Here is a 144,179-nt window from a genome sequence, read left to right as displayed (position 1 = left end):
CTCACATGCACGCACACACATGCACACACACACACACACACATGCACTCACACATACACAATACACACATGCACGTGTGCACACACGCACACGCACACACACACACCATAAAAGTCCCATGGACTCTAAATACCTTAAATACTTCAAAATGATTCTATGATTGATATTTCAGGTCAGTTCAATTGTGAATTATTTCCTTCACACCCACGAAAATCATCACATCAATAGCTAGCAACTGGAGATTAATTAATCACATGGTGCCATGAGCAATGTAACAGCTCAAGTCAGCACCTTCATTTATAATCTACTAAGAAGAAAAGATTTAAACACGAAAAATACTAAACGATGAGGTCCAGAGGTCCAGATATGGATTAAGAAAAACCAGAATCCCTTATAACGTAGCACATAGTTAATCAATACACGATTGTAAAGGTGAGTGGTTATCGGCCGGGGCTAAGGCTGGAAGGGGACTGGAAAACTTGGCTGTGTTTTGGACAAGGTGTCTGAAGTGTGGCAACAAATGTGATGGATGGGGGAGAGGGGTGTCAAATCCCAGCTCCAAACCTGCCTGGTGTCTTGCCTCACACCAATCTTCATTTGCCCCGTATATCCCAATCTCAGAGAGAGTGATGTTCAATAAATATTAATACGGCTCCCTCAACTGCCAGTTTCTATTTAGAGGAGCCGAGTCTTGTGACCAGCTGTCCCCTTACAGTTTATCCTTGGCTCAGGGGGACTGTCCCTTACCCAGGAGATCTCACCAGCTCCCTTCAGGGAATTCCTTTCCAGAACTCTTCCTCCACATCCAATTTTCAGTCTACTCCAATCATCAAAGCAATATCTCTTCACTGTGGGAAAGCCTAGAAAGCACAGGAAATTAATAGCATTGTTCAAGGTACAGTGTATGTGTGTGTGTGTGTGTGTGTGTGTGTGAGTGGTGTGTTCTAAGCATGTGCACATGCACGGAGACCAGGGGGAATGCTGGGTACTCTCTGTCTCTCTCCATCTTATTCCCTTGAGGCAGGGTCTCTCACTAAACCCAGAACTCCCTGCATTCTCACTCTGGTGGCTGATGCCCTCCCAGGGCTGGAGTGACAGATGCATTCAGCCATGCTTGGCTTTAAATAGGAACGGAGACCACCTCAGCTCCTCACGCTTGCCCTGGGAAGATGTCCTTGCCCGTGAGCCATGTCCTCAGTCTCCTCAAAGTACACTTTTTAAAAAACCCTTCTCTGCTGATTTCAGTTTCTATCATTCATTCACTTATTCACATCATTAATTCAACAAATATTTGGGTTAACAGCCTTCTCTGAAATGAACATTACAGAGGGAGAAAAGGGAAGGTTGTAGGACAGTTCTCATCCTGCATGGAATTGCTACATCATTTCTGGTTTGAGATATGTAGTTCATTTCAATTAAATATATATTATATTGAAATGCTCCTTGTACTCAAATTTCATCTTAGATTGAAATCTCCATTAACATCCAGTGTGTATTTCCTTTGTCCATTTAGACGCAGCTGCATTCCGATTCCCAGCTCTCCTGGGCATGCCTTAGCTCTTAGGACACACCCTTGCTTGCTCACTTCAGCCTGCTCTGAGTTTTCCTCCTGCCCTGAACTGAGAGGGTAGATATCCCAAATGGCTTCTTTCATGCAAACTGCTTCCTCGAGCGTGCACAGCATCCACACCGGGGAGAGGCAGCTTCCTTTGAGCCGAACTCTATACAAAAAGTGCCATTGTTTGGAAGGCAGCAGCTTCAGATTTTCAAGGCGTCTCTGGCTTAGGTGCTGTTCTTTTACCTATTTTTCTCTCTCATACTTTTAAACGATGAAAACAGGGATCGATTATGACTCTGAAACAATTGTCATTTAAACGAATATGACTATTTTAAACGATCATAATGCCTGTAGCTTTCCTCCCAACACCGCCCCCATCTCAGGCTATTGTGTGGAGGAGCTTGGGCAACACAACACATCTCTTTTAGTATTCAAATGAGCATGACACCGGGTTCCCAGCTGTTCCCTGAGGAGGGGCTTTCTTCCGTGTTCTGCCTGTTCATACCTCTGTGAACTTACTCCTTCTCTGCCCTGGTAACCCTGAACTCCAGCAGGACAAGTTGATGCATGCTGTCCCAATGGCCTTTGCAGTCTGCTCCTCTTGTGTCCCATCAGCCTTCTTTTCCCAGGAGCTTGGGTCAGGGGCTAGGTCAATGAATCTGCTACCTTTGGAGCCCCAGGCCTCCCAAACATCCCCTGTACTTCCCGACAGAACGGTGACCATTCAAGGTCCTGGAGGGTCTCACACCAGTCTTTCTGTGCTGCTGTGCCTGACTCTATGGTCCCAGGTAACTCCAGGGTTTGACACTGACTCTAGCATTTGTGAGTTTTATAGACTCCTGGACTAAAAGCTCTGGGTTTGTATCCATACACTCAGAACAAAAACAAATCAGCAACAAAAAAAAAAAAAAAAAAAAAAAAAAAAAAAAAAAAAAACATGTACCCAGGGCTGGGGAGAGCTTCTGCTTGCCCTGTAAGCATAGACCTCGACCCTGGGTGTTAGAAAAAGCTGGGTCTGGTTGTGAGTGTGTTTGTCTGTAATCCCAGGGCTGAGAAGGTGAGATGGGTGGGTCCCTAGGGTCTGCTGACCAGTCAGCCTGGCTTAATCCGGCCAGTGAAGGACCCTAGCTTTAAAACATGACATTAGACAGTGTCCTTTGCCTTACAGAAGCTTCTCAGTTTCAGGAGGTCCCATCTATTAATTGTCTATCTCAGTGTCTGAGCTGCTTGTGTTTCATGTACCAATTTGTTCAAGTGCACCGACCCCAGTCTGACAGCTGGGGAGCCAGCATAAGCCTGAACCAGGCCCCCTGAACGTGGGTGTCATTTGGGAGCCCACGGGGCCTCTGGCAGTGGAACCAGTCTTTATCCCTAGCATGGACTTTGGAAGCCCAATCTGTACAGAGGGATACAAGGGGGATACAAGGGCAGGCCTAGGCCCTGCCCTAAATGATGTGACAGACTTTGACGACCCCCCATGGGAGGCCTCACCCTCCCTCAGGAGTGGATGGGGATTGGTAGGGGTCATAGGAGGGCGGGAGGGAGAGGGAACTGGGATTGGTATGTAAAATAAGATTGTTTTTAATTGAAATTTTAAAAATGAGGCATACAATGCCTGAGGTATAGACTCTAATGGTGGCCTCTGACCTGCACTCACATCTTAGCACCCTGGGGGTGGAGACAGGAGGGCAGATGCTATCATTCTTGACTACAGAGAGTTTAAAGGCAGCCTGGGCGACATACATGTCTTTGATAAATGCATCTATGTGTGTTTGAAGCAGAATCCACTCAGTGGGTGTGGGATGGGTTGGAGAACCGAGCTCTGGGAGTTTGGGATCATCTCCCTCTGAGGTCTAGGTCTCCTTCTCTTGTAAACACCACCGTGTTACTTCTCAGGGCTGCCAGGCATCGAGGACCTCTTCCTGCTTCACAAAGAAAGCACCACTATCCTGGTTCTGCAGAAGAGGAAGTTGTGCCGATCACACAGCTGTCGGGAAGCAGATCTGTGTGCAAAGCTGTCCATCCACAGAGGACACAGACTTGCATGCTCAGAACTAGAGGATTGCTGGTGCTGGCTGGGGGAAGCTGAGGCAAGCAAGGGCTTTTCCAGAGCCAGACTCCCCAGGTGGCACCTGAAGTCAGGAGAAAGGACACTGGAGGTGGCTGGCTTGTGTGGATGTCGTGGGGAGTCTTGGAAAGCATTTAAAGTCTGAATGACAATGAACTCCGGAGTCCTGCCCTCTCTATCTGGGTCTCGGGTTCTTTAATGTGGACAGCAGGGTGTCCTCTAAACACCGCATGGAGCCTGGAGTTGAAACAGCAGAGGTCATTAGAACAACCCAGGGCTTGATAAAGTGAATTAACCCTGGGCCCCACTCCAAGAATCTGACTGAGGAGGTCAGATTTGGGGGGAGTTCCCTTTTCCTTAGAAGCCTGTGGTGTACTGGCCACCCCCTGCCCTGTCACCCAGCTCCCTTAGCCTCTGAGATCAGTTTTCCAAGCTGGATGTCTCTCTAAGACTCCCTGCTCCTTCAGGAAGGCCAAGGTGGCCTTTTTGTTCTGGGACCCATTATAGAGAGTGGCCACCAGTGAGGTGTGTGTGTGTGTGTGTGTGTGTGTGTGTGTGTGTGTGTGTGTGTAAACCAGCGATTAATTTAGGGTGTCAGTCCTCAATTGCTGTCTATCTTGTTTCTTGAGACAGGGTCTCTCATTGGCCTGGGGGACCTGGGAGAGATCAGATCACTGATTGGGCTAAACTGGCTAGCCAGCAAGCCCCAGGGACCTGCCTATCAGTGCTGGGCTTATAAACGTGTGCCACCATGTGTTGCTTTTTCAATAGGTTCTAGGGGATTGAACTTGGGTACCCATGCTCGCATGGCAGGCAGTTTAATCACTGGGCCACGACCTTAGCTCCCTTCATCCTCCATGTCTTCCTACAAGTCTGGGGCCAGGTCAGAAGCCAATCGCTACCACGGCTGAGGATGCTCAGTGAAGGTACCCACAGGGGCCAGACATGGATGGCAGATCTCACTTCTGTCACCATGCAGTACGGACTCAAGCAGAGCACACCGCATCTCTGACTGGGTTTCTCTCTGGCAGGAGTACCAGTCTCATGAGATGCTGCAGAGGGCTGGAACCTATGCCCAGCATCTTAGATTTTATTTATTTATTTATTTTCTGTTATTACAGCCTCTTGACCTTAGAGGCTGCACTATAAGCTTAGACTCAAGCCTGAGAGAACTTTCTAGACTAGAGCTTCCCAAACTTTTTCCATTGACAATCTCTTTCCTCCCAATAAGTTCTGATGCTGTCCTTGGTAATCAGGTGTATAAAATAGGTTTGCAAATCAAACATTTGCTGATAACAAACCAAACATTAATTGTAAACAATTCTTTGGTATAGATGTAAGTTTACCATTTGTTACAAACAAAAGAAAATGTACATACTCATGAGCTGTTGGTGCTTGTTTATTTTACATGAGAATTAAATCTTGGCTGAATGTTTGCTACTGAGGACATGGGGCCTCTTCAATGCTTTTCAGAATTCACTGGTATTTCCTTTTGATAATCATCGATTCTGAGAATACTTTTTCCCCCCATAAACCCACAGCATAAATGGTAGGCATAAGTTTAGGGCCAGCCCAAGTTCACTGAGCAATTTTTTAAAAAGTGAAACTCAAGTCAGCAACTGAAATACTAGTTTTTAAAGTCAAGCATTCTAGAACAATACAATGTAAAGTTGTACTGATCTGATACTTACACATCGAGGAACAATGGTAGGAAAATATGAAAAGTTTCCGTTTTCTGTAATTAAACTATGTTTCTGTAAGAACAGAATATTTCATATTTGCAATAGAAAAGAAAAAATAATTGCAATCCGTTACAGGGAATGGTTTTGAATCTGAGCTGAGGTGTTTTGGAGCAACACCTCGTGATATGTGGTGTGAGTGTGTGTGTATAGCACAAAGTGCACATGTATGTGTTCAGAAGCAAGGCTGCCATGAAGTTACATGGCACAGCATGGCTCAATGTGCCAGGAAAACCTCGCGCTCATGGCCTTGTATGTTTAACTCATTTTAGGTGGCCAAGCACCCATAAATCTTTTACTGTTGCCAACCTTTTTGGGAACCCCACCCCCCACCGCCCACATTCAGTTATGTGACCCCTTAAGAGGTCACAGCCCATGATTTAGGAGATGGGGTCTAGACCGCTTCATCCAAAGCCGCTCATTTCCATTCATGAGAGCTGCTGAGAGCAAGCAGGACAATCCCACAGGGAGCTGCAGAGCTCATGGTCTGAACCACGAGTGGATATCCAGGGAGGACTCACAGAGCAGCTCTGGGACTCCTGAAGGCACCCTGGAGCGGCCAGCCTTCCAGGGGCCGTCTGAGCTGCTAGACCTAGGTAGTGCCTGTCCAGGGTTGCTCTGTACCTGGTGACCCATCCTGGGCATTTCGCCAACACAGGTCTACCTTTTGCTCTAGAGCTGCCTGTGGCTTTAGCTGGCCCTCATGAGGCCTCTCCTTCAGTCCTGACTCCAGGCCTCCCTTCCATAGGAGCAGAACCAAGGGCACCCTCTATTTCACTCCCCCCAGCCTCCCACCCCTGAGCATTTCTCCAAGACCAACCTCCTGGAGCAGGGGAGCGAGCATGTGTCAGCCTGTGTCCTGCCGGCGCATCCACGTCCACTCCTGTCAGTCCCTATAAGGACAGGGTCAGTGCCTTGGCCACACCTTACAGGGGCAGAGATGTCTGACTTAGTCGTTGGTCCTTCACCTCTGCATCCTTGTCTGGATGCCTGTAGGTCTTAGCCCTTGCTTAAATGTACTGTCTCAAGGACACTTCCTTCCGTACGGAGTGCCCTGCCCATTGCTGTCTGCTGTGCTGTTGTTTTGAGACTGAGGCTCACACCCACAATCCTCCTGCTTCAGCCTCCTGAGTGCTGAGATTCCGTGTGTGTGTGTGTGTGTGTGTGTGTGCCACCACACTCCAGCGACCTCTCTTGTCTTGTGGCAGCCCCACCTCTCCAGGGTCCTCAATTCAGGTGGCTCAGTTCAGAAGGTCCAGCCCACCCCCGGGGAAGCCTCCCTTCATCCCTGCTCTGCAACTCCATGTGTATAGCATGCTCTCCCATTTTGCATTTCTGCAGGCCCTCCCTCTCCCTCATCTGGAATATCCCCTGCATCTCTGAAATTATTCCAGAGTGAGGGAACCCTCACATCTCCATCTCTGGGCTGCTCTGTCTCCAGTCCACACTGCATTGTAATTATCAACGGCACAGGCTTCTCCCTCACCGGTTCTTAAGGGAGGTGCGGCAGCTAATACTATCAACTTGATAGGAACTAAACTTATCCAGGAGAAAACCCTCTGGGCATGCGTGTGAAGGGGTTTCTAGGTTGAGGTGGGAAAACCCACCCTAAGTGTGGGTCGCACCATCCCCTAGGCTGGGATCCTGGGAAGGATAAAAATGAGCAAGTGAACCGAATACAAGCTTCTCTCTCTGCTGCCCAGCTGGACACACACGGGACCAGCTGCCTCGCACTCCTTCGGCCGTGACATCCCTGCCACCACGGACCGTATCCTCAAACTTAAAACGAGCCTTTCCTTCCTTGTACCAGCAGCAAGAAAAGGCTCGCTGGAGGGAGACTGTGCCTCGGTCGCCTTAATGTCACAAGGAACGTGCTCTGACCAGAAAGCCGTACAGCTCCAAGTGCCAGAACCCATCTTTGATTGGGGTGTGTGATAGGAAGGCTGAAGCACCCCAAACTCGGCTTCCTTCTCTGAGGCTCCAAGACTGAGATGAGATGGCGGAACTGCAGGGAAGGTTGAATTTGGGCATCTGATCGCAGGTAGCTTGTGCCCACAGCTGTCCCCATGGGAACGGTATCCAGCAAATCTCCAACTCTGAGCCAGTAGCATGTCCTGGGTCTAAACTCCCTCCCTCCTGTCATGGCCCTAGAACCCAGCGGGGGCAGATGTGGGCACAAGGCCAGCTCAGGGCACCCACAGCCCCCACCACAGGGCCTGTAAGGGGGGGCAGCTGCAGCTGCAGGGACAGGGTGGGCAGGTTGTCATGGAAACCAAACTGCTGGCCTTTCTCTGGTGTTTAGAGTTCTGACAGAGGCCAGGCTTTGCTAGCACAGACTCCCCACTCCCCCACCCCCGGCTCCTCCCTGCCTCGAGTCTCTTTTCTGACCCTGACCCCTGCATAGTTTCTCAGACCAGGTACTGCCTGGAAGGAGGCAAGCATCACAGCTAGGAGATGCTTGGTGCCTGGAGCTTTGGGACAAGAGGTTTTGAGTTCTTGTCCCAGCTGGTTCACATTGGATATCACTGGTGAAGCTCCTCGGGCTCCCTGGGTTCTCATCCCCCACATGTAAGATGAAGACTTTTTAACCCACCAGCTCCTCGCACACCCTTCTCATGGGCAAGCTATCAAGCCCTCAGAGATGGTTACTACAGCAGTGCAGGGTTATAATCTGAACCCAGGGTAGTTAGGTAAGCTGAGCTGGGGCGACAGCTCAGTTGCAAAAGTGCTTGCCTTTGTAAGTAAGGGGACTTGAGCTGCATCCCTAACCCCCCTAGAAGCCAAGGCCTGATGGCGCACACTGTAACCCCAGTGCTGGGCCACTGGAGACAAGCTGTCCCTCGGGCTTATCTATTTGCTGGGTCCCAGCACACTGCAAGACCCTCAGAAAGAAAGTGGGCTGGCTGTGGTGAGACATTCATTTCACCCGGAGATGGATGCGGAGGCAGGCAGATCTCTGTGGGTTTGAGGCCAGCCTGGTCTACGTAGAGAGTTCCAGAACAGCCAGGACTGTATGGAGACACTCTGTCTCAACAACAACAAAAACAAAATGTGGTCGGGGAGAAGAAAAAGAAGAATATGACTCCTGAGGAATGGCAGCTGAGATTACCCTTGGCCTCCATGCATGAACATACATGTGCCTGCATACTCATATACATGCACACAGAAATGAATAAACACACACACACACACACACACACACACACACACACACACACATTAGATAATCTGTACATAGTAGCTCATGCCTGTAACCCAAGCACCGGAGAGGTGGAGACAAGACAACAGTGAGTTCAAGGCCAGACGTCTCCTTTTATATTCAATCCAGGCCCTTCCCAAGGAGGCTGCTGCCTGTATTCAGGGTGTGTCTTCCCATCACAGTTCAGTCTGGAAACTCCCACACATGCTCCCAGGCTTTTCTTTTCCCTGACTCCAGAGCCTCTCAAGTTAACAATATTAAGCAAGACAGAAACAGCAACTTTGTATCAAGTGACAGCTAAAACAGTGGCAGGAAACTAGTCAGGAGCAAGTAGCCGGAGGAGGTACTTTACATCGGGAGGAGGTATTTTACATCCGGCCCCAGTTAAACACTTGTTTTCTAAGTCTGCGGGAAGTTCCCACTTCCTTTGCTAGAACAGTAAAATCCTGCCAGGAAGCCTGAGCAGAGCCACACAAGCTCAGTCATAGAGAAAGTGCTGGGAGGCCATGGGATGCCAAGCAGCCAATCCGAGGAGCTGATCGCCACTTGCAGTAACTTGCTGTGTTAAAGGAGATGCTGGTACCATTGCTACACCTAGTGCTTGTACTGTTGACATGGGTGACAATCAACAAATATATCCTGAACAAGTGAATAAACAATAAATGGAATTGTGCAAGGATATGACAACTGTCCTGGTTAGTTTGTTTGTTTGTTTTGTTGTTGTTGTTTGTCAACTTGACACAAGCTAGAGACACCTGGGAAGAAGAACCATAATTGTGAAAATGCCTCCATTAGACCCGTGGTCAAGCCTATGGGCGTTTGCTTGATTAATAACTGATGTAGGAGGGCTCCGCCCACTTAGGGTGGTACCCCCCCCCCCCCCCCCGGCAGTCGTCCTAAGTTGTGTAAGAAAGCAGGCTGAGCAAGCCGGTGGGGAGCAAGCCAGTCAGCAGTGACCTTTCATGGCGTCTGCTTTAGCTCCTGCCTCTGGGTTACTGCCTCGAGTGCCCTCCCTGACTTTCTTAATGATGGAGTGTAAGCCCTAAGGAAAACAAGCCCTTTCCTCCCCAAACTGCTTCTGGTCACACAATGTCTGAGAAGGATCCCAGCTGAAGTGTGGGGTGTCCGAGTACCCGGATGCCTGCAGCCTGCGGCGGTGAGAGTAACATACAAGAGTCATGGGACAGTGCTGTCACCTCTGGGATCTGCAACTCCACCGTAGCCGCAATGGGCCTTCAGGGGTCTTGGACAGGCACTTTCTGATCAGTCAGCTGTGCTCACAGAGAATATTCCGGTTGCTGAGTGCAGAAAGCACTGTGGAGTCATGGAGTGGCAGGTCCCTAAGGTCATCCAGTGACTTCATCATGATGTCAGCCTCAGAGATGGAGAGAAACTCATGCTGGACAGGCTCCCCTGGGTGAGGGTCACCCTGGGTGGGTACAGGGACAGAAATGATTACTTCATCTGTAAGCACGCCTGGATGCCGGTGGGGTACCCATGAATGGAGATTCGGGTGACTCAAGGCTGCAACACGTTAGTGTATGCTTAAGTCTGGGATTCAGGATTTATGATGGAGATGTCAGACCTGGCTGCCATGACAAGGGGGAGGGGACTGAGGGCCTGGGGAAAAGGCTTCGTACAGAATCTTAAAATGATTCCATAGCTGCCAGCCAGGTGGAAGATGAGGAGGCTCCCGTGGCCAGAGAAGCTCTCCTGGGAGCAGGAGCCAAGAGGACACCATGTGTCTGCAAGGACCGTGTGGCCAATCATGCTAATCACATGACCACAGGAGAAACCTCTTAAGATGTTGGGTGTCCCAGACCTGCCTCTGAATCTAAGCTTCTTCCTTACTTGGGGTGTTAATTACTTTTCTGTTGCTTGGATAAAACATCTTGACCAAGGCAACTCGTAGAAGAAAGGGTTTATTTGGGCTCAGGGTTCAGAGGGATAGGAGTACCAGCCACGGCATGGGCTGGAGCCGGAAGCTAAGAGCTTACATCTTTATCTGTAGGCAAAAACCAGAGAGAGCAAACTGGGACTGGTGTGTGTGTGTGTCCTTTGAAACCTGAAACCCTGCCTTCAGTGACACACTGCCTCCAGGACCTCCTAAACCTACCCAGATACTCAGATGCTGGGAGCTACAGGGACATCTCATTTAAATCAACACACTCGGTACATCTCATTTAAATCAACACACTCGGTATGCCCATCCCCCCATCTCACATCTCATCCAGTTTGTTCTTTTTTTTAAATTAGTATTTATTTATTTTAATATGTATGCAGTGTTCTGCCTGCACTTATGACTGTATTCCAGAAGAGGGCACCAGATCTCATTACAGATGGTAGTGAGCCACCATGTGGTCTCTGGGAATTGAACTCAGGACCTGTGGAAGAGCAGCCAGCGCTCTTAACCTCTGAGCCATCTCTCCAGCCCCCCCGTTTGTTCTTTTGGAAAGATGGTGAGAGGAATGGCAGCCTTTAGGGTAACCATCACCATCACACACTCACTCAGCATCATTCCTTGGTGGCTGCTGTGCCGTCTCAACAGCAGGAGTCTGAAACTCCCCAGGAAAGGTCTCCTTCTTACCTCTAACAGGATCACCCGCACCCATGAGTGTCCCCAAGCCCAGGCACCGTCAGAACACCGAACGGCTGCCTCCTTTGCTCCTTAGTCCCTACAGGGCATGTGGCCATGGTGTGCTGCTCAAGATTTGATCACAGTCGGCAGGCTTCCCTGGGGAAGAAGATCTATTAGTGTGACCACAGCATTTTCCAGACAACAGAACCCTGGAACCTAGGACAGAACTCCAACTATCGCCATCGAACACACATGCACGTGACCCTTTACACACATGACCATGATTGTATTGTGTATACACACATGTATATATATACACACACTAAAAATAACTACTGTGCCAAGAGTGATTAGGGTACTATGACAGGGATTCATGAACCTCCCTGCCCTCAACTTTATTAGTATTCGGGCATCCATCTGGTCTGTCCTTGGGGTCCTGACAGGACACGCCCTCAGCTGCAGCCACTAAGAGCACCACTATTGCGGTAAATAAGGATCAGGATAAACAAATAAGCCGAATAGATGTTTATTCAGGGAGAAATAACTTACAACCTAGACAGATGAACACCAGGAAATTCAACCCGATCCTCTCCTGTCCGAGTCACGCCAGAAAGAGAGCGCCTTCCTGGCCCCCTCTGACCTCCTTCCTCAGGTCACCTCCGCCCATCGCTCCACCCCCCAATGGGCGTGGTCAGTGCTACAGGACTATCTCACTACACACCACCTGTGCACATTCACTGTGTTCCCCTTTAAAAGGGCTCTGCCCACCTCCCAACCTTTTTCTTTCTTTCTTTCTCTCCCTCTCTGTCTATTCTCCTCTCTCCTGCTGCTCCTGTCTCTGAAGGCCTGTCTCCCCCCCCCCCTTTTCCCTTTTATGAACCCTTTTTGTAAAAAAAAAAAAAAAAAATACTCTGCTTGAACCCTGTTGTAAGGACTCAGGCATTACACTGGCCTTTCTCTGTCACTTGGCAGAATGCACTCAGGCAGTAACCTGGTCAGCCCAGGTACGATGGACCCCTTAATACCTCTCTGCCCATTTACACTCTTTCGGGCTCCCCCCAGTTTTCCCTTGGGGCGGACAGGACTTTAACCGTCTCCCTCTTCTCTCCTGTCCTCTCTCTGTCTCTTTACCTCTTTTTCTCTCTCCTTCCCCCTCCCCCCCCCCTTTCTAATAAAACTTCTCATTTAAGCTCTGAATGTCTGCCTGGCGTGTTTGTGCCCCGCCTCGGTCACCCTCTATGGAGTGGGAAATAAGATTCACTGGGACACAGTTGGTCGAATGACATTTGTTCGGTGGGAAATCTCTTACCACTGAAACAGATGACCGCCCTGGGTTCCTCCACCCAGATGCTCTCTGCAACCGCAACCGACCAGGAAGCAATGGCGGGGGCGGGGGCTGGGGGGGGAGGGAGGGAGTCCTGGACCCTGGGACCCCAGATCTAGCCTCCCACAGGTCACGTCCACACCTGCGCCCATGCCCCAATGGGCGTGGTCAGTGCATCATTCCTAATACCTGTCCCATGGTGTCTTCTTCCTCTGGGCTTTTCTTAAATTACAACACACATGACAGCCCTGGAACCTTCCATCTGCTTTCACTTTGCCCTGACATTTAAAAAATTTGGTGTTTTTGGTAAATTCTTTGTATGTTTTTGTTTTTTAAGACAGGGTTTTCTACTATAGCCCAAGCTGAATTTGCAATAATCCTCCTGCCTCAGTCTCCTAAGTACTAGGATTACGGTCATGAGCCACCATTTTTCCAGATGTTTTTTTTTTCTTTCTGTTTTATACAAACCAGTGTTTTTTTTACCTGTATGTCTGTGTGTGCCACATGTGTGTATCTGGTGTCCATGGAGGCCCAAAGAGTCTGTTGGATGCCCTGGAGCTGGAGTTACAGGCAGTTGAGAGCTATCATGTGGGTGCTGGGAACTGAACTCAGGTCCTCTGAAAAGCAGCCAGTGCTCTCCGCCACAGAGCCATCTCCCCAGCCCTGACATTTAAAAACGAATTCCGGACTCTTTACTCTGACATAATTTAAAATTCATAAAAGGCCACAAAAACGTAGCAGCTTCCAGATACTTCCAACCTGTTTTCCCCAGTTACAACATCTTCCTTCACCTCAGTCAAGCGAGGAAACTGTTCACGCAGCGCCTTTAGATCTGGTGGAAACCCTGTTTGCAGCGCACTAATTTCTGCATGGTGATTTCTTTTTCCTGTCATTTTCACACTGTCACCCAGGCTAGCCTAGGCCTAATTATTATCTGTCCCAGGCTGACCTTTGAATTTGGGGCAAGTCTCCTGCCTCAGTTCCCCCCCCCCCCACCCCCAGTACTAGGATTACAGGAGCAAGCTCCCACAGCCATCAAATTCTATAACGTTTGAACACACAGGGACCCTGGTCAAATTCAGAGGAGCATAAAGCAAACAAGAGACTCTAGGGAAGAGATTAGCAGGGAGGGCAGGCAGGGATGGGAGGGAGGGAGCTGGGAGAAGGCAGAAATGGGGGCCACAGAAGGAATGTACGAAACTGTCAGAGAAATTTAATAAGATCGTTAGGATTGTCCACAATTCTACGCATAATGCAAACACAACGTTTCTTTGGAGCAAGAGCGTTAGCTGTCCTTTCCCATCCCTTTACAATTCAGCCTCCTTGAGTGTGGTGGTCCACGCCTTTAATTCCAGCACTTGGGAGGCAGAGGCAGGTGGATTTCTGTGAGTTCCAGGCCAGCCAGATCTCCATAATGAGACCCCGCCTTGAAAATCAAACGAATCAAAACCAAACCCAGGCACCTCCTCCCCAAACAGAGCGGAATATTGACCCAAAGAAGCTGCTTTTGAGTTGATTTGGGGGGAGTTGAAACGAACCTGGCACCTAGCCAGTTTCCTGCAGGACAGAGTGGTTTCCCACTGCTGCAGAGTGGCTTGAGCCCAGCCTGAGCAAAGGAAGCAACTTGCAAGCTGTGCCATGCGCCTCCCCTGTTTTGGTCCCACAGCCCAGAGACAGGGGGCTTTCTCCACACCGTTTTCTTTTCAAATGTCAGCTGGGGCCTGAGAATATTTTCGCTTTAGCATTTCATATGAAGTCACCGTTTCACAAGCCTTACTGAGTCTGCAAAAAGAGTATGCAAACAGCACCAAAACTTTTTCGTGAAGTATTTCTAAGGCAAAAAAAAAAAAAAAAAAAAAAAAAACAAACAAACAAAAAAAAAAAAACTATTTTAAAAATTTGTTTCTTTTCGGCAGAGTGAGGTGAGTGTTTATTCTGGAACACAACCCCTTTGATGGGAGCCGGTCTGCCATGCCTGGGCAGGATTGGGGCTCAGCCCATCCCGAGGATGCAGCCTGGCCCAGGCTTGGGAGTCTGTCATGGCTGCCAGAGGCATCATTATCTAATTGCAGCCTTTTCTCTTCCTTAGGTTTCAGCATGTCTCAGGAGAGCATTTAAAATCACATTTACTACTTTACCATCTAATCACACATAAGCCTCTCCCCCATCCCCTCCACCCCGCTTCCATTCAGAATGTGTTTTCTGGAGCGCCATCCAGCTAGCAGGGTGGAACTCGTGACAGGAAATGGGAACGGCACCCACGAACGCATGATTCCTAGGAGCTCCCTGAGTGATGCCTGAGGTTCCCATCAGACACTTTCACAGAGGAGCCCGGACAAGTGTAAGTTTTGCAGAGCTGGGGTCCCTAACTTGCTTCCGCTAATGCTGCCACTGCTACACCAGGCCTTTGGCCTGGGGAACAGTCATCAGGTGGAGTTTCTTCTTGCCATGAACAAACGCTAAACTGGCCTCCTCCAGGAGCCTGTGGTTTTCAGTAGAGGCAACCTGGGATGCGAAGAGGTCTTGGACTCACAGAGCAACAAAGGTTTGGCTGAGGGGCTCAGGGTCTAGTCTACGGCTGGATTTAGGGACACGTGCTTAGGGTTGTTAGGAGAAGGTTCGTATTTCACCTGGAACAAAGTGAGTCTTGTAGGCTTCGCAAAACACTCGCTTATGGGTGTAGAGGTCTCGTGCTCCCTTTCTCTGAACTGTAAGGGAAGGCGGTGGCCAATTCAAGCACTGGTCTTTCCTGCATGCTCTCTATCAAGTCTATGCTTTCCAAAGAGTTGCACTGATATAAAAATGCTCTTAGATGGTGTTATTGCATAAAGTTTTACCAAAACTGTGGTAACAGCAGACTCCAATCCTGGAGGCATTGGTGAGGTGTTTAAATCTAAAAAGAGGCACACACCAGAGCCTCTCCCAGCTTTGGGAGGTTTAAGTTTCACCTCAGTTTCAAGGCAGCAAACAGTCTTGATGGAGAGATCCAGGTAAGGGGAAACCAGTGGCTTCCATTCTTGGTCACACTCCAGAATCAATAGATGTTTCAGGACCAGCCATGCTGGTCCCACTAGCTCTGACATCTCAGGGGTAACAGATGACAATCTGCAGTTTTTGAAGCTCTGAAAGACAGCAGTAGAGTCTTGTGACCGGGTGAGGAGAAGAGACAAATCTAGGTGCCACGAGATTTTTCTGACTTGCTATGCAGCGTTTATGAGTGTTCAGGGAAGTCATCAGTGATGGGTGCCCATACGCCACTCTGAAACCAGGAAAAATGGTCTCTCTGGCGTTGGAGCTCTGTTCCGGCAGCAGCAGCAGCAGCTAACAACTAACTGCTGCTACTCCTTCCTCCTCCCCTGCCCCCCCCTCGCCTCTTCCTGTCTCTTTCCTCTTCTTCCCCCTCCTCTTCTCTTCCTCTCTTTCTCCTCCTCCTCCTCATTTCCTCCTCTTCCTCTTCCTTCTCTTCCTCTCCTCTTCATTCTTCATCTTGCCCTAGTATACTTAGTGTAAAATTTCTCTCTTAATCATGATTTTGTTCTCTGAGATGACCCGATTGGATTGGTGCCACAAAAAAAAAAAAAAAAAAAAAAAAAAAAGAGGAATACCAGCTGCTTGTGGTTTTAAAACACAGTTTGAAACAGTTTTACTGCAAAAGGGAGCGGGCACAAGGAATCACAGGTGCATATTTTCAGTAACAGAAGCCAAAGGTTGGGCTTTCTAACCACACAGTGTGGGAGGAAGGTTGGAGCGACACAGAAATGAATTGCTTTTAGACTGATGGGCAGATTTGTTTAGAAATGGCATAAAGTTGGTTTGAAATGTTAGGAGGTTTTAGAGTAATCTTAGAATGTGATTCCTAGCTCCCTGTCCAGCAAGCCGATGGTGATGATGATGATGGTGATGGTGATGATGGTGGTGATGGTGATGATGGTGGTGATGGTGATGATGGTGGTGATGGTGACGATGATGGTGGTGGTGACGATGATGGTGGTGGTGATGATACACAGTCACAGAGATGGAAAACTAGCACATTTCCCCTGGCATGCATATATCTACAAGGCTGGTCCTAATAACCACAGGAGGAAATGAAAGGGAAATCTGAGAATGGTCTGTAACGGTAAAATGTGGCAAAGAGGTTTTTATGGCCCTACAAGTAAGAATCGCCAAGTAAATGCTGTTCCAAGAGGAGGAAGCCAGGCTTTAGTCTGCACTTGTGGAGTCACATGTCCCTGCGTGTCTGAGCCTAATCAAGTCAGGCAGTCCCTGAGAACTTTAGTTTCAGCCCTAAGTCTCTCCAAAGTCCCCTGCTCTCAGAGCAGAGACATGAAGTGCCGTCTGGCGTCACTAACCCTGCTGTGCCTCCCACATCCCCCATTGCGGTCCCTCTTACCTCTCCTTAGTGCTCACTCATTTTCCACATCTCCTGTTGAAATGCCGCTTTTGTTCAGCCGTCTCCTGCCAAACTATGGGTTTAGGTAGGGCAGGGTCTCAGCTCCCTCCATTTTTATGGCTCCATCAAGGCATTGTACATGTTAACAGCTCCGTGAGTACTGAGTGAATACAAATCGTGGCTGGGCGTCCTGATGTATACGAGAACAAGGTTTGGATGTACGAGCACACTCTCGCCATCCCTGACCAAGTGAACACATCTTCCCCTCGATGTCAGCGTCCTGAGAGGCTTTGGACGGTTCCTCAGGTGACCAACTGCTCCCTTCTGCTCCTTAGATCTCACACTTGTTCATCTCGCCTTGCTTCATGAAAACCATGTTCTATGAGCTGGCTGAGGAGCCCATGGCCCAGCACAGGGTACAGCGACTAAGAACGCAGGCCAGACCATAGGATTCAGCCTGTGCTGTTATCAGCACCATGGGCTACGTTCCCTCTGCCTTTTGTCTCTACAGTCTCAGTCTACAGTCTCACAGGTGACCCAAAGGCTTAGGCAGTCTGATGCACAGAGAGCGTTGCCTTTCCCACCAGCTCCAGTGCCCAGGGTTGTTTAGTTTAAACCGAGGCCTGAACTTTCTGCTCTGGTGACTATTCAAGGCCACCTAACAGATTTCTGGCACACAGAGAACAGGAACCCCTGTTCACTGTCCACAGCCTGAGACATTCCCTCCATGTTTTGGCACTGCCTAGCTCCAAGGCTTTGTTCACACTCTGTAGGGAAAAGCCAAGGCATTCAAAAACCACAGAAATGTGTCACAGGGGCTGAAGCTTGACCTTGTCTTAGACCTGGTCCAGGGAAAGGGAGAGTGAGGTGTGTGTTCTTTATACTGTTTGTTGTTATTGTTATTGTGTGATTCACAGGGCTGATTATCAGCATAAATCAGAGGGAGGGGGCTAGGGGAGGGACTGGGGGAGGAGATTGGGAGGGGGACGAGGGAGGGGCATGAGGGAGGAGACTGGGGAGGGGCTGGCGGAGGGGGTTGGGGGAGGGGGTTAAGGGAGGGGGTTGGGGGAGGGGCTTGAGTGGTGGGTGGGCCTTAGGTGGAAAGCAAAGGGGAGGTCACTGTGCTCAGGGTGCCACAGCAGGCAGAGCATCAGAAGCACCTGGAAGGGGCTGTTTTGATGACAAAGATCAGAACTGCAGTCACCTCTAGGTGGGAGAGATGTGCCTCTGGGATGGGCTCAGAGGCTTCTGTGGGGAGATTTCTGTCAGTCATGGCGGTGATCACAGGGTGCCTGCTCTGTTAGGAAGAAAAAACATCCAACTATCAGCTTAAGATAAGCAAACTTTGTGTGTGTTTAATACCACGCCCTGAGAGCCATCAGTGATGGTGTGTTTTCCTCATTACTGGGCAGGACAGATAAGAATCAAGACCCAGGTCTTTCTCCAGGGGCTTTGGCCGGGGCTACCACAGCCTCCATGCTGACTGCGCCTTATCTTCAGAAAAGGGTTAAAAGGGTCAGTCTCACAGGCTGGTTGGAGGATTAAAACACTCCCTGTGTGCAGTGCTTAACTCTGCTCAGCACACAGAGCAGCAGTGCGGTCAGGAAAGCCATCTTATTTGTGTTGTCTTTTCAAGCAAATGAAGCCACGATTGTGCTTTCTTGCAGTGTTAGCTGGAGCCTTGCACGTTGGCTAAGCATGGACCAGCAGCACTCTGTAGTGGCTGCTTCTTGGCTCACCGTCCCACTGGAAGCAGAGGAAGAGGACGGAGGGCTCAGGGCATCCTATTTGGGCCACTGGCTCAGAGGCTGATGGGGCGGGGTGTCTATCCTGACACTGTAGAACCAGTCTGTTCCAGCCAAGCTTCTGAGGGATTCCAGCATATGAGCAAGGGAAAGGGACCTCAAGACTGTGTAACTAGAGCTGGAAACCATGGCTTGCTGTGCTAATACTGCTTGCTTCTGGCTGGATGGGTCCATGACTCACCGACTGGACTCTTGGGGTTCTCTGCCTGGCCGGGGGAGGGCCATGCTGGCTATTGTTAAGTCAACTGTCTAATAACTACAGCATTGATAATAGAATTAACACAGTGCTTCTAAGCAATACATTAATATTCACTCATTTAATTCACCTGCCTGTCCCATGGTAACTGTTATCATGACTGCTTTCAGGAAACAGAGGCACAGGCCAGTGGTGGGACCTCCCCGATCCACAGCTGGTGATTTGCAAATTGGGGGTTTGTTGTTTTCATTTAACTAATATTTTACTTGTTTTCTGAAGATTTTATACGACCATACAATGACTTTTGATGACTTTTTCCCCCCAACCTCTCTCCAGCTCCAGCCAGGCCCTCATCCCCACACATCTCCCTTCCAACTCCGCTTTCTTAGTTTTGGTGCTGCCTCACTCATGCCCTGGGGCATGGGCAACCCCCTCCGCCCCACAGCTGAGTCCCAGCTCCTGAGCTAGGGTGGGGCTGTGCAAGCTCCTCCCCCATCCTTGCTGGATGTTGATTGGCAGGTCCTTATGCTGGTCCTGTACAGGGAGCCAGAGCTGCTGTGGGTTCCTCTGGGCATGCCCAGGCTGTATCTAGAAGACGGTATTTCAGTATTTCGTGACTCTCCTCCCCATCCTCCATCTCTTAATGCTCTCCTCTCCTTCTTCTCTCCCTCCTCTTTATTCCTTAAAGGGGGGGGGGACTTAAAGTCAGAGATCCCACCTTCCAAATCTAACAACTCCGCCACGACACTTACTGCCTCTCTATGACACATACATGTTTTGCCATGCTGGGGAGGAGATTATGTATAAAAACGTGTAGAGAATATTCCTCAGGAAATGCAAAGGTTGGATGCAGTCTGTTGCATGTTGGGTAGTCTAAAGCTAAACTTGTGTTACAAAGTTTTAGAAGGTGGCTCTCTTCTTGGATCATGGTTTTAATCCAGTGACAATATTTGGTGCAAACAGTCGGCAAACCCCCTTGTACCATGCTGTTCACCGTGCTGGGCATTGAGGACATGGAGATAATAGTGTCTCTTCTGTCTGCTTAGAGCTCACAGACAGTGGCGCAGACAGTCACTAAGCAAGCTCACAAGTAAGCACGACTGTCAAGTGTGATAGGGAAAACAGGACAGCCTTCTTCAGGCGGCAGCCTGGGCACACCTAATTCAGGCAGGCAAGACCCAGAAAGGCCCACTGAGGAAGGGACAGCGGACACACGGTTCAGTCAGAGCTCCTCATTTGGACGTGAAATTCAAAGACCAAATCAAAATGTGAGTTGTGAACAAAGGGCGAATCCCTTCAATGCCAGGAGCTCCAAGGCAGCTCGGGATTTTCCCAGTGCCCTTTACCTCCCCAGAATAAACCAAAGGGCTGCATTGTATTGCGTGGCATTTACATAACGTTCACAGTGCCCTTGCCGTTCACGCGGTGTCCAAAGACCATTTCTACCTGTCAATTTTTATTAGACTTTGCATATTTTTTCTTTAGAAATTTAGCAAAGGAAAGGGGAATTACTCTTCTCAAGGGATGTATTTGGCTCTAAAATAATTGATGCTTAAGAAGATTAACAACCGCAGAAATTGCTTCATGGACAGGGTTCCCACACAGGTGCCCCTGCTTTCAGGGTGGAAGCAACAGAAACCAGATTCAGAGGGAAAAGGTCCCAGTGGGGTCCCAGAGCTCAGGGTCACCATGTCCCCTCCCACAGGGTCCCAGAGCTCAGGGTGACCGTGTCCCTCCCGCAGGGGCTCAGAGCTCAGGGGAGGGGCTGGCTGGAGCAGGGGAGGGGAGAGTGAGCATCTCTAGGTTTATAATAAAGCCTCTGGGATCTTGATGGCAATGGCTTAAATGCAGCAGACAACACAGAAGAAGAAGCCAATTCAGGAGCAAATAGGGTATATTCCAAAGGAGCAAGTAGGTGAAATATCAGGCTTGGCATTGGGGACAGGTGTGGGTGCTTGTTGAAGCCAAAGGAGAAAGGATTTTGAGAAAGGACATATTTAAGAGCGTGAGACAGAGTTCCAAGAAGCTCCAATATTCAATGGCTTGGTTAAAAGAGAGAGAGAGAGAGAGAGAGAGAGAGAGAGAGAGAGAGAGAGAGAGAGAGACCTTTAATGAAGTTCCATACAGAACACACAGAGCAGATTTTAAGGAAAACAGAGTGTTCCATTATGTCACATCCAGCCAAGACAGGCAAAAATAGAGGCCGGAGAGAGAGTTTGCCTGGGGTCGGCACCCTGGTGCTTGTTGCAGCTCAGTAGCTCAGTAAGAGCTGTGTTGAAAGGGGCCGTGGAGACAGAGTGGACCGAGAGGCACAGCGTGTATGAGTGGACGTGTTTCACACGTGTCCTCTGCTAAAACTCATCCCCTAATCGAACCAGTGACGCCACCTCCCTAGAAAAGTTTAATCAAGGCTGGGGACATGGCTCTCTGTGCCAGCAATGAGGGCCTGTGTGTGTGTGTGAGACTCAGAGCTTGTATAAAAATGCCAGGCATGGTGGTAAACACTTGTAATCCCAGAACTAGGAAGGCAGACAGGTAGATCCCTGGGCTTGGACTCAAAAACAAGGTGAGCTGGGGGTGGGGGCACACACCTTTAATTCTAGCCCTCGGGAGGCAGGCAGGTCTCTGTAAGTCCAAGGCCAGCTTAGTCTACAGAGTGAGTTCTAGGCCATCCAGGACTACATAGTGAGGCCCTGACTCAATACAAAACAAAACAACAAATACTGTGAATGGATAACATCCAAGCAACACACCCGGGGTCACTCTCTGGCTTCTGTATGTTTATGCACACATATGCACACTCATTATTTACACACACACACACAAACACACACACACACACACATCTACCTCAGCCAATTATTAACCCAGATCTTTACCAAGAAGTTCACTGACCACCAGAATTGTATGAATAGCAAGGAACTGTTTACCTTGGCCATTTCAGTACTCTATTGAGTCAAACCTAGCTTCATCCTTACAACATCTTTGGGTTATTTGGATTTACCTGACATGGGAAGCTGTGATCTTAAAAACGATAAGAATTCAGTTCTTGCTAGCTACTCTCCTCCCAGAACTCTGTAAGTGATGTGCTCAGACTGGTCCTGTGGAATTGTATAGGAATTGGGTGGAGAAGATTGGGGACAGAAGAAGAAGAAAGTAGATTCTGTATGTTTTAAACAAACAAACTCACCCACAGCACAGACCTCCTGCAGTTTCTTTGGGGTTATTGTCATTTAAATTATGTCACGGAATGAGTGCTTTTATTTTGGGGCAGCCGAATCCTATTCTAAGGTTTTCACACACCGAAGATGGTGTATAGAGAGATACAGTGAGACACTGTCGTTCTTCATGCCGAATTTAATTGCAAACCAGCCCACGTGTTTATTTAATTTATGTGCCTGAGAGCCAGCAGTGTGGTATGGAAACAGGCTAAGTGGCTATTGGCTATTAAATCACACATGTAATGGGAATGTTAACATTGGCGTTCTGCATTTGCACCGCACTTAGCTTACAAATGCTTGTACATACATAACCCGTTCCTCCCAACAACGGTGTCAGATGAGCAGGGCAAAGGTAATCAACTCCAGTTTGGAAACATGGAAGTGAGGGTCATGGGATTTCAAAAGACTTAGACAGTGCCCAGGTTCATACTTTATATCTCCAAGCCTAGGGCTATTTCAGCCTCTCAGTGTTTCCTGTGTCTGCATGTGTGTTTGGATGTGCACGTGTGTGTGTATGTGTGTGTGTGTGTGTGTGTGTGAGAGAGAGAGAGAGAGAGAGAGAGAGAGAGAGAGAGAGAGAGAGAGAGAGAGAGAGAGAGACCGGAGGACCCCTCAGGTACCAACCACTTTGTTGTTTTTGAGAGAGGGTCTCTCCCGGTCTGTAACTCGCCAGGCAGGCTAGGCTGGCTAACCAGTGAGCTCCAGGGACCAGTGTGTCTTTACCTCCTCAGTGCAAGTACACTCCAGCATACCCAGTTTTGTTTGTTTTAAACACGGGCTCTGGGGGTTGCACTGGGTCTTTCTGCATTCAAGGTGAGCACTTTGCCAACAGAGCCGTCCCTCAGCTTTCTGTGTAGTTAAATTCTGAGTATGTGCATCTGACTTGACTCATTATTCTGGGTATCTAGGGCCATAACATCCCCCAGATCCTATGATAGGGAATGTCTTTCTTATTCTTGGCAAACAAACTTTTTCATTTTCAATAATTTAGGAAAACAAAGAATCTTGAGAATCAATATTCCTTTTCTTCAACTTCATTTGGGTTTCCATTCTGGGGAGTGAAGTTATTTTGCTTTCCCTGCACCAAACACTCAGATTTGTTCAGTTAACTTCCGCTTATCTTTTCGCTCACACAGAGATGTAGCTGACCTCATCCCTCCAGCCAGACATGCTCCCAAGGCTCACACTTCAGCACCACGGACAGGGCCCCGCGGCTTGCTAGATTACCTGGCTCTCTGCTGACCTATGAGTTTTTTTCTGGTGTCATGGATAGCCTAGGCTCACCTGTGATGACTGAGCAGGGTCACGGCTAGTGTGTTGATTGCTGCGATCATACTTAGCCTGTCTTCCTCATGCTGCTACCGGTGTGTCTCTTACCTGGATCACTCATGTTGCCAGAAACACTGTTATTCCAATGACACGTTAAAGATTTTCATGACAAAACATCATATATATATATATGATGTCTATGCATATGTGCATACATGAACACATACGTATATATGAATCTCAGAAACGATCTCTAAGTCTTGATCAGACTGTCCACACTGTGCACCTGTCCCAAACCTGGGACATTTAATCCCACGTTCATGTTGCAGTGGAAAGTCCAGTGTGATCAGGTGATCAGGCTAGTTTGGTTATTCGTTCTATGAGCCCGAGAACACAACACACACTCAGCACCAGGCAAATTACTCTCGCTCAGCTGCATCCCTCTGACTCAGGCATAGCTACTATTTCCTGGCACCAGCTCAGTCACACTCTCACAGTAACACGAAAGGTCCAAGCAGCCTCAGTCCCCCTTCATGGCTTACCTTCCTCACTGCCGGCCAGCAGGACTTGCAACTACATATGGCTTCACTTTTGGGAGCCTCTTTTTTTGAGGGGGGGGGTGTCGAGACAGGGTTTCTCTGTGCAGCTTTGGAGTCTGTTATGGAACTTGTTCTGTAGACCAGGCTGACCTTGAACTCACAGAGATCTGCCTGCCTCTGCCTCTTAAGTGCTGGGATTAAAGGCTTGGGGTGCTTTTTATACTCAGTTTGGTCATATTTACGCTTGTATGATGTACTGATCCTATTCTCCATGCAACTCAGCAATCCAGCTGTGTCCTCTTCATTTCTTGATGCTAATTTGGATCTCCATTCTGGGAAGCCTATTCACTCATAACTAAAATCACTGCCTCACCAAAACAAGTCTGACCATTCTTAAAACTCATCTGCCAGTTGTTTCCATACACCTGGCATCTTGCTGCCAGTATCTCTCTGTTTCCAGCTCCCACTCATCCGTCCTTCTGTTCAGAGGGTAATATTTACACACAGTAGAGTAGATTTTAGTATAGTTTTATTTTTATTTTTACTGGATATTTTGAATATATTTTATATTATATTATAACATATATTTTTGTAAATTTTTATTGAATATAAGACACTTTTTTTTAACAGCAAGCACATGAGGCAGTCCGTAACCACCCTAGATTGACATTTCAAAACCATCTGATTTTTTTCCCTGACTTCTCAAATTTTAATCCTGAGCCTATACATATTTTATTCATGTCCCTTAACTATTCATCCATTTTATTCAACAAATATTTGTTGATCTCCTCCAATGCACCCGGTATTCTTTTCAATGTTAGGGGTTCCACAGCTAACCAAACAGACAAAATCTACACTCTGGAGAAAACACTCCTGTTGAAGGAGATAAACGATGAGCAAGGAGAAGCTTAACATTAGGTGGTAAGATTGCTCTAAGAGTCGGTGAAGGTAAAGACAGAGAGCAGACAAGGACTGTGGTTCAGTAAGGAGCACTAAGGGGAACTTGTCTAGCAAGGCCATAGTGTGGTTAGAAATGGGACTGGAATATCGGGCAGAGGGAATAGAAGGCTGGGGAATGCTGAGGCAAAATGTCCTTTATAAGCCAGGTGTGGTGGCTAAACAACTCTAATCCCAGCACTTAGGAGGACGAGGCAAGAGGATCACAGATTCAAGGCCAGCCTGGGCATCTTGGTGAGTTCCAGACGAGGGTGCATAGTGAGATCCCGACTCAAAAAGTTAAGCTCTGTGTGTTTAAGAACATGCACACACACACAATCTTGTGTGAACACACACAAATGGAAGCAGAAGACAGAGAGAGAGAGAGAGAGAGAGAGAGAGAGAGAGAGAGAGGGAAAGGGAAGGAGGGAGGGAGGGATGGGGGAAGGGAGGGAGGGATGGAGAACCAGCAAGGCAGGGCGGGAGGCAGGAGAGGACATGCCAGCTCATAACACTCAGAGTGTTGGTGGGAGCACTCAGGGTGTGTGCTTGAAGGGTCACTCCGGTTGCTGCGACAAGTATAGGCTTCAGAGGGGCCAGAGTGTGGGACAGTGGACAAGCTCAGATACAGCATTCACAGTCCAGGTGAAGGTTTTGGGCCCCTGGGCTGTGGCCCAGTGGTGGAGGTGGTGGAGACGGGTGACTGTGGAATGGAATGGCATTGGCCATGGCTGTGAGGAGAAATATACAGCCACACTTTAGGGACCAGGGATGTCTGAGGGACCACATGTGGGATTGAGAGAGTTTCCAATCAGTACCAAGCTTCTTCTTCCCCTCCCTGCACCCTCCCGGGTCTCCCCTGACCTACTCCCCTCCTCCCTCCCCCAGAAATGAGCAGGTCTCCCGGGGTCCCTCCCTCCCTCCAGCAAAGCTACAACAAGACCACACAAACCCTCACATCATTTCATGAGGCAATCCAGTAGGAGGAAAAGTGTCCCAAGAGCAGGCAAAAGAGTCAGAGACCCCTCAACCCCCACTGCCAGGAGCCCCCCAGACACCCCTCCAGCACTATGCACAGTGCTTTAGCCTCTGCGAGCCCTCATGAGCCCTGCTTACTTGATCCCCAGGGCCACGGTCCTCCCAGAGCTCTGCAGTGGTTCCTCTCCTCCTCCCCCTCTCATGCAGGGTTTCCTGGGGGTCCTGGGGGGGGAGGGATCTAATGGAAGCCTCCAACTTGGGCTCTCTCTCTCTGCCTAGAGTTTGACTGTGGGTCTCTATCTGCTACCATCAGCTGCCGGAGGAATGGAGGCAGCCTCTCTGTCAATGACTCAATTAGGTATCAATTTATAAGTACATCAGAGCATCATTAGGAGCCTTTTCTCTTTCTTTACTTTTTCTGTTTCTGTCCTAGGTCTCTGGGCTATCCAACCTCTGGTTCCTGGTCATCCAGGCAGTGCAGTGCCAGGCATGGATCTCTCTCTCTCTCTCTCTCTCTCTCTCTCTCTCTCTCTCTGTCATGGTGTGGGCCTCAGACTGGATCAGTCTTTGGTTGTCCACTCCAAGTTCTGGCTGTCATTACCCCAGTATATCTTTCAGGCAAGACAGATTGTAGGTGGGTTGGTGTTTGCACCTTTGGAAGCCTTGCCTGGGTACAGAAGATGGGCAGTTCAGGCTTCACGTCCTCTATCACTATGAGTTCTCACTAGAGTCACCCTTGTAGATTTCAGGCAGTTTCCACCGCACCAGGGTTTCCCATTGCGCCCTCCCTCTGCCAAATGCTCCCCAATTTCAGTTGTCTCTTCCTGTACTCTTTCCTTCATGCCTTTCATCCCCCCCCCCCCGCCCCCACACGATGCCTCCTGTTCCCATCCCCACCTCCCTCCAGTCCACCTGCAAAACCTATTCTACTTCCCCTTCCCAGGGAGATCTTAGCATCCTCCCTGGAGTCCTCCTTGTTACTCAGCCTCTCTGGGTCTGTAGATTGTATTATGATTATCAATTACTCAACAGCTATTATCCACTTACAAGTGAGTAACACCAGGTTTGTCTTTCTGGGTCTGAGTTCCCTCACTCAGGATGAGTTGTTTTTCTAGTTCCATCCGTTTGCCGGCAAATTTCGTGGTGTCATTTTTTTTAACTGCTGAGTAGTTACACAACTCCATTGTGTAAGAACATCTCCTTTATCTGTTCTTCAGTTGAGGAACATCTAGGTTGTTTCCAAGTTTTAGCTATTATGAACAGAGCCACTATGAACATAGTTGTGCAAGAGTCCTTGTGGTAGAATGGAGAATCTTTTGGGTATATGCCCAAGAGTGGTACATCTGGGTTTTAAGGCAATTCAATGTCCAATGTTCTGAGGAACCGTCATATTAATTTCCAAAGTGGTTGCACAAGTTTGCACTCCCACCACCAATGGAACAAGTATTCCTCTTCCTCTATCTCCTCTCCAATATGAGCTGTCATTTGTGTTTTTGATCTTAGCCATCCTGACAGATGCAAAATGAAATCTCAAAGTAGTTTTGATTTGCATTTTCCTGATGACTGAGGATGTTGAACATTTCTTTAAGTGCATCTCAGCCATTTGAGATTCTTCTGTTGAGAATTCTCAGTCTAGAGCTGTACCCCATTTTTTAACTGGATAATTTGGTTTGTTGATGTCTAGTTTCTTGAGTTCTTTATATATTTTGAATGTTAGCTTTCTACCGAATGTAGAGTTGGTAAAAAAAAAAAATCAGTATGCTGCTGATTTGTCCTATTGACAGTGTGTTTTGCCTTTCAGAAGCTTTTTAGTATCATTGATTCCTATTTATTAATTGCTGATCTTAGTGCCTGTGCTATTGGTGTTCTGCTCAGGAAGTTGTCTTCTGTGCCATGTGTTCAAGAGTATCTCCCACTTTCTCTTCTATCAGGTTAAAACCCACACTCCACAAAATCTGAAAATCTAAAAGAAATGGCTAATTTTCTCAATAGATACCACTTACCAAAGCTAACTCAAGATCAGATAAACAATTTAAATATACCCAAACCTCTAATGAAATAGAAGCAGTCATTAATAGTCTACACACACACACACACACACACACACACACAACAAACAAACAAACAAACAAACAAAAACCCCAGGGATAGAAGGTTTTAGTACAGGTTTTCTACCAGACTTCAAAGACCAATACTCCTCAAATTATTCCACAAAATAGTAACAGAAAGAACATCAACAAATGCATTTCATTCGGGCCACAGTCACCCTGATGAACAAACCACAATTCAACAAAGAAAGAATTACAGACAATTTTCCCTTATGAACAAAGATGCAAAAATACTCAATAAAATACTCACAAACTGAATTCAAGAACACATCAAAAATATCACCCAAGATGACCAATTGGGCTTCACCCCAGAGATGCAGAGATAGTTCAACATATGAAAACCAGTTAATTTAATCCAACTGGAAACAAACTGGAAAACAAGAACTAAAATACATGATCATCCATCAGATCAAAAAAAAAAAAAAAAAAAAAAAAACTTTTGACAAAATCCAACAGCCCTTCATGATAAAAGTCTTGGAGTGATTAGGATACAAGGAACATACCTAAACATAATAAAGGCAAGCCTATAGCCACCATCAAATTAAATAGAGAGGAACTCAAAGCAATTCCACTAAAATCAGGGACAAGACAAGGCTGCCCACTCTCTCCATATCTATTCATTATTGTACTCGAAGTTCTGTCTAGAGCAATGAAACAACTGAAGGAGATCAAGGGGATATAAATTGAAAAGGGAGAAGTCAAAGTCAAAGTATCGTTAATTGCAGATAATATGATAGTTTACATAATCAATCTCCAAAATTCTACCACGGAACTCCTACAGCTGATAAATTTCTTCAGCAAAATGGTTAGATAAAGAAAAAAAATCAATATCCCTCCTACATACAAATGACAAATGGATTGGGAAAGAAAACAGGGAGACTCATTATCCACAAATATAAAATATCTTGGGATCACTCTAACCAAGTAATTGAAAGACCTTATATAGCAAAAACTTCAAGGGTTTGAAGAAACAAATTGAAGAAGATAACAGAAAATGGAACTATTCACCACATTCATGGATTGGTAAGATCAACATAGTAAAATTGCCCATCCTATCAAAAGTAAACTACAGATTCAGTGCAATCCCTATCAAAATTCCAACGCATTTCTTTACAGACCTCTATACACTCAATTTCATATGGAAAAAGAAAAATCTCAGGAGAGTGAAAACAATCATGAACAACAACAAAGAACTTCCAGTGGTATGAGTACTTTTCCCGCCAGCCTAATCCCACAGCCATATCAGCCCCAAATAACACATAACACACAGAGACGCTGTGTTAGATATAAAGCTGTTGGCCTATTACCAGCATTACTTACTGGCTAGCTCTGTCTTAAATATTAACCCATTTCTATTAATCTGAGTATTTCCACATGGTCTTATCTTACCAGAGAGAGGGCCCGGATCTTTGCTCTCTTGGTCTTACATGTTGACTCTCTTCCTACTTCTTCCCGAAACCACCTTGTCTCCTAGTCCCGCCTATTTTGCTTTCCTATTGGCCAACAGTGCTTTATTCATTAACCAATAAGAGAAACATATTTACAGAATGACATCTCCCATCATTCCAGGGGTATCAATGCCCCTAATTTCAAGCTGTACTACAGAGCTATAGTAATAAAAACTGCCTGGTATTGGCGTAAAAACAGACAGGTGGATCAATGGAATCAAATTAAAGACCCAGACATAAATCCATACACCTATGGACACCAGAAATACATAGAGTTGGACTTTCCTTTGTTCTGCCAGCTCACAAATTATGATGGAGACTTATTAACTATGAAAGCTCAGCCTTTGCTTAGTTTTGTTCCCGACTAGCTCTGTTTCTATTAATCTATGTCCTTCCATGTGGCTTACTTACCTCTCCTTTGTACCATATGTCCAACTCCTTCAGTGTCTCACTGGCGTCTCTCACTCACTGGTTAGATTCATCCCAAGTTCCTCTCTCTGACTGGAAGTCCTACCTATTCTCTCCTGCAAAGCTATTGGACATTCAGCTCTTTATTAAACCAAGTACAATGGCACATCTTCACACAGCATAAATATTCTGCAACACACACACACACACACACACACACACACACACACACACACACACTGGTGCTAGTCTTACTGGATATCTGTATGCAGAAGAACACAAATAGATACAAATTTATCACCCTGCACAAAACTCAAGTCCAAGTAGACCAAAGACCTCAACATGAAACCAGATACACTGAACCAGATAGAACAATAAAACATTTTAAAGCTTGAGGCCCAGGCTTTCGGAAAACATGACGTTCTCATGTGTTGATATGGTGAAAGACTAAGGGAAGAGCATATGTGGCACTGGAATTACACATCCACCAGACATCTAGAGAATAGAGAAGGAGTGGCAAATAGAGGGCTGGTTACACCAAGTTTGGAATGCCAGGAAAAGCCTATGACGTTAGATTGTGCTTCACATATGTTCTAGTGACAGTGTCCTTTTCTCCTCTCGAGAGTGACATTGGCCAGATAAAGTCTCCAAGGTTATGGACCCACAGCTCGATAATTACTGCACCCCAGGGTCCAAACTAGTGCCTGGTGTAAAGAAGGAAGCCTCGAGGCAGAAAGCGGCAGAAAGCAGCATCTGGGTTCTCATCTTAGAAAACTACTGGGTTTGTGTGGAGGGGAGATGGTAATATTAGGATTCCAAAGATTCCAGGTGCCTACTGAGCATGCGAGCTAGTAAATCCAAAGACATTTGAACAGCAGGTCCAGTGACCAGAAGAAAGGTCTTGGTGTGGGAATGGTGCGTCAAAACGGCCTTTATGGTTTCATACAAATAGATGGAAGCAACATAAGAAGCACAAAAATGTCTTATTCTCCATGGAGTGGAAGCAAACACATTTACCTATCAATCAAGAGAAGCCAAGTACAAGGGGCAAAAAGAGGGAGGATGGAGAAAATCACAGGCACATGATAGACGGCACTAAGAAAGGCAGGTGGCTACTGTTATAAAATACTTTGGGGATAGTAAAGGGTTTACTGTCCATCATCAAGGGGCATCAAGGAAGGAACTCAAAGGCAGACCTGCTTGCTCTCCCATGCACTATTACCTCTGACAAAGAACTCACTTTACAGCCTAAGAAGCCTAAAGAACCTCAGAGGATGCTGCTCAGGCTGGCTCCCAGGCTGGCTTGTTCTCAACTAGCTTACAGAAATCCAAGCGTGGAGGAAGCAAACCAGCTCACACACATCTTCTTCTCATGTCTCTTTATTCTCCCCATCTCTTTATCCCCCAAGATTTCCAGTTTATATACCCACACGGACACAATTAGTCATTCCCCGGGAATATCAAGGTTACAGGAAAGCATTTCCCAGGGTCATAAAAGCAGATACAAGCTCACACAGAGTAGTGGCTTGTCTGGTTTTATGGCTCAGAGGGAGTATGACTTGTGAGAAGTCAGGACATTTCTTAAGAGGTGAAAAGGGTCAAAAGGGGAAAGGAGCTATGATTTCTAAGAGGGGAGAAGGAGAGTTCATGTGTTAAAATGATATTTAAAAAGAGGGGAGAGACAGGCAGCTCTGTGCTGAGCACTTTCTTTTGCTTTTGTGGTGGCCAGGAACACAGCGTTTGTGGTAGCCATGGCAACAGGCATAAGCTTCAGATTTGCTCCAAATTAGCATTTTTTCTAAATGTTAGCTGATTAAAGGGGACCTTTCAGCTCTAGAGATTACAGCTAAAGTGGTTAGATCAAAGGGAGAGCTATAGTTCTGAAGCATAGAATCCAGACCCTGACACTTCCAACCTCCAGGCCAAGCGGTGGGGTGCTTGTTCCCGCTTGTTCCTGCTGATGCCCCAGAGGGAAGGATTTCCTCCCTTGCAGTGGATTTAAGTGATCAATAGCCCTTTCCTGTATCTCTCAGTTAAGACTCAAGCAGTTAATTTCGTAGGCTAAGATCTTGTGTCAATAAAACTGATGTAAATATAAGTACAGAATATTAATTGTTTGTTAGAGGAGAGCAGGGGTTGCACTCTCCCAAGTGGACTGTGGGAGAATTCAAGGCACCCAGTATGTATTCTATATATCAAAATTATACAGCCAAATAAAAAGTCATCTTCCTGACTATCCACAGATATATGTGCCTAGTAGATGGAATATTTTCACGAGATAAACACTCAAGCAGTGGGAAACACCCAAAGCTATTCTTAGGGAAGAGATGAAGTGACTGAGGAGAGAAATTATGGACAGGAACAACTGGTTTCCACAGCTAGTAACTTCACAGCCTTGTCAGATGGGTCTCCATACCAAAGAATCACTTGTCTGATAGGTGGGCCAGTTGAACACTAATTATCCTGCTGTATCTCTCAAGGCCCTTGACAGTACACAGTGGCCTGGGCCCTCCTACATCAATTAACGATCAAAACAGTTACCAAGAGACATATCTGCAGATCAATCTAATCTGGGAAATTCTTCAATGGGGATTTTGCTCTCAGATGACCCTAAGATTGTGTCAAGCGTAGAGTTAAAGTTAACCAAGATGTCTAGCATAGGGAAGTCTCCCCCAGAACTGCAGTACATTGAAGGACTAATAGCAAGAGGTGGGCTCTCTTTCATGTGAGTACTGTGTGCGGGATCTGGCTCCACACAAGCTCAGCAAGCAGGATCTCCATCACGGGGACGCTCCCTTCTGGTGTGGTGGAAGCAAGCAGACCTTATCAGAGGGAATACATGCTTTCTTTGCCAACATCTGCTTGACTTTGGGGTATACCAACTACACTTTTTTAAAGCCACTAAATCCAGGCTACTGAACTTTCAAGAAGAGCTAATACCAACACTCTTCAAATTATTTCACAAAATAGAAACAGAAGGAACATTGACAGATACATTTCATGAGGTCACAGTTTCTGTAATATCCAAACCACACAAAGACTCAACAAAGAAAGAGAAACACAGACCAATCTTCCTCATGACCATTGATACAAAAATACTCAATAAAATACTCATACACTGAATTCAAGAACACATCAAAAAGATCATCCACTATGATCAGTGGGCTTCATGCCAGAGATGCAGGAATGGTTCAACATAGAAAACAAAACAAAACAAACAAACAAACAAAAACCAACCAGCCAAACAAACAAACAAACAAAAAAGTCCATGGAATCCACCATATAAACAAACTGAAAGGAAAAAAAATATGGTAGTCTCATAAGATGCTTAAAAAGTCTTTGAAAAATCCAGGGTGCCTTTATGATAAAGGTCTTGGAGAGATAAAGGATACAAGGAACTTACCTAAACATAATAGAGATATACAACAAGCCAAATGTCAGCATAGAGAGGAACTCAAATTGATTTCACTAAAACCAAAGCAAAACAGGGCTGCCCTCTCTCTCCATATCTATTCAGTATAGTCTTGAAGTTCTAGCTAGAGCAATAAGACAACAAAAGGAGAACAAGGGGATACAAATTGGGAAGGAAGAAGTTAGAGTATTGAAGATGATATGATGATATACACCACAGACCCCCAAATTCTACCAGGGAACCCTTACAACTGATAAATACCTCCAATGAAGTGGCTAGACACAAGAAAAAGAAAACGAATCAGTAGCCCTCCTATACACAAATAATAAATGGGCTGAAAAAGAGATTAGGGAAACAATACCCTTCACAGTAGCCACAAATAATATATAATATCCTGAGATAACTCTAACCAAGAAAGTGAGAGACCTGTATAATAAGAACTCCAAGTATTTGAAGAAAGAAATTAAAAGTTGTCAGAAGATGGAAAGATCTCCCATGTTCATGGTCGCTCAGCTTAATATCTTAAAAATGGCCATCTTACCAAAAGCAACCCACAGACTCAGTACAATACCCATCAAAATTCCAGCACAATTCTTTACACAACTTGAAAGAACTATACTTAACTTCATATGGAAAAAACAAAAACACCCAAGACAGCTAAAACAATCCTGTACAATAAAAGAACTTCTGGAGGTATCACCATCCCTGATTTCCTGATTTTAAGCTGTACTACAGAGCTGTGGTTAAAAAAAAAAAAAAAAAAAAAACCTGCATGACTTCATGCTATTGGCATAAAAACAGACAGGTGGATCTGAATTGAATTGAATCAAAGACCCAGACATAAATCCACATGCCTATGGACACCTGATTTTTGATGAAGAAGCCAGAAGTATACAATGCAAAAAAGAAAGCATCTTCAACAAATGGTGCTAATCAGCATGTAGAAGAATGCAAATAGATCTGTATCTATCACTCTACATAAAACTCAAGTCCAAGTGGATCAAAGACCTTGACATAAAACCAGGTACACTGAACCTCTTAAAGGAGAAAGTGGGAAACTGCTTTGAATGCATTGGCACAGGAGACAGCTTCCTGGACAGTACCAATAGCACAGGCACTAATATAAACAATTAAATAGGGATTCATGAAATGGGAAAGCTTCAGTAAGGCAAAAAGGACACAAAAGGACAAAACAGCAGCTACAAAACAGGAAAAGATCTTCCCCAACCCCACATCTGACACAAGGCTGATCTCCGAAACATAAAGAACTCAAGAAACTAGACATCAACAAACCAAATAATCCAATTTAAAATTGGGGTACAGATCTAAACAGGGAATTCTCAACAGAGGAACCACAAATGGCCAAGAAACGCCTACAGAAATGTTCAACATCCCCAGTCACCAGGGAAACGCAACTCAAAACAACGCTGAGATTCCGTCTAAACACCTGTCAGAATGGATAAGATCAGAAACACAAGAGAGAGCGCATGCTGGAGAGGGTGTGGAGCAAGGGGAACACTCCTCCATTGCCGGTGGGAGTGCAAACTCGGACAGCCACTGTGGAAGTCAGTATGGCGGTTCCTCAGAACAGTGAGGGAATCAATCTAATTTAAGATACAGCTATAACATTCCTGGGCATATAACCAAAGGATGTTCCACCGTTCCACAAGGACACTTGTTCAACTATGTTCATAATGGCTTTATTTATAATAGCCAGAAACTGGAAACAACCTAGATACCCTTCAACTGAAGAATGAATAAAAATAAAAGTGGTACATTTACACAATGGAGTATTATTACCCATTTCCAATGACATCATGAAATTTTCAGGCAAACAGATGGAACTAGAAAAGACCATTCTGAGTGAGGTAACCCAGACCCAGAAAGACAAACATGGTATGTACTCACTTGTAGGTGGATATTAACTGTAAAATAAAGGATAACCAGGCTACAATTCACAGGCCCAGAGAGGCTAGGTAACAAGGATGGCTCAAGGGGGAACACGTGAATCTCATTGCAAAGGAGAAGTAGAATAGACATTACAGGTCAAAGTGTGTAGAGGTCTAGATGGGGTGGGTGGGGATGGGAACATGAGAGTTTAGATGCTGGGAGGGTGGAGGGAGAGAGTACTGGGAGAGACAACTGGAATCTGGGGTCATCTCCAGGATGAGCTAGAAACCTAGAGCAATGGAAACTTCCAGGAATCTATGAGGGTAATCCTAGTTAAGACTCCTAACAATGGGGGGCATGAAGCCTGAACTGGCCATCTCCTGTAACCAGGCAAGACTTCCAGTGGAGGATGTGGGAACAAACCTTTTGACCTACAAGTTGTCCTGCCTACAAGATACATTGGGATAAAAAGGTGGTGCAGAAAAATGGGAGTGGCCAGTCAATGACTGGTCTAGCTTGAGACCCATACTATGAGGGAGAGCCCCCACCCTTGACAATGCCTGAAGGCTGGGACTCAGAGGCTGGGCATCCCAGAGACATAGGATAGAATGAGACATGACTAACAAAAGAAAAGAAAAAGTCAAAGACACGATTCCCAACAGATGCAGAGACCCACAGCCAAGCATTAGGCAGAACTAGGGAATCCTGTGGAAGAGGGGGAGGGGGGGAGGGATGACTAAGGGAGCCAGAGGGGCCAAGGACACCGTGGGAAAACACACAGAGTCTAATGACGTGGCTTCATCGGAGCTCCTGGAGACTGAACTTCCAACCAGAGAGCTTACGCGTGACTGACCTGGGCCTTCTGCACGTCTGTTACAGCTATGTAGCTTGGTCTTCTTGTGAGACTGCTAACAGCAGGAGCAGGGGTGTCTCTGACTCTGACTCTGTTACCTGCTTTTGGACTGTTTCCTCCCACTGGGTTGCCTCGTCCAGCCTCAGTAGGAGAGGAGGTGCCTAGTCTTGCTGAAGTTGTATACGCCATGGCTGGCTGATAGACCTTTCCTGAAGGGAAGGCAGAGGGAGCAGAGGAGGGGGTTTGGGGGAAAGGGGCTGGGAGGGGAGAGGGAAACTGCAATGGGGCTGGAGGAAATTAATTTAATTGGCGAATGAACAAAAACAGTCACTAAGTTTGGCCGTTTCTTAGGTCCTGTGGACTCTGATGGTCACAGCTCCACTTTTCTGAGCAAAACAAATCATTTCTGTCATCCCTGCCATCCGTATCTATCGGTGACAGAGCCTAAAGGTCTGGCCTTCGAGGGGATCAACTGCCGAGCAGAGCAGTTGCATTTCCAGGCCTCTCTGTACTTACACTTTAGTAGGGGAAGTAGATCTAGCCTATAAGTTTATGGAGAAACAGAGAAGGCTCATAGAGGCACGAACTGAGAATCTGAGCGCAGACTTCATGTAAGGAGAGGAAGGGTGTTTCGCAGTGAAGAGTTCAAGGCTGGGAGGCTCATCCAGGAAAAGGAAAGGGACAGACAGCTGCAGGACACAGAACACCATAGACTTGGGGAGAGAAAGGGTGAACTTCAAGGCGAAGCTACTGCAGGATGTGTCCAGGGGTTATGGTGTCGGCCAGAAGACGCTGGGGAGAAGAAGAAGGAGCACACAGCTGTAGGTGGGAACGCGACAGAAGGGACCCGCGTTGTGGACAGGCACAGGACTAGGCCATTTGGGGACATTAGTGGAGCCAGAGATCATAGAAGACAGAGATGGATTAGAAAGGGCGGCGCGATAATAACGGGCTCAGTTTGAGGCAGGCTAAGTTTAAGGCGCTCATGAGCCCGTCAAGAGGAGATGCCAAATGAGGTCCTGGGCTGGAGACTAAGACTCGGGATCAGTTGGACAGAAGTGAACTGACCTGGAGGAAGGGATGAGCTGGTCTTCCACTAGCAGAATCAAGTTCTGACACTTATTAGCAATGTCATCTTAGAAAGCCTTGATGTCACCTCCCTATTGTTACATTGATACATGGACGCTAATACCTCAGAGAGTCCCAGGATAGTTGTGTGGTAATGTTTGCAAATTGCTTAACCCACTCTCTGAAACATAATGGGATCTCTGTAAATGATGGCCATTACCAGCGATTCAGGGGCAGCTACTCTCTAAAACATCACAGCACAACAGAGAACCCAAGGATTCACAGCAATGTGCAGGAAGAGCTGGGGGAGAAGGGATTAAGAAGGAGCGGGACATCAAGGGAGAGAAGCCAGGGGCATCACAGCGACCAGGGCAAGAGAACATTTCAAGTGCCAGGTAGTTAGGACAGCCTACAAGACCACCAAGAGGGGAGGGAGAGCAGGTCCCCGAGTTAGCCACCAGATGGTCTCTGGTGTCCTTGGCATCATGCATTTCAGGGAAGTGAGGGCCAAAGCCAAGCTGCAGGGGTGTCGGAGTGATTGGAGACTCAGTGAAACTCAGCAGAGAATAAGACAGGAGAGGAGGCCAGAGCAACACAGGCTGTGCCTTAAGCACAGGTTTACATTTTTACTTCGTGTGTGTGTGTGTGTGTGTGTGTGTGTGTGTGTGTCTGTCTGTCTGTCTGTCTGTCTGTCTGTCTGTGCCTGTGCATGCATGTGTGTAGAGGTCAGAGGACAAGTGTGGAACCCATCCTCTCCTTCCTCCTACATGTGGACTTCAGGAAGGGAACTCAGGTCTCCAGACTCGCACAGCAAGTGCTTCACCCATTGAGCTATCTCACCAGTACCAAGCGAACATTTTAAAATTTGTAACTTAATTTTTGTGTGTATGCTCGTGTATGTGCAGTGTATGTGTGCGGGCATCCATGCCATGGTGTGTGTCTGGAGGTCAGAAGATGTTCCTGGGGCTACTTCTCCTTACATGGGTTTCAGGAACGGAATTCAGGTTGCCAGGCCAGTGCAGCAAACACCTTTATCTATTGAACTGGCTCGCCAGCCCCAAACAAATACTGCTAAAATAAAGAAAGAGTGTAGCATCTCTAACTGCTGATAGGAAGGGGGTGGGGGAGGAGGGGTCAGGGAAAGGAAGGGATGGGGAGGGGGCAAGGACTGAAGGGGAATGGCCCTGGCTGGGATGAGGGCAACAATCTCATAAGACAGGGAAAGGAGGTTGAAGACACAGGTGGGACAGAAATTTGGTGATCTGTTTTTCTCCATCAACTAGAAAATATGGCCGTTGGTTTTTTTCCGCCAAAGGACAGGAGTAGTCAGCAGAGAGTTAGCAGAAGCTGCTGACCAGGGAACCCAGCTGATCCCCAGACGGCTAATCATCTTCCTTGTCAGCTTCAACCTAACACAGCCTAATTCCAAAGACTGACCTTATGTGGGGAAGGCTAATGTGGTTATGGAGAAGTTCCAAGAAAGGGGGAGACAGGAAAAAAATATATATATATCAGCAGCCAGGAAGTAGGTGATGGGCAATGTCCTTCTGCATGCTGCCAATATACGCTAGTCTTGTTGGTTGATGAAGAAATGCTGACTGGCAGGAAGTTATAGGTGGGAGCTACCAGAGTAGGAGGACTCTGGGGAAGAGGACCGCAAGGAGGACTCTGGGGAAGAGGACCGCAAGGAGGAGATACTATGTAGCCACCAAAGGAGTAACACACTGTAGCATTGCGGGCAAGCCACAGCCTTGTGACAATACATAGCTTAACATAAATGGGTTAAATATAAAGTGAGGGCTAGCCAATAAGAAGCCTGAGCCATTGGCCAAACAGTTTGCAATTACTACAAGCCTCGATGTGTTTATTTGGGAGTAAACGGGCTACAGGACCAGGAGGACAGAAAGTCTGTCTTCAAATAGCAGACAACGTGGGGCAACTAAATCCACATAAATCCTGAGAGAGCTTTGGGAAGGGATTCTAACAGAAAAGTACAGAGGCAAGCACGCCTTCTTGGTAGCAGCATTTTCTCCAACAGGCTGTTTGCTAGAAGAAAGCAGAGGCTTGTGGCTTCCTGACTTATGGTGGGGATCAGAAGCTGAAGTCTTTGGTGAGGCCAGGGCAGGCTGTAGCTGGCGACCCTGGAGATGAGGGAAGACGGAACAATGTATGAAGCTGGTTTGAGGGGAGCAGGATGGGGCTGGCACAAGTGATGAGGGGGACAACGGCTTTGAGCATGCGGAGTAGACACGCCCCTCGGGCTCCTGGATTCTGTAGAGCTCCTGCAGAGGGTGGGATTCTGTTGGGTGGAGGGGGGCGGGGTGGTCACGTCAGGAGCTGGGGACAAGGATGGGGGCTGTTCTAACAATGAAGGAGGGCGATGGAAGGCAGAGTTCCACTGGGCAAGTTGTCACCTCTCTGTGTTGTTTTCCTCCCGTAAGAGTGTGAATTCTTCCCCAAGAAGAATGAAAAGATGGAGTTCCCCTTTGGGTCCGTGGGAACTACGAACTTCCGACGGTTCACTCCGGAGTCGCTGGCAGAGATCGAGAAGCAAATTGCTGCCCATCGTGCAGCCAAGAAGGCCAAGGCTAAGCACGGAGAGCAGAAGAACCAGGATGAGAAGCCCAGGCCGCAGCTAGACTTGAAAGCCTGCAACCAGCTTCCCAGGTTCTATGGTGAGCTCCCTGCAGAACTTGTCGGGGAGCCCCTGGAGGATCTAGACCCATTCTACAGCACACACCGGGTAAGAGCTGCCACTGGGAACAAACATGCTGTGTTCAACTCTTGGCCAGCAAGCCTCAGTCCCACCCAGCCCAGGAAGTCCTCAGCCCCAGGGGAAAGTAGCTGTTTACTAAAGAATAAGCTGACAAAAGCAAGTCAAACACTCCTCTCTCTGAATCTTTAAGAACTCTGTGATGGGGACAAAGGAAACCCAAACCCCCAAATCAGACAGCTGCTGCAGAACTTGCATGGAAAGTTGCTTGTTCCCATGGGTGAGATCTGGCCCAGGGCCTCCAGAGGTATTAGCTCTCTTTGCAGATCCAGTGGAGCTTTTGAAGTTGAGAGCCTTCTCTTACCTTAAGCCGGGGGTTCTCTAAAGTACTGTCTTAGAGCCCCTGGTGTCTTCCAGGCTCTCTCATGGATCACTGAAGCTAAACCTGTCTTTAATAATCGTTTGCTATCACTTGTCTTTCTTACAAAGTCTTGTGAGCAATATCAGCAACAGCCACTGAAGGGCGTGTCTGTGTGTTCCTGAGTTTAAGGTTTCTTCAGAACACAGTGCGTGAGCCCGGTGGTGTCAGCACACACCTTTAATCCCAGCACTTGGGAGGCAGAGGTAGGAGGATCTCTGTGAGTTGAGGCCAGCCTGGTCTGCAGAGCTACTCCCAGGACAGCCAAGACTGAAGTTGAGCTACACAGAGAAAGCCTGTTTCGAGGGGGGAAAAATACGGCATATGTCCTACTTTCCTTCCCTGTTGCTGTAATAAAATATGGTGACGTGAGCAGCTTAAGGGAGAAAAGATTTTACTAGCTCATCATTCCAGGCTACTCTCCATCATGGTAGTAAAGTCATGGCAGTGGGAGCTTGAGGGACTAGTTACATCATGTCTGTAGCATGAAGACAAGAGCAATGCATACGTGTTAGTGCTGTTTGCTTTCTCTGCTCTCACACAGTCCAGGATTCTGCCTGGGGATGGTACCACTCACACTGATGGGGTCTTCATGCTTTGATTAGCATGATAATCCCACCACAAGCAAACAGGTGAGCCTCATCTAGACCATCACTCATTGAGACCCTTCCTAAGGAATTCTAGGTTGTCAAGGTGACAACATTGACCATCACAGGATGTATACACACACATGCTCAGTATACATGTACATGTGAGTGTGTGTGTCAGTGTTCCTTTGCTGTAATAACTTATCATGAAAAATAACCTCAAAGGGAGACACACACAGACACATACACACAGACATTCATATACAGATACACTCACAGACACACACACACACACACACACACAGACATACACACACGATGAATTAAATACAACTGAGGTCAACCAGCTGCAGTCAGAATTCTCTCTCTCCTGGGCGTGCTGCGCACATCCTGCCCTTGAGTCAGCAGCCTGTCCATGAAGCACTCTGGGTGGGCCCTCCTTGGTACACGGTCAGCCACGGGGGCCAGATTCTCACAGAGTGAGGGTGTGGCCTCTGCTCCCTTGCCTTCTCTAACTCTCCGCACCTCTATACTAGAGGGTCCATGAGCCCTGCTTCTTCACACAGGTCTTGCTTAGGAGCCTACGAGGAAGCCACCCAGGGTCTTGCTACTCACCGCTGTCTACTTCTGCTTTTGTTGCAGACGTTCATGGTATTGAATAAGGGCAGGACCATTTCCAGATTCAGTGCTACTTGGGCCCTGTGGCTCTTCAGCCCCTTCAACCTGGTCAGAAGAACAGCCATCAAAGTGTCTGTCCACTCGTATCCTTTGCACAGTTGCATCCCTGTGTTTAGACTCAGGCTCTGCCCAAGCTGCCTTTCTTAGAGGTTAGCAGGAGAGCCTTCCTCCAATCAAATCCTGAGACAGTGACGTCATCACACTGAAAACATTGTGTGTGTGTGAGTGTGTGTTTTAAATTTATCTCATCTGTGTTGTGCGTCTGTGCATACCTGTGTGTGCACAGGGTGCCTGTAGAAGCCAGGAAAGAGCATCCGATCCCTCAAAGCTGAGGTTACAGATGTTTGCGAGCCACCTGATATGGGCCTTGAACTCCAGACTCCAGCCCTCTGATAGAGCAGTAAGTCAACCTCCGTTTATGATTTTGGTGTTCCCAAGAACCCCCTAAATAGTCTCAAGACAGAAGAAATGTTCACACAGGCCAGTGTGGCTCAGGGTCACTGTCAACTCACCTGGACACAGCTGTGGAAAAACAACATGAAAATTTCTTTCTTGCTAAGCTCAGCTGACACAGTGCCCTCCTAACACACTTGAAGTCCTAAGTTCAGTCCCCAGGACTCTATAAACCATGTATGACGGTGCATGGCTCTAAGCCCAGTGATCAGTATCAAACTGTTTTGCCTGCACGTATGTGTGAGGATGCCAGATTCCCTGGAACTCCTTAGACAGTTGTGAGCTGCTATGTTGGTGCTGGGTATTGAACCCAGGTCCTCTGAGAGGCTTAACCACTGAACAATATCTCCAGCCCCTACCCAATGTCCTCTTTATGGGGCACAGACTTACCATCAAACATGGGTTTCCCCAGGATGTAAGGTGAGAAGACATCGGGCTCTTTTGGGCCAGATGCACAGGCATGAGTTTTTACACCGTCCTTGGCCATGCTGGGGGTGATTGCTCATTACACAATAGAGAAATGCACAAACTGTCCTCCGAGGACCCCAGTTGAATTACTGGGGTTAGTAACAGCTAATTAGAAATGAAGTTTCTGTCAATAGCCATGTGACCATTGAGCAGTCTCTCTGCCTTGAAATTGGATGAATCACCAGTTCCTGGCAGAGCCACAGCTGCACAGAAAGTCTGTCGAGGGGCCGCCTCCTCACAAAGCGTCACAGATATACTTAATTTCAATCAGTTTGGTTACTGTAGCCCCAAGCAGGATTCAATCAAGATTATAATTCCAATCACACTTTTGTGAATGCCTTCATAGACATGTGATATCACACAACTTATAAAGGTTTTACAGAACAGAAGGTATAATTCAAACTTCCATCCTTGTGTTAAGTTTCCCCCACATTTCTTAATTGTAAATCAGCAGGAATGTGTGGTTTCGCTAGTAGAATTTCCCTATTCAGATAGATGCTTTCTCAAGTAAATGTAAAACAAAAACATGAAAGGTATTACAGAAAAGAACCATCCTCACCTCATAGGCAAAGCTCCTCTCTGAGACAGATGTCTTTCTTGTGGAAGGGCCTGTCAGAGCTCATCCAGTACTGAGGAGAAGTCCACTGAGGAGAGGTCTGCTTTGGGATGCTCTCTACCTCTGTTTGCTTATTCCCATGTGCTCATCTTCCTTTCAAAGCCACCCTCCCCTTCTGAGTATCCCTTAGCCAAATCTCTGCTCCTCAGAGTCTCTCTCTGCATAGTAACATCTCATTCCCCTTGGAATATCTTCCCAGAGCTGGTATTTTCCTTCCTATGCCTGCCTTGGCCATCCCTACCCAGAATCCATTGCTTCAACGTGGTTGAGCCCAGCTTAGGAAAACAATCTAACTAAACCATTTTCATAAAAAGTAATAACCTCCACCTGGTAACTATGGTTACCAGGCTTCATGAGGTGGCGTGATTCAGAAAGGCTATTTAAGACTTGTCATGCTGTTTGCTCAGATCCTAGATGTAAAGGATAAAAGCTACCCATAGGTTAGTATTTAGCACTGTGAGCAGGATTTGGAAATTTGGCTCTGTGGTGAAGTCTAGTACAAGGCCCTGGGTTCGATATCTAATGCCCTCATTATTGCCATTACAACTGCCTCTACGAATTATGATAAAGATAGAGTTCTCAGATGGGCCAGGCTCTCAGATGTGAGCAGCAACTGGATGACAAGATCCTTAAGCTGATATTAGCTGAGTCATGAACTTCTCATTCGGTAGCAAGGTAATCCGACATGGGGGTTGGGTCGGATGGAGACTATCACTTGTCCTTAACATGCTCTCAAAGCTGGTTCTCCATATTTATTACCGTCACTATTCTGTTCAACTGTGTGTGCATGACCCAAAGCGATCTTCCGGAGAAAATCGAGTGAGTAAAATTGCCAGCATTCTTGTGCCTTTTATCTCGTCTTCTCTTTCTTAGCAGCCTTGTTTATGTGTTTGTCAAGCCAGTTTATATTGGGATAAGTCTGAATTCTGGTCCCTGTTTGACTTTGCCATGGTCAGTTTTGAACTTCAAGACTGTGTAGACTGGTGGTTCTCAACCTTGACTAGACCCACAGTAGAACTTTATGGAAACTCTAATGCCTGGAAGGGCGGATGTCTTTAGACTTCAGTACTCTGGGCAGGGGAGTCCTCCTGGACACACACACACACACACACACACACACACACACACACACACACGCACGCACGCTTGCATGCAAGCTCCTGCTAAGTGTGTGAGAATGAAGTTCTGAGAAGGCCTACCCCTGGAGAGTTGGGGGCAAATAAGAAAGAACTATAAACAGTGGCTCTGGGACATGGTCGCAGAACAGTCATGGCTGCAGATGTGTAAGTAGTCCCAGCTCAGACGGCAGCGTTTCTAGGGTGCCTGTGTCTCCGGTTGGCACATGAAATCTAATGTTTGAGAACAGAGGAATTTTCTGAAAACAGATGTGGCATCCACTGGGGTAGGTGTCCCTGCCCTTGCTTGAGGCTTCAGATGCAACAGCAGGGTCTCCGGAAAGCTTTCTTCCTTCCCAACATTCATTCTTGCTGACTTTAATAGTGACACATGTCACAGAATGATTCCCCATCTCTGTTAGGGAGGGTACATTTTAACCGACGCGGGAAACTCCATCTGATAAAGTTAAATTTCTGTATATGATTTCAAAACTCTTAGAAAAGTGGAACAGAAAGGAATTGTTATCCTCTGATTTAAAAAAGTATTAATTCTTTAAAAAGCAGTATCCTCCAAAAGGGGTGTTCGTTTATCAAATGTATCGTGAGCATGGGAATCTCTCTCTCACTTTGAGATCAGAGAGGGAAAATAAATATCAGAGATGCCCAGTCTCATCCATTCAGCTTCTCAGAGGAGGTTCTGAGTAGGAAGGCAATGCAGTAAGGTAAGAATTTAAAAAAAGAAAAAGTTCATGGAAATAACTAACATGTTGCATCTTTCAGAAAATGGTGTGTAGTGCATAAAATAAACAACATAACCTAGAGAGACTGTTAGAGTTAAAGGCTGGCCCAGCCGCTGAGAACACTTGCTATGCTTACGGAGGACTGGGGTTGAATTCCCAGCACTCACACTGGGCAGCTCACAACTGCCTACTGTTTGTGCTGATAGAGGGCTGCTCTATGGGATCCAAAACCCTCTTCTGGCCTCCATGAAAACCCGCCCTCCTGTGCATTTGAACACACATGCATACACATGAATATTTACTAAAATAGGTCTTTAAAAATCTTCTAGGATTAACAAGACTGTACATCAAGATAGTTGTATAAATTAATATACATTAATCAGTTATTATGTACACAGCAGCACACTGAAAGCTGAAAATAAACTAATTTTTGAAGTATCGTTTACACTGGCATTTCAAAATATCAAGCTTCTAGAAATAAAAATATCAAAGCAGTGAGTAAATTACAGAAACAGCCCCAATAAATGGGGAGATAATGCTATGTTGCTAGACTCTATGTCTCAATATTGCAGAAATGTACAGATGAATAATCAAGTTAGTGTTATTCCCAATCAGTCTCAACAAGCATTTAGACTCTGAAATGTATGTGGAAACAGAAAGAGTAAATTATAGCCAAGGCATTATTGAGAGAGGAAAACAAAGGAGGAGAAATTGCCCCATTGGGGTCAAATTGCTGACAAAGCCATTGCTGTGAGGCTAGCCACGCTCTAAGCGGACAGACCAGTGTGTGTGTGTGTGTGTGTGTGTGTGTGTGTGTGTGTGTGGTGTGCGATGTGGTATGTGTGTGTGCATGCACACACACACATGCACTCGCACGTGTAATCATTTAATTTGTGATGAAGGTGGCTCCACAGAAAAGCAGGGAAGATCAGACTGTGGGAAGGGTGTGGAGAGTCAGCCCGTCTAACTTAACAAACGACAGAGCTAACTGCATATCACACAACAGAGTTAGTTCTGTGTGTATTAGCCCCTAACTACAAAGGGGTAAAGCTTTCAGAAGGGAAAGAAACACCAGAGGAAAGCCCGTATGACCTCAGGAGAGGGGACGCTTCATTACAGATGACTCAAGGGACACCATGCAGAGGGGAGAGCGGACACACTGGTAAACCAAGAACTTTCGCTCACCCCATGACTATTTGAGATCTATTGAAGATGTGTGCATGGTATGCTGGTACCATGCCCACGGAGGCCGGAAGAGGGGATAGGGTCCCCTGGAGGGGACATTTCAGATGGCTCTGAGCTGCCTGCTGAGGGTGCTGAGGATCAAGTCCAGGGATACTGTAAGAGGAGCAGCACATGCTTGTGACCGCTGAGCCATCTCTCCAGCCCCTGGAAGATAACTCTCGGGAGAATAAAGACACCTGTGCTAAGAAGAGCTCACACCAGAGCCATGAACCCCTCTCCAAAAAAAAAATCAAATTATAAAACACGACAGCCTGCTGGGTGGCTGGTGGTGGCACACACCTTTAATCCCAGTACTTGGATAGCAGGTGGATCTTTGTGAGTTCAAGGCTAGCCTGGTCTACAGAGCAAGTGCCAGGACAGCCAGGGCCACACAGAGAAACTGTCTCAAAAAACAAAAACAAAACAAAAAACCTAAAATAAATAAATACATAAATACATAAATAAATGGCAGCCCAATCCATTTTAGAGTCAGATAAAAATTTGAATAGGCAGAATCCCCAGTGGTCTATTAACTCATGAAAGTTCCTAATTTTTTTTCCCAAGGAGGGCAAACTTAAAATCACCGTGGGAGATGACTAGGCACTCAGCATATAAGGAAAAGGCTTGAATGGCAACCATCCAAGTGTCTGGAAAGATATGAAGTACTGAAATGCTGGTGGTGGGCAGTGTGTGGACTTGGAAAACTTTTGATGGCACTGGGTATGAATAAAGAGAAAGATGCATGTACACCGTGCTCTTCTGTTATGCTCGGATGCCCACACACAGCTCGATCACTACCAAAACCCAGCTTTGGAAGCCTGTGGGCACTACCTACAGCGATGTAGAAATAACTCAAACGTCCCCAGCTGTTCAGTGAGTTGTTTGTCATATTCTTAACTGGATAATTTATAACAATGACTGTAGATAAGTCATGGGTCCATATGAGAACAGGAGTGTTGACCGAAATGAAAGGATTCCATAACTATGGCTGGTTCCATTTACACAAACTTTGAAGGCAATTTCACTTAGGACCTGATGTAGTTCATTTCCTCTTGCTATAACAAAATGCTTGAGGGTCAGCAATTTGCAAGTCATATCTATTGACGCGTACTTTTGGGGAATGGGGAATCCAAGAGCATGTTGCCAGTACCTGAATGGCCTCTGGTAAGGGCCACCCAGCAGTGTTACAGCAAAACAGTAACCATGGTAGCCCAGTTCTGTCTCCTTGAAAAGCCACAACAAAGGCCTCCTCCCAAGACCTCATCCAATCCTAATTACCTCTCAGAGACCCACCTCGAAAATAGATGAACAAGGAGGTTTGTTAGTGTTAAAAGACACTTGCTGCCCAGCCTGATCAGAGTCAGTCCCTGGGACAAGCATGGTAGAAAGCGAGACCTGACCTGTCTTTAGCATCCACTCAGTTAGGACATTCATGCATGTGTGTGTACACACACAAAAGCTAGCAAATAAATATGTAAGAAAGGCTTTAAACTCTATGAGCTGGGAAATTAAGTCTGCAAAGTATGTTTTGCTTTGTTTTGAGACAGGGTCTCATGAAGCTCAGGCAGGCTGGCTTTGAATTTGCAATGTACCTCAAGTTAGCCTTGAACTCCTCATCCTCCTGGCCCCACCCCTCAAACTCTTGGGTCTGTGCTGGACTCGCAGACATCTGGCACCCCTACCTGGTCTAAACGTGCATTTTGAGGAGGCACATTCAAACTGCAGCATAATAGGAGTTAAAAATAGAAGTGAAATAAACCGTGAAAACGCAAAAATGTGGAGAGGAGCCCTGAGACGGGAGGATGTAATCAGGGCAGGGACTGCAAAGAGTCAAGGCATTCCATTTGGGGACATGGTCAGCTGTCACACAGAACTGTGCCCTTTCCCCAAATGCATAGGTTGGAGCCCTGACCTTTTGTGCTGGGTTGTTGGAAATGGGAGCCTTCAAGGTGATGGGTAAATGAAGTCACCAGGGTTAGTGTTAGTGTAGCAAATAGGACTTGTTTGCTCTACAAGGAAGAAAAGCCCAATTTCTCTCCAGTCCCTGTGAGGACGCAGAAGAAGACAGCTACTTACAGTGCAAGAAGGGGACCTTTTCCAGCCCCTCACCCCGCCACGACCTTCCTTGTTCAGCCTCCCAAATCATGAGGGAATTAATTTCTGTTGTTCAAGCCACCCAGCTGATGGCATTGACTTACTGTTAGACCGACAACCAGCGAAGCCTTCACTTGACAGCGATTACGTTACTGTCCATGAACTGCATGTTCCTGGTGAGATGCTTTAAAGACAACAATTTGCAATCCTGAAGACTGATCATAAGCCTGTAATCTCAGCACTTGGGAGGCTGAGGCAGGAGGATAATGACAAGTCCAAGGCAAGTTTGGTCTGTGTAGGGAGTTCCAAGCCAGCTTGGGCTAGAGTGGGATTCCATCTCAAGACAAAAATAAAATAACAGCAATAACAATAACAATTAAAAACGAGTGAGGACTGCATAAAATGGCAAATGCGAAAAAATACAAACCGGAATATAATGCCTAGGTGAACTATTAAACCCATATTATTTTATACGCTGAGATGATATTGCATATAGACTTGTCTGTCGTTCAAGGACTTCTAAGCATTTGTCTGCTCAGTGTGAGTCATTCGGGAGTCACCTGGGGACTGTGGTTAAACACGGAAGTCAGGATGCGTAAGTTTTACCCTTTCTCTCAAAATGCGGGTACAATGACATAGGAACAGCATAAACACAAGACAAAAGGGAGCAGGGGAGGACACACAGAGATGGAGATGTCAAAACAAGCTTGGGAGACCAAAAGTGGGCGGAGGAATGGCACGCCGCTCAACAGACCGTACACACGTGCAGTCGGAAGTGACCAGATCTGGGCAGTTTACCCCTCCCCCCACCCCCCCCACCCCCCGCAAGTTCTCGCATTGACAAGATACCAGCAGCAAAACATGGGAGCAGCAAGAAGTCAAAATATGGGGGAGAGTTCATGCAACACTGCCCCCCTAAAGGGGGAAATTCAGGGGTCCTTAGCAAGATGGCCCAGTGGGGAGGAAGCATGCTTGATTCCAAGCCCCATGACCTGAGTTTCATCCCAGAGCCCACTTGTTAGAAAGAGAAAGTAGGTATGAGTAGAATAAATGTTTGCTTTGTTTTTTGAGATAGAGTTTCTCCGTGTAATAGCGCTGGCTGTCCTGGAACTCACTTTGTAGGCCAGGCTGGCCTCGAACTCACAGAGATCCACCTGCCTCTGCCTCCTGAGTGCTGGGATTAAAGGCGTGAGCCTCCACCACACAGCTGTTTGTTTGTTTGCTTTGTTTAGAATAAATGTAAAAATTGCTGTTTTAATAATACTCCTGACTTGATAAATGGCCATTTTCCTCTTTGACTGTCAACTCAGTACCACATAGAGTCTGTTGTGGCAGCACACGCCTGTAATCCCAGGGCTGAGGAGGCAGAGACAAGAAGCTCCTCTGAGCTCATTGGCCAGCTAGCCTAGCCGGTTCCAGGCCAGTGAAAAACCCTGCCTAAAAACCAAATTGGATAGTACCCAAAGATTGACAGGTGACGTGGACCTCTGGCCTCCATGTACGTGTGCACGTGTTGCAAGTGCACACATGATACAGGAAAGGTTTAAATTAAAGAATTGGGAAGTCCAGGCATGGTAACACATTCCTGAAATCCCAGCACCGAGGAAGCAGAGTCCGGGAGGGCAGGAGTCCAAGGCCAGCCTGAAAGACACAGCAAGTTCTAGACCAGCCTGGTTACACAACAGCCTGTCTCAAATAGTACAAAAGAATGGGCAAAAATGTAAGTAAGGACACACAGGAAGCTGGCAGGAGCCATGATGCTCGATAGCCTCAGAGAAAGTAGAACTAAGACCTAAGAGCAGGGGGCCAAACAGGACACTCTGAATGCCAAGCTCAAGGACAAGTTAAATCTCTGCAATGAGTAATGCTAGGACAGAATTTACAAACTGAAGAACTTGAGAGTGAATATGCAAAACCGTTGGGGCCTGGGGTCACATTTCCCCTCTGCCTGTCACAGATAAAGTGTAAAGCATCTGTAAAGATGGAGAGGGGATAGGAACAGGAAAGTGCATTGCACACCGAATCACTTGGAATTTAAGCCACAAGAGCACACTGGCTAATCTTCCCATTAGCCCCACCCCAAAACAAAACAACAACCACAAAAACCAACCCCGTCAGTCCCACAGACAACAATAGGAAACATAAACTCTCTGTCACTCTGCAATAAGATGGGAAAATGTTAGGGAAGTGGAGGGAAAGAGGGTGCCTTTTTACCGGGCTGTGTTAAAGCTGTGCTTAAAGAACTAGTGTGTGAATGACAGTTACAAACTAACGTTGCAGAATCTGTAGAGAAACAAACATTAAAAACAAAGTTAATCGGAGGCTATAGAGAGGGGGAAAAAGCCAGTTCTCAGGAGGCGATTTACAGTTCAGATGTGTAGGAGCTTAATATCAGCAAAGGCTGAAGAGTCCGGCCCAGAACTAGAGAAATAATACAATAAACAAAAGGCAATAGAAAGAAAACATTAATAACCGAAGAGATGGATTGCAAATGGGGCTAATAGATTCAAATGGTGCTACAAAACATATGCCCAAGACCTTTGTACTAAAAAAATTTAAAAAAATTATTGAGAAATTTTAAAGTACTTAGCTAAATTTAAATATATCTCATGATAATGGATGAGAAGATTACTATTATTAAATTTTTAGTGCTGCCCAAATTTATCTATAGATTCAGTGAAATCTCACTAGAAAAATCAGCAGCAATTGGTTTGTAGAAATTGGATGGATAAATTTCAGCATCGTGGAAGAGGTGGAGTTGGACTATTCTCTATGATAAGCCCTAATCATAATAAGAATCCTTAAATTGCTATGCCATGATTAATTCTTTGATGAATAGCCTTGTGCTCATATCTTTGTACAGTTAATGCAACAAAACTGGAGAGATGAGCCTTTAGAATATAATTTATTTAATTTGCTTTGGGAGACTGAATCTCATGTGTTGCATGGATGGCCTTGAACCCTCTGTGTAGCCAAGGATGGCCCAGAACTTCTGATTGGCCCCTGAGTGCTGGAGGTCACACGCGTGTTCCACCCCACTCCATGTACTCAGTGCTGGGCATTGACCTCTGGCTGTGCATGCCAGGCAAGCACGCTACTAACTGAGCTACTCAGCCACTAAATTATAATTTTTGCAATATTGCTAAATTGCATTCCAAAGATGTGTCAGTTTCCATTCCCAGTGATTATTGAGAACGTTCTTTGTTAGACTCCATATAAACTGAATTGCGGACACAGCTTCTTTTATAAACACACTTTGAAAAGATACAAAACTGTCTGTTTCTAGGCCAGGACAGCTGAGTACCCTCAGCCTTGTGGAAACAGCAGAGTAGCTCTGATGTCCAGGTGTGAGATGGAAACCATTAGCTGTGTGCTGCTAGGACACAAGGCAGAGAATGCATGTCCTTGGGACAGATCCACTCCCCACAGAGCACACTGTGTGTTTGCTTAAGAAAAAAAAAATTGTAGCCAGTCAAGACTCAGAAGCCAAGGGAGTAGCCTTGTCCTTGATACGATCTATCTGATAGACACAAGCCTTTCTCTTTTTAAAGCTTCCTGTTGTGCCTCTTTGAAACATTATCTGCTGGCTAATGGGAGCTCCTTCTCTACCTGCTTGTTTGCCTGTCTGCTCGGTGCAAGACAGACATACAGCGCCCGTTTTTAATCTCTTCTTATGTTTATAAGAAACTAAAGAGGAAGAATGCACTAGAAAAGGAATCAGGAAGATGAAAATTACACCAAGGAAAAAGTATTAGTGGCCGGTTCTCACCTTCCTCGTGCCCCAAGCTCACACAGATTCACTGGAGGAATCCTTTGATACCCTGGGCCATCACTTGATAAACCCATGTTCTGAAAAACAGTTGGTTATAGATGTAGGGAAAACTCACCTTAGAAGAAACAGTTTCTCATCTGCAAGAAAGTGTGTGAATTGCCAGGCACATGTGAGGTTCTTGGTGCCATCTCAGTCAGATTTGCAAGATTTTCATTATAAATTGATATTTTTTATCAGTATTTTTCTATTTATCAAGACTGTCATGTAGTTTATCAATAGAATAGATTGCATGAATAGATTTGATCATGTTTTTAATGGTTCCAGCTGATCCTGGTCTGGATTTAATTTTCTAGTAATTTGTTTTTTATTTTATTTGTAAAAACATTGATTTATGTACATGGCTCCTCCCGTGTGTGTATGGGGTGTGTGTGTGTGAATGAGAGAGAGAGAGAGAGAGAGAGAGAGAGGTCAATTTTCAGGAGTTGACTCTCACCTTCCACTATGAAGATTGCAAGGATATAGTTTGGCCTTGATGATGAGTGCCGTTCCCCTGCTGATCCATCTCACTGGCCCGTATGATATGATCTGTTCTCTAATTGAGGCTGTCTGGTAATTGTCCCTTTGGGTCACTCCAACACTCTGCCTCACTGTCACCTGGGAACTCCAAATTCTCACTCAGTTTTGCAGACTCGTTCCATCCTCTGGAATGTTTCTCTTTGGTCACTGGAGTGGGTTTCTCTCACTCCATCATCAGACCCAAAGGAAAGCAGTGCAACTGAGTTATATATACATGCGCTGGTTTCCAGAGTAAAGTATCAGGTAAATTCTAATATCACACACCATTTGTGTCCTTAAAAACCACGTATGCGCTCCAAGGACTGGTTCAGCTCCTACTTGACCAGCGGGGGGTTGATGGTGGATTATCTTACACAATGGGTTTCTCCTCCGCTGACAGCAGTCCACATTTGTCCAGCTTTCACCTGTCATTGTCACTACTTCCACTCGTAATAGCCCAGTTTACAAAAATGAATCATCATTTCAAAGATGGCTTGGCGGAAGTGTAATAATGACAGAAATAGACACCTAAATCCTGCCACCAGAACATCGGGTCTCAAACAAAAGTGATGACTAGATCCCACCGTGAAGGCGCAGCACGGGTCTTTCCGTCTTGAGGCAGGTGGGGGATAATCCCACAGAAGCAGATAAACACTTAAGGAAAAAACAAAACCTGACAGAGCCCAGGCTCACCGAATTCCATCAGCCTGATGACCATCTCATCCTGGCGCCTGGTTCTAAGAGCTTAGTTACTTTTGTCAAATAATTGTATGGAACAACGAAAATCATGGGGGGGGTTTGTGGTAAATGAGTGGAGTGCTTGCCATGTAAACCTGAAGACCTGAATTTGGATCCCCAGAACTTGACGTCAAAGCTGGGCCCCATAGCGTACCCATCTATATTTTCAGAGTTCCTACCGGAAGAAGGGGGATGGAGATAGGAGGGTCTGCTTGCTCACAGCCTGGTGAACACAGAGCAAGCGTTGTCAAAGCAAGCAAGGTGGAAGGTGAGGACCGCACACGAGGTTGTCCTCTGACCTCCACGTGCATGCCTTCATGGCACACTTGCACGCACACACACACACACACACTTTCCTGTTATCTGTTGATGAAGACCTAGGCTGATTCGATGGCGTTGCTTATTGATGCTTCAGTAAGCATGAATGTGTGGGTACCGCTCTGATTTTAACTGTTTGGGACACATGCCCAGATGTGGTAGACTAGTTATATGGTGATTGTACTTCTGGTTCTTGGAGGGCCCACCACACTGATTCCCAAAGCGTCCTCACTAATTTACACCACCCACAACCGTGTGTAGAGAGCCTGTTTCCCAAATCCTTGCCACTGCTTCTGTTCTGTGTCCTGGCTTGGATGAGATGGGATCTCAGTGTAGTCTTGACTTGTGTTAAGGAGAATGGACATTTCCTCTTTCGAGAACTGTCTGTCTAATTGATTTGCCTATTTATTGGTTGAATGACTTGGTTTTGTGACGTTTAGGTTTTTGGGTTCTTTATAGGTTCTAGAAATGAATGTGCTCTCAGATTTATGGTTGACAAAGATTCACCCCATCCTTCAGGCCGCCTTGCCATCTGCATCCGGAGGTCTTTTGATTTAATTTGACTCCGTTTGTTACTACTTGTCATCATTTTCTGGGCCAGTAGAGCTCTCTTCACACTGTCCTTGCCTACGTCTATACCTTGAAGCATTCTACCCTGCTTTCCTGTAGCCATTTCAAATGTTCTAGCCGTACCTTGTGTCCCTTTGATACATATTGAGTTGATCTGTGCACAGGATGAGATGTAGAAAGCTAGTTTACATCTTGTACGTGTGTGTATGCAATTTTCAAGCACTGCTTGTTAAAGATACCCTCTTTCTCCAGTGTGCAACCCTGGCATCTTTGTCAGAGGGTGGGTTTGTTCCTGGATCTTCCAATCGAGTTCATTGGTCTGTTTGTTTTTCTGCCGGTGCTGTGTTGTATTTTTTGTTACCACAGCTCCATAATTTGAAGTCAGTCATCAAAATACCTCCCCGGTTGCTTTTGTCTTTGTTGGCAGAGCCCCCTTCCCTCGGCCTAACCTTCCAGATTGTTTTACTTATGTGGGACCTTTTTTGGCTCCCATAACAAATTTCAAGAGTTGCTTTTTCCAGCTCCGAAGGAACATCGGGGGAATTTTGATGAGAAATATTGAATGTGTGGGTACCTTCCAATAATATGGCCATTTTCACAGTATACATTGTTTGTTTTTTTTTTTTTTTTTTTTTTTGAGACAGGGTTCCTCTGTATTGCTTTGGAACCAGTCCTGGAACTAGCTGAACTCGCTCTGTAGACCAGGCTGGTCTCGAACTCACAGAGACCTGCCTGCCTCGGCCTCCCGAGTGTTGGTTTATTACTATGTATATTAGTGAGGAGGATATTGTAAATGGATTTGCACTCCAGTTTCTTGCTCAGTGAATTTGACAGTTCTGTGTTGAAAGGCTAGTGATGTCTGTATGTTGGCTTTCAGCTACATTTCTGGAAGTGTTCATCAGAGCTGAGAGCCTTCTAATGGAGTCTTGTGGACTTTTAAATATAGGACCATATCATCTGCAAATAACATGACTTTTTAATTCCCAATTTGTAGTTCTATTTTTTTCTTGCCATATTACTCTGACAAAGCTTTCAAGAAGTGTGTGTGTGTGTGTATGTGTATATATATATATATATATATATATATATGTTGCTGAGCAAGATGGTTCAGCAGGTAAAAGTACTTGCCATGCAAGACTGACAGTCGGAGTTCAATCCCCAGGACCCTTAAAAATTCTCAAAAGTTGTCCTTTGGCCTCCATGCACATTTACTGTGATACACACGTATCACACACACACGCACACACACACACACACACACACCATTTAAATACAAACTGCATTCACTAGGAGTGGGAATAGTGGCTGCTTTGTCTCTCTCCTGACTTTAGAACACTGTCGGTCTCTCTCTCTCTACTCCCCTTCTCTGGCAGCCGTTCCTGGGTTCTTCGCGGAGATTTGTCATGGAGTGATGTTTAATTTCGTCCAAGTTTTTTTTTTTTTTTCCTTTCTGTATCCATGAGGTGGTTATGTTACATTTACTGGTTTTCAGGTGTAGAACCATCCTTACACACCAGATCGATGGCGGTGCGTGGTCTTGTTAATGCGTTGTTGAATTCTGCAAGTTCTTCGTTGAGGATTTCTGGTCTGTTGGTGAAGGATACCAGTCTATAGCTTTCTCTTTTTTTGTTGTGTCTAGTCTTAGTGCCAGGGCAACACAGACTCCGTGGAATGAGCTTGGAAGCGTTCCTTCTCTTTTTTTAGACACCTGGAAAATTCAGCTAAACATGTGGTGAGTCCACCCGGCCCTCCCTGCGTTGCTGGGAAAACACTTCCTCAATTTCATTGCTTGTTATTGATCTGTTTAGGTTTTAGATTGTGTGTTTCTAGAAACGTCTCAATTTCTTCAAGAGTTTTCAATTTATTAAAATATAAACGTTCAAAATATTCCCCAGTGGGGCTGAGATGATGTAAAAGGTAAGGATGTCTGTCACAGAGTCTGCCGAGGCTCACATGGCACAGGGAGACACACACACACACACACACACACACACACACACACAATTTGTAAGGTCCTAGTGATCTCCTGGGTCTCAGTGGTTCATGCTGTAATTCTTTAGTCTCTAATTTTATTAGCTTATGTCCTTTCTTTTGATTACTTTGGTAAGCATTTGCTAATCTTATTACTTCAAATAACAAAATATGTTTCATTGTTAAGCTCTAAGTCCGGATCCTCAAATTACAACCACAAGACTGAATCTGATACAAAAGCAAAGAGTCTGTATTAGGAGTTAACCTGGGTCCCTCTGCAGTGGGAGAAGCAGGAACAGGACAGGAGAGACCCCAGACTGGCATGGGAGGGGGTTCTTACAAACGAGAAGGCTTGGCTGCCCACCCCCCTCCATGGGGTGACTTGGGATTGGCTGTCCTCTCTAGCCCAGGGGTTACTACTTCCCTAGGTTTAAGGTCTACGGAGAGTTGTGCCTCTAGACTAGAGGTTATTACTTCCTTATTCAGGGATGGTCAGTTTTTCCTGCTCAGGAATTGGTTAGTTTCGTGTGTATGTGTGGGGGGAGGGGGCAGAGGGAGGGAGCAGAGATGACTCTGATTTCAGAGCTAAATCGTGTTTCTTTCTCTGTCCCTTTTAGCTTTTAGGCTCCAATTTTAGGGCCAGGGTGAATTTCTTTAACTGGCCCTGTTTGTAGGGGCAAAGTGTATTCTTTTGGCTCTGGTTTCAGAGTCAGGCTGTTTTTCTCTGGCTCTGGGTTCAGGGATAAAGTGTTTCTTTCACTGACCCTGGGCTCAGGTTGGGGTGCTCAGGGATTGTGCTAGGGCTACCTACAGTCACCGGTCTGCTGGGGCCTGTGTCTCTTGTCAATCGTTTGTTTGGTTTTTTCCTTGTTTTCGATTTCTGTTTTTAGTTTGCATTTAATTAATTTCAGCTCTGATCTTTATTTTTATCCTACTACTCTTGAGATTGGCTTGTTCCTTTTTTCTAAGACTTTGAGATGTGCTATTAAGTTATTTGATATCTCTCATTTTAACATGGGCTGTTACAGCGGTAAACTCGTTATATTTTAATTTTAACTTGGTTCTAGGAATTTTACTACCCCCTTCCCTGGGTTTCTTCGGTTACCCACTAATTGTTCCGTAGCTTTCATATATGTATGTGTTGTCTGTAGTTTCTCTTGCTGTTGATTTTCACTTTCACTTTGTGATGATTTGATAACATACAAGGAATCATTCATGTTTTTTTATTTGTTAAAACTTGCATCAGTGTTCAGGCCATGTATGTTTGTAACTGTTGTATCCTTTAGATTGATTGTTCTGTATCAACATGAAATGGCTCTCTTGGTGTCCTCCAATTTGGGCTTGAAGTCTGTTTTCTGGGATATGAGTCCAGCTACTTCTCTTAGTTTTAGATTCCATTTATTTATGGCATCTTTTCAATACTCCCATGCCCTGTGCTTTTCTTTGCTGGTTATATGAGTTTCTGGTAGCCAGCAAATAGTTGAGTCTTTTCTTCTTCTTCTTCTTCTTCTTCTTCTTCTTCTTCCTCCTCCTCCTCCTCCTCCTCCTCCTCCTCCTCCTCCTTCTTCTTCTTCCTCCCCTCCTCCTCCTCCTTCTTCTTCTTAAATCCAGGCCACTACTATGTGTGGTTTTAAAATAAGATTTATTTTATTTTTATTTTATATGTATGTGTGTTTTGCCTGCATGTATGTCTGGGCACCACATGTGTGCCTGGTACCCATGGAGGCCAGAAGAGAGCGTCCAGCCCCCTAGGACTGGGATTACAGATGGTTGTCAACTTCCGTACTGGTGCTGGGAACTGAACTCTGGTCCTTTGGAAGAGCAAACAATTCTCTTAACCACTGTGTCATCTTCTAATTGGAGAACATTAACTTTCAGGGTAACTATGGAAAGGAATGTGTAATTGTTATCTCCTTGTGGCTGTTGACTCCTCCCTAATCCACATCTACTGTTCTACTAGGATTTCCTCTTTCCTGTAGCAATGCGCTTGGGAAGTAGAGGCAGGTGGATCCCTGTAAATTTTCAGCCAGCCTAGTCTATATAGTGAGTCCCAGGACAGCCAGAGCTACATAGAGAGACCCTGTCTCCTAAAGGAAGAGGAGCGGGAGGCGTGGGGCAGAGGGAGGAGGAGGAAGAAGGCGAGGAGGAGGAAGGGGAGGAGGGATCAACCAATCCACCAGCAAAGAGGATGAAAATTGGGGGGGGGGGAACCTAAGAGGGCAAGGTAAGAGCAAAGAGAGAGAAATTAAATCCAACTGAGGGCACAGGGGAAAGAGAGGAGGATGTGGTGGGCGCACAGCTTTAATCCCAGCTTTAATCAGGAGGGAGAGGCAGATGGATCTCTGTGAGTTTGAGCACAGCCTGGCTTAAATAGTGAGTTCTAGGATAGCTGAGCTATGTGGATAGACTCAGTCTCAAAAAATAAAACAAAGCAAACAAACAAAAATATTAGAAAGAAATACAAGAGAGAGGGAGGAGATATAAAGAAGTGGAAATCGAATATTAAAAGCTGGGTGTGAGAGTTTACAATCCCAGAGCCCTGGCCCTGTGGTGAACTCCTGTCTCAAAAGAGAATGGGACTGACAAGAAAAGAAATTAGAAGGGAAGAGAAATAGAAGGAATATATAAAAGAAAAAACACATTAAAAACTTAAAAATGAACACGTAAATATTTAAATCAGTCAGACTGATGTTTTAAAAGTATTGTAGGAAAGGTAGCACACACACACAAATGAGGAAGGATAAAGTAAAAATGAAAACAGACACAAACACTTGAGACACCCGGTTCCCAGGTCTGGAGAGCCGGCTGTGTGGGCAGTGCCCACATTGCCTGCTCGCCCGTGAGGACAAGTCTGCGCGCTTTGCTTTCCACCCCCTTCCGAGCTGTTCACGCTGCAGCAGAGCCCTGGTCGGTGGAGAGAGCCACGCACAGTTATTTTTTAGTTGCTCTGCGGGTCAGGGCCTCGTGGAGCCCGTGGTAAACTCTCCTTCAGTGGCTTCGGGGCAGCCATTCCGTCATGCAGGGAATACAGGGTAGCAACGCCACGCTCCACCCACATTTTCCGTCACTTGCAACTATTTATCCCTCTATTGGTGTTTCTAGCGTCTCCATCCAACCCCTCCACAAACAGGAAGCGATCTCTGCTTCTTCCTGTGACGTCAGCCAGTTTCCCTCATGGAGCTATCCACACTGCCTTCCCTCTGGGGTTACACCTACCCTCTAGGGCAGCAGTGGGTGGATGCACACTTCACTCTTGGTATCCCAGAACCAGGGAAATGCAAAGGGACTTTGACTCCTAAATGTACGTGCTTCCCACTGCGTCACTGGAGCAGAATGCTGGAGGAGATGGAGGGGAGAACTTGCCCTCGGCCAGGATGCTATGGGCAACACAGAACTCTATCTGATTAGAGTACAGGTCTGTCTGGACCCAAGAGCAGTGCGGACTATGTCTTCTTTCTTTTCTCAGCCCTCACCCGCTACCACTCAGCACTCTGCATGGTACCGTGACCTTTCTCTCTCTCTGTTCTGATTTGTGTGTGTGTGTGTGTGTGTGTGTGTAATTTTACTATTAATTTACTTGTGTGGGGGCAGTGCATCTGTGAGTGCAGGAACCCATGGAGACCATGAGAGCCTCTGAAGCTGGAGTTACAATTGGTGGTGAGCTACTTGACACAGGTGCTGGGAACCGAACTCAGGCAGTCTGCTAAGAGCAGAGCATGAACTTAACCACTGAGCTGAACTCAGGCAGTCTGCTAAGAGCAGCATGAACTTAACCACTGAGCTGAACTCAGGCAGTCTGCTAAGAGCAGAGCATGAACTTAACCACTGAGCTGAACTCAGGCAGTCTGCTAAGAGCAGAGCATGAACTTAACCACTGAGCTGTCTCTCCAGCCCTACCGATTCCAGCTCGAACACCGTTTCTACTTTCCCTGGAGTTTATGAGGGTTCCATTTCTTCATTTGCTCAGTGTTCTGTGCTTTTACCTCTCGTTTGCCCCAAACCCTTCTCCATAGACTTGATTCACAGTTCTGCACATTTGAACACACCAGCTTGCCCACAGGTTTCTATTTCCCTCAGATAAATCACTTCCAAGGCCCCTTCATTTCTCACCTCAGCTGGACCCACAGTTCCTCAGCAAAGATCTTTCCTGGAGGGTTTTTCTTCTCTGCTCCTGGGAACCCCCCCCCCCATCTAGCGTTTGTTGGTGGCTTTTTCGTTGTGCTGGGATGGTTAGTCTAGATTCCCATGGGCAGAGGCCAGGAAGTGAGTGCATATTCCCTGGTGTTGGTTTAACTTCATCTCTGACAGTTTGGCTGACAAGCAAATTCTGTATGGGAAAGTTTTTGACCTTCCTTTTAAGCCAAGGTGTTCCTATTCTCAGTGTGGTGGTTTGGATGAGAACTCCTCCCCCCCCCCCCAAGTAGGCTCACATATTTTACTGTTTGCTTCCTGGTTGGTGGTGTGTTTAGGAAGAATTAGGAAGTATGGCTTCCATGGAGGAGGTGTGTCACTGAGCATGGGCTTTTAGGTTTCAAAATTCCAGTCTCTCTGTGTTTGCTGCCCGTGGATCAGGATGTAAGCTCTGGGCTACTGCTCCAGTCTCATGCCTCCCTGCTCCCTGCTCCGTGCTCCCTGCCATGATGATCATGGACTCACCTCTGAAACTGTAAGCAAGCCCCCAGATAAATGCATCACCTTATCTGTGGCCTTGGTCATGGAGTCTCTTTGAAGCAATAGAACAGTCACTGAGACATCAATCCTGCTTGTTTTGTTTTTCTGTTTCTCAGACAGAGTGCTGAGCTTTTCTTTGTGCAGAAAGAGCTGAAACTTTGTGGAGTTCTGCTATGAAGAGGGCTTTTTAGCTGTTTTCATCCAATTTCTTGAACACTTGCTCATGTTTTAGAAATTTAGATATTTAGCGATTTCAATTTGGGGATTTTTTTTTTCTTGAACAATTCTTTCTAGATCTCTTTTTAGTCTGGGAGCAAACAAATCCCCTGATTTTCCATCTTCTTTTTACTCCATCCTGCTTTGGGTTTTATTTTCTGAGATTTCTAAAACTTTATTTGCAATCTTGTCAGAAGTTCTGTTTTGTTTTTTAACACTTCTTTTTATAGATCCCTGTTCTTGCATTAAGAAATGTTTATCTTACCTTTTAACTCTCTAAAAATATCAACAGCAGAGGTTTTTCTTTCTTTCTCTAGATTTCTCCAGTCTGCTCTTCATTGTTCCTTTTCTTTTTACGCCCTTTTTGGTTGCCTTGGGCTTTGTAATATTTTGGTGATGGTGATGTTGGAGACAGGAATTGCTATACAGCACATGTTGGCCTGATGCTCGTGTATGTAGTCCAGTCTGGCCTGTAGATCATCACAACCCTTACCCTCTCAGTGCTGGGATACAGCAATGGGTTACCACGACTGGCTCATGTTTTGGTTTTGATTCCAGGCATCCCTCAAGTTCACAATGCTCCTTGGGCAGCTTTCTTACTGGAGGTGCTGCATCTGCTGTGGCTGTGGTGTTGGAGTCCTGTGATCCCAGCACTCAGAAAGCTAGGTAGAAGGATCACAAGTTTGAAACCACCCTGGGCTACATAACTAGATCCTGATAGACAGAGAACGGGGGTAGATCTTCATGAGTTGTGATTCTGACCAATGTCTAGGAACCCGGCAAAGGCAGAAGTGACAGGTGCCTGACTGCCTGCCTTCCGGGAAAACTGCTTTCCAGCCTCAGACTGCATCATTCCCTGTTGTGCTCACCTCCTGGGAATAAACATCTGGTCTACCTCCTCACAGGCAATTCCTCACTGAGTGGGAAGCTGCTTCCTGGGGAGCAGGCCTTGAGCCCTGTCCGTTCATTCTCCCGTGGCCCACCCTATGGAGTCCTGAGCATCCCTAAGTCCAAACTGTTCAATGTTCTACAGAGTCCCTTGTACTTACCTTGCGGGGTATATGCCTTTGAAAAATCCTCTGTCACCCTGAAAGAACTTTCAGGAAGGATGGGTAAATGAATGTTTAGTCAAGACTCTTCCTAATTTTATCACAAAAGCACATGTTTATAATTTAAAATGGTGTGTGTGTGTGTGTGTGTGTGTGTGTTAGTGCATGCGCAAATGGAGATAGAGGCTGGTATAGATATGGTTTCTTCTTGGTTGCTTTCCACCTTAGTTTTGAGACAGGGTCTCTAACTGAGCCCAGAGCTCATGGATTCAGCTAGGCCGACTGGCCATGGAACCCAGGGAGCTCCTGCCTCCACTCCTAGTGCTGGGACTAGAAGCACAGTCACTCCTGGCTTTTTACATGTATGCCCAAGGATTTGGAGTCAGATCCTCATGCTTGCACAGCAAACTCTTGCAAACCATTCATCTTCCCAGCACAAACCATGTGTAATTCATGTGCTCATCTGAATCCCTGGCCAGCATAGGAGCATCAGCTGGGAACACATTAGAAACTCCAGTCCTTGAGTCCCACCTCAGACCTACTGAACCAGACACTGTGACACAGCCCAGGGACCTCTTTGAGCATGGCCTTCAGGTAGATCTGATGGTAGCCAGCCATCAGCACTGGCAATCAAAGGATTCTGAACATTCCAGAAATATCACCTCACTTCCAACCTCAGCTCTTCACACCTAAACCCAACAAGAGGCACAGCAGAACCAGGGGGTTGTTTTGAGGCAGCCGATTCCCTTACGCTCCATCCTGCTGTGAAAACACCTGTGGATCAGATGTCTTTTCCTCTTCCATGGTAAGGAGGCCTGGAACACTGCCACACCGAGTGTGGTGAGAAAAGAGAAGAGGGTTGGAAGTAGGGAGGTGCAGGAAGAGGACAATAACAGAGACCTATGCCCCTTCTGCTTCTTTTAAAACCACAGGTTGGGAAAGGAGCCTCCAGCATCCATAGGGTGGGGCTTGGTATAGAACAGAGTCTCATTCTTCACCTGACATTGTCCTCTGCCCACTCACAAGCTGCTACTGTCACACGCCTCTCTCTCTCTCTCTCTCTCTCTCTCTCTCTCTCTCTCTCTCTCTCTCTCTCTCTCTCTCTCTCTCTCTCCATCCTACCCAGTCCACCTGTATCAAACTTCAGTGTGTGTGTCCTAGCTTCTTACCCTCCTCTTCTCCTTCACTTAGCTGTGGTCTTTGTATGTGTCCCTTGGAACAACCACAGCAATTGAGTTCCTGGCAGAGGAAGTATGGAGGCGGCCTCTGTGGCACGGTTAATGTCCCTCTCCCCCTCCCCCCCTCCCCAGGTATGCCTTCACCGTCATCTACACCTTCGAAGCCCTGATAAAGATACTGGCTAGAGGGTTTTGTCTAAATGAGTTCACTTATCTGCGAGACCCCTGGAACTGGCTAGACTTCAGCGTCATCACTCTGGCGTGAGTGTCCCCTCTCTGGCCTGTGTGCCCCCCGTAGGCTTTGGGTTGTAGGACTTTTGGGGGTGTCCATGCAAATAATTGGGTTATATCCTCATCTCCATCCAGTTTCCTCTGGTGGCTTGGGTATTGGAGTACATAATGGCTTGTCCCATGCCCATGGGGACAAGCCAAAGTTCTGTGCTAGTAACTGGCCAATGCGGGTCAGGTGAGGCTCAGTGTTATTCTTACCCAGCATGGAACTGTAGTTGAGGGGCAGGTGATCAAGCCCGTGTGTTTGAAATCCAACCGTGCACCTCTTGAAATGGTACTTTCTGAAAAAGAGTGTGATGCTTTAGTGGACCCAAGCCGACCCATAGACGGTAAATGCCACTGGGTGTACCTGTCTGTCCCTGATCTCCCGAGGCTTCCCATTGTGTGTGCGCTAGGCACCCTGGGACCCATCCCTGAGGAAATGCTGAGTGCCTTTTGGTTCTACAGGTATGTTGGTGCAGCGATAGACCTCCGAGGAATCTCAGGCCTGCGGACATTCCGAGTTCTCAGAGCCCTGAAAACGGTTTCTGTGATCCCGGGTGAGTGGCTTTAAGCAGCATGTTTGTTCAACAGAACATTCATTTCTATTAGTCACACACACACACACACACACACACACAGAGACAACACATATACACACACGTACATACACACACATGTGCACACACATATACATATATACAAACATACACACATACATATGCACACACACGTACACACACACTCTTATACAGACACATACACATGTATACACACACATACATACATACACACATGTACATACACACACATACGCGCACACACAGATACACATACACACACGTACATGCACACACACACAGCACAGGATAAGATTATTGTTATTGACCTAGCTAATGAAGAAACTAAGGTTCTTTAAGCATAGGAGAAACATAAGGGTTGATCAGTGGTAAGAGGCAGAGGAAGGATACTTCCTTCAATGCCGTGGCATTTAGCTTCAATTGTCAAACAACCTGCCATACATGACATCACATCTATCACTCCGCTCCCAGTATAGGGTCTCATGTGTGAGGTGTCAAGAAAATTAGGTTTCCACCAAAATGACACAGATGGGTCCTGGACTGTGCGCCAGGATTTTTTCTGTTGTCTGTGACCCTGTTCCCACAAAGAAGGCAATTTCCACTAACAAACCGCCCCCTCAAGGGAGCGGGGCCCCCTCTTTGCAGCCAGCCTGACTCTGATCTATTCCTCCTCAGAATTTTCCAGTTCCTGCTTCGTTAGTTTTTGTCTTTCACAGCCTCATCGCTAAGCTCATCTCTGTGTGTCTCTGTGGTTCTGTCTCTCACTTTGTCTCACTCTCCATCTCCGTGAGTTCTCTCTCTGTCCCTCCCCCTCCCCCCTCCCCTCCCCCTCCCCCTTTCTCTCTGAGTGAAATTCATTTATCTCGAGCCTGGAACTACTTCCCAGGACTGAGATGAATGTAGAAAGACAAACACCAAATAATTAGAGTGGAAAGTGTTACCTCACGCCTACAGGGCAGGGAATACAGCGAGGACTCATCTTGAACTTCCCAATGCTGCGGATAGAACTCGGGCCTTGTGCCTGCTAGGCAAATGCTCTACCGTTGAGCTGCATACATCCCCAGGCAGCCCAAAGGGGTTTCAGTTAAACCACTGGTGTCAGTCATTTATTAGCCTTAAGTTCATAAGAGCTGCACTGACCAGGCCTCAGCTGCTTGCTTTTATGATGAGGGTGACAGCCCCACCTACTCGCCTCTCTGGGCAATCACAAACGTCACCCTGGAAGCTGGGCTTAGGGCTGCCTGGAGTATGTGTGCCACACCTGTGAGGACAGCCAAGGTGAACACCTGCGCTCTGTGTGGCACTTTGCCCATGTGTGCGCATCTCTGTCACCTTCCCCCACAGGACTGAAGGTCATCGTCGGAGCCCTGATCCACTCGGTGAGAAAGCTGGCTGACGTGACCATCCTCACTGTCTTCTGCCTGAGTGTCTTTGCCTTGGTGGGCCTGCAACTCTTCAAGGGGAACCTTAAGAACAAATGCATCAGGAATGGCACGGATCCCCACAAGGCTCATAATTTCTCCTCTGAAATGACAGGTGAGCGGGCACTCTGCTGTAGTGACTAGCACGGGCCCCCGGCACTGTGTGGTGGAAAGCCCTGCACACTTCGTTTCCAATGAGCCGCTCCTGAGTGGGGTGGAGCCCCCTCCCCTACTTTCCCGATGACCGGCTTCCCTTTTGGCAAGGAAAACATTTGACAAGTTCTCAATCCAAAAGCAAGATTTTCTGGCTCTGAACAGCCAAGTGGCGTGGAAGGGTGTGTGGCTCCCTGAGTGTCCCTTGAAGGCGAAGGGACTGGCCTCACTTAGACAAAGACAGGAGCAAGAGTTTTCTTTGACCCCGGAGGCCTGGGTTGGCGACTTCAGAACACACCATGAGGCTTCATTTCTTCCTTCCTTTAGAAAATTACTACATCAAGGACGGCACTACTGACCCCTTACTGTGCGGTAATGGATCTGATGCTGGGTGAGTATCCATCCCTGACTGCACGGACGTCCAACATCCTTTCTCCATTGTGTCCGGATCATTCTCTGTGCAGAGTAGAATCCCAGTGAAGTTGTATTAACGAATACCATAGACACTTCCATCATACAACTCACAGGCAGGGGAGCTGCAGCTGTGGTCCAGCTGCTAAAATGCTTGCTGTGCAAGGATGAGGACCCGTGTGTAAGTCCCCGGCAGCCACATAAAAAGTTGGGCACACCAGTGCAGACCTGTAGTCAAAGCACCAAGGGCTCTGGGGCAGAGAGCTGGAGACAGGCAGACCCCTGACCTCGCTAGGCAACCATTTTCACTCAAGTTCAGAGAGAGACATTGTCTCAAAAACTAAAGTGAAGAACAACAGAGAAAGACACCTGATGTTGAATGCTGTCCTCCACATACATGTACCCACACCACATACGAGCATCACACACACACACACACACACACACACACACGCACACACACACACACACACAACCTCACAGAGAGTAAGTGTACCAGTCATAACGAATGACTCCAGGATTTTATGACTTAACACAACCATCATTGAACTTGTGTCTCAATGCTCAAGAGTGTGGACCAGCTGGTACGTGGCTTCTCCGTGCATCTGCAAGCAGCAGATGGATTTGCTGCAAGGTGTCTGTGTGTTCCGCTGATCTTTTATCTCCAGCAGTCTGGCTTGAGCTGCCCTCGTGCAGATAGCAGATTCCCAGGGAAACAGTGGAGTGTGGAAGTCTTGCTCTCTCACACAGTGATGTCCTTCCTGGGTCCCCTTCACCACAGCAAGTCACGAGTCAGCACAGATTCCCAAGGCTGAAAAAGACTTCACCTGTCAATGAAAAGTGGTCATATCCCGAAGGGCTGCAGGCACCCAAAGGGGAGGAGCAAGTGACCAACTCCCAGGAGAAGCAAGTGTTTGAGTGAAGCTCCACATTCTACCCTTGGGTTTTCATTATGTATATTTTTATAACAGCGGAAGAAATATGTGCATAACATTTCTGCAATTTCTAATTCTCACTGAGGTCAGACACAGAACAAACGAATGGTAAGGGCCAGGAGGGAACCATAGCAACTGAGAGCTCATGCCCCATGGAAAGGGGCAGATATTGCTCCGCCCAGCTTTTGGTTGCCATGAGGAAATGTGTGTTCGCTGCTTCTAGCTCTGCTAACTCAACAGAAGGAGACCTGCAGTTTTAATTTCTATGTGCTAACACCTAGTTAGAAATTTGGTTGCAAGCTCCCCAAAATATCTACCTATCACATTGGCCAGACAAAATATTTCTGAAGGCTGAATTCAGGATGTAAGCCAACTGTGTTTTGGTCTCTTTTGTATGTGCATAAAGATGTTATGCCATAGAAAACATATGCTGTGTTAGGAGTTCCGTGGGCTGGGGAAACACAATGGACAATGTTGTAGGACCAGACAGAAAGTCAGGAGGGCTTCCTGGAGGCAGCGGTTGAAGCTGATGGGGAAAAATGGGCATAATACTTTGGGGTTGGACGAGCAGGTGATGCTTGAATGGAGATGACTCCATGAGGAGAGCAGAAAGTAAGAAACTGAGCTAAGGGACACAGAGCCTCACGTCTGCCTCCTGCTTTGGCTGCTGGAGCGAAGAAAGAGCAGGAGAGGTCTGGGTGAGGAAGACCCACCCTTCCCACATCCGTCACTGATCAGGTGAAGGTCACTTCACAGGCACTTGTTCCCGAGTGGCCAATTGTCTTTGTTGCCCATGCAGAGACAAACAAGACCCAGTACAGTAGCAGCTTTCCCATCGCTGTGGCCTGAGAAGAAACACACACAGGCAGGGAGGAGGGCTTCCCCCCCCACACCCAGGCAGGGAGGAGGGCTTCCTCCCCCACACACACAGACAGGGAGGAGGGCTTCCCCCCCACACCCAGGCAGGGAGGAGGGCTTCCCCCCACCCAGGCAGGGAGGAGGGCTTCCCCCCCACACCCAGGCAGGGAGGAGGGCTTCCCCCACACACACAGACAGACAGGGAGGAGGGCTTCCCCCCACACACAGACAGGGAGGAGGGCTTCCCCCCCCCCACACACACACAGACAGGGAGGAAGGCTTCCCCCCCACACACAGACAGGGAGGAGGGCTTCCTCCCCCACACACAGACAGATAGGGAGGAGGGCTTCCCCCCACACACAGACAGGGAGGAGGGCTTCCCCCCCACACACACAGACAGGGAGGAGGGCTTCCCCCCCCACACCCAGGCAGGGAGGAGGGCTTCCCCCCACACACACACAGACAGGGAGGAGGGCTTCCCCCCCACACAGACAGACAGGGAGGAGGGCTTCCCCCCACCCAGGCAGGGAGGAGGGCTTCCCCCCCACACCCAGGCAGGGAGGAGGGCTTCCCCCCACACCCAGGCAGGGAGGAGGGCTTCCCCCACACACACAGCAGACAGGGAGGAGGGCTTCCCCCCACACACAGACAGGAAGGAGGGCTTCCCCCCACACACACACACACAGACAGGGAGGAAGGCTTCCCCCCCACACACAGACAGGGAGGAGGGCTTCCTCCCCCACACACACAGACAGGGAGGAAGGCTTCCCCCCCCACACACAGACAGGGAGGAGGGCTTCCCCCCCACACCCAGGCAGGGAGGAGGGCTTCCCCCCCCACACACACAGACAGGGAGGAGGGCTTCCCCCCCCACAAGCAGGGAGGAGGGCTTCCCCCCACACACAGACAGGCAGGGAGGAGGGCTTCCCCCCCCACAGACAGGGAGGAGGGCTTCCCCCACACACAGACAGGCAGGGAGGAGGGCTTCCCCCCACACACAGACAGGGAGGAGGGCTTCCCCCCACACACAGACAGGCAGGGAGGAGGGCTTCCCCCCCCACACAGACAGGGAGGAGGGCTTCCCCCCACACACAGACAGGCAGGGAGGAGGGCTTCCCCCCCCCACAGGCAGGGAGAAGGGCTTCCCCCCCACACAGGCAGGGAGGAGAGCTTCCCCCCACAGGCAGGGAGGAGGGCTTCCCCCACACACAGACAGGCAGGGAGGGAGGGCTTCCCCCCCCCCACAAGCAGGGAGGAGGGCTTCCCCCCACACAGGCAGGGAGGAGGGCTTCCACCCCACAGGCAGGGAGGAGGGCTTCTCCCCCCACACAGACAGGGAGGAGGGCTTCCCCCCCCCACAAGCAGGGAGGAGGGCTTCCCCCCCCACACACAGGCAGGGAGGAGGGCTTCCCCCCCACACCCAGGCAGGGAGGAGGGCTTCCCCCCCCCACACAGACAGGGAGGAGGGCTTCCCCCCCCCACACACAGGCAGGGAGGAGGGCTTCCCCCCCACACACAGACAGGGAGGAGGGCTTCCCCCACACACACAGGCAGGGAGGAGGGCTTCCCCCCCACACACACACAGGCAGGGAGGAGGGCTTCCCCCCACACACACACACACAGACAGGGAGGAAGGCTTCCCCCCACACACAGACAGGGAGGAGGGCTTCCCCCCCCCACAAGCAGGGAGGAGGGCTTCCCCCCCACAAGCAGGGAGGAGGGCTTCCCCCCACACACAGACAGGCAGGGAGGAGGGCTTCCCCCCCACACACAGACAGGGAGGAGGGCTTCCCCCCACACAGGCAGGGAGGAGGGCTTCCCCCCCCACAAGCAGGGAAGAGGGCTTATTTGGCCTCACAGTTGCAGGGTACAGTTCATTGTGAGGAAGGCAGGAGCGTGAGGCGGCTGGTCACATGGCTCTCACAGTCAGGAAGCAGATGGACGCTCAGCTCGGTTTCACCTTTTGACCCAGCCTGGGACCCCAGCCCATGGGGTGGTACTACCCACACTCAGGATGTGTCTTCCTGCCTCCACTAAGCAAATCTGGAAACTCCTTCAGGCAAGCTCAGGGGTCTGTCTCCATAGTGATTCTCCATCGCGACATGGTGCTACCTTCGCCTTCTCACTGGAAGAGTGATCTCGGGACGGTTGAGATGCAGAGACAAGCAGAATGGTCAGCATCTTTGGCTCCAGAAAAGTGTTGTTCAAACTTTGGTTTTCACTGTCCTTCTAGTTAAGTTGAAACCCCGTCTTCTCCCCAGCTAGATGATGGTATTTCTGAGACTGGTGGTTCCAGAGTGACCCCTGGCCCTCCATGACAAAGTTCTGGGGTTCATCTGTGCCCCCATCTCAAGTGTTAGAGAGGCAGGCCTCCCATCAGGCAGATGTAGCCAGGTTGCTTGGGTAGAAGGAAGGGGCCAGCAATAACGGAGCGAGGTCTGAGGGCGTCTCCTGGGATCACAAAAGCTGGGTCAGTGAGGATTTGGCAAGTGACAGACAGACACAACACACAGAGATGTGGCTTGAATCTGCTGCAAGTTTACTTCAGTGAGAGCATCAGATATATACACATGATTTAGGAACTAAGACTTGACCCCATGCCAGGTCATACATAGTCACATCTGAGGAGAGGTCACATGTTGACAACTTATCTTGAAACTGAAAGAACAGAGTAGGAAGTATGCTCTGAGAAACATCTGGACAGTAGTTTTAACTTTTAGATTTGAGGTTAGTTTATTTTTAGAATTTTGTTGACTTTAGTGTAAATTTGTAATGTTTTGTAGAACTTAATGTTTTTTATTATAAATTATAGTAGTAGGAATTTTTACTTTTTTTAGTTTTTGGTGAAATTTTTTATTAGTTTTTGAATTTTTATTTTTTATTATTTAGTATGTTTGGATTTTTAATAAATAATTTTTATTGTAATTGATTTATAATATTTTTTAAAGTTTTGTTTTCCTTCCATTTAACTTTTAACAAAGCCTAAAAAAAATAGGACATCCTGATCAGAATAGTTTGTGAACCTTTGTTGACTCAGGTCCGGCGTTCCCGGTTGAAGGTCATCAGGTTCATTGGTGTCATTTCTTGTTGGCCTTGAAGTGGTCATGCCATCAGGAACACTTCCTGGAACATCCAATGGGCCACAATCCACCAAGACTTGGCCAGGACCTGTTGTACTAACTATAGCCACAAAAATCAAGAAAGATAAGGTACAGAACCCAAATCCACAAAATTTAATCAATACATTAAAACAAAACATAAAGACAAAATGCCAAAAACCTCCAAAAAACTACGTTCCACAAAACACATACCTCTAGTCCAAAAACATGATTTTTGCCATGTCACACAGACTCCACCAGAGTTGGTGTGACAGTGATAGAACTCACAGGAAAGAAGACCAAAGGGCTTCCTGCAAACGTGGGAGTCGGGAGGTGTGCAAACCCCCAGTCATGTGAAGTGTAGTGCGTATGCTACAGTCTGTTTCACTAGTCTGGCTAACGCCTAGAGATCTACATAAGAGACAAGACAGCGGGTCATTTGTGCAACAGGAATGCCGTTTATTGAGTGGGCTTATATACTGACTCACAGCACAGTGGAAAACAATTAAGGGTCAAGAGTTCCTCCCCAGCAGATGTGTGTTAGCAAATCAGGAAGAGCACCAATAACAACTCTGGGGCAAGATGTTCCACCTAAGACTGCAGAATGTTCCAGCCAATAGCTCAGGCTTGCTCAGGGTGCCTCGGGGGGGTAGGGGGTCCATGCAGGGCCGTACAGGTCCCCCTTTCTTTTAATATAAACTAACACCTGTCTTAGGCAGCAGAGGACGTCAGCATAATTCTTTACCCATCATTGGAGAGGTCATCCATGCCTGTAACCCTCCTGTCTTAGGTTGGCTATTTGCCCTCTTCTGCCTTACCCATCTCTGGTGGTTAGTTCGTCTGTAGTTCAGCCATACTTGGGCAGAGGCATTCTCTTGAGCTAAAGATAGTGGAATCTGTCTTGTTTGAAAGTTGCCCTGGGCCTGTCTAATGCTGTGGCGGTGTAGGCAGATCAGGCAGATAGCACCAAGGGTAAGGGCTATGAGCCCCAGTGAGAGAGAGCTTGCCCATTCTCTAATCTGCTGGCAAGTTGAAGTCCTTGTGAAAGGTCTTCTGCACTGGCAGGTGGTACTCAGGTTTCATTGATGTTAATGATCAATTGATGTTAATGGCTAAACATGTGTATAATTTAAAAACTGATCACTCCAGGACCCCTGGAGAAACCTAACTACAACTGATGCATACTTAGCTTTAGTGGGTGTAACACAGATATGAGTGAAAGAGAGAGAACAAGAAGCCACATGGGCCTACCTCAATAAATCCAATTGTCACTATAGAAGGCAAGGCTAGTTTGTAGATTTAGTTTTAAAATGCCAATTTGTATTAGATTATCGAGTGTGTTTTGGGAGGCTAAGCCTTCAGCCAAATCGCCTGATAGTTGATCCACTGTGCTTGCACTATTTACAGATTGGGAGAGGGCTATCGTAGAAACTGTTGCGGAGGCAGCAATGGTAATAACAATAGCAGCCGCGATCCCGAAATGCCTTTTTATTCTACACTCCACAAGTTGGTCATCTGTAAAGGAGGTCTCTGGCACAAGAAAGGGGTTGTGCCCTGGCAGGCGGCATTTGCGCTCATCAGCTTCAGCAATTCTTTGTTTTAATTGTTCAATTTCTGCTTCCAAAGTATCTTCTTCATCAGTTACCGTAGGACTATCATCTCCTAGTTGGGAATCCCTCTTGTTCCCTAATAGATTTCAGATTCTAAATCTTGTACCTCCTCAGAAGTCCTGTTCTTTTACATTGACATTGTTGCTCAGGAGCGCATCTTTAACTAGACGCCAAAGGGAAAAGTGGCGATAGGGAAATTATCAGGCCCCTCTTCTTTATAAGCCTTTTGGAGATGTCTTTTTACCTGTTCCCAATCATGGATGTTTAAGCCTCCAGTGTACATAAACCAGGAACTGTGCTTCTCTAATATGGCAATGAATTCTTTAGCTGTCTTAGTTTTAATCCTGGTGCCCTGTCTTTTCAACAGGGCCACTAATTGCCCACTGAGAATTTCCTTAGAGTTACTGGCACCCATCCTTCAATACACCCTCATTCACTTACTTTGCCGGCTGGCCTCCGAGGGCGATCTCTTAGGTGATCCTTTCTTCCCGATCTCGGTGGGACCTCCACGTGTAGCGCCTGCACTATGATCTGTTCCACAAATCGGGCGAAGGCCTAGAGATTTAAATAAGAGACAAGACAGTGGCGGGTCATTTGTGCAACAGAAATGCCGTTTATTGAGGGGATGGAGTGGGCCTACATACTGACTCACAGCACAGTGGGAAACAATCCCCGGCAGATGTGCATTAGCAAGGCAGGAAAAGTACCAATAATAACTCCAGGGCAAGATGTTCCAGCTGTTTACATGGAAGTCTGGAATAAGGAAAGCTCCAGAGGTTGTCACTGGGGGGTGGTGCCAGGACTCCTGGTTCCTTAACCAGGTTATCCCCACTCAGGAGGGGAAGCATTTCACGTGTTCTGAGCCAAATATCTTGCTCAAGACCACACTGACCCCTTGACATGAGGGAGGAGATCTTAGTGCCCCCCCACACTCATAGATCTGGCCACCCTGTCTTCCTTCCCACACCAGGAGGGGAAGCAGGCTCAGTGCTGGGTTCCTCGCTGGCTATACAGCTGCACTTCAACATTCTTATTTTTTAAAAAATAACTTTCTCATAGACTATATTTTAATCATATTCCTCACAACTCTGCACAAAATATATGTTGTATATTTGCATATATATATACACACACACATATATATACATATATGTACACACATACATTCTCTCAAAACAAAAAAACAAAACACAAACAATCAAAAAGAAACACAATAAGACAAAAATAACAGAACAGACAAAAAGCTAACAAAAATTAGAGTTCCTTTGGCCAACCGCTCCTGGGCATGGTGCCCCGGCATGTGGTTGCTATGCCGGGGCATGCCTCCATCTTTAATGAACACACCCACACTCTCTCTGTGAGCCTGACTCCCTCACTTTAGGTGAGAACTGTTGAGATGATTGCATTATATTGTCCACGCAGCACTCAGGGAGGAGAGAGGTGTACAGCGAGCTCTTAGCAAGTGGCAGGTGATATTTTCATTGTTATATGCAATCTGTCGCTGAACTTGGCTAATGCAAGTCCTCCCTAATGGTTAACTCTGGAAGTGGTGCCAGCAGGCTTGTGGCTCTGTCTGCGTTGTGGCTACTGCCTTCCCTTTCCTGGTGTAAGCCGACAGAAAAGCTTGACACCGTATAGAATCAGGTCAGAGCTATCTTCACGCCCCCTCTGGGCTACTCCCCTACACGGGCAAATTGAGCAAAAGCATTGGCATCCCTTTGTTATAGATGAGGGGAACGCACCACACTAAACGTTCAGCTAATAGGAGGAGGGCTGAGCCCCGAGCTCAGGCCCGACCTCAAGCCTGTCGGTTTGCTACTGCCCCAAACTCCCTTGCATGCAATCAGCAAGGCCGCACTGTGACACGTCTGCCCTGTTTCCACAGCCACTGCCCCAGTGGCTACGTCTGCCTGAAAACTTCTGGAAACCCTGATTTTGACTACACCAGCTTCGACTCCTTTGCGTGGGCGTTCCTCTCACTGTTCCGTCTCATGACGCAGGACTCCTGGGAGCGCCTGTACCAGCAGGTACCTTTGCTTTGTTCACTTGAGACAGGGTTTCACTCCGTAGCCTTCGCTCACGTGGAAATCGTGGTGATGCCCCTGCCTCTGCATGCCACCTGATGGGATTACAGGTGTGCATCACCACACCTGGCTGTACCAGCTGACACCAGTCTGCACAACCTTGTACAGTCTTGGCTGGAGACGGATGGGCCAGCTGCATGGCTTCTCTCATTCTGGACGTCTGACTGACCTCCGAGAGCCCGCGTGTTCCATGCACAGCCCTCCTTTCTTTTCCTTGAATCTCCAGACACTCCGGGCCTCTGGGAAAATGTACATGGTCTTTTTTGTGCTTGTCATCTTCCTCGGATCGTTCTACCTGGTCAACCTGATCTTGGCTGTGGTCACCATGGCCTATGAGGAGCAGAACCAAGCAACAATTGCAGAAATCGAAGCCAAGGAAAAGAAGTTCCAAGAAGCCCTTGAAATGCTGCAGAAGGAGCAGGAGGTGGGTGGAGGCGTCCCCATGCAGCCAGCCTCCAATGGGGGCATCCCCATGCAGCTGGCCTCCAATGGGGGCATCCCCATGCAGCCGGCCTCCAATGGGGGCATCCCCATGCAGCCAGCCTCCAATGGGGGCATCCCCATGCAGCTGGCCTCCAATGGGGGCATCCCCATGCAGCCGGCCTCCAATGGGGGCATCCCCATGCAGCCGGCCTCCAATGGGGGCATCCCCATGCAACCGGCCTCCAATGGGGGCGCCCCCATGCAGCCGGCCTCCAATGGAGGCATCCCCATGCAACTGGCCTCCAATGGGGGCATCCCCATGCAACCGGCCTCCAATGGGGGCATCCCCATGCAACCGGCCTCCAATGGGGGCATCCCCATGCAGCCGGCCTCCAAGGACCTCTGGGACAGTGGGACACATGCCCTTTAGAGGCTGCTATGATCATGAGTCTTACCTCAGGGGCTGTCTTGGGTCACCTTTAAAAAGAGTACCTGTGAATGGAGGATGGCTGTCAGGAAAGTGCTTGCTGGGCAAGGTCAATTCCCAGAACCCACATTAAAAGAGTAGTCAGATGCGCGCCTGCGTCCCCAGGGCTGGGGGCAGTTAGATGCATGCCTGTGTTCCCAGGGCTGGGGGCAGTTAGATGCATGCCTGTGTTCCCAGGGCTGGGGCCACTCAGATGCACACCTGCGACCCCAGCATGTGATGTGCAGAGGCAGAATGCAGAATGCCATTCTCAGTCAGAATCTATGGGCTTCAAAGACTGCTCTCTCCTCAGGTGCTGGCCGCTCTGGGGATTGACACGGCCTCACTCCACTCCCACAATGGATCTCCTTTAGCCCCCAAAAACACGAATGAAAGAAAGCACAGAATGAAATCAAGGGTGTCAGAGGGCTCTACAGATGATAACAGGTCACCCCAATCTGAGCCTTACAACCAACGCAGGATGGTAAGACACGGGCTGGCTCTAAGGTTTGCTCAGCTTTGTGACTGTTTTGGCCATGGGTGAACTGGAAAGAGGTTGGGGGCAGGGAGGGAGGAGGGTTTTAGTAACTCAGACACACACCCCTCCTCATTGGTGGCCTGTGCTAGGACATGGCATTATTAGTTCGGATAGGAGGGCCTTCTAGGTGAGAGGATCAAGATTAAGATTGTGCAATAAGGAAGAGGAAAGGCAAGGCAGGGTGATTCTGGGCTTCAGCCACGACACTTAGATGAGCTACGATTTTTAAGACAGGACAATGGAGGAAGAGCCTGGGTCTGTAGGCACGTGGGGAGCAGGCTTTATGGGGCATGCTGTCCTTAAGGTATCTGTGGCTAAGGGTCGGCTTCCCTTCCTTCCCATATCTGCAGCGCTGTCCCTGGTGCTGAAACTCCCACTCACCTCTTTCTGACCTTTAGCCTCTGTCCCCAGGGCTCAGGCTGTTGACACAGAAGAGCCCAGCGCCTATCTCTGGGACACAGCCTAGTCTAGGAATGACTTGTGTAGTTTATATAACACCCTGTGGCACCACCACGATTCACATTTTACCTCCCACTCCAATGTCCATCACACAAGCTTCTTCTACCTTCTCCACCACCTGGGAAATCCTTTCTAGCTCTGCAGCACCAACAATAAATGGCCCAGAGACAGAGATTGGTGTTCAGACTTCAAGCTGAAGGTCAGAGAAGCAAAGCAGCCAAGCCACTAGCTCTTACTACTACCTCAGGCTGAAAGGGCTGCCTGTCTCCACTAATCCTCGGAGACAATGCCATCTCCTCGAATGCTCAGAGGCAAAAACCTCTGAATTCCATCTCCTCTTTCTATTCCTTTCTCTACCCAGCCATATCCTTCTGTCTCCACCTCCTGAGCACCGAGATTAGAGGTGTGTGATCCCAAGTGCTGGGATCAAAGGCGTAAGCTCTATTACTCTTCACTTTTGTGTAGGCCAGGGTGGCCTTGAACTCAGAGAGATTCATCTGCCTGTCTCCTGAGTCCTGGGATTCAAGGTGTGTGCCACCCTTTCCTAGCCTCTACGGCTAACTAGTGTGGCTGGCTTTGCTTTCTGATACTTCATGGCAATCTGTATTAAATCATAAATAATATATCAGCACGTAGCTCCTTCCTGTAGGCCTGTGCTTTCTTCTCTGTTGCTGTAGTAAACACCTTAACCACAAGCAAGATTGGAGGGGAGGGTTCATTTCATCTTACAGCTTCCAGGTCACAGTCCTTATTGAGGGAAGTTTGGGCAGAAACTCAGCGCAGGAAGCCTGCCGCGGGGGCGGAAGCTGAAACCGTAAAAGGAACAGTTGGTTTGCTCTACGGCTCATGTTCAGCCCCACCGTGGGCTTGAGCATCCTACATCAATTAGCAGTGGGGAATAGACCGCATAGACACGCCTCCCGGCCAGTCTGATGCAGGTAGTTCTTTGCCTGAGGGTCCCTCTTCCCAGGTGGGTCAAGTTGACAATCTGGATTAGCTTCAGGTGAAAGAGAAGTTATCACGCCAATCATGCAGATCGGGGTAAAGCAGGTTTGTGGGGGTCACTCCCGGCCCCTCAGACCCCTCTAAGCCTCCTCAGATGCTCTCCTCTATTGGCAGCCCCCCCCCCCGATTCACACGGACACCTATGCCCACAGGTACACTTGCATGCACTGTGGCCTTGGGGACATGCCCATGCACCTCGCTCTGCCTCATTGGAGCGGCACCCGGAATGCACAGGCACAGTTCAGCATTTCAAAGGGAATTTGGCTGCTGCTCTGACCGCTGCAGAGGATGAAGCATAGCTCCCGAGATGCCCAGGACCCTGAATTGGGTTTTAATTCCCCCTATTCAGTCAGCTCCACACAGATGGCACCTAGGTGTCCACAATTGTCCCCATCTTCTCTCTGTGTGTGTTTTCCTGGTAAATAGATCTCTGGCAGTTTCCACATAAAGGCTTTGGGGCCAAAGGCAATGGTGTAGAGGTCAGAGCCAAGAGACAGAAAAGAGATCACCACCGGTCATCCGACAAACAGACTGGCTCTAAGATAAATGGTGGCAAGGAGGCGCCTACAGTCAAATGCTGGTCCGAGTGTCTCACTTGGGTTCCTCCTTAGTTTGTTTGGTGCCCAGATGTAAACAGCTGTCTTCTTATCTTTAATGTGGGTTTCCTAATTCTATTCTTCCCCTACAGTGTGGGAAGGGCTCTAGGCTTGTGTGAGTACTGTCAGCCCTGGCTCATATATCCTAGGCAGAGGGCTCTGTGCATGACCCTGGGCTGGCAGTGGTGGCACAGGATTAGGCTCCCAGTCACCAAGAACAGAAACCGCAAGGGGTTTGGGAGATGGCTGAGGTGCTACTGTGTATGCCTTGCAATCATGAGGACCTGAGTTCAATTCCCAGAACCCACATTGAAACAAAAAGAAGCTGGGCATGGTGGTGCAATGCTCTTGCGATCCCAGCACTGGGAAGCAGAGGCAGGGGGCCGGCTGGGGCTTGTTGGCCAGGTAGCCTCCTTGGTGAGTTCTAGGGCCGTGAGAGACCTGAGAAACGTCGCTGAGGCAATCCTCTGATCCGTGCACGCAGGCAAGAGCACAGAGAGACGCAAACGAGAGAGGGGAGAGCGGCGAACTCAGTTGTATCACTAAGTGAGGAGAATTGTAACAGCGGCACGTCCTCCTTTAGTTATCCGGAAAATAAAAGGAATTAAGAAGCAACTAAGGGCACTGTGACCAGAGTTCAGGAGGGAGCCATTTAGGTTTCAGAGACACCATGTGTGAGCATAGGACCGGTGACAGCTATGGCCAGGTTCCCACAATGTGAGAACTCGCTAACCCCATCCAGGAGCTCTGCCGGGTGCCGTGTCTGAGGATTTAAGAACCTGAGCTGTTCCTCTGGATCTGTAAGCCTCACAGTTCTCACTCGGTGGAAGCCTTTGATGGGAAATGTTTATCGATTTGGAAGAATGGCATTATTCTTCCAAGAAATTGGGCCGCAGCTCTTCCTTCAATCTCCCTTTTGTTGACTGTTCAAAGCCGGCCTCAGGGGATCCTGCCAACTCATTACGCTATAAAGCGCTCGTCTCCTCCATTCCAGAACAATCCCTCACACAGAGATAGAATCCAGTGAATTGTACATCTTAATTTTTCAGACAGCAAAGCATATTCATTCAAAGCCCATACTCTAAGCTCCAGTGCAGGCATTTCCTTAGGTCTGGGATTCCACTCACAGATGGGAACCACAAATGGGAGCCTAGACCAGCCATGTGTGGGTGTTACCGAAGGCAGCAAACTGCTGACCTGGAACAATAACCTGTTTGATGATCTTAGGCACCTCATCATCAGCCCACTGCTCGGTTCCTTCCCCACGTCTGTCTAGGACATCCTTTCCCTGGCTCCCTCTCCGCGTCTACGCAGGTCCTCTCCAGGTCTGGGTGGAGGGGAGTGTGCACTGGATTTAGGGGGGACCACTCCAATCCCATCTTTTCTCTTGCTCCTCTGGGGGCAATGCCCAGTCTTTCCTAGGCCTGTCTTCTGGGAGACGCAGGGCTAGCCACGGCAGTGTGTTCCACTTCCGTGCGCCCAGCCAGGAGGTCACCTTTCCTGACGGGATCACAGATGATGGAGTCTTTCACGGAGACCATGAAAGCCATCGGGGCTCCCTGTTGCTGGGCAGGGGTGCTGGACAGGCAGGCCCTCTCCCCAGGAGCCCATTGTCTCAGTCTCCCAACCCTGGACATGGGGAAGAGGGACAGCTCACAGTACCCGCTGGAGCTCCCGAAGGCCTGGTGAGTCCGTGCGCGCATGCTGCAGGAGAAACCCTTTGCCAGCTGGTGTCACCCATGGAAGAGCCTTTAACCACACCTGCCCCCACCCAGTGCCTGCCACCCAGTTCTGCTTGTGCAGGCAGGCCAGACCCAGCAGAGCCACTGGGGTTGTTCGTGCTGAGGCGCAGTCCACCTTCTCTGCAGGCTGGGGTGCAGTGGATTTTCCATTTGACATCATGTGTGTTTCTGTCCCTATTGTCACCGTTGCTTTGGAGATGGCCCCACGTGGTCATTTGCTGATGACAAGGAAAATAAGGGGCCCCTCTATTTAAGCCTTGGGCTCTGAGTAAACTGTCCCTGAGGTTGGACAAAATTCCCAGGGGTTCTCAGGACACATCTTGATAGAAGGGCAGTGGCCCTGGCTGGACTCACATGCCCAGGCTGAAAGCTAAGGAAAAGGCCCCAAATCAGAACTTGTCAAGGAGACAGAATAGACAGCCAGCTTCTCTCCCTCCCTTCTCCCTCCCCCTCTCCCTCCCTCCCTCCCTCCCTCCCTCCCTCCCTCCCTTCGTCTCTCCTATCTCTCCTCTTTCTGTCTCTCTCTCCCCATCTCTCTGTCCCTCCCCTCTCTCCCTCCCTCCCTCCCTATCTCTCTCCCTCCCTTCCCCTCTCTCTCTCTCCCCCCGTCTCTCTGTCCCTCCCCCTTTCTCTCCCTTCTCTCTCTCTGTCTCTCTCTCCTTCCTTCCCTCCCCATTCCTTCCCTACTGTCCAGTTTGTGTTTCCTGTTGGCCAAGCCTGACCAGAGCTACAGGGTGACTGTTTTGCTCGGGTTGCCCTCTCTGAACACCCAGCAGGATGACAGGTGAAAAGTGTATCTCCAAGCCAAACAGAATCACCAACCTAGAGTCCTGAACCCACAGCCAGGCTTCAGGGCTCCCTGGGGGTCTTAGGGTTGTGCATGGGGAGATCTCACCTCAGGAATTCTCTCAGGTCCCCCATCACAGCCTCAATCCTAGCTCTGTGGTCCATTGGAAGAAGAACCCATACCAAGCCCAGCCTGAGAGAGCAAAGCCTGTTTTTGCAATGCAGGAAGTAAACCCTGCAGTTTAAGAGCTGTCCCAGCCAAGCACCCACAGCCGGTAGCATCAGGATTGATGAATTCCTTCCTGTCTGTCCGTCCCAAGTCCACTCCCCAAGCAGCCTGGGATGGTTTGTTAGAAGTTGTCTTTACCCATGATTCACTCTGCTATAATTAGATGCATTGGCTAATAAGAATGTGTGTAAAAATGTGACTTCCCACATTTTCTGGTGAAAATACCCAGGTAGTGTGAGGAGACTCTAAGCCCTTCTGTATCATAAGGACCTACACTCAGATGTATTTAGTAAGGTCCCTATGTTTCGAAGCCTCCTTACCTCCGCTGGGGCTCAGCAAGCTCTTTCTCCTACTAAACTTTGCAGATCTCATTGGCTGGGCTCATAACTCCCACCTGAGCTCTGGCTCCTGCCTGTGTGTGCTGGTCCCTACAGCTGAGCCAAAACACCATCCCCATTTCTCAGAGCTTTACCTTAGAGGCTCATGGCTTCACAGGGCAGCTGGCAATTGTGTGGGACCAGCCAATAAGAGGCTTGATGACCTAGCTCTGTTGCTGAAGTGTCCTGACCCTGCTTGTGTCCCAGCAGGCACTTGAGGCTGCGGGGCAGAAGAAGAATTTTCTGTCTGCAGAGTACTTGAATGAACCTTTTCGAGCACAGAGGGCAATGAGCGTGGTCAGTATCATGACATCTGTCATTGAGGGTAAGTGGTGCTCTTTGCCATGTCCGTCCTCCGTGCTGTGAAGAGTCCCCTCTCTGCAGCATGAGAGCCTAGATGCTCCCTGGCGGTGTTTTGTGTTTCACAGATGTTCAAAGGAGAGCCACCCCTGAATGCGACTTTAGGCTCTCTGGCAGGAGGGAGAGACTCCTTCTGTGAACTGAACCTCAGACAGCCCTGCAAAGGCTTATTTATTGATGGTTACACAAAGTTATTTGGGGGCGGGGCACAGCAAGTTACTCATACCAAAGCCCCTTCGAGATATGCTATACGTTCTCTGAAGGAACCCCCCCCCACCTTTGGTATACAGCTTTAGTCCTTACTGTGCACTGTCAGTACCCATAATGCAAGACGCTCCCAGTGCGTCTGGGCAGTCTTGTGACTAAGGTCTTGCAATGAATGGAAAACTTCCTCAGAAAGGCAACTATAAATCATAGGAAACCATCACTGCTCTCTCAACTATGATTTCTCGAGGTCTTAGTACCACCTCCCAGATGTTAGCACTCAGGCATCTGCACTGGCCTGTCCTTGGGGTCCTGACAGGACACGCCCTCAGCTGCAGCCACTAAGAGCATCACCTGTGCACATTCACTGTGCTCCCTTTTAAAAGGGCCCTGCCCACCTCCCATTTCTCTCTCTCTCTCTCTCTCTCTCTCTCTCTCTCTCTCTCTCTCTTTCTCTCGCTCTCTCTCTCTTTGCTTCTCTGCCTGTCTCTCTGCCCCCCCCACCTCTTTACCCTATGCTACTCATGTCTCCGGAGGCTGGTTTCTTACCCCCCCTTCTTTTCCCATTCCCTTTCCTCCCCTACTGAGCTCTGCTGCTTGGCATCTTTCTCTCTCGAACCACTTTTTAAATTCCAACGAGGTATGCAAGGAACCCAACAGCCCTTCATTTCCTGGCATGGCACGGTTATTCCTCATGCTCTCCACGGCTATAATGTTCACTCTTGTGACTTCATTTCTGTCTCAAGCTCCCATTGTGCCAAACATGGGAAGACAATGTAAGTAAATTCGTCAACCCATTCATCAAATCCTTTTCAATTCTGGGTTCTGCCAATCAAGCAGCACCAACTCAGTGTCCTGAGGGATGTGTGTGGTCCAGCCGAGGGGCAGGAGGAGAAAGGGGATGGCACTGGGGGATGGGCATCCGTACACAAGTCCCCAGACGGCGTGGTTGTGACCTCTTCTCTGAGTACGGAGGCTTTTTTATACTCTAGTTTTCACTTCACCACGGAGTGAGGAGAACCTTGTTTCAGACAAAGCCATCTCCTTACACACCCAATAAAGAAGGCCAGGATGGCCTCGGAGCGTGCTCTGGACAATTCAAATAGCTTGAGTTTTCAATTATTCCCTAGAACTTCTAAAAAAAAAAAAAAAAAAGATTTATTTATTCAAACATCTGTTAGATGTCTGGCATTGTTCCAGGAGCCTGAGCTTCCATGAGAGCAAGACACACACCTGCTCTCATTCACTGTGCTGCCCTGGTCACAGACAATCAGCACGGTAGAGAGGAAATGGTGATGGCGGATGGGAGGAAAGGCAAAGCCAGGCAGTGGAGAGCCGGGGCTTTACTAGGACAGGTTTAGATGGTTGGTGGTGAAAGGCAGCCTCCCTGGGAAGACCAGAAATCTGAATGGAGCAAGGGGAGTCAGCACCTGAAACCGTGAGAGAAAGCTCCTCAGACATGAGCACCTAGCGAATGTTTCAGGGATAAAAGGCAGACGCTGTCTGTGGTCGTGTATCTCCCCTCTCCCCAGATTCTAGAACTAGGGTGGATGAAGTAAGAGGAGTGAGTTCTAGACCAGCTAGGGCTGTGCCATATGACCTCACTCAAAAAGAAAGATGGACAGGGTGGTGGTGGCACACACCTTTAATCCCAGCACTCAGGAGGCAGAGGCAGGTGGATCTCTGTGAGTTCGAGGCCAGCCTGGTCTACAGAGCGAGTGCCAGAACAGCCAGGGCTGTTACATAGTGAAAACCTGTCTCGAAAAACTAAGCAAAGGAGAGAGAAACATGGGAGTGAGGAGGATGTGACTCCAAACACGTCCACTTTAGACCAGAGTGGGCCGAAGCCTGGAGAGGCAGCAGGGGCTGAGAACACAGATCTGGAGCCCATGCACCCGGGTTTGCCTCTGGGCTCTGCCATTTATAGCAGATTGCATGACTCTGGGGTTCTCCTGACTTTCTGTGTCTCTGGTTTTCTTGGTGGCAACATATTGTAAGTATAATTACCCTGCAGTGTTTTGTGAGGGTTCAATGACTCAGGTCAAATACTCAGTAACCAAACCAGACATCACCTACTGTCATCCACAAGACTTAAACCCTGAGAGGGCGAGAGATGTGGCTCCTTTGCTCACAGCCGGGTCTCCGGTGCCTAGTGTGCAGCACGTGGTGAATGAGCACGCTGTACAAACGAGGTGTTTGGAGGGTGGCGCTGATGTGTACTGAACTGAGCAGATGGAAAAGTAAAACCAAGAATAACCAGGGAGACGGGACTACGAGAGCGGTAGGGAGGGTAGGAAGGTCGGGAGACATCCTTTAAAGCTGGGTACGATGACTCCAGGTTAGGCCGGAGTTTCTAAGCATAAAGTACACCATCTTCCCAAGCTGGGTGCTACATCCATTATGGGGCCCATGGAGGGTGCCTCATGCTGTCAGCGTCTTGATGGGATCCACAGGGCCACTTCCTCCAGGGTGATTGTGTAGAAGGTCTGGCTGGAGAGCAAGGGTGCTCGCTTAACTGGACCTGTGAGACACCCGCGCTTGGCATGCAAGCTGAGACTTGACAGTTATCCAAACCAGAAGGCCCGACGCAGGCTCACAACTCTGAGCACAGTTGTTCCCACACACAGCAGGAGAGAAGGACACGAGACAAGTCGGGTGGGGTGACGAGGGTCTTGGCGGAGGAATGCAGGATGCTAAGAGAAGTGGAGGGAGTCTCTCTGGGGTCCGGGAAGCACCCTAGGCAGACAGCTCCTGAAGCTGCCGTTAAAAGCCTGAGCTATCCGGAACATAGACACCAAGGCACAGGGAAGCAGGCTGGGGCCAGAGCTATAAAAGCCCCTGGGCTCTAAAGGACATTTGGGTTTCATCCAAGAGCAGTGGGGTGCCATTAAAGGGCTGGAGGCAGGAGAGTGCGATTTGGATTTCATTAAGGTCGTTTTGGAACTTGCAGAGACTGGGATCTAAGTGGGAGGTGGTTGGCAGGGAAAGCAGGAGGAAATCGGATGACACTTGGAAGTCTCAGACTCTGGGAGAGCAGCAACAAGGATGATAGGCCATGGAAGGACTGAACAGGTCTCTGCAGGAGTTCATGATGCCCATGGCTCTCAGACGAGCAGCCAGCCGACGGGACACTGGTACACTGGTGCAATGACCAAAGAGAGCATCGTGGGGAGGAGCAGACGGCCTCGGAGGGAAGCCATGAGGTGCACAAGAGTCTGGGGCATGCTGAGTGTGAAGTGCCCTGGGAACATCCAGGCAGCAGTGTCTCGTAGGAAGCTGGCTTAATGATGAATGGTTCTAGAATTCAGATGAGGGGAGGAACCTAGAGATAGATACATACCCCACAGCAGCCTGAGCCCAGAGGGTGGCTTTGAGAGGAGAGCTGGGCGGGGTTTTAGGAATTACAATGCCTAGTTAGTCGTTGAGCAGAAGAGATGGAGCCGCTGGAAGAGTCAGAAGGAAATAAGATAAGAGAGGACCCGGAAGTGGAAAAGAGTGTCCAAATTCCTCCCAGGAGGATAGAAAGGTCAGCAGAGGCAAAGCTGCGGTGATGTCAGGTGATGTGCACTGCAGCTTTACTCACCGGGGGAACCGCAGGAGCTCACTGGACAGCCTAGCCGAATCGGTGAATTTATGTGCAATGAGAGACCCTGTCCCAAGGCAACAACACGCAGCGTGGTGAAGCCAGCACCCGGAGCCTTGCTTTGCCCTCTACGTTTGAGTGCCCGGGCGCACTAACCTCCGCTGTCTCACGCATGCAGCATATGCAACACAACAACAAACACAAAAACAAGGCTGGATGGTACCTGAAAAGTGAGCGTGGTCCTTTGGCCTACCCATACACAAGTGCACCCACATCACTGGTGCACTTGCACAGGCATGAGCGTGCACACACACACACGCACACCAGCATCGTCACGGCTGAACAGCGAGCAGAGCCCACACACAAAGACTAAGTGAGGAGGTGGAGATGCTGTGCTCGGTTGCTTCGTCAAGAGCTTCTCCTGTGGCCGAGGAGAGAAACTGACACGGAGAGTGGGCGGAAAGGAGCCTTCCCGGTTTTTTTGAGCTTGCGTTTTCCCACAGCCGGGAGGATCTGGGAGAATGGGGGACTGAAAGGGTGCAGAGGGGCACTCAAGTAGATTCTGGAAGTGGTAGGGAAGGGCGCTCAAGTGGGGACCTTGGCGTTATCTCAAGGGAGGATGCTCCCACCAGGAGAGAGTTCTTCCCAAAGACTGCTGAGAACGGGTACACACTCACACTCCAGGCTAGCCAAGGTGTGGTTGGTTGTTCTTGTCTCTGTGCCCTTAGCCAGTCAAGATCAGCCACAGTTGTTATAGCACAGAGGGGATTCCATTGATAAAGCATCCACTGGGGAAGCCCGAGAACCTGAATTTGGCTACCCAGCCCCCATAAAAGCTGATCACAGGAGTCGATAGGTACCTCTGACCTCAGCTCTGAGGGTGGAGACAGGCAGATCCCCAGATCTTTCTGGATAGCCCATCTAGCCAAAGAGTGAGATCCAGTTTCTTAGGGAGACCCTGGTTTTTTGTTTCCCCCACCCCAAGACAGGGTGTGTAGCTCTGGCTGTCCTAGAACTCACTTTGTAGGCTAGGCTTGCCTCAAACTCACAGAGCTCTGCCTGTCTCTGCCTCCCAAGTGCTAGGATTAAAGGTATGACTGAGGAAGACACTGACATTGACCTCTGGCATCTGTAAGCACACTCACACACACGCACACACACACGCGCACACACACACGCACGCACACGCGCGCGCACACACGCACACACACACGCACACGCGCGCGCACACACACACACGCACGCACACGCACGCACACACACACACATGCACACACACATGCACACACACACGCACACGCGCACACACACGCACACGCGCGCGCACACACACACACACACACACAGTGCCTCAGACAGGCTCTTCCCACAGAGCGTTACCTGTCTACCGTTTGGTGCCAAAACAGGTCTGCTTTCCTTCCACATAGGGATGATTGATTTTGCTTCCAGAACACATCAGCTTCTGTACAAAACTATGCTTTGCCAGTTTTGACATCTGTAGTTTGAAAAACTCACAGTGGGTAATTAGCACAGCATGGTAGAGGAAATAAATAGCCTGGTCTGTGGAAGAGGAATGGACATATTTCGTGGGAACACACAGAAGAATCAGGATGGAAATGCCACTTCGACTTCTTAGGAAAACCAGATGATTCAATAAACACTGCTAAAACAAACAACCAAAGAAAAGGACTATACCAATACATTGCTTCTTACCCAAAATAAACTGCAAATGCACCACCAAAGGTTGACATGGAAAAGAGACTACACAGAAAGGAGAAAACACATATAGTTTAAAAAAAAAAAAAAAAAAAACCTTACAGTGGAAGAGGCAGAGGCTTCATATGCAAAGAGCGTGTGTAAGAAGAAATGGGGGAAATGCCCATGTCAGCTGTATGTCTATCTTCAGGATGTACTGCATGCAGTAGAATTTATAGACAAGCCTAAAACTATGAAATCGCCCTCCAAAGAGATGGCCCCAATTATACAGCCAAGCAGATATGTAATGGAGGCTGCAGCAGGGATGCGCCTGTGGCTCAAGGGAAAGAGAAGTCAGGAGCTGGACATATAATTTAGGAGTGATCTGCATGGACCTGGTTTTGTAGGGCCATTGGGGTTCGATAAGGTTACCTAGGGAGACAGCGAAGAGATGGAGGTCAAGAGTGTTTGTGCTTCCTCAAGCCAGGAGAGGAAGCAAGAGACAAAAACTAAGTGAACAGCAGCCATGGAGAGGAGAGAAACCACAGGCGTTAGCCTAGCCTGGCTCACAATGCTGTCAGTGCTGCAAGAGACAGGGCTGCATTCTGCTGGAATGGGGTGTGGGGTGGGCTAGGGTCAGACACCAGAGTCTCCGGAGAAGAGGAGGGAAAAATGGAGGCTACATTTAGAAAACTTCTAAGGAAGTGTGCTGTTGAAGAGGCAGAAGATCAGGGAAGGGAGGGAGAGGGAGGGAGGGGTGGAGGGAGGGCAGACTGAAGGTCCAGAGGACCTCTTCTAAAGCTGAGATACACCTAAAGTGAGCGGATCCATGGGAGAAACCCAGGGGTGAAGGAGGGGGCTGGGTAGGCGAGAAGGGAAGAGTTCTATGTAAGTCGGAGGGTGCAGCTCCTCCTGCAGACATGGAGACGGGAGATGGAGAGGCTGCAGCTCCTCCTTGCTCCTGAAGACATGGAGGCAGGAGATGGAGAGGCTGCAGCTCCTCCTGCAGACATGGAGATGGGAGATGGAGAGGCTGCAGCTCCTGCAGACATGGAGACAGGAGATGGAGAGGCTGCAGCTCCTCCTTGCTCCTGAAGACATGGAGGCAGGAGATGGAGAGGCTGCAGCTCCTCCTGCAGACATGGAGGCAGGAGATGGCCAGGGTGCAGATCCACTGGGAACTCGGTGGCAGGAGGAAAAGGAAGGTGTTCTGTGAATGGGTCTAAATTTTTTTAAATCATTTTCCAGTTTTTTAAAATAAAAATCATACTGGGTTTCACTGCATGCTGGATGATGTCTCTGACTCAAGGGGACCAGTCACCCCCTACAGAGCTCCTGGGCAGGAATAGTCAGGGGCTCAAGGATGGCTTAGGTAAGGTTGGCTGTGCATTTTTTGGGGTGCAAGTTTGGTTTTTACTCATAGGGTGCTTTGCCAGGTAGACAAAGAAGGAGGGAGTGGCAGAGGAAATGAGCATATCCAAAAGGGAGTCATCAGGGGGGTGGGTGCGAAATCCACGTGAGTGAATTGAGAAGTAAGGGCATGATATGGGCAACGGGCAGTTAATGAGCGAGGTCAGGCTGCAGGGAGAGCTCAGCCGGTGTTTGCCAGCTTGAGATCCTGAGTTTGCCGCGGGCAAGCGGCAGTGAACACTTGGCAGCCCCTGTGCTGGCAGGTCAGACATCCTCGGGGCTTGCAGGCAGGCCAGCCTCACCTACTTAGCGGGTTCCAGGCTAGCAGAAGACCATCTTACCAGGCATGGCAGCACCCGCCTTTAATCCCAGCACTCGGGAGGCAGAGGCAGGTGGATCTCTGTGAGTTTGAGGCCAGCCTGGTCTACAGAGTGAGTTCTTGGCTAGGCAGGGCTGCATCAGGAGGAAGAGGGAGCAGAGGGGTCAATGCCTGAGGCATGACAAGTAAAGTTGTCCTCTGTTTTTTACACTTAAATACATGAATGTGTATGCTTATCACCATGTACATGTGTATACAGAGAGGGAGGGAGGGAGGGAGAGAGAGAGAGAGGAGATACACCAACAGTGGCAGACTGGGTGAATGGATGGGTTGGGGCGACAGGATCAAAGTCCCATTGTTCCACAAGTAGGAAATGGGAGACACAGAGATGAGGGCTGGAGCGAGACTTTGAAGGTGACCCGTATTGGTATGGAAGGGTCTAGAATACGACCACACGTGAGTGACAGATGTCATGGACTCCACCCCCATGCAGAGCTTGAAGATTCTAAGCTGAGGTGCCCGCCCTGCTTGATCAGCTTGGCTCAGAAGTATCTGATCTGGGAGTGCTGCCCCAAGTGGATGAAGTTCAAGATGGTCCTCTTCGAGCTGGTTACGGACCCCTTCGCAGAGCTCACCATCACCCTCTGCATCGTGGTGAACACCATCTTCATGGCCATGGAGCACTACCCCATGACAGAAGCCTTTGACGCCATGCTCCAAGCCGGCAACATTGTGAGTGACCTGGCAGTACCGGTGGATTGCCCCAGCCGTCACGGTGGGGCGCTTTGGGTGGGTGGCTGCCTGCTTTCACTGGGTGGTGTGTGGTGCGTCTCTCTGAGAGTGGAGTGGTGGAGTGCTGATGGGGATGTGTGGACACCAAACTCAGGAAGTCAGAGCTGGAGGAGCCGAGCTGAGCCGGAGGGAGTTGCTTTGAGATAACGAAGAAAGTGGATGCAGGGAGCCCTGTGGTAGGATGATTTAGATCCCGGTATAGACCGTGGAATTAGCCACTTGGATTAGGTAGGTCTTGCAGGACTCTACTCAGAAATGAGGTCACTTACCCATCCACGACAATCTATGGAGTGTGTGTGTCTGTGTGTGTGTGTGTGTGTGTGTGTGTCTGTGTGTGTGTGCGCGCGCACGTGTGTGTTCATGTCTAAATGGTGCAAAAGCCAAAGGACAATCTCGGATTATTCCTGAGGGGCCATCCATTTTTGTTGTCATTTTTATGTATTTATATATTCGTTAAGAATTTCATGCAGTATATTTTTATAACATTCTTTCCTGTCCCCTCCTCTCGGCCCCATTGTTTTGGGGACAGAGTCTCTAGCTGAACACGAGCTTCATCAGGTTCAGCTAGGCTGTAGGCTGGCTGCCAGTGAGCCCCAGGGAGCCTCCTGCCTCTGCCTCCCAGCTCTGCTGTGACAAGTGTGTCCCACCATGCCCGGCTTCTTAAGGGGCTGTGGGGATTAAACAGGGGTCGCCCCTGCTTTGGGTCATCTTCCTAGCCCCTGGATATGGTTTGCAGTGTGGTCCCTGAGGCGTAGAGGGCGGAGCAGGGGACAGAAGGCCCACATATGTGTGCCATGTAGCAATTGCGTCCAGAAAATTGAATTGTCCTATACGATGTTACTTTAAACTTGCACAAGCCGGGGACACTCTCCTCCATTCCAGCACCTGTTTCCAGCCCCTGGGGTGGCTGTGGTAAAAGCCCGGGGGGGGGGCGGCAAGCCCTGGCCCCCACCCTTTTTTCTCCCTCTCTTCTCTGCCTCTTTCCCTTTCCGCCTTTTGTTACCTGATGCTGACCTCCTTTAAGGTCAGAGTTCTGTCCTACACAAGACGATTGAAGACACAGAGCAAAAGGGAAGCTTAAGAAGACCATAGATTGCTGATCTAAGTCATGAGTTACTGCCTACCGAGGGCATGTAACCCAGACATGTGCTCCCATTATACCCATTACACAGATGAGGAAGTTGAGGCATGGAAAGGGTGTACTGATTATCTAGGCTTACAAAAACTAGGAAGTGGCTGGGCTGAATTTTTATCTTAGTCTGTGTTGTCTCGCAACCCACACATTTTAACTGCTGGACCAGGCTGACATGTGTTGACATAATTATACAGTGGTTTATTCTTACGGTTGGTTATGTCCTTGCTCTGCACCACCGTCCCCTAGAGAGAGGAGGACACCTCAGCAGGTAGAGCACTTGCTCTGCCCGGGGACTGGAGGGAGTTTAGATCCCAGCACCCACGGAAGTGCGAGCGGGTAGGTGTCGTAACCCAGCACTCAGAAGGCTGAGGTAGGAGATGCCTAGAGCAAGCTTGCTCTGGAGAGGCAGAGTAGGTGAGCTCTGGGTTCAAGTGAGAGACCCTGCCTCTATGCAGTAGAGAGTGGTTGAGGTCCCCACACGCATGAGCGTGCACGCATGCGCGCGCGCACGCGCACACACGCACACACAGTATACCCACACAGGGGAACACACACAGACAGACACAGGGATAGAGAGAAAGACGGAGACAGACAGAGCAGGGAGAGGAGAAGACAGAGCCCTGGGTTCTAAGTGGCTCAGAAATTCCCGTCCACAGTCCTCAAGAACAAAGCAAAAGGGTTTGCTGTTTCCTTCTATTTTTACTTTTAATGCTCTTTTCAGACAGGATCTTGTTGTACAGCCCAGCCTGGCCTCAACCCTGAGATCCTCCTGCCACAGCCTTCTGAAGGCTGGCTTTGGAGGCATGTGCCAGCACACCCAGCATGCTTAGCTCTCTGGTAAACAAGATTTTCCTTGCTGTCCTTGTCTTCATTACCCCCAAGGCAAAAGCCCTCATAGGGATGAACCCTGTTCCCACCCTCAGGTCTTCACGGTGTTTTTTACAATGGAGATGGCCTTCAAGATCATTGCCTTCGACCCCTACTACTACTTCCAGAAGAAGTGGAACGTCTTTGACTGCGTCATCGTCACCGTGAGCCTGCTGGAGCTGAGCATATCCAAGAAGGGCAGCCTGTCTGTGCTTCGGACCTTCCGCTTGGTAATGTTATCTCTTGGCCACTTGGGAAACTCCCACACAGACTCAGGGAGGCTGCCCCCCACCCCCACCCCAGGGGACAGGCATGGTTGCAATCAGCTTTTCACTGATGCAAGGTGAGGGCGTTCCTATCTTTGTGCCTTAGTCCCCTCATCTGTGGAGGGGACCTCTGAACAGCACCCCGTTTCTCTTACCAAAGAGCAGCCCCAGCCATGAAGTCCCAACAGCTAACATTTTCTGAAGGTGTGGCTAAACCATAGTATGACACTCTTGATGTAACGGGCACTATTGCTTTAACGATGAACCCAATGTCTCCCAGCCTCCAGGATGCCATGCTAGTGTCTGATCCGGAACTCAGGTCCACACCGCCTGACTGCTGAGTCTCAGCCCCAACCCACCTCAAAAAGGCATTCTCTTATCCTTGTTTCCCCAAATCAGAGCCCAGGGCTGCACACACAGGAAAGCCTCCCTGCCTTTAACCTCTGCATGGGCTCGTTCCCAAACTCAGCTCCAGGGCGCCCTCTACTGGAGGCGTTCCTCTACTCAGTCACTGGTGTCCATTGTCTGCCCGCCACTCACAACTCAACCGCTTTTGTCAGCCAAACCTATGAGAGTCCCAGGAGAGTCTGAGGTCACTAATGTCCTCAAGTCCCCAAGCCATATGGAGGATGCTTAGGGTTTCAATGGCTCTTGGAAGCAAGCAAGAGGCAAGCTCCAAGAACTGGTGTGCCTGCCCCCAGGTTTTATCATACCAGAACGGGAATGACCCAACCAACCCTGCGGTGTTTGTTAACAGTTAGAGCCCATGGACACTGGGTCCCTTGGGGACTCTACCAGGGAGCTCCCCACTCCTCTCCTGTTTTGTGAAATGGAGGCAGGAGCGTGCCTGCTACCCACCTACCTTCTGATTTCAACATGTCAATCAATCCACAAATCTTCCAGTTCCATGTGTGCAATCTCTTCCATGGCCCATCGGCGTTATTAATTACATGTCAGCAACAAGCCCAGCCCCCTCCCCTCTGCCCTCCAAAGCCGTTTCTCTCCATGCTGGCCCCATGGCTTCTTCCCAAGTCTTCACTTGGTTCGACTGGTCTCCGGCCTTCTGTGTTCAGCTCATCCACTCTGCACAGCGGGTGACCACACTCCAGTATCTGAAACAGGGTTTGTTACTCAAACAAGCCTGCCTGTCTCTGATTATAACCGTCACGTCTTCCTTCTAGTCACATAGCTAAAGCCAGGCTTTCTCTCCTGCCACTCTATCCCGATGCTGAGCATAGCCCGTGTGTAAGAAGGCACTCTTACACACACACACACACACACACACACACACTGATTGGTTGGGAAGAGGAAGGAGAAGGGGGTGGGGGAGAGAAAACTCCATGCAACTCTTCCGGCCTTTCCCCAGCCGCCACGGCTTGTCACGGTGACTTAGGGCGTGCTCCGTCATCTACAGGTCTGTCTTGGCGCTGGCACCTGCTCTAGTGCCGTGCGGTCTTAATTACCGCAGCTTAGAACATGCCTGTGTCGGTAAAACCCAGTCACCCACCGTTACTGCTGCTTCAGCCTTCATTGCCAACTTGACTGGGCTTTGAACTCCCGAGGAGAGTGCCTTTGTGGGGATTAACTGAGAAGGGAAGATTGCCCTGAGTGTGAGAGACCCTGCAGATTGATGGGGGGGGGGGGCAGAATAAAATGGACAGAGTCAGCTGAGCAGCAGCCATCACCTCTCTCTGGCTGGGACCCCTGACGTCGCTGCTACCACCGTACCTTCCTGCATAGCAGACTGTGCCCCCTAAACTCTCTTAAGACCCTTCTGTTAGGCGTTTGATTACAGTGATGAGAGGCGTGGCTAACAGGCCTGCCTGGCTTTACTCTAAGACTGTGCTGGCCTCTGGCTTCTGTGTTGACTTGAGAAGCAGCACTGTCCGCAGCAAGGCAGACACAGAACCCCGAGCCCGCTTCATTCAGACTGCAGTAATCCAGCAGGCAGCGTGGGAAGAAGTTTAACTCTGTGTTATGCAATCTTCTCATCTATGAAGATAACACACTCCATCTGCCTCAGCTTTCCAAGTTTATGATTCTCACATCATTTCCTCCAGAAAGACCGGACAGATTTTGAAACAGCCTTTGCTAATTCGAGCCAGGATTCTGAGGGTTAATATGTTGCACCTGGAAGCCCCCTTCCTTAATTCTGATGATTCATCCATGGAGTCTTTTAGATCTTTGGGCACGATCATATCATGTGCAAACAACACGTTTTTGTTTTTCTTCTTTCGTGCTGTTTGAGTCTTCCTACTACGTGACCGTGCAGCGCCGGCTAGGACTTCTGGTGCCCACTGAAAAGATGAAGTCTTAATAACAAATGACCTTGTTTTCTTGACTGCAAAGACAATACTTCCAATATTTCCACAAGCCTGACACTTTTGCAGATTTTTCTTTAATGAAAAACTTTTATCAGTTTTCTTTTGTTAAGTATTTATCATGAATAGATCTTTAATTTTATCAGACCATTGTTCTGCATGTAAGATAATCACATTAGTAATTAACAATGGTGCATTGTGTATTTCAGAGAGGCACAAGAGAGAATTCTGAATGTTCTCACCAAAAAGAGATTATCAATGATGGAGAGGACATGTATGCTAATTACCCTAATTTGATCTTTACACACATATGCACAAACAGAAACATCACCTCCTGTCCTATTTCTCATGCCAATCAGAAAAAGAAAGGAAGAAAATAGAGAGAGATCAGATTTATTCTACCCCAAAAGAAGAAAACGAAAATCACATTAAGATAGCCATAAAGGGGCTGGAGGGCTGGCTCAGTGGCTACAATTATGAGCTGCTCGTGCAGAGGACATTTTTGGTTGTCAGCCGCCATACTGAGAGGCTCACAACCTCCAGCTCCAGGGACCTCTCATGCCCCCTTCCGGCCCCCACTGGCAACTGTACTCACAGGAGCATACCCACACAGACACATTATTTTTGAAAACTGAGTTTCTATGTTGTTGAATATTCACATTCACAGAGTAAATCCAATTTGTCTGTGGTGCATTTTTAAAAATAAAATGAACAAGTTTAATAAATGTAAGTGAATGGGTTCGATTTGCTAGTAATCTGTAAGGTTTTTGCATCCATTTTGATAAGTCGGCCTGTAGGTTTTTAAATTTTACATAACCCTTCTCAGGTTTTGGTATCAAGCATATGTTAATTACTGCAAAAAAAAAAAAACCCTGAGAAATATTTATTTCTTTTCTTTTCTTTCTTTCTTTCTTTCTTTTTTTTTTTTTTTTTAAGGCAGAATCTTGGTGTGGTTTTGGAATCATTTGTTCTCTGAGAGTTTGGTAGAATTCCTAGGGAGGCCATCTGTGGGGTGGGGAGTTTGCCTAGCTCTACTTCTCGGCCTTGTTTCGATAAAGTGCTTCGTTTCTGAGATGGGCTCTTCTTGTGTGGTGTTACTGTCAGGAAGCTGAGGGTGCCTTCTCCTTTGTTAGGGATATGTGCCAACTGTGTTTATGCCATACCTTTCTTGGAATGACGACGCACGCTTGGTCTCCTCAGTTTTCACTAGCCTTGTGGAGAGCCATCAATTTAATTAGCTTCTTCAAAGAACCAGCTTGTAGCTTGTTGATCCTCTCCGAGTCAATGATGTTTTCCAATTTCAATTAATCGTGCATCTTATCTTAATTACCTTCTCCATTCTACATATTTTGTTCTTTTCTAACTTCTTAACATACAATTTTCAGTCTATTTTTTCCCCCTTACATAGTCATGTAAGACTTCTGTTTCCTTCTAAGAACTCTGTCGATTTTTCCTTGTTTGACTCTAAATACATCTTAATTCCACCTTTGATTTAACCTTGGGCTTGAAGGTTAATTAGAAGTATGGTTCTTCATTTTCGAGCATGTGTGGTTATCTCGTGGGAATCAAGATTCACCAGACTCAGTACAAGTTAAGTGAACTTTACTCGGGGACAAGTCACGTACACAGAAAATAGATGACTGCCATTAGTTCCCGCTCCAAGGATGCCGACCCTGCCACCCGGATGCTCTCAGAGACCAGGAGACCCGCCAGGCAGCAAGAGAAAGCTCCAGGCCCCCAAACCACATCCTTTTCCCTGGTCACGCCTTTTGGGCGTGGTCAGTGCTGCAGGTGTGGAGGTGGGTATCACTACATGTGGGATTTCTAGTTGTGTCCCTGGGTTCTGGCTCTGTTGTACTAAAGTCAAAGGACGTATGTTGTTGTTGGTTTTAAGGCTTTACATTCTGTCTGTCGCTTCTCCTTGGCTTGGTATGTTGGAAATATTCCTACACACTTAACTAGGATGAGTCTGCTACACCCGTGCCCTGGCTCACAGCACTGCCTCAATGCTGCGGGGAGACAAGTTTTATGACATGCTGCATTTTATAACCTGGCTTCTTGTCTACTGTTTGTTATGGCAATTACTGAGAAAGTAGTTCTTAAAAATACCTCTGCTGCGATTGTGGTGTATCTGTTGCTCGAGTGGTTGGTTCTGTCTCGAGTCTGGATTATCTAGTGCACACATATTTTAAGTTTTATAGCTTCCTGGTAACATCAAACTTTTATTATTAAGAATAACCTTCTTTGTGTTATAGAGATTGCTTTTTCTGAGTCTATTTTTCTTGGCAGTAATTAAGGAGCCTGCTTTCTTCTGGTTTAGAGTTTTCCCAATGTATTTGTACCCATGTTTCTACTTACAGCCTTTGTGTGCCTGTTGGGGATCACATATAGTCAGATCTGGGTCTCAAACTGACACTCAAGTACAAGGTGTTTCCTTGGGGTTTGATCTTCCATACATGGTCTTGCAGTACAGGCCTCTAGCTTGCTGTGTAGCTGAAAATGACCCTGAACTTCTGATCCTCCCTCCTCCACCTCCCAAGTGTAGCTCCAATTCTAATTGGTTTTAATAGTAAAAGCCCAGAGTCAGATATAGGGTTAATGCTGAAAGGTCAGGGAAGCAGAGCAGCGGCCACTAGCTCTCACCTCTGCTGAGTCCTCAGCCCAAAGGGGCGATCCCGTCCCTACGAATCCTCAGACTGAATGCAACGAGCTCCTGTCCCCTCCCTCCGCCCAGCCATGCCACTCCTGTCTCCACCTCCCTAGTGCTGGGATTAAAGGCGTGTGAACCCCAAGTACTGGCATTGGAGGTGTGAGCCACCACCGCCTGGCTCTGTTTCTCTTTTAGATTGGATCAATCTCATGTAGCCCAGGGTGGCCTTGAACTCACAGAAATCTGTCTTCCTCTGCTTCCTGAGTGCTGGGTGTGAACTAGTGGCTATCAGTTTTCCTGCTCTTCACAGTGTGGCCACAAGGCCAGAGACATACAAGAGACACACACACTTTTTTTTTTTAATGGCAGCATCTCTTTTCAATGAACCAATTTCTACACTATTCAGAATGAATACAATTAGTTTCAGCAACACTCCTAAGTCTGTGAAATGACATAGCACACTTGATACTAGTTGGAGAGTTTGCTCCAAGGAGTGGCTCAGGTTTCAGGGTTATCCCATTTCGTGATATCCCCACATCAATGGGTGGCCTCTGGGGGCTGTGGGAGAGGCAGAGAAATCAGAAAGTCTTAGGCCTGGACCCTGAAATATTGTGCGTTAAACCGCCTCCATCTCCATGCCAAGCACCAGAACCCAGCGGCACAACTCTGAGTATTTGCTAGTGACACTGGGGAGTGCCTTCCTTTGAGTCTGGAGGAGAGAAAAATTGAATCTTCACATTTGTTTGATATTTGGATGAAATTCTTACTTTATCTATGGGTTACTGGCATGCTTAGCATTTTTACTCTCCTGCATTTTCTGCAATATTTGGTGGGAAGAGACACCCAAGGGGACCCAGTATACAGCATCAGGTACCCTGTCCTCTCATACAACCACAACACTTGCTCCATCACCAAATGGTGGCCTCCTCCATGGCGACCAGACCTGCTTTTTACTCTATTCTAGACAGAAAGCATCCTCATTAAAGAAAAGCTGGTCAGTGCTCGCCTAACACACACAAAGTGCCAGGCCCATCCCCGGTACCACATAAAGCCAGGTGTAGGGGCCCTGTGACCCCAGGACTGGGGGCATGAACATGAGAGAATCAAGAATGAAAATGCTTCCTTGGATAAACCGTGACTTTTCAGACCAGATCAGCTACCCGAGACTCAGAGAGGGGCAGGGAGCGAGAGAGGAAGAAAAGAGAGGAGGGGAGGGATTATGAGAGCAACGGGAGATGTTGGGGGGAAGAAAAGAAGCTTAAGATAAATAGGCTTCGAGTCAGTTTCTAGCCAAATAAATACATACCATGACTTCTCCCTAGCTGGTTTCCCTCAAAGTGAAATTTTTTATTTATTATGTTAATTGTGAGATTAATTAAAGGAGTCATATATTAATTATAGATGGATATTCAGCACCTACCAAAAACAATTATTTATCAGTTGCACTTTCTGTGAAAAAAAAAAATTTTTTTTGGTCATAAGACTAAACTGGACAAAGTCTGTGGAGGAGAATTAGCTGGGGGCCAAGGTGCTGGCTGTGGGGAGTGCGGACACAGTACTGCCCACCCTCTCTACTCACTCAGGCATGAGGAGGAGCCAGCAGGCAGCCCAGTCACAGGCCCAGCCCGGACACTCCCTAGTGTGTGCTCACTGCCTGGCTGCAGCCTGTGCTCACTGACTAGCTGGACTCCAAGCCCAGATATCTTCGGAACAGTGGGCAGGTTTTGCTCTGTCTTTATAAAGATAAAAAGTAAGGATGACTTTAGCCATGCCCTAGGTTGAGGGTTGTACATAGTTTTCTTACAGTTTTCCGAGAAATTAATGATGGCAATTAACAATCTCACTAAGGAGGTTCTAATATTAATTTCTATATCTCCCACCTCGCCTAAGGGAACCATGAGGTTTCTTAGCCAACTCCAATTAAGGTGAGTGGCATTGCCTAACACAGATAGATGATAGATAGCTAGGTGATAGATAGTAGATAAATGATAAATAGGTAATAGATGATAAATAATAGGTGATAGATAATAGCTAAATGATAGGTATAGATAAATAATAGATGCTAGATACATAATAGATGATATATAGGTAATAGATGATAGATAGCTAATGATAGATAGTAGATAAATGATAGATAGGTAATAGATGGTCGATAGATAATAGATAAATGATAGATAGATATTTAGATATAGACAGATGTGTGTACATGTCAGTGCAGTGTCCTTGGAGTCCAGAAGGGGGCGTCATCCCCTGGAACTGGAGTTGCAGGCAGTTATGAACCATCCTGCGTGGGTGCTGGGAGTCAAACCCTGGTCTTTTGCAAACGCTGTTCTCTTAACCATTGAGCCATCTCTCCAGCCTGCCATTTGCTCTTTTGACAAGTCATTCTGACTAGGGTATGGTACCTGATATTTTTGCTGTGTCCCTCACTGTCCCCAAGGCTCCTCAGTGTGGTAGGTGGCTGCTACGTCGTCGCTGCTGTCCATTGTCTCTTGTCCAAACTAACTGGGAATGAAGAGCTGTATTTGGGAAGCCTGCGTTCCCTGACCCTTCCACAAACGGTTCCACCGAGTGATGGCTGTTCCATTTTCTCTCGTGTTTATCAGCTCTTCTGCCCAGTCCAGGACTGGTCCTCTATTCTCTGTTTCCATTGTGAAGAGAGTCCATTTCAGAGCAGGCCTAATGTGAGCATGGCTGCTCCTCCCACAGACGAGCCGACAGACACAGTGCGGACGTTGCTCCTCTTCTCTCGGGGTTTGTCTTCCGTGTGGACGGGGAACGGCTGCTGTACTTTCTTTCTGTTGAGCGCCACATCCTAGCACCTAGGCACCAGCGTGTCTCCACCCTCACACTGACTGACTCACTGCATCTTAGCCGCGCGGTGGTGGCGCACACCTTTGATCCCAGCACTCAGGAGGCTGCGTGACTCTTTGTGCACGGTACTTTTGTAGGTCAGTCTGTTTCAATCCACACTTAAGACTTTCTGTATGTGTGTATGTACATAGGTGTGTGTGTGTGTGTGTGTGCGTGTTCATGTGGGGGCAACTGTATATATGTGTGTTTGTGGAGGTCAGAGGTCAACACCACGTCTGCCTCAATCATTATTCACATTACTGTTATTTTTTTCTCACATTACTGTTATTTTTTCCTCACATTACTGTTATTTTTTTCTCACATATTGTACCCTGATTACAGATTCCCCTCTCTCTACTCCGCCCAGTCCCTCCCACCCCTCTTCCATCCACATCCACTCCCTTTCTGCCTCTCATTAGAAAACAGACAGGCTTCTAAGGGATAACAATAAAACGTAACAAAATAAAGTATAAAGGTAAAACAAAAGCCATCGCATCAGAGCTGGACAAGACAGACAGAAGGGAAGAAGGCACAAGAATCAGAGATCCCCTCGTTGTCACGCACGGGAACCCGTGACAACGCTAGACCCGTGCAGGCCCTGTGCAAGCTGCCTCCGCCTGTGAGTTCATATGAGGGTGCTGAGTTCGAGGGCCTTGTTTCCTTGGGGTCCTCCATCCGCCTGTCTCTTACTCTCTTTCCGCCCTCCTCTTACACAGGGTTCCCTTGCCCTGAGGACAGGCGTTGACAGAGGCTGAGTGTTGCAAGGTCCCTCACTCTCTGCCTGTTGTCTGCCTGTGGGTCTACATTTGTCCCCATCTGCTGCAGGAGAAAGCCTCTCTGGTGGTGGCGGAGGGAGGCACTTGTCTGAGTGTAGTAGACCCTCACTATTCTTTTACCCACCTGAACCTGGAGTTCACTGGTTCAGCTAGGCTGACCGACCAGCAAACCACCAGGACCCCCCTGCCTCCGCCTCCCCAGTGCCGGGATTAGAGGCGTTCACCACTATACCCAGGTTTTATATGGGTGGTTGGGATGGAACGGAGTTCCTCGTTCTCCACACCGAACACTTTACCATCGAAGCCAGGACCCTGTCCCTTACGATGAAAAGTTTGAGTCTTCATCTATCTCAGTCCCTAACCATTAATTCCACCGGAGAAGGAGCCCACCCTCCTTTCTCCACACACCCCACAGACCAGTTCAGCACCATTGCCAAGCATGGCTGGATTCCAGTAAGACAAGGAGGTTGGTTGGCCGACCCAATGAACGTGTGAATTCAGGATCCATAAATCCACACTTGGGGTTTCAGAGCCGTTAGGGACAACAGATGCTGCCAACTGCCCAAGACACAAAATGTGCTAAAAGATGTTCACCAATTGTGTGTCTGATGCAGTGGACTACCCCCTCTCTGGGTCAATAGCAAGATTGTTCTTAATTTGAGTCCCAGTCATAGCTAAAGTCATGTTGGGGGAGCAGGCCAGTGTCCGGGAAGAGTTCAGTCTGTGGCTACGTAACAGAGTAGACATGACAGGCTGACCTCTCCAAAATGAGATCCCTGGATCCACCAGCTGGTGGAATACACTCAACTTAGGGACTACTGGAAGATGATCATAGCTCTGAGTGACTTATAAAAAAGGAAGAGCCTGTGAAAGTGGGCTCTGGAGAGCTCCCCCCCCAAACTTGATGCTTGCTCCACACGTTTCCAGTCAAGACCAGTTAGAAGGCAGTGAGAGGAAGTGAACGGGACCTTTGACGGTGTCTCTTTCTCCACAGCTTCGGGTCTTCAAGCTGGCCAAATCCTGGCCCACCCTCAACACGCTCATCAAGATCATTGGCAATTCGGTGGGGGCCCTGGGCAACCTGACCTTCATCCTGGCCATCATCGTCTTCATCTTTGCCCTGGTTGGGAAGCAGCTTCTCGGGGAGGCCTACGGCTGCCGCAGGGATGGCGTCGCCCTGTGGAATGGCGAGCAGCTCCGCTGGCACATGTGTGATTTCTTCCACTCTTTCCTCGTCATCTTCCGGATCCTCTGCGGAGAGTGGATCGAGAACATGTGGGTGTGCATGCAAGTCAGCGAGAAATCAATCTGCCTCATCCTCTTCCTGACTGTGATGGTGCTGGGCAACCTGGTGGTGAGTGAGCTACAGGCTGGGGAAACACCCAGCCCTGTCAGTTAAAGCGTCTGCATCTGCGTCTGTGGTCTGAGTGAGCCAGCTCGGAGACCAGGGTTTAGTCACCACATTTTAGAGTGGGGGGAGGGGCAGGCACGATGTCCGTGCTCTTATAACCGGAGTGTTGGGGAGGCAGGGACAGAGGGATCCCTGGAACTTGCTGAGCAGCCAGCCTTGGCTATTTAATGAGAGGCCCTGTTGCACAAAACAAGGTGGGTTCCTTCTGAGTAATGACAGCAGGGGCTGTCCTCAGGCATTCACAGGCACAGGCCCACACAAACCACACACACACACACACACACACACACACACACTTGGACGGATGGAGTGTCTTCAAACTTACGAGGGACATATACTGTGACATGTGTTCAGCAGGCAGCCTGGCTTACCAGGAACAAGCCGGTAGACATAGCAGGAAAAGCCCCGTCCAACATTTTCTAGCTGAGTGTGGCCAGAGAGTGACTTCTCAAGACCTAATTTGCTTTAAAGCAATAAATCAGTGCTTATTCATGGGTGTATGGGCAGAATTAAATTACGGGGGGGGGGGGGTGACATGTGCAGGTTTCCTGATGCCATGTCTAGGAACTCAATGGATGGTGGGTATTCACTGCCGAAGGGAGGTTCCTCCTCTGCTCTGCAGTGCTCAAATGATTGTCCAGGGGAGTGACGTGCTCTCCTGGAGGGGGGACAAGCCGGATGATGCCCAGGTGATCAAACTATTTCAGTCTGCTCCCAGGTTCGGGGGACCTCTTTCTGGAGAGCCAATTAGTCCCAGCATTCCTAATCTACCCCAGCAAGTCTGCTCGGCCCATCTCCACCCCCTACACCTGTGAGTGACTGTGCAGCCAGGGGCTCTGGGGGGTGGAGCTGTGTGGTCTAAGAGCACGTTTCTCATGCAAAAGGAACCATGGACTCTAGAAGCCAATCAATTTGTATCTGTCTTCAAGACTTGAGGAAGCCTGGCTGAGGGGATAAACACACTTTCACACTTGTCCCTGAGGTCACAAATGCCTTCTGCTAGTCCTTAGTGGCAGACCGCCTGAGCTCATCATCCTCTGAATGTCTCTGTGCTATCGGCGGTATAACCTCCTACTGTGTAGAGGTATCTAAGTCTTGTCCTCATGAGGTGGGGTACCCAGGGCATCCCCAAACTCCCCTCAAGATCCCCAGGGTGTGCATTCTGCCACGACCTGAGTCCTCCATGTGAGCAGGGACAGCCCAGGGCAGAGGAGGCCTGAGTCAGTAAGGTGCTGGGGAGTGTCTGCAGTGGTCAATATTGACTGTCGACTCAGTGGGAGTCATCTAGGACACACGGCTGCTTGTGCCTGGGCAGGAGTGCCAGAGAGGTTTGACTGAGGAAGAGCCACCTGAATGCGGGTGACACCATGTCACATGCTATCATTGTGCACTGGGTAAATAGGAGTCAGACCCAGGACCGGCATCTCTCTGTTTCCCAACCGCTGATGCAGAGTGATGGATGTGTCTCCCTTCCCACACCTTCTCTTAGGTGCTCAACCTTTTCATCGCCTTGCTGCTGAATTCCTTTAGTGCCGACAACCTCACAGCCCCGGAGGACGATGGGGAGGTGAACAACTTGCAGGTAGCACTGGCCAGGATTCAGGCATTGGGCCATCGGGCCAGCCAGGCCATTTCCAGTTACCTCAGCAGCCACTGCCGGCCCCGCTGGCCCAAGGTGGAGGCCCAGCTAGCGGTGAAGCCCTCCCTCAGCAACTCCAAAGCAGAGAACCACATCACTGCTGATGCTGTCAACAATGCAGGGGGGAGCCCAGCAAAGCCCGCTCTCGGTGGCCCCAAGGAGGATTACAGGGACTTCATCGCCGATGCTAACGTGTGGGTCTCTGTGCCCATTGCCGAGGGAGAATCTGATCTCGATGAGCTCGAGGAAGACATGGAGAGGAATTCTCAGAGCTCTTGGCAGGAAGAGAGCCCCAAAGGGCAGGTAAGAGTTCTCCTCAGTGGACAGACGGCCTCAGGAAGGGGTTTTGGGGGGGGTGCTTGGCAGACCGTGGCTCTAGGCAGAAGAGAAAGAGAAATTTTTATGTCGAGGCGATTAGTGACTTTCCTGGTCACGGTGACAGCATACCTGATAAAAAGCAACTTCTTTAAAGAGGGAGGGACTCGTTTCGGCTCCCGTCCTGAAGGTCCGGTCTACCACGTGAGGATGGCTTAGTCACACCGGATCGCAGTCAGGGAACAGAGATGAACACTGATGTTCAGGTCCCTTTCTCCTCCTTATTCAGCGCAGGACCCGAGTCTGCAGGGGCACTGCCCACATTCAGGTAGGTCTGCCCTCCTCAGAGACACACCTAGAGGTATGTTTCCATGGTGATTCAAAATCCAGCCAAGTGGGCAATGAAGATTAACCATCCGAGAGGCTTTCCAGCATCAGGCGACAGAGCTGTGAGCTCCTGGCAAGCCAGGCTTAGGCAACTCAGCCCAAATGGAAAATGAAACCATGCCCAGCATTCCAGACAGGCGCTGCCTCACCTCAGCAAGGCCCAGAGGAGGCGCTGCCTAGGAGAAAGGCTTAGCATCCTTGGGGAGACAAACGGGGGGGGGGGGAGAGACAGGGAGAGCAGGTGAGCCCAGAACACTCCAAAGCGTTTGCTATCACGCTATCTTGTATGGCCCCTGCTCCAGAAGCCCAGGCTCTTACACGAGCTGCTAAGGGTATGTATGCTCCAGAACCAAGCAGGCTCATCTCATCCTCCTGCATTGGGGACAGACCTGGCCATTCTGACACCTTTATACAGTTTTCCAGACGAGATGGTGGGGGTGGGGGTGGGGTGGGGTGTCATTCCCTTCAGAACCAAAGACTTGGAGGCACCCTGAAGCCTTCTGATAATGTGTATTTCTCAATGCCTGGCGCCCATTCCTAGTGCCTTAAGCTGATAAGTCAGCCCTCATTAACCTCGGTGACTTGGGGCATCCATTGTGTTCAACAAGGGTACAGGGATCCCCAAGCATCCCTGGGGACACACAGGGCTGCTGGCCAGGCCACTGAAGCCACGTCCCATCACCTTCGTCCCCTACAGCTGTCATCTGTATTCAGCAGCTGCTGCTATCAACTATCCTTTTCTAGATTCCTTTGCCTGAGTGACAGCCGAGGCCACAGTGTCACCTCCCAGGAGTAAGGGACATGAACTCTCTGATGGTTGTCTGCCACTCAGGCTCATGTTCAGTTAGTTTGGAGTCCTTGGGGTAAGAGTACTCAGATGACCTTAGCTCATGACCAGCTTGACTTCTGGCAAGATACCAATGACCACAGCTATCATCTTCGGAGCCAGATCTCCTGCAATGTATTTAAAAATACTAATTTATTTAGTGGTCAAATGAACAAAATGAAGCGAATCTCACTTTTTTGATTTACAGAAGGAACAAGAACAGATCAGAAAAACTAAATAGATTCCCTGTGGTCGTATGGCTGCAAATGAAGCCAGGGGTCATACACAGACCTCTAGCTCCATGCTTACTCCACACACGTGTACATATGCATGTAAGTTGCACGTGTGAGGACCTTAGCCAGCCGCAAAAGCCCTTCAGATTCAGAGATGATCAACTGAAATTAACTCAGTTACCCATATGGACCCTCTCTCGCCAACAGGAACAGCTGCCGGAAGCCCAAAGCTGTGGAGACCATGAAGCGTGTAAGAGCCCAGGCTCTGGGGTGTCCTCGGAGGACCTGGCTCCATACCTGGGTGAGGGATGGAAGTGTGAGGCCACCCCTCAGGTCCCTGCTGAGGTAGGTATGTGTGCTTCTGGACCGGTTCAACAGCTGGATGCATACTGTCAGAGTGGTATACTGATGGAGGATGTGGGCTGGAAAAAGCCACACCCCAACCTCGGAACCTTCTTTTTAAGCCTCTGCCGACCTCTGGTTAATCACACCAAGCTGCTGAACCTCACCCCCAGCTAGTTGTAAGGACAGGAGGAAAGAGTGTGGCTTCCCAGGCTGTGGGACCTAGGGCCAGCCCCTGCTCCCTAAGCCTCTGTGTCTCCAACTGTAGAACTAATGGCAGTGACTATTTGGTAAGGTTATTTGGAAGCTTATATGAGATACTGCTCGTCAAACGTTCAGTTCCTGTCTGAAATGGAGTAAGTGCCCAGAAAATGACAGCCAAGGAAAAAAGGGAACAAAAGACAGGGAACAAAGAGAGTTAAGTAATCTTTCAGAGAGAGAGCAGTCAGAGTCGGAGGTGCTCCCTGGGCGAGAGTCTTCCTGGGGGTGTTCCCTCCCTCTTTTGTCCACATCACTCTCTCTAGCCAAAAACAGCCTGGGGTGGAGGGGGCTGTCTACAGGTGCACGATGAACTGACAACCTCACAGAAGCCAGCAGGAAGAACGCTCCACCGTGGGATGCTGGTGGAGGCAAAAATAAACCGTGGTGTCACTTACAGACCCTGGGGAAAAGCCTGCGTGGAAAGATGCTGGGAAGATGCGGCGTCTCGGGGCAAGGAAGAGGGTTCAGTCTGGAGAGCACCTGATAGGCATGCAGAGAACACGTAAAAAGCTGGGCAGTCCTCAGTGCTCGGGGGAGGGGCAGGGTAGCAGGGTCCCTCGTGCCTGGTGCCTCCAATCTAGCCAGGTCAGTGAGCTCCATGTTCAGTGGGAGACCCTGCCTCAAAAAATGGACAGAATTGAGGAAGACATCTAACTTTAGCCTCAGGCTTTCATCCACACACGCATGTGAGTGCACATGCTACACCCACACACAGTCACACACACATGTGATGCACATGTACCCCCCACACAGCCACATACACACACATGCATGTGAGTACACATGTACCCCACACAGTCTCACACACACACATGCATTGAGTGCACATGTACCCACACACAGTCACACACACATACAAGTGCACAAGCACCAGAAATTTAGTATTTTTATTGCCACTATAAGAAACTCGAGACTTTAACTTGACACCTTGCCCCCAAGTGCAGCTGTGTGACAGCCACTGGACTGGGCCAGATAAGGCGAACAGAATTCACCCACACACACGCTTACCGAGCCCTTTAGTGTGAGGAATGTCAGCTACTGGCTCTGAGCCCAGGCAGGGCTGACCACAGCAGACTAAGATAACAGAGTGAACTGTGATGGGGTCTGGGGGACCTGAACACAAGCCATTTAGTCCCTGGTGGGTGAAGGTTGTCACATTCTACGTGTGGGCATCATATCCCTCCTGAATTGTTCTGTGGACCCCCTGGCTAGCTTTCCTTACTCTGCACATTTGGCACATAACTTCTGGGTTTAAGACTTTAATTTTGTTTTTGTTTTCTTGGCCATAACCCTGGCCAGGCAGGGAGGGGCCTGTCAGTGACAGATGGGGACCCACCCTACCATTTGGCTCCATTAGCCAAGTGATCAGGTTCACTAACATGAGAGCCGCTCTGGCTCCTAATTGAATTCGTCTGGAGACATTACAGGCCAGTGCTGCTGGAGGGCCCCACAACACAGCTCCCTGATTAAATATTCAAGCGCATTGAAAGCTGAGCATCTTTATGGGTAATTACAGTGTCTCGGGCCATTGCCAGCTCTCCATCAGGGTCCAGCTAAACCACAGGGCTCCGCAGGGAGCGTCCACGTCCCAGCCTGAGCTGCTGAGTCCCAAGCCAAGGCAGGCAGCCAGGGCCCTGAGGGGGCTAACCTTGCTATGGACGGACTCCCCAGGTTCTCCAAAGAGCCCCATTCACTGCCCTGAGCCTCTGCCCTGCAGGGAGTAGATGACACAAGCTCTTCTGAGGGCAGCACGGTGGACTGCCCGGATCCAGAGGAAATCCTCCGGAAGATTCCAGAGCTGGCAGAAGACCTGGAAGAGCCAGATGACTGCTTCACAGAAGGTACAAGGGGCACGGACCTCCTCACAACAGTCATCTAAGCACTTCCGTGTGCAGACCCTGGGCCCGGCATCCTTCCCCGGGAACCAAACAAACGGGCTCACTCCAGGCTTGAGAGGCCCGTGCCGGACACAGCGCTGTTTAGGCCACAAGGACGGACTCACTGCCCCGTCCGCCCTCCTCACCCTGGCGAACACCTTGTGAGATTATAAGCCAGCCCTCCTGAGTTTGGAAGGGGAAAGGTACCTGCCACAATGGTGCCCCTGTGAACTGGTTGGAAATGTAAGGGCCACAGGAGGAGGGACATGGGGTGTCCGCTGGCTCCTTCACATCTGTCCTGATTCATTTTCCCCCTCAAAAGTGAGGCATGGTACAGCCTCCATAAACACTTGTGTGATGGACGGATAAGCAATACTTCCTACTATGAAGGTGGCCGCGGCCGCGGTGACTTTAAATAAGTGGGAATTATGGGGAGCAACGTAGTATTGTTGCGTTTCTGCTTCCATTGGCTAAGCTGGACCCAGGCCCTACCCCAGCCATGTGGCTCCCCAGTTCCAGCATGGGTAAGGCTGTAGGTGCGGCACCTCCCAGGTACCGTCAGACTCGGGGCTCATTGTTTGTCAGTCTTCCAAGGGATATGTGGGCACAAGGGTGGGGACCAGTAGATCCATTTATAATAGGGAAGAAACCGGAGGAAGACACCTGAGTGGCGAGGCCAGGAAGGGAGGAGCTAGATCGGAAGGAAGAGGAGCTGGGGTCTTCCCCAGGGATGCCTAAGCGGGTTTCCCAGCAGGTGGGAGCAACCGTCATCCCATTGGGTTATCCTTCACTATACACCCACGGCGCTATGATAAAACACTACCGCTAAAGCAACTGAGGGAGGAAAGGATTTCCTTGGCTGCCCAGTCTCAGTCACCACTGACAGAAGTCAAGGTGGGGAATTCTAACAAGAACTTGAAGCATTGCCGTCGGTGCTTACTCGTGGGTTCTAGCTTTCTTGCGGGGTCCAGAACCATCTGCCTAGGGAATGGTGCCCCCCACAGACACGCCCGCGGGGGCAGTGTCTGTGTCAAACTGACAATGAAAGCCAACCAGGACACTGTCCACCGCCTCTCCCCTCAGGCTGCACCCGCCGCTGTCCCTGCTGCAAAGTGAATACCAGTAAGTTCCCCTGGGCCACAGGCTGGCAGTTGCGCAAGACCTGCTACCGGATCGTGGAGCACAGCTGGTTCGAGAGCTTCATCATCTTCATGATCCTGCTCAGCAGCGGAGCCCTGGTAAGGGGGACGGCGTCCCTGGCTCGATGGCTTCTAGCCGGCCTGGAGTTCCACCCAAAGACCTTGGGGCTGTCTCAGTGGGCTGAAAGTCCCCAGGCTACAGAAGGGAGGGAAGCTCTCGCCCAGCACACCTCACGAGTGGGAGGTCCTCAGCACATCCCTCACATGACATTCTAAACCTAGATACAAGCTTCTCAAGTAATGAGTGCGCGTCTCCCACCCTATAGGCGGGAAACTGAGACTCAGACGAGGGCTCTCCCAGTGTGCCAACGAGGCAGTAGCAAAACCTAACTTTAACCTGTAATGGGTCCCCAAACCCCTAGCTTTCTGCCCCTGGCTTTCCTTCCCAACACTGGCTTTCTCTGAAGACCGAGTCCATCTCCCCTTTCTTAACATCACATGCCTGCGGCTTATTCAGGCAGGTCTCGCACCTCATTCCAGCATCATTGTCTCGCATCTGGTCATCTGGGAAGTGTGTTTTGGAAACAAGGGTCCAGTTTGGAGGCCCGAGGACTTGCATTTCCAACACCTGCAGCCTAACTGCAGGAGGAAGGCCTTAGGGAAACCTGTGGAGCTCTGAAATACTCCAGCGGCTGCTCTGGCTGACTGCTGGACCCCGAGGAACAGGGAAAGAAGGCCCTCTTCCTGCGGACTTAGGCTCACTGCAGTGTTGAGTGCCCGTCCTAACTAAGCAAAGTGGACACAGGCATTGGGAAGGACCTGCTGTCCCCATTTAGCCATGCTTCATACGTGAGAGTGCTGGCGGCAAAGACTCAGCTGGGGTCTGAGCTAATTTATTTAGGAGCTGGGACTAGAGCCCTGTCCTGTGACATGTCCGTTTGTCTTGCTAGTCCTATGTCATTCGCTGTCTGTAAACAGAGCAGACTACTGAATATCTGGGAACTGAACAAATGCCAGACTGCTCAGGGGGAGAGCCAGAATTGTTTCTAGTGTGCCGGCAGCCTGAAGGAAGAAACAGGGTGCTGGGAGCAGAAGGAACACGAATATAACGGCCAACCCTGCTGACAGGGTACCTTCCTTCCTCAGCCCTCACGACTGCCCTCCCGTGCCCCAAAGGTCCCTTCTCCGTTCTCTGCAGCCTGCTGCTCCCTTCTGTCCCTCTCTCTACAGCCTAACGCCAGCCTCCCCATCCCCAAGGGGGCCCTCAAACCCTGAAACAGCTGTTCCGTCCGCCTCACTCCCACCCCACCCCAGCTCCTTCTCTTCACTCCTATCTCCTTTCCTATGGGACCAAACAGACACCAAATTTAGTCTTCTTTATGCTTTTGCTTTTAGTGAAAAAAAAAAAAAAAAACACACACACACAGAATTTGCATTTGACAAAGTAAAATGAAAAAAAAAACCCTTGGAAATTATAGAAAAAGATAAAGGGGAAAAAATCAGCCATTTTCCTGTCATTCAAAAAGAAATTCACTTTGAAAACACTTTGGTGTGGCTCTTCCCACTTTCTTATGCGTAGGACATAGAAATATTGTAAAATAAATGTATGTGTGCATCCTACGGCTTCTCAAGAAATGTCCTCAGGAAATAGGCTCATGCAAACTCATCTAACAGCCACAACATACCTCATCATGGGAATGTGCCACCACCACCACTTATTCAATCAATGCCTACGTTCACCCCTCACACAGACCACACGTCTCCAGCACTGCTTTGGAGATGTTGAATACTTGTTGGAAACTCTGCATGACAATCAGAGCTATTGAATGATTGTCAGAAATACTGAGTGACTTCAGACATATGGGATAATCATGGGCAGTGTTGAGTGACTACCAGAGTTGTTGAATGACGGTTGGAGATTTTGAATGACTGTTACAGATATTGAATGATGATCAGAGATGTTTAATGATTGTCGAGACTGTTGAATACTAGACAGAGATATTGAACGGTGGTGGGAGACATTGGTTGTCGGAGGTTTTTGAATGCCTGCCTGGCTTAGGTTTGGACCGAGACCCAGAGGTTGAAGCCGTGTCCCTTGATCCAGCAGTTAACTGAGGCATGCTTGAGGACGAGCAAAGGAAGAGCAGCTGAGAGATGGTGTCCAGCCTCGGCTGATCCCACCTGAGCTCTGACCACCCAGGGTACCACAGAATTGTCCCATGGAGGCAAACTGGAGACCGTATAAACCCAAACATCAATGTCAATGGCCAGGACCATCCTGGAGGCGGGAGTCTAACCTATGTACTTCCCACAGTGGACTCAGTTTGACCCAAGCATAAAGCCACTCCCAGGAACTGAGGCGTTGAAGCCTCCTGTAGAGCCATGCGGACACTGATAGCACCCAGTGTCTTTAGCAGTCCTTAAAGGCAGATTGGCTCACTACAGACAACCATCTGGCTCCCAAAGACTGGCTGTCTTTCCACTCCCAGCAGTCACTCCTGGGAGCGACTCTCCAACAGACACGCCAGCAGTGGGGTCCATCTCTGTTCCTTTTCATCCTTGGTGTCTCTTTATTACTTCAGTTTCCTTGATAACCTGTGAGATGGAACACTCATTTTCAGAAGTGTCTTGGCGATTCTTTCCTTTCTTGCAGACTGCCTATGGGCATCCTTCTACGCTTTTATTTTTAAAATTAAGTCGCCGTGGATATCCTTTTGGTTCACTTCCAAGATCCAATCTGAAGGTTTCTTTTCTCACTTGTATCCAGCAGCCTTGTGAAGTATCAATCCCTGTGTGCTGCAACACCTTGGTTTGCGCCCACAGTGCATCCTCCATTTTAACCCTCAGAGCAAAGAAAGAAAACTCAGCTATGCCAACTATTAAGGCTACTCCCCGGAGGCCATGGGCAGGGCTGGCTGGTCCTTGCAGTGGGGTCAGGACCCCAGAGCTACGACGGGCCATTCTCTTCTCTCCCTTGCAGGCCTTTGAGGACAACTACCTAGAACAAAAGCCCCGAGTGAAGTCTATGCTGGAGTACACCGATAGAGTGTTCACCTTCATCTTCGTGTTCGAGATGCTGCTCAAGTGGGTAGCTTATGGCTTCAAGAAGTATTTCACCAACGCCTGGTGCTGGCTGGACTTCCTCATTGTGAACGTGAGTGGCTCGATGAGCATCGTGGGGTGGGGCTGGGAACCTCACGTGGACAGGCTAGTTCAGATGTGATTCCGGCAGTTGTCTTCCGGGGGGGGGGGGCTACTCTGAGCACTGAGTTAAAGTCGGGGTAACTTTGCGTGTCAGTAAGGGGCAATTCCCAGGAAAGTCATGATTCAGATATCTATGACCTTTTATCTGTCTTGATTCATCCTTCTAATCAAGCAGCCAGTACTTTACCTTCTGTTTACCCACTCACGCATCACATCATCTGTCCAAGCACACCTCTACTCACCCACCCCTTTATCCCTATGGTCTACCACCTTTCTGTACTTTTCCAATCTCTGACTGTCAGCTTGAAATGTCCACCGAGGGTCACCTGGAAGAGAGTCTCGATTGAGGAATTATCTAGATTTAGCTTGGACCATGAGCCAATTAAACCCTCCTTCCCTCCCTCCACCCCTCTGCTGCCTTCTGTTTGGATGTTCCGTCACAGCCACAGAATGAGGCCCCGGGCTCCACCTGCCACCGCCCATCCCCTTCGCTCCACCTACCCATCTGATCATACTTTAAATCTCTGATTTCTTCCACTCATCCATCCGACACAGACCCCCACCTTTCCAAGTATCTCTCAGCCATTTTACTTAGTCATTCATCCTTCCCCTTCATCCAAACTTTTTCCTTTCTTTAATTTCTCTTTCTGACCCTGTGTAGCTCTAGAGCCTGTACTGGAACTCACTCTTTAGACCAGGCTGGCCTCCTGCGTGCTGGCATTCAAGGCGTGCACCACCACTGCCTAGCGATTCTTTTCTTTTCTTGCATCTATCAAACATTTCTTTAAATCTTTTAAATGCAAAGTTGCTACATAAAGTGCTCTGGGAGACACAAAGGCAAGAGACGGGCACTGAGCCAGGCATATGCCTAGAATCCCAGCACTGGGGAGGCTGGCAGAGGAAGAGTTTGAAGCCAGTCTGGGCTGCACAGTAAGGCCTGTCCCAAAAAAGGAAAGGGGGAGGAATGGATGGGAAAGAAGGGGGAGGAGGAGGAAGAGAGGGGCAGGGGAGTGGAAAGGACGAGTAAAGAAGGTAAAGGAAGGGAGGGAGGAGAGGGGAAAAGAAGGGAAGAAAGGGAGAGGTAGAGAGAGAGATGCGCTAGGAGCTGAGACTTGAATCTTCCAATAGGCAAGACATAGACAGAGAAGGATGTGTGTTAAAAGGGAGGGGTGTGGTGAACGCTGCCGAGGACAGTTAACCACTGAGGAGACACAGAGGCATGAGCATCCTTCCGCTCGGTGAGTGGGGTGGCTTGGAAAGCTTCCCGTGGGAGCGCCGTGCCAGAGGAAGGCCAGTCCTAGTCAAAAGCGTAACCTGGGCCAGGGGCACAGACACGGAGAGCAGACTCTCTGGGTGGGATGTGGCTCGCAAGGCAGGCTGTGGCCACATGACCCCAGCCGAGGGCAGGGACTGACCCGAGGTACTGAGGTCCCAGTGAAGAGTGGAATGTGAGGGGAACAGGGTCTCACCCAGACTCATGACAGAGTACAGAGGGACAGATGCAGTATCAGCACCTGACGATAAGTTGGGGAGCTGGTGGCCTGAGCAAAACAGGAGGTGGCCTTTGCCAGGGCTGTCTGCTCCATCTGTAAAGTCGGAACACCAAACAGCCTTCCCTGAATGATATGCAAAAGATGGACATAAAACTGGCTCTGAACCTTGCTGTCCTCAGCCAGGCAGACAGCTGGGTGCCTCGTGGTGTCTGGAGCCTTGTGTTAATGCAAGAAGGAAGTCTTTTCTATCCTGTTTGCTGCCATAGTTGTTGGCCTGGTAGAATAGGCCACTCATCCAGAGAATGGACATTGTCTCAGACATGGGGACCTGTGTGTCCCCTTTCTCTCCAGATTCCTGGTACAGGTGCTGGAATAAGTAAGTAAGCTAAGCCATAAGTCAGGAAGCACTACCCAGGATGCCGTGGGTCTGGGCCACAGCCCCATCAAGCTGAGCTTGTCCACAGAGTGTCTCTCCCTGGTACCTTGAAAGTTCTTGCAAGGGGTGACTATTTTATCATGACAGCCTAAGTCCTCTGCTGTCCTTGGGCTGCCACCTAAAGAGAACTGGCAGATCAACAGGGACTCACTGTTCAGTTGAACCTCAGATGTCTACTGAAGCTAGATCTCAGACAACTGCCCAATGTCTGCCTGCATGCTGCCATGTCCTGCCGTGATGATACTGGACTAAAGTTCTGAAGTTGAAAGCCAGCCCCAGTTAAATGTTTTCCTTTATAAGAGTTGCTGTAGTCATGGTGTCTTTTCACAGCAATAGAAACCCTAAGACACTGCCCAGACGTCCACTTGAGCAATGACTGGGTTGTGAATGCATCCCAGAAGATGGGCAGAAGGAACGTGAGGCCTGCAGGAAGGGATGGTGTGTGGTGAAATGCTGACTTTGGGAGGGATGGCGTGTGGTGAAATGTTGTCTTTGGAAAGGATGAGGTGTTGTGAAAGCTATCTTTGGGGGAATGTCATGGACATTGTACTCTCGAACTCACAATTCAGCTGTCATCTGAATAAGACTGGACCCATCAGCTTCCTGTCATGATTGAGGAGGGGTTCACCAGGCCCCACCCATCCCTGAGGACCTTAGATACCTAGTGATTGCTAGAGGAAGGACAGACATTTTCCTGGTGATGTAGCAGAATGCTCATGCCTCTGTAAGCAATCCAGCAAAACTCAATGCGACACACAGACAGACACACAGACACAGACACAGACACAGACACACACACACACACACACACACACACACACACACACACACGGGGGTGGAGAGGGAGAGAGAGAGCGCACGCACATGAAAGTTAAAAGGGACCTAATTGGAAGATGCGTGGAGGATAAAGGAGACAGAGAATCATGGGAGGTGAAAGTGATCAAAATATATTATATATACTTGTGAAAACATAGTAAAACCCACCACTGTGTATAATTAATGTATACTAATAAACCTCTGAATTCAGTAAAAGCAAAGGACTTTCTCGATAGTCAGAGCAGGGACTGGGAGGTGAGGCACAGGGATGCTTTCTCCTTCCAGCAGCTGACTTCCTAGAACCCCAGGGTAACATGCTGCTCTCTGCCTGCACCAGATCTCTCTGACAAGCCTCATAGCAAAGATCCTTGAATACTCAGACGTGGCATCCCTCAAAGCTCTTCGCACTCTCCGCGCCCTCCGACCACTGCGGGCTCTGTCTCGATTTGAAGGCATGAGGGTAAGACCCATTTCAGAAGCTCTCTGACCCACACAGCGTGTAGCCGGCCTTCCCCAGCTCCCACACCCCACGCCCTACACACCACTGAGCCAAGTGTCAGGCTGCACTTCCAGTTATCAGCTCTGTCTTGTCCCTTCCTGATCAGACCTTGGTGACACTGTACAGTCTGACTCTTGTCTCCCTCAAGTCAGCTTTAAGAACCTCTTTTCTCGTCACCCACAAATGCCACCACCCCTAAGCCTCAGACCTCACTCCCCTGGGGACGTGGTCCTGGCTATTCCGTCTCCTGGCCTTAGCCACGAGCACCCACAGAGCACCCATTGTCCTGTTTCCTATGACAAGTGAGTCTTTTCCCTGACACTCTGTGAAAATGGAGATAACCTCGGCTCAGCACCACAGCCAGCGTCCACCCGAAGCATCTCTCTGGACAGTCTTTATGTCCTGTGCCTTTTCTCTGCCACCCTCCCTTTCCTTCTTTATTGCTGCCAGCCTCCTCCCTGTTCTACCTCCACCACAGGCTCAAAGACATCACCATAGCATCATAAATGACAATGGCATTTTCGAATTGCCTTGCGGGCTGGAGAGAGAGCTCGGTCAGTACTGTGCTTGCCTGACAAGCATGAGGATCTGAGTTCAAACCCCAGAACCCATGTGAAATTATGATTGTAAAAGGCAGGCATGGAGGTGTATGTGAGTTCAAGGTCAATGAGACACTCTTCTCAGAGGAGGTGGGTGGAATTCCTGAGGACGACACGTCCGAGGACTGTCATCCGGCCTCTATGCACAGATGTGTGTGTGTGAGAGAGAAGTAAAGAATCACAAGGGGGATTCCAGGACCTTTTCCATTTCCCACCAGGTGGTGGTGGACGCGCTGGTGGGCGCCATCCCCTCCATCATGAACGTCCTCCTGGTCTGCCTCATCTTCTGGCTCATCTTCAGCATCATGGGCGTGAACCTCTTCGCCGGGAAATTTTCCAGGTGCATCGACACCAGCAGTAATCCGTTTTCTGTTGTGAATTCGACCATTGTGAACAACAGATCGGAGTGTGACCATCAAAACCATACTGGCCACTTCTTCTGGGTCAACGTGAAGGTCAACTTTGACAATGTTGCTATGGGTTACCTCGCACTTCTGCAGGTGGTGAGTCGGCTCTGACATCGGCCATACCTACTCCCTTAGCTGCTTAGCAAATGGAGACGTTACAGGAGGCCACGCTGAAGCCATCCTGTATTTCCATGGACACCACTAGACTAGAGGCCCTTACTGCTGAGTGTGAGCTCACAAGGCTAACACCAGCTAAGTCTGCCCAAGATAATAGAATAAAAGATGAGTCGTCCGTTGTTAGGAGTAGGTTTTCCCCTGCTGGCCTGGGCCCAATACTGCCAGCCCCAAATAACACACAGAGACTCTGAATTAGGTATAATTCTGTTGGCCAGTTACTTGTTTGTTATCGGCTAGCTCTGTCTTAATTATTAACCCATTTCTATTAATCTAAGTGTTTCCACATGGTCTCATCTTACCGGAGAGTGGGCCCAGCGTTCTGCTCTCTCCAATCTCTACATGCTGACTCCTCCCTACTACTTCCTCTTTCCTCCTAGTCTCCTAGTCCCACCTATCTTACTTTGCTATTGGCCAACAGTGCTTTATTCATTAACCAATAAGAGAAACATATTTACATAATGGCATCTCCCATCAGTCCATGGGGCGGGATGCACAGAACAGGCATGTACACACGGTTCCGTCTTTCACTTCTCATTGTCTCCTGTATGATCATGAACTATAGCTAACTAAGTATGTTGCACTGGTGGGTAATATTGGTGGTAACAGTGAAATGGGTTCACACCATTCATTTGTGCGTCACTTGCGTACGTCGTGTTTCAGTCGGTACTGTGTTTATTGAAGTGTGGTTACAACTACTTACACATCTATTTGCCTGTGAGTTCCTGTACTCCACCCTCTGCTCATGCATCCAGGGAACAAATAACATCTGTAGCTGTGGTCTGCCAGGCACTGTGCTTACCCCCTGGAAATCAGTCAGAACTGGGCACAGGATCTGGGGCTTCAGGAGAAAAATGGACAAATGTGTTATCCAAACAGCTCATCAAATGCTGCAACATGCTGGAGAGAGATTCTCTCATGCCTGAGATACGCTACAAAGAGCACACCCCCCCTTAAGACTGCAAGGATGCTAACACTGGGCTAGGGGTATGGCTCAGTGAGTAAGAGCCCTTATCACGCAAGCCTGAAGGCCTGAGTTCAGATCCTCATTACCCATGAAAACTTCTTGGCATAACCACACTTGCCTATAACCCCAGTGCCAAGGGTGGGAAATCAGAAGCATCACCAGAGCTTATCACCCAGTATCCTGCTGAAGACAAAGCCTGAGCTCCCAGGTCCAAGGAGAGATTGTGCCCTAAAGGAATAAGGCAGACAGCAATAGAAGAGAACATTAGACAACCTCCTCTGTTTTCTGCACACACACACACACACACACACACACACACACACACACACACACACACACAAGAACGCTAAAACTAGAAACAGGAAATGTGGTCTTATTCCCACTTCCAAACGTGTATCTATTCTTTATGCTTATTGAAAATAGGTTATTTATTTTACATCCCAACCACATTTCCCCTCCTTCCTTTCCTTCCAGTCCTTACCCCAAAACCTCTCTGCACCCCTTCAATCCACTTCTCTGTTTCTGTTTATAAAAGGTGGACTAGAGAGATAGCTCAGCAGTTAAGAGCACTGGCTGCTCTTCCAGAGGTCCTGAGTTCCATTCCAGCACCCATGTGTGACTCACAGAAAAGGGAAGGCCGCCCATGGGTGTCAACCAAACATGGTACATCAAGTTGCAGTAAGACTCCTTATTAAGGCTGGGCCACGTGACCAGGTATGAGGAATAGGGGGTTCCCAAAGCCAGCAAAAGAGTCAGAGACAGCTCCTGCTTTCACTGTTAGGAGTCCCACAAGAAGAGCAAGCTACACAACTGTCACACATATGCAGAGGGCCTAGGTCAGTCCCATGCAGGCTCCCTGGTTGTCGGTTTAGACTCTGTGAGCCCCTGCGAGCCCAGACTAGTTGATTCTGTGGGTTTTCTTGTGGTGTCCCTGACCCTTCTGGCTCCTACAGTCCTTCCTCCCTCTCTTTAGCGGGGTCTCTGAGCTCTGCCTGATGCTTGGCTGTGGGTCTCTGCATCAGTTGCTGGATGAAGCCTCTCTGATGACAGTTGGCCTAGGCACCAACCTATGAGTGTAGCAGAAAATGGTTAGGCATCATTGCATTGACACTTTTTCTCCCGTCATGTTTGGTTCTCTCCTAGGTCTCTGGGCCATCCAGCCTCTGGGTCCTGATGCTCCAGGCAATGTCAGGCGTGTTCTCATTCTCGTGGCATGGGTCTCAGGCTGGACCAGTCACTGGTTGGCCACGCTTAACCCCAGCACATCCCAAAGGCAGGGCAGACTGTAGGTCGAAGGTTATGTTGGTGTTCCAATCCCACAGAAGTCTGTCCTGGTCATAGGAGATGGCCAGTTCATGTCCCCTATTGCTTGGAGTATTCCCTGGGGTCATTCTTGTAGATTCCTGGGAGTTTCCCTTACAACGGGTTTCTACCTGACCCTGGAATGACCCCACTCTCCAGTCATCCCTTTCAGTGCCTACTCCCACTACCACCCGATCCCTCGTCTTCCCCAGCCCAGCCATGAAATCTCTATTTCCCCTTCACAGGGAGGTCCAAGTGCACCCCACCCCTCGAGCTCTCCTTGTTACCTGGCCTGTCTGTGGATTATAGCACGGTTACCCTGTATAGCTATATCCACTTGTGAGTGAGTACACACTATGGTTGTCTTCCTAGGCCTGGGTTAGCTCACTCTGTAACAAGTCTTTCTCTGTCCCACCAGCCAGCTCCCAAATCACGACACAGGCTTAATTATTAGTTATGAAAGCTTGGCCTTAGCTTAGGCTTGTTCCTAACTAGCTCTTATAATGTAAATTAACCCATGTCTATTCATCTACATGCTGCCACGTGGCTTGAGGCTACTACCTCTCCTCCTTGTTCTGTGCCTGGCGTCTCTCTCACGTGCCTGGATTCCTCCTCCTACTTCCTCTCTCTGCCCAGAAGTCCTGCCTATGCCTCCTGCCTAGCTACTGGGCATTCAGTCTTTATTAAATCAATCAAAGCATATATCCTCACACAGCACACAAATGACCCACAGCATTACTCAGAACGGTTTTTCCTGGTTCCATCCCTTTATGTACAAATCTCATGATGTCATTGTTTTTACCAGCTGAGTAATACGCCATTGTGTAAGTGCACAACAATTTTCTCTGTCCATATTCAGTTGTGGGACATCGAGGTTGTTTCCAGGTTAGGAACCCAACTCCACTAAAATCGGGAGCAAGACAAGGATGTCCATTCTTCATATCTATTCAGTACAGTACTCGAAGTTCTAGCTAGAGCAATAGGACAGACAACCAAAGAATCTCAAGGGGATACAAACTGGAAAGAAAGAGGTCAAAGTATCACTATTCACAGATGATATGATGGTTTGCATAAGTGACCCTAAAAATTCTACCAGTGAACTCCTGCATCTGATAAACACCTTTAGTCAAGAGGCTGGATACAAGACCAAAAAAAATAAAAAAATCAGTAGCCCTCTTATATACAAACAATAAATAGGCTGAGAAAGAAATCAGACAAGCAACATCCTTCACAATAGCCATAAATAGTATAAAATATCTTGGTGTAACTAACCAAGCAAGTGAAAGACCTGTATGGCAACAACCTCAAGCCTCTGAAGAAAGAAATGGGAGAAACCATCAGAAGATGGAAAGACCTCCCATGCTCATGGATTGGTAGGATTAACAAAGTTAAAAATTGCCGTCTTACCAAAAGCAATCTACAGATTCAACGCAATCCCCATTAAAATCCCCACACAATTCTTTACAGACTTTGAAAGAACAGCACTCAACTTCATATGGAAAAACAAAAAACAAAACAACAACAACAAAAAAAAAAAAAATCCAGAGTAGCTAAAACAACCGTGTGTCTTATTCTTATGTCACATGCGTTCGTTAGCTGGGAAAGTGACTGAGAAAATGGAAGCCCAAATGGAGCATGGGACAGCCTGTACCAGGTGTCCCTATAGCTCAGGCCATGTTCTAGAAAGTTCCATGTCTTCAATGCCACACTACTCGTGTGAGGTTGGCCCAGTCACCCAGAGAGTTCCTTTCTTCCTTTTCTGTCTGAGCTCTTCCCTCCACACACCGCTTTATTAGGCATCCCACTCTCTCCCACCCAGCCACCATGCACTGAGGAGGGTCTGGTTAGATGGACAGATGCTGATTGCCCTCCACTTCTTGTTTCCAGGCAACCTTCAAAGGCTGGATGGACATTATGTATGCAGCTGTTGATTCCCGAGAGGTGAGTCTCAAATCCTGGTGCTTATAACCTCCCCTCTGCGTGTCCTGCGCCGACTGTGCCAGTGATGAAATTTAAATGGCCTTCCTGCCAGAGGGGTCAGACTTACACAGCTTCCCACAGCCAGCTGTCTCTGCAGCAACATCCAGCCGCTACGTGTTGGGGCACTTGAGTCCAGCTAGCCTACCCCGCAGGCTCCTTGGGCTTCTCAAACATGTCTTTCACTACTGTTGAGAACACCCACAGACGGCTGCATAGCAGTGGTTTTATTAGTTACTTTTCTTGTTGCTCTGACCAAACACCTGACGAGAAGGAGTGTAGAGGAGGGGTCATTCTGGCTTACAGTTCAAAGGGGGCTCAGTCTCTCGTGGCCTGGGAAGCTTGACAAGAGTGGAAGGCAACTGGTCACATTGCAGTCCCAGTCAGGGAGCAGAGTGGGCAGGAAATAATTTACTCTCCCCCCCCCCCAGCCAGACTTTCATTCTTAAAAGTCCCACAGTCTTCCCAACTGGGGCCCAACCTGCGGGAGACATTCCACACTCCAGTCCTAACAGTAATGTTGCTGATGGGTAAGGTCCCTTCCTACCATGTTAGGCACGACTGATGTCCTGCCCGTCCTCCCAGCCCCTGGAGTCCTCTGGAACTCCCACCCTCCTCCGTTTGAAGCCCCTTTCCATTTCATCAGATGATACTCGGTGGCCTCTCCCAGCAGGACAGGGAAGGAACCTTTCTAGGCAACACACATCAGTAGGTCCGAGGAGACAAGCGTTACAGCCTCCCTACTCCTAGGTGGTTCCACTGTGGACTGTGTTCTCCTCAGGGTGGAGCTCCCATGGCCTACAGCAGGCGCCCAGCTAGTGAATAATATCCCTCCATCGGGCTGCTTCTCCCAACTCCTCAGTCCTGCTTTACAGGATGAAGTAGCCGAGTCTTGTCTCATCTCGGGCTTGGCTTTCAGGGAAAACCTAAGACATGCACCTCCTCACCTCTCCTGCTTTGTCTTGACCACAGATTGACTGCCAGCCTCAGTGGGAGGACAACTTGTACATGTACCTATACTTCGTCGTCTTCATCATTTTTGGCGGCTTCTTTACCCTGAATCTCTTCGTTGGGGTCATTATCGACAACTTCAACCAACAGAAAAGAAAGATAAGTGGGGGATCAAGTGTCTCCGCCGTAGCAATGAATCTTGTACTCCCTGTCCCTTGGACAGCTGTGGCCTCGTGGCTAAAAGCCACAGCGCTTCCTGTCTGTGGCGCCAAGCTGGGTTTGGTCCTCGCGATGTCTAGTGCCTGATGCTTCCACTGCTGGGGGAGATATACCCACAGGGTCCCCCAAGGTTTCCTTCCTCCCGTAAAATGACCTCCGTCTTCCCAGCTGCGGCCAGCTGTCACGGATGACTCTTACAAAGTACCGCTAGGGAAAGAAAGGGTTCCAGCGCCTGGGATCAAGGGACTGAGTTAGGACATCTTGCCTCCATGCTCCCCTCGGCTTCGTAGGAACCTAATTCCAGATATTTACTCATATTTATGATATAAAATGGGCTCGTCCCCTCCCAGGGCAGACATTCCCTAATCCTACCTGCAGAGATGAGAAGGCTGGACCGGTCCTCAGGCTTTGGTATCTCTGAGGGAATCTCATCATTGTAATAACATCCGTGTGTCCCTCTCCTCTACCTAGGGGGCCAGGACATCTTCATGACGGAGGAACAGAAGAAGTACTACAACGCCATGAAGAAGCTGGGCTCCAAGAAGCCCCAGAAGCCCATCCCGCGGCCCCTGGTGAGCCCGGCTCCCTGGGTTCTCTTTATCGGGTGGGGCCAGTTTAGGAGTGTGGAAGTGGTGGGGTTCCCGGGCCCCCAAAATGAGAAGTTTAAATGACGCGAACTCAGGTCCGATGGGTGCTTCAAATAAGCCTGTCTGGCGAGTTCTGCGTCTCCCAACAACTGGAGGTCCAACCCTGGCTTTGGAAACAGATGGTGAGATGGAAAGGGTGGTTAGAATTTCTATACCAAGGTGCCGTCCTTGTATGAGCTACTCCAGACTTGAGGAGCACAGGTGTCAGAACATTTGCAGGAGGGAAAGGAAGATTTAGCATCTTCGGCACACTTTATTTGTAAATAATGACTATCAATTTGTTGCTGTTCTGACATCTGTGAAGAAGTCTTGGATCGGGAATAGCAGGAGGTTTCAGACCCAGTAAGGGCGGAAAGTCCCTTCTGGATCCCGTAAGAGGAAGATAACCGGGTTTGGATAAGTCTGAACAACAGTGTGCAAGGCTTCCTGAGGACCTCTCAGGACACAGGCATGCGCACGCGCGCACACACACGCGTGCGCATATGCAGTGTTGAGGAGATAGTACTTACCCCCCCCCAAGCTCAAGGACCAAAACTCAGCCCCCAGAACCATCCCAGCACTGGGGAAGCAAAATCAGGCAGACCCCTGGGGCTCACTGGTCAGTCAGCCTACCTTACTTAGCAAACTCCAGGCTAGGGAGAGACCCTGTTTCAAGACAAGAAGGATGACACTTTAGGACTAACATCTGCGATTGTCCCCTGACCTGTGCTAGGCTGCTGTCTGAATCCGATTCCTGTGTTTGGGCTTCGCTTTAGAATAATCAAGCTTCTGATACTTTCTCTCCTATCTCTGCCCTCCTATCAATCAGCGCATAGGCCACTGGAGCTTCTTTCTCTCCGTGTCCCTGAGATAGGGTGAGCTCAATTTCAAAAAGTGCCCAGTAAATACAAAGGCATGGAGCTAGTGTTGGAATTCCAGGCAACATGGTCAGCGTGGGAAATGAAGGTGGATACCATTGCTTCCAATGAAGTCTTAGCTGGGACCTCACACTCCCCAGTGGCGGCATAGGGTCTCCCGAGAGTGAGGGAGAGGGCCTAGATGCCTGGCTGTGTTCCTGGGATTTTGCACGCCTAATTGACCACGTTGGTGCTCTGAGTGGAGAGGCATGGCTCTTTCTTCTTAATGTGGTCCAAGGCTGGTGAACATTAGCGCTTGTATTCCTGAATCAACACAAACTGAGGCAAGGTTGGAATATTTCAACGGTGCTTTGGAGTCTTGGGGAAACCGTAAGAGCAGTGTCTAGGGAGAGACCATCCATGGCCGTTCCCCGGAGCCCACAGTCCTTGGTCCACCCATGCTTTATCCAGCATTCTTATTTTGATACTGCCAGTGACGTGAGCCTGATCATATGTCCTCCCTGAAGTCTAGAGTCAAGGAGGAAACTCAAGGGGGAAATTCCCACTTTGTCTTAATGTTACTGGATATTTCAGGGTGCAAGTCCAGGGCTCTGGCAGCCCTAACAAGTTGGGTTCTACTTCCCATCCTCAAAGTATCAATTAAAGACACAAATGTGAGTGAGAGCCAGAGAATGGAGATTATTCAACACACACCATACTGGTCAAAGGAGCAAATAAAGAGGTTCTGGATTCTTGGGTCGCACTTCTGGGTCCTGATATGAGCTGTAGGTTTAAGGGAGAGCAAGAGATATGCACAGCCAGGAGGCCCTGTCGAGTGTGGTCCTGCCCATCACTGACTCATCTCCAGTCTGTCCTGCAAGGCGGGCCTGAGCAGCCAGCTGTCAGAACCAGGCTTGAGTGCTTCTCCCAGCGTGAGATGCTCAGGGTATGTTGTGTCAATTATCTGATTGATGGTTAAAAGGAAGGGCTCAGAGGTCTCTTTGGAAAGCCTCACTCCTGCCAGGACAGCTGTATTAACACTCGGGGGCCACCCGGGACCAACTTTCTTTCCATCTGGCATCTGTCTCTGGAATGTTCCACTGATGTGTTTGGGATCCCTAACAGATCAAGGGGAGCATTGGCAGAGGAGTTTTGCCCCCACCCCAGGTGTGTGGGTGCTTCTAATGGTAGAGCTAATTAACAGTACCACAAAGGGATTCCCCAAACCATACATGCACCCTACCCTTGCCTCTGGTAAAGTTCACACTCTAAACTGTGTCTCATCCATAGAAAAAGCAAAAGGTTCCTCAGGAATGGGTGATTTTATTCTGTAATGTTCTCTCATAAAAATCACTGAAAGCAGGTTTCACATACTCCACATTTTAAGAAAATAATATACTCCGGGCTGTCACGTTACCCTTCACCCTCCATCGTCGCTGAGCACACAGAGGGTGACCCAAGATGTGAGCCCCGCCCACAGGCTGAGCCCAGAACAGCCAAACATTGGAATGTCTAACCCCAATCTGAGGCTTGCTTGGTTTAGTTAGAAGTCATGTAACCATGAATGGGCCTCTGTTTGTTTTCTCTGTATCCATGGAGACAGGGAGGGTCTTAGTGGCCCAGCAAAGCCCCTCCCATCCCATAGCCAACAGCCAAGCAGAAGAGCCAGGTCCTCTCGGGTCTGATTCTCAGCTCTACCCTAGCAGGGTAGCAAACCCTCCTGCAATGTGAAGCAGCAGTAGGGACCAGCATGGTAGCACTTCCCTCTACCCACTTAGAGGCTTCCGGAAGCATCCTGGTAGAACACACACACACACACACACACACACACACCTGGTGACCACATGTGTGGGACCCTGGACACAATATTCATTGGATGAGTGCCTCTGTACAGAATTACTCAAGCTAGTCGGGTGGCTGTCAGATGCTGGGGCGTGGTTAACTCACAGCTGTGCGTTCAATCTTCCATCCACTCGGCATCATAAGGGCCTACTCCATGACAGGCAGTAGAATCTGAACTGTAGGCAAGATGGAAACAGTTACTGCCCTGTAGGCAAGATGGAAACAGTTACTGCCCTCAGAGAGGTTGCAGTTTGGTGACAGGGGCAAATAATTGTCAAAACTACACAGGCCAACTCACTGGCTGGAGAGATGGCAGCAGGGGAAAGATCGGGGTGAGAAGCCAAGGTTGCCCAAGATTGGGGTCTGAAGAACTCTCGTAACTAGGAGCTGGGTGCGGGGCGGGGGGGGGGTTGTTGGGGCAGGCTGGGCTGATGCCTCCCTTCCTTTCTCAGAATAAGTACCAGGGCTTCGTGTTCGACATCGTGACCAGGCAAGCTTTTGACATCGCCATCATGGTCCTCATTTGCCTCAATATGGTCACCATGATGGTGGAGACAGACGACCAGAGTGAGGAGAAGACAAAGATCCTGGGCAGGATCAACCAGTTCTTCGTGGCCGTCTTCACGGGCGAGTGCGTGATGAAGATGTTTGCCCTACGCCAATACTACTTCACCAATGGCTGGAATGTGTTCGACTTCATCGTGGTGATCCTGTCCATTGGGAGTAAGCGCAACCGTGCCCGGAGGTGTGGGGGGGGGGGGGGGGGGGACTCGTGCCTGCCTGGGGTTGCTCGTTCTTCCCAGGAGACAGCTAGCTCACTTTAAAAGTCTGTGTGTGGTGTCTCTGTGTGTGTGTATATGAGAGCTCACTTTTAAAAGTCTGTGTGTGTGTGTGTGTGTGTGTGTACACGTGCGCGCGCACACGCACGCATGCATGCATGTATGCCATGATGTACGTGTGAAGGTCAGGTGTGAAGGTCAGAGGACTCCTATGGTGTCAGCCCTCACCTTCCACCTTGTTTGATCCACAGTCCCTTACTGTCCTCGGCTCCATACACCGAGCCAGCTGGCCCAAAGCGTCTAGGGATTCTCCTGTGTCCGCCTCCCGTCTTGCTGTAAGCTCAACTTTTCAGAAATGTCCCGAGATGTGCTCTTAACTGTGTCTAGGTTATTCTAAATCCAGTCAAGCTGACCGTGAAGGCTGTCACATTGTCCCTGGACTAGTGGTTTAACTGATGCTTGACTCTTGACAGAACACATCCTAACACACCAACTTCTTATTGAACCATAAATGTGTTTTTGTCAGTTATATTCTGGCCTGCCTACCTCTGGTGTCAGAGCTGTGGGTTTAATTTTCCATTGATTTGCTATCAAAAGCTAATGGCTTCTAAATACAACTGACAGAAATTCTTCACCCACCCTACCTTGGTGGCAAAACAGAGGCTTGGGTTGCATTTATCTGTTTGCGGTTTTAATCTGGCTTTGCTTTATCCTGGTATTGCTGCTGGATTGCTGTTGGGTTTTCTAAAATGGGTTTATTGAGTTAAGATTGGCATTCCAATAAAACACTACATGTACTCAACACACACAACTTGTTAGGCTTTGTATATCCGTGAAAGCGTTAGCACCATCAGCACCAGAAACATACCCGTTGTCCCTGAACATCTTCTCCCTTCTAATTAATCAGTTCATTGCTTAGTTAGCACTGAGATACACCCATCAGCTGGTGTGACGTTGCATGCCTGTAATACAAGCATGCTGAGGCACTGAGGCAGGAGGAATATTGTGAAGCTGAGATCAGCCTGGGCTATCGTGAGTTCAAGGCCAGCCTCGCTATAGAATGAGACTTCCTCAGAAAATCAAGGAGACAGCAAGAGAAGGGATCTATGGAGATCTCTCTCTGTGACTTATGTGACTTAGCTCAACAGGAGTTTTTGCTGTCGGTTGGCTAGTGAGTTTTGATTTTCATTTGTTTGTTTGATTGGAAAGGACATTTTTATGAGAGCTTGCTTGTCTGGCTGCCCATATCAACGATACAGAAAGACCACATGTGTTATGGCCCTGTGATGAAGGCTTCTAATTAGCAGTTCCTGGTTCCTACATAGCGGCCGCATTCACTGGGCAGGAATCCCCTGAGGATGAAGACGGGAGCCTCCTGGAGAGAGAACTTGTCTGTCTTATTTCTTCTCCTCTCATTCTTCCTTCCAACCAGAAAGACGTTTACTGTTGCGAGCGTGCACTCTCTTTCTCTTCTGATCAATACTGGGGGAACCGAAGATGCATGCATGACACACATGATCTCATATTAGATGTCATAGGTGCATACATGATGCATACATGATCTCATATTAGATGTCATAGGTGCATACATGATCTCATATTAGATGTCATAAGTGCATACATGATGCATACATGATCTCATATTAGATGTCATAGGTGCATACATGATCTCATATTAGATGTCATAGGTGCATACATGATCTCATATTAGATGTCATAGGTGCATACATGATCTCATATTAGATGTCATAGGTGCATACATGATGCATACATGATCTCATATTAGATGTCATAGGTGCATACATGATCTCATATTAGATGTCATAGGTGCATACATGATGCATACATGATCTCATATTAGATGTCATAGGTGCATACATGATCTCATATTAGATGTCATAGGTGCATACATGATCTCATATTAGATGTCATAGGTGCATACATGATGCATACATGATCTCATATTAGATGTCATAGGTGCATACATGATCTCATATTAGATGTCATAGGTGCATACATGATCTCATATTAGATGTCATAGGTGCATACATGATCTCGTATTAGATGTCATAGGTGCATACATGATGCATACATGATCTCGTATTAGATGTCATAGGTGCATACATGATGCATACATGATCTCATATTAGATGTCATAGGTGCATACAGGATCTCGTATTAGATGTCATATATGCATTCTTCATCTCTCTTCCCTTCTCATGGTTAGGATTAGGGGACATGGCTGACCCTGAAAACCCTGTCTCCAGACCCTAACATAGAGTTCAAGTACAGCTGGGAATGAAAGAGATAAATTAAAACCATTGTAGAGACAGCTGGCCATTCAGAACCATTCTTGTTTCTCTGTCAGCGAGTTGCCCAACTCCTAGTCCTCCTTATAATTACTGTGAGTTCCATACAATTATCTGTGGGACCATGTGCCAGGAACTGAGTCAATCTTCACAGTAGGAGACGGGGAGATGAATCATAGGGGGTCCTGGTCTACCCGGAGCACAGAGCCAGGATGGGGAAATGGGTATGGTGGGCTGTGTCATGTTGGAAGCAAAGCATTGTGGGCATGTGGAATAGACTGCAGTCACTTCCAGCTGAACTTGGCTGTGGAAGAGAGATGGTTGTTTATTATTATGATTAGCACATATTAATTGAATAAATCAATGGGATTCACTGTGCTATTCCCACACATGCATGAATGGTGTGTTGAAGAAGACTGGTTTTAACCATAAATACTGGCTAGTAAGATATTCTGGGTGGGGAGAAAGCTAAGAACATAGTAGAAAGGTCAAAATACAACCCGAGGGAGGGATGGTTACCACAGTGGACACTTACTGACAAGGGGGTGAGGCTCAAGGCCCAGGCTCTATACTGGGAGAAGAGGAGGACATGTGATCACAGCTAACTTAACCGCAGCTCATGGTCTGGGGCACTAATTAGATCATTTTCTACCCTGCTTCACAGGTCTCATTTTTTCTGCAATCCTTAAGTCACTTGAAAGTTACTTCTCCCCAACGCTCTTCCGGGTCATCCGTCTGGCCAGAATCGGCCGCATCCTCAGGCTGATCCGAGCAGCCAAGGGGATCCGCACCCTGCTCTTCGCCCTCATGATGTCCCTGCCCGCCCTCTTCAACATCGGCCTCCTGCTCTTCCTGGTCATGTTCATCTACTCCATCTTTGGCATGGCCAGCTTCGCTAATGTCGTGGAGGAGGCTGGCATCGACGACATGTTCAACTTCAAAACCTTCGGCAATAGCATGCTGTGCCTTTTCCAGATCACCACGTCAGCCGGCTGGGATGGCCTCCTCAGCCCCATCCTCAACACGGGGCCCCCATACTGTGACCCCAATATGAGCAACAATAGTGCTTCCCGAGGGAACTGTGGGAGCCCAGCGGTGGGCATCGTCTTCTTCACCACCTACATCATCATCTCCTTCCTCATCGTGGTCAACATGTACATCGCCGTGATTCTGGAGAACTTCAATGTGGCCACAGAAGAGAGCACAGAGCCCCTGAGCGAGGACGACTTCGACATGTTCTATGAGATCTGGGAGAAGTTCGACCCAGAGGCCACGCAGTTCATTGCCTTTTCTGCCCTCTCGGACTTTGCAGACACACTCTCTGGCCCTCTTAGAATCCCAAAACCCAATCAGAATATATTGATCCAGATGGACCTGCCATTGGTCCCTGGAGACAAGATCCACTGTTTGGACATCCTTTTTGCCTTCACAAAGAACGTCTTGGGAGAATCTGGAGAGCTGGATTCTCTGAAGACGAACATGGAAGAGAAATTCATGGCAACTAATCTTTCCAAAGCATCCTACGAACCAATAGCAACCACCCTCCGGTGGAAGCAGGAAGACATCTCGGCCACTGTCATTCAGAAGGCCTATCGGAACTATGTGTTGCAGCGCTCCTTGACGCTCTCCAACCCCCTGAGTGTGCCCAGGGCTGAGGAGGATGAAATGTCACTCCCTGGTGAAGGCTTTGTTACATTCATGGCAAACGACATCAGTGGGATCCCAGACAAATCAGAAACTGCTTCTGCCATTTCGTTCCCCCCATCCTATGATAGCGTCACCAGGGGCCTGAGTGACAGGGTCAACATTAGCACATCCAGCTCGATGCAAAATGAAGATGAAGCCACCAGGAAGGAGGGGAACAGCCCTAGACCTCAGTGAAGACACTCCAGCATGCCTGGGGCAGGCTCAAATGTCTTTCTCTCTCTCTGGAGGTGGCACTCAGGCTCAGTAATGCATGCCACTGGTCACTGTGTCAGAGCTGAATGGGGACATCCTTGAGAAAGCCCCCACGCCAATAGGAATCAAAAGGCAAGAATACATCTCCACTTTGACCTCTCTTCCTAATTTCCGGAAAATGTCACTGCTCCGTTTATTGTGGTTGTGACTAGAGATGTGATTTACCACGACCACCTTCTCAGAACCAGAACATGTAGGGACACGGGGCAAGGACACTTCAGATGGTCTCAGGTGGATGGCACTGCTAATTAGGGTTCGCATGGCTGCATGCTCACCTAGGCTGGACGACACTTGTGAGACGGCCATTAAAGTAAATATTTTTAAAGGTATGGAAAGAGTAATGTGTGTGTGTGTGTGTGTGTGTGTGTGTGTGCACATGTGTGAATGCTTGTGTATGCACATGTACATGTGCACTTGGAGGTCAGAGGTCAATCTCTGATGTCATTCCCCGGGGATCCACCTACCTCTGCATCCATCCCTGCTCTGAGATTACAGGGGTACTCTCCGTATGCCTGCCTTTCTTACACAGGTCATAGGGGTCAAATCCAAGTCCCTGTGCTTGTTTACAAATTGAGACATCTCCTGGTCCTCTAGCATTGACCTTAAAGTGTCATTTATGACTTTTCTTAGCTGTATGATACCAACACGAACCATGAGATGCTTCTCCGTCACTCTCGGGGCTCCTGATGACTTGGAGTCAGAACCTGAAGATGGCTGTGGCCAGAGGGAGCGCTGTCCTAGGATCTGGAGAGCCCACTTCTAATTTTTAAGTGTTTTTTTAAATATACATATATATATGGGGGGGATATGTACATGTGAGTATAGGTGCAGAGGCCAGAGAGGGTATTGGGTCCCTGCATCTGGAGTTACAGATGTTTGCAGATGTTTGTGAGCTGCCTGATGTGGTTGCTGGGAACCAAACTCAAGTCCCCGAAAGACCAGTCAGTGCTCTTAACGATGGAGCCATCTCCCCGGCCCTCTCCATGATTGCCTAGCTAGCCATGGCTAAGACCTTCCCCCGTGAGCCTCCATGTATCCACTTGTAAAGTCTGTAGAAGGAGACAGACCAGACGCTTCGTACGGCTCGCAGACATTAGGCTGAAATCTCAGTGGTGCTGACCCATCAGGTGGGGAAGGCGGCGTTGCATGTCCTCGCCTCCCCTCTAGCAGGTGGGCCAAGGCAGATTTAGATCGCATTCCAGGTTCAGTTTTATGTCTCACAATAGAAATCATTGTCCCATGGGGCCAGGACTCCATAATTAGTATGATTAAAAGCAAATAGCTATTTTGAGGGGAAAAAATCTGGTAGATAAAAGATTGTGGCCAGTAGGTTTTATCCACCCAACAGATATTTTTATGTTCCTATCATACGGCAACTGTTTCTCCAAGAACAAGAGATGAAATGAGTGAAGGCCCGTAGATGAATTGGAGTTCGCACGGTGTGCATCCTGGTTAGTTTTTATTGTCAATTTGACCCAATCGAGAGTACTGGAGAAGAGGAAGCCTCAACCGAGAGATTGCCCAGATCATATCGATCATGTCTGTGGGGAGATGCACTGATTGGTGACTGATGGGGGCCCACCCAGCCCTCAGTGTCATCACTGAGCATGTCCGTTGTGAGTAAGCTAAGCTCGAGTCAGAGAGAGCGTCTGACAAAAAGCAAAGTGTACCTCCACAGTCTGTGCTTCACTCCCCACCTCCCGGCCCCGCCTCCCGGCCCCGCCTCCCGGCCCCGCCTCCCGGCCCCGCCTCCCGGCCCCGCCTCCCGGCCCCGCCTCCCGGCCCCGCCTCCCGGCCCCGCCTCCCGGCCCCGCCTCCCGGCCCCGCCTCCCGGCCCCGCCTCCCGGCCCCGCCTCCCGGCCCTGCCTAGGCTTCAGCTCCTGGATAAAGGAATATATGATCTGCAAGCCAGATGAACCCTTTCCTCGCCAAGTTGCTTTTGGTCCTGGGATTTAGAACCACAGGGAGCATACTAGGACAAGTGTGTTAGCTACTTTCCTTCTTGGTGTGACAAAAATACCTGAAAAGAGCCACTTAAGGAAGATTCTCTTTTGGCTCACAGTTTTGGAGCACACCGTCCTTCATGGTGAAAAGACAATGCCGCAGCAAGTCGCATGGCCTTCACAGTCATGAAGCAGAGAGAGATGCACATGGGTGCCCACTGTAGTCTCCGCCATGGGATGGTGTTGCCCACACAAAGGAGAATCGTTTCCTCCACTAAACTTCTCTAGAAACATCCTCATCGGCACACTTAGAGATGTGTGTCTATGATGATTCAAATTCCTGTCAAGTTGACAGTGACAATTAGCCATCACATGACTACATAGGAATACTAGCAATTGTTATCATCTACCGTTAGCCCTTGAGACATTCCCAGCCATAATCAAAAAGTTTGGGTCAATTCACTGGCTGTGTGTTGAACGGCAAGATTTTCTGTTGATACAGTCACAAAGCTTAGAGGCTTTGTTCTCACAGAGGCAACCCCCCTCTTTCTCTGTAACTGTTGGCCCATCAGTGGCCAAAACATTTCAAGGTACTTGTTGGGGCTTTCCGGCATCCACAGATGCATGATAGCAAGGTGATGATGTCATCATGGAAGGACAGGCCAGACTCTATACATGTCTGAAAGATGTGTTCAAGCCAAGGGCACTCTCTACCTGGTACCCCTGATCCAGATACTGGGAACACAGATACTGACTGCATAATGCTCTGTCAACATCTCAATCCCATGTGGTTGAGGCAGAAGCTATCTGAAATTATATTCACACAAGTGTTTACAAGACAGCTGGGTAGACAGGCAGCTGGGTAGACAGACCGCCTGGGGACTGGTTTATTTTTACAGTGCGATGTGAAAGAATTTATAAGAAGTTCCCAAATATCAGGCTGGATTTTACAAAATAGATGATATTTTCAAAGGCAATCGGACTAGTTTGCTTCTCCGTCACTGTAAAACACTGATCGAAAAAGCAATTTGAGGAAGAATGAGTTTATTTCTTCTTACACTTTGTAGTCCATCATCAAGGGAAGTCAAGGCCGAAACTGAACCTGGGAGCAGGAACTGAGGCAGAGACCATGCAGGAGCTCTGCTTACTGGCCTGCTCAACTACCTCTCTTACTCAACCCAGGGCACCTGTCCGAGCGTGGCAGCCCCCACACCACCCACCACAGGCTGGCCCCCCTTACACTAAGTAGCGTTCAAGAAAGTGCCTCACACACATGGCCAGACTTGGAGAGGCAATTCCTCACTTGAGAGTTCCTCTTCCCACATACAGCAAGTCGACAACTGGCACTAACTATGACAGTATTTCTCATCCTGTCTGCTGCTCTGATTTGTAGATTGAATTGTGTCCTCCCAAAAGATCCATTGAGATCCTGCCCTAGAGGACCTGTGAACATGGATTTTATTTGGAAGTGGGTTCTTTGCAGGGATAACGAAATCAAGACGAGGCTGTACTCACTCACGGTGGGCCCCAATCCCATGGCTGGTGTTCCACAGAGGAGAGAATGCAGTGGGACATTGCTCATGTGAAGAAAACACATTGAAGGCAGACTGGCTGCTAGCAAAGGAATGTAAAAATTGGCTAACATTCCTCAGAAGCCAGGAGGCCATGAGTAATACAGCGTTCCCCACTAGACATCAGAGAAAGCATATGCCTTGGTTTTAGATGCCCAGCCTCCAGAAATGTAAGGGGATACATTTCTGTTCTTTAAGCCACCTAACCTGTGGTAGGTAATTTGTTCTACCATCCCTAGGAAACTAATATACCCTGTGGTTTTTTTTCCACATAGAGGCATTTGTCGAGTTTCAGTGGGAGCTACTATAAAAGGGGTGGATCATGGACCTCATTCCTCATAGTTTTCAGGAACGTGCTCAATGCAGGTGCAAGATCCTGTCTTTAACACTTCACTAAACCTTGGGACAAGAGAGATGGCTCAGCAGGGCAGAGCACGTGCTGCCAACCCTACAACCTGAGTTGGATTCCCCAGGACCTACATGGTGGAAAGACCACCACATGCGCACTATGGCTCACGCATTCCTATCCCAACACGCTCAAAATAAATCGTTGTAGTTTTTAAAATGCCACCCACTCCACATCTAGTTTTCCTAGTGCCCTCCTTACAGGAAAGGAGTTGGGCTTGCAGAGGAGCAGACATGAAATGTGTAGGCACATGGAAATCACCCCCCGACACACACACCCCCCCCAAGGGAGATGGCACTAGAACTGCATTGGTTAGAATCTGTGAGAACCCTTCCACCCTGGAGGGAGACTCGACACAGAACAATAACACAGAACTGTTACAAGTAGTTTTCCCGCCAGCCTGGCCCCAGAGCTGCGCCAGCCCCAAATAACACACAGAGACTCTATATTAGATATAAAGCTGTTGGCCTGTTACTAGCATTTCTTATTGGTTTGCTCTGTCTTAAATATTAACCCATATCCTAAGTATTAACCCATTAATCTAAGTATTTCCATGTGGTCTTATCTTACCGGAGAGAGGGTCTAGACCTCTGCTCTCTTGGTCCTACATGTTGAATCTCCTCCTACCTCTCCCCGAATCCTCCTTGTCTCCTAGTCCCGCCTATCTTGCTTTCCTGTTGGCCAACAATGATTTATTCATTAACCAATATGAGAAACATGTTTACAGAATGACATCTCCTATCACAGAACAATGGTGTTGACCATGCAAATATCTAGAATGTGCATTTCCTTTAGCATATACTTTGTCCAGCACAGCTCTCTCTCCCTTTGAAAAAGCTGGCCCCTGTTTGAAGACCAGCAAAGAAATCCACATCTGGCCAAAACACAGAGAAGAGCTGACTGTGGGCTGCCCGATTCCAATGATAGGTCTGAGGCATGGCCCCTCTGCCTAAGGCTCAGGGAGGATCTCAAAGGGAGATGTTCAAAGATTCTAAGAGCCAGACAGCCAGGACATGTCAAAAACAGGGCTGCCTAAGCAAGACATACATAATGACAATACCAGTTGACATGTTGGTGTGACTGCTGGAATCTTGCCAGACTCTACCCCTAGATGGAGAGCTACAGGCAATTAATGGCTGTTCAGAGAAGGTGATCAGTCTTCTCCAGGGACCAGCTCTTTTGTAGGTATCCAACCCAAGTGGCCAGCTCTAAAAACATATGTATACAAACAACACTGAGTAGCTTTAGCAGGATATATTCGGTGTGTGTGTGTGTGTGTGTGTGTGTGTGTGTGAAGAGAGAGAGAGAGAATAACAAAGAACAAGAGACTGTGAGCTTGAGAGGGAGTGGGGAGACATGGATGGAGTTCATTTTTATACCAGTTAGCCCACAGACATAGTTAGCAAAATGCACTCTCAACATAGAAGGCCAAGCATAGGTATTCACCTTAAGACAAAGGTTAGGACATTTTCCTTGGTTCTGGGGTTGCAAAATTTGACAGATGCTCAGTGGGGAGTTGACACAGGCTGAAGGCTTCAAATAGGTAAAGGGCAAGTCTTAGATTCTAGTAGCAACAGGGTAGCATACATAAACGCTTCTGCTATCAAAAACATTGGTGATGGTAGACGCATACAAGCTAAGTAACAAGTTGGGTGAATGTGAGTAGAGCTCAGAAAGCTGCCTCGTTAGCTAGGAAGAAAATAAAGGTGTTTATTCAGGGTTAGAGTCTTGTAAGTTAAGAATGCTTGCCTTAATTACTGGAGTCACCACTAACACAGCAGAGAGAGTGTATAATTTCCAAAAGAAGACAGAGTCAGGAATAACAGAAACAATCAGAAGATAAGCTAAGAGGGTCAGAGAGATGGTGCAGTGAGCAAAATGCTTGGCATGCAATCATGAGGACCCATGTTTGATCCCAGAACACACATAAAAAAGATGCTGGGTGTGGTGGCACATGCTTGTGATCCTAATCAGGAGAGAGACATTGGGAAAGTGTGGGTACCTGGAGCTTACTGATCAGCCAGCCTGTCCAAATCAAATTAGTGTTAAAAATGAGAGACCCTACTTAAGCCAGAAGATAGAGAAGAATTGAGGAAGATGCCCAAGGTTGAGCTCTGGCCTCCACACACAGGTGCACATATGTACACACACACCTTCACATACATGACTTTTTTTTTTAAGGTGGGGGAAGAAGACACACGAGAAACATAAACCAGAAGGATAAGTAGAAAAGAAGAAGCTTTTTAGTGTTGTGTACACGTGTACCTACAAATGTGTGCTATGTAGTGTTGTGCACACATGTACCTACAAATGTGTGCTACGTAGTGTTGTGTACACATGTACCTGCACACGTGTGCTAGGTAGTGTTATAGTATACGTGTATCTGCACAACTATGTAGTGTTGTTTACACATGTACCTGCACAGCCGTGCAGTGTTGTGGTGCACATGTGCCTGCATATGTGTGCGAAGGCCGGAGGTTGACATATTGCTGTCATAAACACCGTGACAAAAAGCAAGTTGGGGAGGAAAGGGTTAGTTTCAGCTCAGAGTCCCATACTGCAGGCAGAGAGGCCATGGGGGGGTGTCTTATTAACATGCTCCCTGGGTGCTGCTTCCTGACAGCACCCAGGACCACCAGCTCAAGAGTGACACTACTCACAGTGTTCTGGTCCTGTCCACATCAATCATCAATCAAAACAGACAAAAAAAAAAAAAAACATATCACAGATTTGCCATGGACCAATCTCCTGGTGTGGTTTTCTTAATTGAGGCTGCCTTTTCCAAAATAACTACAGCTCATGTCAAGTTGACCTAAAACTAGCCTGGGTACCTCTTCAGCTGTCTCCACCTTAGTTTTTGAGACAGGGTCTCTCACTGAACCTGGAGTTCACTGGTTGGCTGGGCCAGCTGACAAGTCCTGTCTCCACTCTCCTCTCCACAGGCTGGCCTTATGGATGCATACTGGGTACACCCAGATCTTACAATGGGTCCTGAGGATCCGAACTTGGGTCCTCAAGCTTGCACAGCAAGCACTTTGCAAACTGAGATACTTCCCCAAACAATTATATACAAATATACCAATAATTCCATGAAATAAAAACAGACTAAATGTTCCAGAAAACAGGCAAACAATGTCAGGCAGGACTCAAAACGTCAAGCATATGATCTCCATAGAACGACTTATTTCAAACCTAAGGTATCCAAAAGCATACACATAAAAGACGAGAGGAATCATGTAAATACCAACTAAAACAGCCAGAAGACAGAGTGAAGGGCTGCGTAGGCTAAGTTCCAGACGGCCTTTGCAAGCATGAACGCACAAGGCAGCTACCTGTACTAGGCTCCCACAGGACTGGCTCTGTCATCAATCAATGGAAGGAGAATGCCTTACCCTTTACTGCTGGACTATTGGCTACTGGTAGATACTGGGAAATCTCTGTCTTCTGTTGTGTATCCACCACTAGCCCACTAGAGTCCAATGGATAGCTCCAAATCCACGGTTACAGAGAGCCCTGTTTAAACTCTGGTAGTTCACAGAACAAAACCAATAGCCACATTCATGAGGAAGGGATGTGTAGTGAAGATGGGGGGGGCAGCACACAGTAGGGAGATGGGAGAGTGTGAGGCTGAGAGAGTGGTCAGGATGCTTTATGCAAGTGTGTGAGATTGTCAACGAACAAATTTAATTAATAAAATTTTAAAAAATAGCAAGAGATCTGAAGAGGCCCTTCACAATAGAGGAAATCTGAATAACTAATAAACATATAAAAGGGTGCACAACCTAATTAGTAATCAGGGAGATATGCAAATTAAAACCACAGTGAAACACCATTATATGTTCACTGAATCTACAAAAAAAAAATGTCAGAGTCCAGTAAAAATTAAATTTTACGAAGATAAATAAAGACAAGAACTCTTGTGTACTTCTGGAGAGAGCATAAATGGATGCAACCAGTTTTAGAAAACACCACTTTAGCTTGAGAAGTAGAAGGTACACAAACAAGTTCATTTCTATCCTGAAATATAGCATCTAAAGAAGTCCATTCACGCATGATTTAAGAGAAATGTACACCAACGTTTCTTATGAAGCCAGTCATGGTGGTGCAAGCACTTTGGAAGCTGACACAGGAGGATAGGAGTTCAAGGTCAGCCTCACCTGCAGGGCTGATGACCAACCTGAGCTATATGAGATCCTGTCTCAAAAACAAATAAGCTGGAAAGATGGATGGCTCAGTGCTTAAGATCATTGACTGCTCTTCCAGAGGACCCGGGTTCAATCCCAGCAGCGTACACCCATTTTTATCTCCAGTTCTACCCTTCTGGCCTCTGTGGGACCAGACATATATGTGGTGCACAGATACACATATAAGCAAAACAGCCATACATGTAAAAATTTTTAAATAAAAAAATAATGGATATCTCTTACGGATTTAATAGACCCAAATTAGAAACAATTCACTGTGTATCAGCAATAGAATAATTTAATAACGTGTCATTTTTTCAGAGTATAATCTTATGCAGTGATGACAATGACTGAGAAATGGCCTCCCACAAGTCTATAATGAATCTTGTAAGAGTAATACTCAAAGAAGGAAGCCGGAAACAAAACTATACTATACGGTTCTAGGAGATCCTGAAACAGGCTGAATCAAACTGTTTTGTCTAGGAACACATAGAGAAAAACCAATGGTTAGTTATGAAAGCCAGGGAGGATCTCAGGCCAGGCAGAGGATGACGCTGGTAACACTCTGGTGACACCTCTTCGGGAGCACCTTCATATCTATGCGGCAAGGCAAGCATGTTTGCCTCCTGCACTTTCTGTGTTTTTACCTCACAATTGCACAAATCAGAAAGAGACTTCAAGTGGGTATGCTTCGGCTCCCCTCTCTCTTCACAGAAGTAATTACTATCTACTGCCCTCCTCCCTGGCATTTACATCTTGGAGTTAGGTCATTTGAGCCTGGAGGCCGAGTAGGAGTTTAGGAGTGAGTAATTAAAACAAGAAAGTCTAGGCAGAGTGAACCAGAACTGCACATGGCACAGGAGATATGCAGGCAGCCGAAGCTATCGTGATGCGGCCCTGATGGACGGACAGAGGGAGGGAGAACAGGTAGGATGAAGTCTGGTATCCCTGGGTTACTTTAAAAGCATGGCTGCCACAGGCTTCCATTCTGGGAGGCCGTTTACCACCCAGGATGAGATCACGGGAATATGTTACTCCACCTAGACATACGACGACGGTTAGCTTCAGTTACCAACATGGCACAGTCTAGAATCTCACGGAAGAATCTCAATAAGGGATTGTCTAGGTCAAACTGGTCTGTGGGCATGCCTGTGCAGGGGTGGGAGCATCTTGTTTATGTTAAGTGATGTGAGGGACTGGACATGGCAAATGGAACACAAGCATGCACGCCCACACCTGCAGCCTTTCTGGTTTTGACTGTGGGTGTGACCGGCTGCTTCAAGTTCCTGACTTGACTTTCCCACAGCGACAGGCTGCAACCCGATGCCCAATGAAACCTTTCTTCCTTAAAGTTGGTTTTGCTCGGGGTATTTTATCACAGCAACAGAAACAAAACTAAAGCTCATACTGGCTGATGTGAGCCTTCACTGAACGTGCTAGAAGCCCACCCAGGGGCTGCGGAGAGGGCTCTGTGATTAAGAGCACTTGTTGCTCTCGCCGAGGACTGAGCCTTGGTTCTAGCACGTGACAGCCTTTTCTGGCCTCCAGAAGCACATAACATGCACACATACACATGCACGTGTACATGACTAATGATAAAATACATCCTTGGGGTCCAACCTACATTAGTTCATGGAGGAGAAAGAAAGAAAACCCCGAAAGGCAGCTGACGCCACCAGGACCTAGTTTCCTTCTCGCTAGTGTACTTTGTTCTAAACGAGCTCCACACTCAGATAAGTCATAGCCATGTGGTAGCCGAGATACCGTCAAGCCATTTGTATCTGTGATCTCTAAGTGAAAAACAACCTTTTCCCCAGTAATTCTAACCATATTCCAGGGAAGTGTGCATCACGGGCCGTGAGTGAACATATCACATTCCTCGTCCTAAGCAAATAATGCTGTCAGCACAGCAGCCATTGTTGGACTGTGAGCTTATCCTGACAATCTGGAGATAAGCTGACAGCAGTTCCCACCATTCAAAGAGAAAAATGGATGCCGGACATGTTAAAAGAATGTCTTCCAGCTGGACAGCAGTGGCGCTCGCCTTTAACCCCAGTATTTGGAAGGCAGAGGCAGGCAGATCTCTTTGAGTTCAAGGCCAGTCTGGTCTACATGGAGTTCCAGGACAGCCAGAGCTGTTACTCAGAGAAGCCCTGTTTCAAAAAAACAAAAGCAAAACAGAAAACAACAACAACAACAACAAAAGAGAGTGTCTTCCACTCCATCCAGCCCCTGGCTGCCTGAGGTTGGCATGCAGCCTCCTTACCTACCAGGCATGCAGATGACTCCAACGTCTGTTTTCAAGCAGTAGCCCAGTTCAAACCACACCCTGGTCCCTTTGCTGTTCTGAACAGCTGTCCTTACAATGGCTTTACATAATCTGTCCCTCACTCTCCTCTGATCTCATGTTCCCTTCTTCTACTTATGGCTGCTTCCTGCTCAAGCCAGGCATGCCCCTGACTTGATGCAGAGGTGCTTGAAAGACACTTCGCCCTGCACAGAACATGCGTGAACACAGAACCACACTGTCTGTGCTCCCTCCATGACCAACCTGTCCACCTACCAGCCATTTCCACAGCACATTCCCGACCCAGGATGGCATTATGCCCTCACTGTCCGTCTGTCTTTCCTGTTGGGGGTAAGCTCTTGAGGACTCTTCCTTGCTCACAGATGTCTCACTAGAAACTAGAACAACGTCCAAGAAAGTTCACAGACATGTTTCAAATGGATGGCCCATAAATAGCCCTTCACAGCCCGGTACCCAAAGGCTAACTTACCCAATCAACATGCAAGAATATAGGCTAAAAAGTGATCTTTCCGTGGGGAAGAATTTCTCCTCTGCCACCCTTCTCCTGTGAGACGGGAGCACAGAGAAAGAGTGGAGAGGCCGGGGGAGAAGAGGAGGGGAAGAAGAGAGTGGAAAAGAGGAAGGGGAAGAGGAGGGCAGAGGGCAGAGAGGGCCAGGAAAGGAGGAGATACGGAGGGAAAGAAAGAGAGGACAGGGAGGGGAGGGGAGAGATGGGGGCAAGGGGAAGTGTAAGGGAAGAGAGGAGGGGAGGGGAGAGAAGGAAAGAGAGGAGGAGAAGAAAAATAAATTTGATGAAAAGGGACATGGCTACACATTGGCTACTTTTGTGACATCACAGATGACCAGTTGGCTTCTTGCTTCGTGCCCTTCTGGAAACCATGACAAAGCCTGAGGCAGGCTAGGTGAGGGCTTGTGGCCAGTGAAGACTTGAGCTATGGCCTTTGCTTGCGTGCATGCGTGCGTGCGTGCGTGCTTTGGGTTTTTGTTTTGTTTTGTTTTAATCTTGAGTGAGCTGGCTAGAAATATGAAGCCTGCTCAGAGAGGGTGCCCCTGACATCAACCAGGGTGCCCACTCCCATGTGGTCCTGTGGTGAAAGTCGTCCTTCCTTACAGATGAGTGCCCAGCCCTTCTGCTTGACTGTCAGCAATGGACTAGGCTCCAGGCTGTTCACCCATCCCCTCAAGTGGGAATCCATTGGAAGTAGGTCCTCTGAAGAGCTGCAGATGAGTCATCATCTCCCAAGTGAGTCAGGTATGCCTGCGGGCATCAAATACACAGCTCCTTGGTTCACGGCCACTGTTGACCTTTCAACCCACAGCAAAAGTTGGCCACTGCCATTTTCTGGCAAAGACGACTGTGCAGGGTTGGATTGCAGAAAACTCATTTTCCAGAGTCAAGACTCAGTTAATTGGTGATTAGAAACCTGGCTGCTTGTGCTTTCTGCTTCCAAATGTAATCGCATTATAAGGTAAAGCAGAGGGAGCGGTGTGTGTGTGTGTGTGTGTGTGTGTGTTTGATGGGTAATGATGCTTCCTCAGTTTGGAACAGAGAGCCTCACAAACACTTGGCAGCTGAAGATGCCCAGTGCATCGTCTAAGCACTGTGGGGTCCTGGGTCCACTCTGGATGAGTGTTTGAATCTAGGTCTCTGTTGCTTTGATCACAACCCATCCTTGACTTCCACTGGCTTCACAATGGGAGTAAGGTCCTGCTCCGCAGTCTTAGTTTTCTGTGTTAATTTGCTTCTCTGTTGCTGTGATACAACACTGATCAAAACCCACTTGGGAGGGGGGAATGGGGTTTATTCATCTTACAGCTTGGAGCCCATCAGCGCATCAGCAAAAGCAGGGGCTAAGCAGGAGCCTGGAGCAGGCGCTGATGCAGAGGCCATGGAGGACGCTGCTTACTGACTCGCTCCTCACGGCTTGCTCAGTCTGCTTTCTCAGAGTCCAGGACCACCCACCCAGAGGTGGCACCATCTACAATGGTGGGTCCTCCCACCTCAATCATTAATCAGGAAATGCCCCCCATGGACCTACCTACAGGCCACTCTGATGGTGGCAATTCCTCCTCAAGTTCCGCTAGCTTGTATCAAGTTTCTAAAAAAAACTAACATACCTGCCGGCCTACCAAAGAGATTCAAGGGAGCTAAAACTGCTTTCCATGCCTAATCAGGTAGTGTATCCAGATGCAGCTACGTCAGAGGGTGCAGCCTCACTGGTACAAACCAACCCAGCCCCCGGGTAACAAAAGCATGCTCTTACCTTCCAACCAATGTGCACGGGTCGCCAGAGGTATCTTGTTCTTACCTGGTGTGACCAGCAGGCTTGCCACCATGCTCTTAAAACCAACCCATTTCTACACTGATGCTGTGTAAGAAATATATCTCCTACCAAGTCTACGAATGTGAGGGCATCCAGCCATGCCATGTCACTCTCCATATTATGATCGTTGGGTCTGACCATAAAGATTCCACAGGCTCTTTGGTTGCCTCAGTAATACAAATATGTACCAAGAAAATGGAATGTATGACTGATAGACCCCATTAGAACACAAGGGTGCATAGCTCAGTAGTTTTAGGGGTTCATTTGTTTGAAGCATTTTAACATTTCCCACCCCCCATGGTGACCTGCCAGTGGAAATTTTCTTTTAAAGTGCTTGGTGAATTTCATATATATAGATATGAATTTCATGCGTAGATATATACATATATGCATACACACACACATTGAACCATGTCTAAAGTACAGATATAAGAAGTGAAATAAGGACTGGAGGAATGGCTTTGTGGATAAAGTACAGGTCCCATAGTTACAAGGACAGTAACTAGTAAATGCCTGGTGGGCAAGGATCCTGTCAGAGATAGGATCCTGGGGCAGGCTGGCTAGGGAGGCCAGTCATAGCAGATATCTCTGGGTTTGATTGAGAACCCTTGCCTCAATACATAAGGTGAAAGAGAGAGAGAGAGAGAGGCAGACAGACACAGGAGCACACATGTGCACACACACGTGGACACGCGTAGGCACACACAGTACACACACATACCAAAGGAAAATATCTAAGTAAATGCAAACATGTAATCATGACTTGAAAGGCTCAACACAACTAAGAAGTTAATCCTCTTCTGAAATAATCTGTAGATTCAACAAACTCCTGTCAGAATCTTAGCAAGACGTCTTGGGTTTATGTTTGTTTGTTTAATTGACAGAGATCTATTTGAAAGTGTGTGTGTGTGTGTGTGTGTGTGTGTGTGTGTGTGTGTGTGTGAGACTATAAAACCTAAAGTTGCAAGCTTCCTGGGAGAACACAGCTTTTAACCTTAGGCAAAGGTCTTTTAGATACACACACACACACACACACACACACACACACACACACACACACACCCTCATAAAAACACTCCTGGAGTGATGGAGAGACGGCTCTGTTGTTCCTAACACTTGTTTTTGCAGAGGACCTGGCTTCTATTTTCCATCACCCACATGATGGCACACAACCATCTGTAACTTCAGTTCCA

General features: G+C 48.4%; 1 protein-coding gene across 1 annotated transcript; it reads left to right on the top strand.

Moving 5' to 3' along the window:
• The first annotated feature begins 39,432 nt into the window (after positions 1-39,432).
• On the top strand, positions 39,433-130,172 carry Scn10a (sodium voltage-gated channel alpha subunit 10). The gene is made up of 27 exons (XM_051202346.1): positions 39,433-39,730; positions 41,348-41,466; positions 43,659-43,739; positions 63,264-63,392; positions 63,870-63,961; positions 65,327-65,518; positions 65,884-65,947; positions 74,354-74,495; positions 74,779-74,976; positions 75,755-75,925; positions 79,452-79,724; positions 81,384-81,498; positions 89,238-89,476; positions 91,595-91,768; positions 101,399-101,758; positions 103,305-103,757; positions 105,423-105,560; positions 107,536-107,659; positions 108,779-108,933; positions 111,815-111,988; positions 115,121-115,243; positions 116,100-116,384; positions 120,619-120,672; positions 121,681-121,818; positions 122,346-122,450; positions 125,656-125,926; positions 128,956-130,172. Exons 1-27 carry the CDS (start codon positions 39,461-39,463, stop codon positions 130,170-130,172), a joined length of 5,856 nt encoding a protein of 1,951 aa, XP_051058303.1. The 5' UTR covers positions 39,433-39,460.
• Positions 130,173-144,179: the final 14,007 nt, after the last annotated feature.

The sequence above is a fragment of the Phodopus roborovskii genome, unplaced genomic scaffold (genome assembly GCF_943737965.1).
Source record: "Phodopus roborovskii unplaced genomic scaffold, PHOROB, whole genome shotgun sequence".
Lineage (NCBI taxonomy): Eukaryota > Metazoa > Chordata > Mammalia > Rodentia > Cricetidae > Phodopus > Phodopus roborovskii.
Note: the sequence above shows the minus strand (reverse complement) of the source record. Positions and strands in the feature narration are given on the sequence as shown.

Coding starts and splice junctions, on each gene's coding strand:
- Scn10a (XM_051202346.1), top strand. CDS start 39,461: ATGGAGTTCCCCTTTGGGTCCGTGGGAACTACGAACTTCCGACGGTTC. Junction 43,740..63,263: donor GATCTTCCGGAGAAAATCGA/GTGAGTAAAATT, acceptor CCCCCTCCCCAG/GTATGCCTTCACCGTCATCT. Junction 79,725..81,383: donor CTGGAGCTCCCGAAGGCCTG/GTGAGTCCGTGC, acceptor GTGTCCCAGCAG/GCACTTGAGGCTGCGGGGCA.